This window comes from Macaca nemestrina, unplaced genomic scaffold (assembly GCF_043159975.1).
Source record: "Macaca nemestrina isolate mMacNem1 unplaced genomic scaffold, mMacNem.hap1 Scaffold_44, whole genome shotgun sequence".
NCBI classification, from domain to species: Eukaryota; Metazoa; Chordata; class Mammalia; order Primates; family Cercopithecidae; genus Macaca; species Macaca nemestrina.
In genome coordinates, this window is record NW_027257673.1 from 634,169 (window position 1) to 762,948 (window position 128,780).

At 46.9% G+C, this 128,780-nt stretch overlaps 1 protein-coding gene and 1 long non-coding RNA gene across 15 annotated transcripts; both read right to left on the minus strand.

Moving 5' to 3' along the window:
- Window positions 1-53,139: 53,139 nt before the first annotated feature.
- On the minus strand, window positions 53,140-112,165 carry LOC139361350 (centromere protein I-like). Of its 14 annotated transcripts, none has more exons than XM_071089975.1 (13): window positions 112,002-112,165; window positions 106,875-107,001; window positions 104,441-104,594; window positions 103,859-104,006; window positions 100,327-100,441; window positions 98,581-98,670; window positions 97,832-97,903; window positions 96,910-97,030; window positions 89,959-90,092; window positions 88,880-89,004; window positions 87,015-87,062; window positions 77,263-77,348; window positions 53,140-54,161 (listed from the first exon to the last, which is right to left on the minus strand). In XM_071089975.1, exons 5-13 carry the CDS (start codon window positions 100,327-100,329, stop codon window positions 54,001-54,003), a joined length of 840 nt encoding a protein of 279 aa, XP_070946076.1. In that variant the 5' UTR covers window positions 100,330-100,441; window positions 103,859-104,006; window positions 104,441-104,594; window positions 106,875-107,001; window positions 112,002-112,165; the 3' UTR covers window positions 53,140-54,000. The 14 variants fall into 14 exon arrangements, with proteins under 14 accessions (XP_070946076.1, XP_070946077.1, XP_070946085.1 ...); XM_071089976.1 differs by having other exon boundaries at window positions 112,020-112,035; XM_071089985.1 differs by lacking the exon at window positions 53,140-54,161 and adding an exon at window positions 64,634-64,940.
- On the minus strand, window positions 56,872-63,475 carry LOC139361354 (uncharacterized). The gene is made up of 3 exons (XR_011618927.1): window positions 62,570-63,475; window positions 61,846-61,982; window positions 56,872-57,881 (listed from the first exon to the last, which is right to left on the minus strand). It is a non-coding gene; the product is annotated as an uncharacterized lncRNA (long non-coding RNA).
- Window positions 112,166-128,780: the final 16,615 nt, after the last annotated feature.

A 128,780-nucleotide genomic window follows, 5' to 3' on the forward strand; every position in this document is an offset into this window, starting at 1 on the left:
CTCAGGAATGAGACTGGATGTGCAGAGGAAATGCGAGCAGCACCTGTCCCAGAAGGCAAGGACTTGTCTTTCAAAGGGGGAGGGGGGCAGAGGGCTCAGATGCGTCAGTGACCTTTCAGTTGACAGCGCAGCTGTGTGGCCTGTGGGATGATGGTGGGCTGCAGCCAGACCTTGCCTGCCTCACTAGATGTGCTCAGCCCATGCTTTCTCACCCGGAGGCTCCAGAATCGGATCTGAAGCGGAGTCCTGAGACCCCAGCAGGCGCCCTGAAGCTCCCCCTCCCCCGGTGGAAATCGGCTGAAACCCAAGCAGGTTTGCAGAGAGAAACAATCATGACAGGGATCTCCAGGAAGTGTCTCCCTGATGGACTGGGAAGTGATCCTTCTGGAAGACATCCAGCCAGCCCAGGAAGCATCTAAGCCCCGGAGAAACAGGGGATACACAGCCAGAGGGAGGACGGAGCAGAGGCCAGAGCCCAGGTGGGGTAGAGCACCGTGCCACTGCACGGGCTTCATCAGAGTGGTGCCAAAGGGGTGGCTTGTCCAGTGAGGCCGGCGTTCCAGTGACCGGGATTGTGGCCATCTCCCATTCCCGGCTTCCTCTTTCAGCCTGTGTCGTGGTGTGGCTTGTTTTTTCAGAGAAGAGCCCTGAAAAGATCCAAGCCTCTTCTGTGATGTGGGCCTCCTTCTCTCCTGCCGGAAAATGAGCTCCCGTGCAGCTTTTGTCCGTGGCTGGACTGTGTTCGTCTTGATCTCAGAAGAGAGGCCGCACGGGATGGCGATGAGATTTCAACGGCTCCGGGAGCAACGCATCTCCTCACGTGGTCGAAGCCTTGGCAATCCCAAAGTGGAACCGCGGCGAAAACGGTTGACAAGCGGACACATGACCCAGGCACAGACGCAGAGGGAGGCTCACCAAAGACAGGCCGACATGCAAGACACCGTTTTCTGGCGCATCGGGCACATTTCTCCAAACACACACACACACACACACACACACACACACACACTCACACACACACACACACACCCCAACTGACAGAGAGAGGGCAAGAAACTCACAGAGTGTGAGAGACAGACAGAGAAGCGAAAATGGGAGACACACAAACACATACACACACCGACAGTCCTACAGCAGTGGCATAGAAACAAACACCCCCAGGCAGGCGCTGAGGCTACGGGGTTCGGCTCTCGAGCAGAACGACTCTCGGTTGAGAGAGCAGAGCAGCCCACTGGCCCGCAGGCAGACCCGTCTTCGAGATCCCGGGGGCACGACTTTCGGGGAGACTCACCCGAACAGCGTCCGGGCGGCTCTGAGGCTGGGATGCGGCGCTGCTTCCCCCGGATTCCGCCTGTGCTTTCAACATCCTGGGCAGCCCTATGCCACGACTCCTGGCATCCGGAGACGGTCCTGTCGACCCCGTGGAGAGGTCAGGCTGGAGCCTCGGAGCCCCGCCACGCAAGCACTGCCACGGAGGACTCATGTTTGCCAGGCCTCAGGGCGTGGTTGCTCTGACAACCGTGGGAACCACTGTGACGCCAGAGCCCCCGCTCGCCACTCGCGCATGCGCATTGGCTGGGCCGCCCCGCTCTCTGCTGCCGGCAGTCAGGCTGCGTCCCCTTTCAACGACGGTGGCCGCTGGGCGCCAGGGGCTCTCCTGCTGCAGCCTTGGCAGCGGCTGCATCCGGGGTCCAGTAGGGGGCCGCGTGGGAGAGGCGGCCGCGGGCGGCGTCCCAGGATCAAACCCCAGGAGTCCCGTCTTCAGGACCTCCGTGAGCCGATTTCCATGGGGGGAGGGGGAGCTTCAGGGCGCCTGCTGGGGTCAGGTCACGACCTCCCAGCAGATCCGATTCTGGACCCCTCCGGGTAAGAATGGATGGTCTGAGCACATGGACTGAGGCAGGCAGGGCCTGGCTGCAGCCCACAATGATCCCATGGGCCTCAACGCGCGGAGTCAGCTGAAAGTTCACTGACCCGTGAGCCCTCTGCCTCCCTCCTTTGAAACAGCAGTGCCCTGCCGGGATACTGAAGGGCCTGGGACCTAGCCGCGGACCAAAAGTTTCAGGGGGTCAGTCCACCCAGGAGCGGAGGGGAATCTCATTTTCAGGAATGAGACTGGATGTGCAGAGGTAATGCGACCAGCACCTGTCCCAGAAGGCAAAGACTTGTCTTTCAAAGGGGGAGGGGGGCAGAGGGCTCAGATGCGTCAGTGACCTTTCAGTTGACAGCGCAGCTGTGTGGCCTGTGGGATGATGGTGGGCTGCAGCCAGACCCTGCCTGCCTCACTAGATGTGCTCAGCCCATGCTTTCTCACCCGGAGGCTCCAGAATCGGATCTGAAGCGGAGTCCTGAGACCCCAGCAGGCGCCCTGCAGCTCCCCCTCCCCCGGTGGAAATCGGCTGAAACCCAAGCAGGTTTGCAGAGAGAAACAATCATGACAGGGATCTCCAGGAAGTGTCTCCCTGATGGACTGGGAAGTGATCCTTCTGGAAGACATCCAGCCAGCCCAGGAAGCATCTAAGCCCCGGAGAAACAGGGGATACACAGCCAGAGGGAGGACGGAGCAGAGGCCAGAGCCCAGGCGGGGTAGAGCACCGTGCCACTGCCACGGGCTTCATCAGAGGGGTGCCAAACGGGTGGCTTGTCCAGTGAGGCCGGCGTTCCAGTGACCGGGATTGTGGCCATCTTCCATTTCCGGCTTCCTCTTTCAGCCTGTGTCGTGGTGTGGCTTGTTTTTTCAGAGAAGAGCCCTGAAAAGATCCAAGCCTCTTCTGTGATGTGGGCCTCCTTCTCTCCTGCCGGACAATGAGCTCCCGTGCGGCTTTTGTCCGTGGCTGGACTGTGTTCGTCTTGATCTCAGAAGAGAGGCCGCACGGGATGGCGATGAGATTTCAACGGCTCCGGGAGCAACGCATCTCCTCACGTGGTCGAAGCCTTGGCAATCCCAAAGTGGAACCGCGGGGAAAACGGTTGACAAGCGGACACATGACCCAGGCACAGACGCAGAGGGAGGCTCACCAAAGACAGGCCGACATGCAAGACACCGTTTTCTGGCGCATCGGGCACATTTCTCCAAACACACACACACACACACACACACACACACACACACACACACACCCCAACCGACAGAGAGAGGGCAAGAAACTCACAGAGTGTGAGAGACAGACAGAGAAGCGAAAATGGGAGACACACAAACACATACACACACCGACAGTCCTACAGCAGTGGCACAGAAACAAACACCCCCAGGCAGGCGCTGAGGCTACGGGGTTCGGCTCTCGAGCAGAACGACTCTCGGTTGAGAGAGCAGAGCAGCCCACTGGCCCGCAGGCAGACCCGTCTTCGAGATCCCGGGGGCACGACTTTCGGGGAGACTCACCCGAACAGCGTCCGGGCGGCTCTGAGGCTGGGATGCGGCGCTGCTTCCCCCGGATTCCGCCTGTGCTTTCAACATCCTGGGCAGCCCTATGCCACGACTCCTGGCATCCGGAGACGGTCCTGTCGACCCCGTGGAGAGGTCAGGCTGGAGCCTCGGAGCCCCGCCACGCAAGCACTGCCACGGAGGACTCATGTTTGCCAGGCCTCAGGGCGTGGTTGCTCTGACAACCGTGGGAACCACTGTGACGCCAGAGCCCCCGCTCGCCACTCGCGCATGCGCATTGGCTGGGCCGCCCCGCTCTCTGCTGCCGGCAGTCAGGCTGCGTCCCCTTTCAACGACGGTGGCCGCTGGGCGCCAGGGGCTCTCCTGCTGCAGCCTTGGCAGCGGCTGCATCCGGGGTCCAGTAGGGGGCCGCGTGGGAGAGGCGGCCGCGGGCGGCGTCCCAGGATCAAACCCCAGGAGTCCCGTCTTCAGGACCTCCGTGAGCCGATTTCCATGGGGGGAGGGGGAGCTTCAGGGCGCCTGCTGGGGTCAGGTCACGACCTCCCAGCAGATCCGATTCTGGACCCCTCCGGGTAAGAATGGATGGTCTGAGCACATGGACTGAGGCAGGCAGGGCCTGGCTGCAGCCCACAATGATCCCATGGGCCTCAACGCGCGGAGTCAGCTGAAAGTTCACTGACCCGTGAGCCCTCTGCCTCCCTCCTTTGAAAGAGCAGTGCCCTGCCGGGATACTGAAGGGCCTGGGACCTAGCCGCGGGCCAAAAGTTTCAGGGTGTCAGTCCACCCAGGAGCAGAGGGGAGTCTCATTCTCAGGAATGAGACTGGATGTGCAGAGGAAATGCGACCAGCACCTGTCCCAGAAGGCAAGGACTTGTCTTTCAAAGGGGGAGGGGGGCAGAGGGCTCAGATGCGTCAGTGACCTTTCAGTTGACAGCGCAGCTGTGTGGCCTGTGGGATGATGGTGGGCTGCAGCCAGACCCTGCCTGCCTCACTAGATGTGCTCAGCCCATGCTTTCTCACCCGGAGGCTCCAGAATCGGATCTGAAGCGGAGTCCTGAGACCCCAGCAGGCGCCCTGCAGCTCCCCCTCCCCCGGTGGAAATCGGCTGAAACCCAAGCAGGTTTGCAGAGAGAAACAATCATGACAGGGATCTCCAGGAAGTGTCTCCCTGATGGACTGGGAAGTGATCCTTCTGGAAGACATCCAGCCAGCCCAGGAAGCATCTAAGCCCCGGAGAAACAGGGGATACACAGCCAGAGGGAGGACGGAGCAGAGGCCAGAGCCCAGGCGGGGTAGAGCACCGTGCCACTGCCACGGGCTTCATCAGAGGGGTGCCAAACGGGTGGCTTGTCCAGTGAGGCCGGCGTTCCAGTGACCGGGATTGTGGCCATCTTCCATTTCCGGCTTCCTCTTTCAGCCTGTGTCGTGGTGTGGCTTGTTTTTTCAGAGAAGAGCCCTGAAAAGATCCAAGCCTCTTCTGTGATGTGGGCCTCCTTCTCTCCTGCCGGACAATGAGCTCCCGTGCGGCTTTTGTCCGTGGCTGGACTGTGTTCGTCTTGATCTCAGAAGAGAGGCCGCACGGGATGGCGATGAGATTTCAACGGCTCCGGGAGCAACGCATCTCCTCACGTGGTCGAAGCCTTGGCAATCCCAAAGTGGAACCGCGGCGAAAACGGTTGACAAGCGGACACATGACCCAGGCACAGACGCAGAGGGAGGCTCACCAAAGACAGGCCGACATGCAAGACACCGTTTTCTGGCGCATCGGGCACATTTCTCCAAACACACACACACACACACACACACACACACACACTCACACACACACACACACACCCCAACTGACAGAGAGAGGGCAAGAAACTCACAGAGTGTGAGAGACAGACAGAGAAGCGAAAATGGGAGACACACAAACACATACACACACCGACAGTCCTACAGCAGTGGCACAGAAACAAACACCCCCAGGCAGGCGCTGAGGCTACGGGGTTCGGCTCTCGAGCAGAACGACTCTCGGTTGAGAGAGCAGAGCAGCCCACTGGCCCGCTGGCCGACCCGTCTTCGAGATCCCGGGGGCACGACTTTCGGGGAGACTCACCCGAACAGCGTCCGGGCGGCTCTGAGGCTGGGATGCGGCGCTGCTTCCCCCGGATTCCGCCTGTGCTTTCAACATCCTGGGCAGCCCTATGCCACGACTCCTGGCATCCGGAGACGGTCCTGTCGACCCCGTGGAGAGGTCAGGCTGGAGCCTCGGAGCCCCGCCACGCAAGCACTGCCACGGAGGACTCATGTTTGCCAGGCCTCAGGGCGTGGTTGCTCTGACAACCGTGGGAACCACTGTGACGCCAGAGCCCCCGCTCGCCACTCGCGCATGCGCATTGGCTGGGCCGCCCCGCTCTCTGCTGCCGGCAGTCAGGCTGCGTCCCCTTTCAACGACGGTGGCCGCTGGGCGCCAGGGGCTCTCCTGCTGCAGCCTTGGCAGCGGCTGCATCCGGGGTCCAGTAGGGGGCCGCGTGGGAGAGGCGGCCGCGGGCGGCGTCCCAGGATCAAACCCCAGGAGTCCCGTCTTCAGGACCTCCGTGAGCCGATTTCCATGGGGGGAGGGGGAGCTTCAGGGCGCCTGCTGGGGTCAGGTCACGACCTCCCAGCAGATCCGATTCTGGACCCCTCCGGGTAAGAATGGATGGTCTGAGCACATGGACTGAGGCAGGCAGGGCCTGGCTGCAGCCCACAATGATCCCATGGGCCTCAACGCGCGGAGTCAGCTGAAAGTTCACTGACCCGTGAGCCCTCTGCCTCCCTCCTTTGAAAGAGCAGTGCCCTGCCGGGATACTGAAGGGCCTGGGACCTAGCCGCGGGCCAAAAGTTTCAGGGTGTCAGTCCACCCAGGAGCAGAGGGGAGTCTCATTCTCAGGAATGAGACTGGATGTGCAGAGGAAATGCGACCAGCACCTGTCCCAGAAGGCAAGGACTTGTCTTTCAAAGGGGGAGGGGGGCAGAGGGCTCAGATGCGTCAGTGACCTTTCAGTTGACAGCGCAGCTGTGTGGCCTGTGGGATGATGGTGGGCTGCAGCCAGACCCTGCCTGCCTCACTAGATGTGCTCAGCCCATGCTTTCTCACCCGGAGGCTCCAGAATCGGATCTGAAGCGGAGTCCTGAGACCCCAGCAGGCGCCCTGCAGCTCCCCCTCCCCCGGTGGAAATCGGCTGAAACCCAAGCAGGTTTGCAGAGAGAAACAATCATGACAGGGATCTCCAGGAAGTGTCTCCCTGATGGACTGGGAAGTGATCCTTCTGGAAGACATCCAGCCAGCCCAGGAAGCATCTAAGCCCCGGAGAAACAGGGGATACACAGCCAGAGGGAGGACGGAGCAGAGGCCAGAGCCCAGGCGGGGTAGAGCACCGTGCCACTGCCACGGGCTTCATCAGAGGGGTGCCAAACGGGTGGCTTGTCCAGTGAGGCCGGCGTTCCAGTGACCGGGATTGTGGCCATCTTCCATTTCCGGCTTCCTCTTTCAGCCTGTGTCGTGGTGTGGCTTGTTTTTTCAGAGAAGAGCCCTGAAAAGATCCAAGCCTCTTCTGTGATGTGGGCCTCCTTCTCTCCTGCCGGACAATGAGCTCCCGTGCGGCTTTTGTCCGTGGCTGGACTGTGTTCGTCTTGATCTCAGAAGAGAGGCCGCACGGGATGGCGATGAGATTTCAACGGCTCCGGGAGCAACGCATCTCCTCACGTGGTCGAAGCCTTGGCAATCCCAAAGTGGAACCGCGGCGAAAACGGTTGACAAGCGGACACATGACCCAGGCACAGACGCAGAGGGAGGCTCACCAAAGACAGGCCGACATGCAAGACACCGTTTTCTGGCGCATCGGGCACATTTCTCCAAACACACACACACACACACACACACACACACACACACTCACACACACACACACACACCCCAACTGACAGAGAGAGGGCAAGAAACTCACAGAGTGTGAGAGACAGACAGAGAAGCGAAAATGGGAGACACACAAACACATACACACACCGACAGTCCTACAGCAGTGGCACAGAAACAAACACCCCCAGGCAGGCGCTGAGGCTACGGGGTTCGGCTCTCGAGCAGAACGACTCTCGGTTGAGAGAGCAGAGCAGCCCACTGGCCCGCTGGCCGACCCGTCTTCGAGATCCCGGGGGCACGACTTTCGGGGAGACTCACCCGAACAGCGTCCGGGCGGCTCTGAGGCTGGGATGCGGCGCTGCTTCCCCCGGATTCCGCCTGTGCTTTCAACATCCTGGGCAGCCCTATGCCACGACTCCTGGCATCCGGAGACGGTCCTGTCGACCCCGTGGAGAGGTCAGGCTGGAGCCTCGGAGCCCCGCCACGCAAGCACTGCCACGGAGGACTCATGTTTGCCAGGCCTCAGGGCGTGGTTGCTCTGACAACCGTGGGAACCACTGTGACGCCAGAGCCCCCGCTCGCCACTCGCGCATGCGCATTGGCTGGGCCGCCCCGCGCTCCGCTGCCGGCAGTCAGGCTGCGTCCCCTTTAAACGACGGTGGCCGCTGGGCGCCAGGGGCTCTCCTGCTGCAGCCTTGGCAGCGGCTGCATCCGGGGTCCAGTAGGGGGCCGCGTGGGAGAGGCGGCCGCGGGCGGCGTCCCAGGATCAAACCCCAGGAGTCCCGTCTTCAGGACCTCCGTGAGCCGATTTCCATGGGGGGAGGGGGAGCTTCAGGGCGCCTGCTGGGGTCAGGTCACGACCTCCCAGCAGATCCGATTCTGGACCCCTCCGGGTAAGAATGGATGGTCTGAGCACATGGACTGAGGCAGGCAGGGCCTGGCTGCAGCCCACAATGATCCCATGGGCCTCAACGCGCGGAGTCAGCTGAAAGTTCACTGACCCGTGAGCCCTCTGCCTCCCTCCTTTGAAACAGCAGTGCCCTTGGGGATACTGAAGGGCCTGGGACCTAGCCACGGGCCAAATGTTTCAGGGGGTCAGTCCACCCAGGAGCAGAGGGGAATCTCATTCTCAGGAATGAGACTGGATGTGCAGAGGAAATGCGAGCAGCACCTGTCCCAGAAGGCAAGGACTTGTCTTTCAAAGGGGGAGGGGGGCAGAGGGCTCAGATGCGTCAGTGACCTTTCAGTTGACAGCGCAGCTGTGTGGCCTGTGGGATGATGGTGGGCTGCAGCCAGACCTTGCCTGCCTCACTAGATGTGCTCAGCCCATGCTTTCTCACCCGGAGGCTCCAGAATCGGATCTGAAGCGGAGTCCTGAGACCCCAGCAGGCGCCCTGAAGCTCCCCCTCCCCCGGTGGAAATCGGCTGAAACCCAAGCAGGTTTGCAGAGAGAAACAATCATGACAGGGATCTCCAGGAAGTGTCTCCCTGATGGACTGGGAAGTGATCCTTCTGGAAGACATCCAGCCAGCCCAGGAAGCATCTAAGCCCCGGAGAAACAGGGGATACACAGCCAGAGGGAGGACGGAGCAGAGGCCAGAGCCCAGGTGGGGTAGAGCACCGTGCCACTGCACGGGCTTCATCAGAGTGGTGCCAAAGGGGGTGGCTTGTCCAGTGAGGCCGGCGTTCCAGTGACCGGGATTGTGGCCATCTCCCATTCCCGGCTTCCTCTTTCAGCCTGTGTCGTGGTGTGGCTTGTTTTTTCAGAGAAGAGCCCTGAAAAGATCCAAGCCTCTTCTGTGATGTGGGCCTCCTTCTCTCCTGCCGGAAAATGAGCTCCCGTGCAGCTTTTGTCCGTGGCTGGACTGTGTTCGTCTTGATCTCAGAAGAGAGGCCGCACGGGATGGCGATGAGATTTCAACGGCTCCGGGAGCAACGCATCTCCTCACGTGGTCGAAGCCTTGGCAATCCCAAAGTGGAACCGCGGCGAAAACGGTTGACAAGCGGACACATGACCCAGGCACAGACGCAGAGGGAGGCTCACCAAAGACAGGCCGACATGCAAGACACCGTTTTCTGGCGCATCGGGCACATTTCTCCAAACACACACACACACACACACACACACACACACACACACACTCACACACACACACACACACCCCAACTGACAGAGAGAGGGCAAGAAACTCACAGAGTGTGAGAGACAGACAGAGAAGCGAAAATGGGAGACACACAAACACATACACACACCGACAGTCCTACAGCAGTGGCACAGAAACAAACACCCCCAGGCAGGCGCTGAGGCTACGGGGTTCGGCTCTCGAGCAGAACGACTCTCGGTTGAGAGAGCAGAGCAGCCCACTGGCCCGCAGGCAGACCCGTCTTCGAGATCCCGGGGGCACGACTTTCGGGGAGACTCACCCGAACAGCGTCCGGGCGGCTCTGAGGCTGGGATGCGGCGCTGCTTCCCCCGGATTCCGCCTGTGCTTTCAACATCCTGGGCAGCCCTATGCCACGACTCCTGGCATCCGGAGACGGTCCTGTCGACCCCGTGGAGAGGTCAGGCTGGAGCCTCGGAGCCCCGCCACGCAAGCACTGCCACGGAGGACTCATGTTTGCCAGGCCTCAGGGCGTGGTTGCTCTGACAACCGTGGGAACCACTGTGACGCCAGAGCCCCCGCTCGCCACTCGCGCATGCGCATTGGCTGGGCCGCCCCGCTCTCTGCTGCCGGCAGTCAGGCTGCGTCCCCTTTCAACGACGGTGGCCGCTGGGCGCCAGGGGCTCTCCTGCTGCAGCCTTGGCAGCGGCTGCATCCGGGGTCCAGTAGGGGGCCGCGTGGGAGAGGCGGCCGCGGGCGGCGTCCCAGGATCAAACCCCAGGAGTCCCGTCTTCAGGACCTCCGTGAGCCGATTTCCATGGGGGGAGGGGGAGCTTCAGGGCGCCTGCTGGGGTCAGGTCACGACCTCCCAGCAGATCCGATTCTGGACCCCTCCGGGTAAGAATGGATGGTCTGAGCACATGGACTGAGGCAGGCAGGGCCTGGCTGCAGCCCACAATGATCCCATGGGCCTCAACGCGCGGAGTCAGCTGAAAGTTCACTGACCCGTGAGCCCTCTGCCTCCCTCCTTTGAAACAGCAGTGCCCTGCCGGGATACTGAAGGGCCTGGGACCTAGCCGCGGACCAAAAGTTTCAGGGGGTCAGTCCACCCAGGAGCGGAGGGGAATCTCATTTTCAGGAATGAGACTGGATGTGCAGAGGTAATGCGACCAGCACCTGTCCCAGAAGGCAAAGACTTGTCTTTCAAAGGGGGAGGGGGGCAGAGGGCTCAGATGCGTCAGTGACCTTTCAGTTGACAGCGCAGCTGTGTGGCCTGTGGGATGATGGTGGGCTGCAGCCAGACCCTGCCTGCCTCACTAGATGTGCTCAGCCCATGCTTTCTCACCCGGAGGCTCCAGAATCGGATCTGAAGCGGAGTCCTGAGACCCCAGCAGGCGCCCTGCAGCTCCCCCTCCCCCGGTGGAAATCGGCTGAAACCCAAGCAGGTTTGCAGAGAGAAACAATCATGACAGGGATCTCCAGGAAGTGTCTCCCTGATGGACTGGGAAGTGATCCTTCTGGAAGACATCCAGCCAGCCCAGGAAGCATCTAAGCCCCGGAGAAACAGGGGATACACAGCCAGAGGGAGGACGGAGCAGAGGCCAGAGCCCAGGCGGGGTAGAGCACCGTGCCACTGCCACGGGCTTCATCAGAGGGGTGCCAAACGGGTGGCTTGTCCAGTGAGGCCGGCGTTCCAGTGACCGGGATTGTGGCCATCTTCCATTTCCGGCTTCCTCTTTCAGCCTGTGTCGTGGTGTGGCTTGTTTTTTCAGAGAAGAGCCCTGAAAAGATCCAAGCCTCTTCTGTGATGTGGGCCTCCTTCTCTCCTGCCGGACAATGAGCTCCCGTGCGGCTTTTGTCCGTGGCTGGACTGTGTTCGTCTTGATCTCAGAAGAGAGGCCGCACGGGATGGCGATGAGATTTCAACGGCTCCGGGAGCAACGCATCTCCTCACGTGGTCGAAGCCTTGGCAATCCCAAAGTGGAACCGCGGGGAAAACGGTTGACAAGCGGACACATGACCCAGGCACAGACGCAGAGGGAGGCTCACCAAAGACAGGCCGACATGCAAGACACCGTTTTCTGGCGCATCGGGCACATTTCTCCAAACACACACACACACACACACACACACACACACACACACACACCCCAACCGACAGAGAGAGGGCAAGAAACTCACAGAGTGTGAGAGACAGACAGAGAAGCGAAAATGGGAGACACACAAACACATACACACACCGACAGTCCTACAGCAGTGGCACAGAAACAAACACCCCCAGGCAGGCGCTGAGGCTACGGGGTTCGGCTCTCGAGCAGAACGACTCTCGGTTGAGAGAGCAGAGCAGCCCACTGGCCCGCAGGCAGACCCGTCTTCGAGATCCCGGGGGCACGACTTTCGGGGAGACTCACCCGAACAGCGTCCGGGCGGCTCTGAGGCTGGGATGCGGCGCTGCTTCCCCCGGATTCCGCCTGTGCTTTCAACATCCTGGGCAGCCCTATGCCACGACTCCTGGCATCCGGAGACGGTCCTGTCGACCCCGTGGAGAGGTCAGGCTGGAGCCTCGGAGCCCCGCCACGCAAGCACTGCCACGGAGGACTCATGTTTGCCAGGCCTCAGGGCGTGGTTGCTCTGACAACCGTGGGAACCACTGTGACGCCAGAGCCCCCGCTCGCCACTCGCGCATGCGCATTGGCTGGGCCGCCCCGCTCTCTGCTGCCGGCAGTCAGGCTGCGTCCCCTTTCAACGACGGTGGCCGCTGGGCGCCAGGGGCTCTCCTGCTGCAGCCTTGGCAGCGGCTGCATCCGGGGTCCAGTAGGGGGCCGCGTGGGAGAGGCGGCCGCGGGCGGCGTCCCAGGATCAAACCCCAGGAGTCCCGTCTTCAGGACCTCCGTGAGCCGATTTCCATGGGGGGAGGGGGGAGCTTCAGGGCGCCTGCTGGGGTCAGGTCACGACCTCCCAGCAGATCCGATTCTGGACCCCTCCGGGTAAGAATGGATGGTCTGAGCACATGGACTGAGGCAGGCAGGGCCTGGCTGCAGCCCACAATGATCCCATGGGCCTCAACGCGCGGAGTCAGCTGAAAGTTCACTGACCCGTGAGCCCTCTGCCTCCCTCCTTTGAAAGAGCAGTGCCCTGCCGGGATACTGAAGGGCCTGGGACCTAGCCGCGGGCCAAAAGTTTCAGGGTGTCAGTCCACCCAGGAGCAGAGGGGAGTCTCATTCTCAGGAATGAGACTGGATGTGCAGAGGAAATGCGACCAGCACCTGTCCCAGAAGGCAAGGACTTGTCTTTCAAAGGGGGAGGGGGGCAGAGGGCTCAGATGCGTCAGTGACCTTTCAGTTGACAGCGCAGCTGTGTGGCCTGTGGGATGATGGTGGGCTGCAGCCAGACCCTGCCTGCCTCACTAGATGTGCTCAGCCCATGCTTTCTCACCCGGAGGCTCCAGAATCGGATCTGAAGCGGAGTCCTGAGACCCCAGCAGGCGCCCTGCAGCTCCCCCTCCCCCGGTGGAAATCGGCTGAAACCCAAGCAGGTTTGCAGAGAGAAACAATCATGACAGGGATCTCCAGGAAGTGTCTCCCTGATGGACTGGGAAGTGATCCTTCTGGAAGACATCCAGCCAGCCCAGGAAGCATCTAAGCCCCGGAGAAACAGGGGATACACAGCCAGAGGGAGGACGGAGCAGAGGCCAGAGCCCAGGCGGGGTAGAGCACCGTGCCACTGCCACGGGCTTCATCAGAGGGGTGCCAAACGGGTGGCTTGTCCAGTGAGGCCGGCGTTCCAGTGACCGGGATTGTGGCCATCTTCCATTTCCGGCTTCCTCTTTCAGCCTGTGTCGTGGTGTGGCTTGTTTTTTCAGAGAAGAGCCCTGAAAAGATCCAAGCCTCTTCTGTGATGTGGGCCTCCTTCTCTCCTGCCGGACAATGAGCTCCCGTGCGGCTTTTGTCCGTGGCTGGACTGTGTTCGTCTTGATCTCAGAAGAGAGGCCGCACGGGATGGCGATGAGATTTCAACGGCTCCGGGAGCAACGCATCTCCTCACGTGGTCGAAGCCTTGGCAATCCCAAAGTGGAACCGCGGCGAAAACGGTTGACAAGCGGACACATGACCCAGGCACAGACGCAGAGGGAGGCTCACCAAAGACAGGCCGACATGCAAGACACCGTTTTCTGGCGCATCGGGCACATTTCTCCAAACACACACACACACACACACACACACACACACACACACTCACACACACACACACACACCCCAACTGACAGAGAGAGGGCAAGAAACTCACAGAGTGTGAGAGACAGACAGAGAAGCGAAAATGGGAGACACACAAACACATACACACACCGACAGTCCTACAGCAGTGGCACAGAAACAAACACCCCCAGGCAGGCGCTGAGGCTACGGGGTTCGGCTCTCGAGCAGAACGACTCTCGGTTGAGAGAGCAGAGCAGCCCACTGGCCCGCAGGCAGACCCGTCTTCGAGATCCCGGGGGCACGACTTTCGGGGAGACTCACCCGAACAGCGTCCGGGCGGCTCTGAGGCTGGGATGCGGCGCTGCTTCCCCCGGATTCCGCCTGTGCTTTCAACATCCTGGGCAGCCCTATGCCACGACTCCTGGCATCCGGAGACGGTCCTGTCGACCCCGTGGAGAGGTCAGGCTGGAGCCTCGGAGCCCCGCCACGCAAGCACTGCCACGGAGGACTCATGTTTGCCAGGCCTCAGGGCGTGGTTGCTCTGACAACCGTGGGAACCACTGTGACGCCAGAGCCCCCGCTCGCCACTCGCGCATGCGCATTGGCTGGGCCGCCCCGCTCTCTGCTGCCGGCAGTCAGGCTGCGTCCCCTTTCAACGACGGTGGCCGCTGGGCGCCAGGGGCTCTCCTGCTGCAGCCTTGGCAGCGGCTGCATCCGGGGTCCAGTAGGGGGCCGCGTGGGAGAGGCGGCCGCGGGCGGCGTCCCAGGATCAAACCCCAGGAGTCCCGTCTTCAGGACCTCCGTGAGCCGATTTCCATGGGGGGAGGGGGAGCTTCAGGGCGCCTGCTGGGGTCAGGTCACGACCTCCCAGCAGATCCGATTCTGGACCCCTCCGGGTAAGAATGGATGGTCTGAGCACATGGACTGAGGCAGGCAGGGCCTGGCTGCAGCCCACAATGATCCCATGGGCCTCAACGCGCGGAGTCAGCTGAAAGTTCACTGACCCGTGAGCCCTCTGCCTCCCTCCTTTGAAACAGCAGTGCCCTGCCGGGATACTGAAGGGCCTGGGACCTAGCCGCGGACCAAAAGTTTCAGGGGGTCAGTCCACCCAGGAGCGGAGGGGAATCTCATTTTCAGGAATGAGACTGGATGTGCAGAGGTAATGCGACCAGCACCTGTCCCAGAAGGCAAAGACTTGTCTTTCAAAGGGGGAGGGGGGCAGAGGGCTCAGATGCGTCAGTGACCTTTCAGTTGACAGCGCAGCTGTGTGGCCTGTGGGATGATGGTGGGCTGCAGCCAGACCCTGCCTGCCTCACTAGATGTGCTCAGCCCATGCTTTCTCACCCGGAGGCTCCAGAATCGGATCTGAAGCGGAGTCCTGAGACCCCAGCAGGCGCCCTGCAGCTCCCCCTCCCCCGGTGGAAATCGGCTGAAACCCAAGCAGGTTTGCAGAGAGAAACAATCATGACAGGGATCTCCAGGAAGTGTCTCCCTGATGGACTGGGAAGTGATCCTTCTGGAAGACATCCAGCCAGCCCAGGAAGCATCTAAGCCCCGGAGAAACAGGGGATACACAGCCAGAGGGAGGACGGAGCAGAGGCCAGAGCCCAGGCGGGGTAGAGCACCGTGCCACTGCCACGGGCTTCATCAGAGGGGTGCCAAACGGGTGGCTTGTCCAGTGAGGCCGGCGTTCCAGTGACCGGGATTGTGGCCATCTTCCATTTCCGGCTTCCTCTTTCAGCCTGTGTCGTGGTGTGGCTTGTTTTTTCAGAGAAGAGCCCTGAAAAGATCCAAGCCTCTTCTGTGATGTGGGCCTCCTTCTCTCCTGCCGGACAATGAGCTCCCGTGCGGCTTTTGTCCGTGGCTGGACTGTGTTCGTCTTGATCTCAGAAGAGAGGCCGCACGGGATGGCGATGAGATTTCAACGGCTCCGGGAGCAACGCATCTCCTCACGTGGTCGAAGCCTTGGCAATCCCAAAGTGGAACCGCGGGGAAAACGGTTGACAAGCGGACACATGACCCAGGCACAGACGCAGAGGGAGGCTCACCAAAGACAGGCCGACATGCAAGACACCGTTTTCTGGCGCATCGGGCACATTTCTCCAAACACACACACACACACACACACACACACACACACACACACACCCCAACCGACAGAGAGAGGGCAAGAAACTCACAGAGTGTGAGAGACAGACAGAGAAGCGAAAATGGGAGACACACAAACACATACACACACCGACAGTCCTACAGCAGTGGCACAGAAACAAACACCCCCAGGCAGGCGCTGAGGCTACGGGGTTCGGCTCTCGAGCAGAACGACTCTCGGTTGAGAGAGCAGAGCAGCCCACTGGCCCGCAGGCAGACCCGTCTTCGAGATCCCGGGGGCACGACTTTCGGGGAGACTCACCCGAACAGCGTCCGGGCGGCTCTGAGGCTGGGATGCGGCGCTGCTTCCCCCGGATTCCGCCTGTGCTTTCAACATCCTGGGCAGCCCTATGCCACGACTCCTGGCATCCGGAGACGGTCCTGTCGACCCCGTGGAGAGGTCAGGCTGGAGCCTCGGAGCCCCGCCACGCAAGCACTGCCACGGAGGACTCATGTTTGCCAGGCCTCAGGGCGTGGTTGCTCTGACAACCGTGGGAACCACTGTGACGCCAGAGCCCCCGCTCGCAACTCGCGCATGCGCATTGGCTGGGCCGCCCCGCTCTCTGCTGCCGGCAGTCAGGCTGCGTCCCCTTTCAACGACGGTGGCCGCTGGGCGCCAGGGGCTCTCCTGCTGCAGCCTTGGCAGCGGCTGCATCCGGGGTCCAGTAGGGGGCCGCGTGGGAGAGGCGGCCGCGGGCGGCGTCCCAGGATCAAACCCCAGGAGTCCCGTCTTCAGGACCTCCGTGAGCCGATTTCCATGGGGGGAGGGGGAGCTTCAGGGCGCCTGCTGGGGTCAGGTCACGACCTCCCAGCAGATCCGATTCTGGACCCCTCCGGGTAAGAATGGATGGTCTGAGCACATGGACTGAGGCAGGCAGGGCCTGGCTGCAGCCCACAATGATCCCATGGGCCTCAACGCGCGGAGTCAGCTGAAAGTTCACTGACCCGTGAGCCCTCTGCCTCCCTCCTTTGAAAGAGCAGTGCCCTGCCGGGATACTGAAGGGCCTGGGACCTAGCCGCGGGCCAAAAGTTTCAGGGTGTCAGTCCACCCAGGAGCAGAGGGGAGTCTCATTCTCAGGAATGAGACTGGATGTGCAGAGGAAATGCGACCAGCACCTGTCCCAGAAGGCAAGGACTTGTCTTTCAAAGGGGGAGGGGGGCAGAGGGCTCAGATGCGTCAGTGACCTTTCAGTTGACAGCGCAGCTGTGTGGCCTGTGGGATGATGGTGGGCTGCAGCCAGACCCTGCCTGCCTCACTAGATGTGCTCAGCCCATGCTTTCTCACCCGGAGGCTCCAGAATCGGATCTGAAGCGGAGTCCTGAGACCCCAGCAGGCGCCCTGCAGCTCCCCCTCCCCCGGTGGAAATCGGCTGAAACCCAAGCAGGTTTGCAGAGAGAAACAATCATGACAGGGATCTCCAGGAAGTGTCTCCCTGATGGACTGGGAAGTGATCCTTCTGGAAGACATCCAGCCAGCCCAGGAAGCATCTAAGCCCCGGAGAAACAGGGGATACACAGCCAGAGGGAGGACGGAGCAGAGGCCAGAGCCCAGGCGGGGTAGAGCACCGTGCCACTGCCACGGGCTTCATCAGAGGGGTGCCAAACGGGTGGCTTGTCCAGTGAGGCCGGCGTTCCAGTGACCGGGATTGTGGCCATCTTCCATTTCCGGCTTCCTCTTTCAGCCTGTGTCGTGGTGTGGCTTGTTTTTTCAGAGAAGAGCCCTGAAAAGATCCAAGCCTCTTCTGTGATGTGGGCCTCCTTCTCTCCTGCCGGACAATGAGCTCCCGTGCGGCTTTTGTCCGTGGCTGGACTGTGTTCGTCTTGATCTCAGAAGAGAGGCCGCACGGGATGGCGATGAGATTTCAACGGCTCCGGGAGCAACGCATCTCCTCACGTGGTCGAAGCCTTGGCAATCCCAAAGTGGAACCGCGGGGAAAACGGTTGACAAGCGGACACATGACCCAGGCACAGACGCAGAGGGAGGCTCACCAAAGACAGGCCGACATGCAAGACACCGTTTTCTGGCGCATCGGGCACATTTCTCCAAACACACACACACACACACACACACACACACACACACACACACACACACACACACACACTCTCACACACACACACACACCCCAACCGACAGAGAGAGGGCAAGAAACTCACAGAGTGTGAGAGACAGACAGAGAAGCGAAAATGGGAGACACACAAACACATACACACACCGACAGTCCTACAGCAGTGGCACAGAAACAAACACCCCCAGGCAGGCGCTGAGGCTACGGGGTTCGGCTCTCGAGCAGAACGACTCTCGGTTGAGAGAGCAGAGCAGCCCACTGGCCCGCAGGCAGACCCGTCTTCGAGATCCCGGGGGCACGACTTTCGGGGAGACTCACCCGAACAGCGTCCGGGCGGCTCTGAGGCTGGGATGCGGCGCTGCTTCCCCCGGATTCCGCCTGTGCTTTCAACATCCTGGGCAGCCCTATGCCACGACTCCTGGCATCCGGAGACGGTCCTGTCGACCCCGTGGAGAGGTCAGGCTGGAGCCTCGGAGCCCCGCCACGCAAGCACTGCCACGGAGGACTCATGTTTGCCAGGCCTCAGGGCGTGGTTGCTCTGACAACCGTGGGAACCACTGTGACGCCAGAGCCCCCGCTCGCCACTCGCGCATGCGCATTGGCTGGGCCGCCCCGCTCTCTGCTGCCGGCAGTCAGGCTGCGTCCCCTTTCAACGACGGTGGCCGCTGGGCGCCAGGGGCTCTCCTGCTGCAGCCTTGGCAGCGGCTGCATCCGGGGTCCAGTAGGGGGCCGCGTGGGAGAGGCGGCCGCGGGCGGCGTCCCAGGATCAAACCCCAGGAGTCCCGTCTTCAGGACCTCCGTGAGCCGATTTCCATGGGGGGAGGGGGAGCTTCAGGGCGCCTGCTGGGGTCAGGTCACGACCTCCCAGCAGATCCGATTCTGGACCCCTCCGGGTAAGAATGGATGGTCTGAGCACATGGACTGAGGCAGGCAGGGCCTGGCTGCAGCCCACAATGATCCCATGGGCCTCAACGCGCGGAGTCAGCTGAAAGTTCACTGACCCGTGAGCCCTCTGCCTCCCTCCTTTGAAACAGCAGTGCCCTGCCGGGATACTGAAGGGCCTGGGACCTAGCCGCGGACCAAAAGTTTCAGGGGGTCAGTCCACCCAGGAGCAGAGGGGAATCTCATTCTCAGGAATGAGACTGGATGTGCAGAGGTAATGCGACCAGCACCTGTCCCAGAAGGCAAAGACTTGTCTTTCAAAGGGGGAGGGGGGCAGAGGGCTCAGATGCGTCAGTGACCTTTCAGTCGACAGCGCAGCTGTGTGGCCTGTGGGATGATGGTGGGCTGCAGCCAGACCCTGCCTGCCTCACTAGATGTGCTCAGCCCATGCTTTCTCACCCGGAGGCTCCAGAATCGGATCTGAAGCGGAGTCCTGAGACCCCAGCAGGCGCCCTGCAGCTCCCCCTCCCCCGGTGGAAATCGGCTGAAACCCAAGCAGGTTTGCAGAGAGAAACAATCATGACAGGGATCTCCAGGAAGTGTCTCCCTGATGGACTGGGAAGTGATCCTTCTGGAAGACATCCAGCCAGCCCAGGAAGCATCTAAGCCCCGGAGAAACAGGGGATACACAGCCAGAGGGAGGACGGAGCAGAGGCCAGAGCCCAGGCGGGGTAGAGCACCGTGCCACTGCCACGGGCTTCATCAGAGGGGTGCCAAACGGGTGGCTTGTCCAGTGAGGCCGGCGTTCCAGTGACCGGGATTGTGGCCATCTCCCATTTCCGGCTTCCTCTTTCAGCCTGTGTCGTGGTGTGGCTTGTTTTTTCAGAGAAGAGCCCTGAAAAGATCCAAGCCTCTTCTGTGATGTGGGCCTCCTTCTCTCCTGCCGGACAATGAGCTCCCGTGCGGCTTTTATCCGTGGCTGGACTGTGTTCGTCTTGATCTCCGAAGAGAGGCCGCACGGGATGGCGATGAGATTTCAACGGCTCCGGGAGCAACGCATCTCCTCACGTGGTCGAAGCCTTGGCAATCCCAAAGTGGAACCGCGGGGAAAACGGTTGACAAGCGGACACATGACCCAGGCACAGACGCAGAGGGAGGCTCACCAAAGACAGGCCGACATGCAAGACACCGTTTTCTGGCGCATCGGGCACATTTCTCCAAACACACACACACACACACACACACACACACTCACACACACACACACACACCCCAACCGACAGAGAGAGGGCAAGAAACTCACAGAGTGTGAGAGACAGACAGAGAAGCGAAAATGGGAGACACACAAACACATACACACACCGACAGTCCTACAGCAGTGGCACAGAAACAAACACCCCCAGGCAGGCGCTGAGGCTACGGGGTTCGGCTCTCGAGCAGAACGACTCTCGGTTGAGAGAGCAGAGCAGCCCACTGGCCCGCAGGCAGACCCGTCTTCGAGATCCCGGGGGCACGACTTTCGGGGAGACTCACCCGAACAGCGTCCGGGCGGCTCTGAGGCTGGGATGCGGCGCTGCTTCCCCCGGATTCCGCCTGTGCTTTCAACATCCTGGGCAGCCCTATGCCACGACTCCTGGCATCCGGAGACGGTCCTGTCGACCCCGTGGAGAGGTCAGGCTGGAGCCTCGGAGCCCCGCCACGCAAGCACTGCCACGGAGGACTCATGTTTGCCAGGCCTCAGGGCGTGGTTGCTCTGACAACCGTGGGAACCACTGTGACGCCAGAGCCCCCGCTCGCCACTCGCGCATGCGCATTGGCTGGGCCGCCCCGCTCTCTGCTGCTGGCAGTCAGGCTGCGTCCCCTTTCAACGACGGTGGCCGCTGGGCGCCAGGGGCTCTCCTGCTGCAGCCTTGGCAGCGGCTGCATCCGGGGTCCAGTAGGGGGCCGCGTGGGAGAGGCGGCCGCGGGCGGCGTCCCAGGATCAAACCCCAGGAGTCCCGTCTTCAGGACCTCCGTGAGCCGATTTCCATGGGGGGAGGGGGAGCTTCAGGGCGCCTGCTGGGGTCAGGTCACGACCTCCCAGCAGATCCGATTCTGGACCCCTCCGGGTAAGAATGGATGGTCTGAGCACATGGACTGAGGCAGGCAGGGCCTGGCTGCAGCCCACAATGATCCCATGGGCCTCAACGCGCGGAGTCAGCTGAAAGTTCACTGACCCGTGAGCCCTCTGCCTCCCTCCTTTGAAACAGCAGTGCCCTGCCGGGATACTGAAGGGCCTGGGACCTAGCCGCGGACCAAAAGTTTCAGGGGGTCAGTCCACCCAGGAGCAGAGGGGAATCTCATTCTCAGGAATGAGACTGGATGTGCAGAGGTAATGCGAGCAGCACCTGTCCCAGAAGGCAAAGACTTGTCTTTCAAAGGGGGAGGGGGGCAGAGGGCTCAGATGCGTCAGTGACCTTTCAGTTGACAGCGCAGCTGTGTGGCCTGTGGGATGATGGTGGGCTGCAGCCAGACCCTGCCTGCCTCACTAGATGTGCTCAGCCCATGCTTTCTCACCCGGAGGCTCCAGAATCGGATCTGAAGCGGAGTCCTGAGACCCCAGCAGGCGCCCTGCAGCTCCCCCTCCCCCGGTGGAAATCGGCTGAAACCCAAGCAGGTTTGCAGAGAGAAACAATCATGACAGGGATCTCCAGGAAGTGTCTCCCTGATGGACTGGGAAGTGATCCTTCTGGAAGACATCCAGCCAGCCCAGGAAGCATCTAAGCCCCGGAGAAACAGGGGATACACAGCCAGAGGGAGGACGGAGCAGAGGCCAGAGCCCAGGCGGGGTAGAGCACCGTGCCACTGCCACGGGCTTCATCAGAGGGGTGCCAAACGGGTGGCTTGTCCAGTGAGGCCGGCGTTCCAGTGACCGGGATTGTGGCCATCTCCCATTTCCGGCTTCCTCTTTCAGCCTGTGTCGTGGTGTGGCTTGTTTTTTCAGAGAAGAGCCCTGAAAAGATCCAAGCCTCTTCTGTGATATGGGCCTCCTTCTCTCCTGCCGGACAATGAGCTCCCGTGCGGCTTTTATCCGTGGCTGGACTGTGTTCGTCTTGATCTCAGAAGAGAGGCCGCACGGGATGGCGATGAGATTTCAACGGCTCCGGGAGCAACGCATCTCCTCACGTGGTCGAAGCCTTGGCAATCCCAAAGTGGAACCGCGGGGAAAACGGTTGACAAGCGGACACATGACCCAGGCACAGACGCAGAGGGAGGCTCACCAAAGACAGGCCGACATGCAAGACACCGTTTTCTGGCGCATCGGGCACATTTCTCCAAACACACACACACACACACACACACACACACCCCAACCGACAGAGAGAGGGCAAGAAACTCACAGAGTGTGAGAGACAGACAGAGAAGCGAAAATGGGAGACACACAAACACATACACACACCGACAGTCCTACAGCAGTGGCACAGAAACAAACACCCCCAGGCAGGCGCTGAGGCTACGGGGTTCGGCTCTCGAGCAGAACGACCCTCGGTTGAGAGAGCAGAGCAGCCCACTGGCCCGCAGGCAGACCCGTCTTCGAGATCCCGGGGGCACGACTTTCGGGGAGACTCACCCGAACAGCGTCCGGGCGGCTCTGAGGCTGGGATGCGGCGCTGCTTCCCCCGGATTCCGCCTGTGCTTTCAACATCCTGGGCAGCCCTATGCCACGACTCCTGGCATCCGGAGACGGTCCTGTCGACCCCGTGGAGAGGTCAGGCTGGAGCCTCGGAGCCCCGCCACGCAAGCACTGCCACGGAGGACTCATGTTTGCCAGGCCTCAGGGCGTGGTTGCTCTGACAACCGTGGGAACCACTGTGACGCCAGAGCCCCCGCTCGCCACTCGCGCATGCGCATTGGCTGGGCCGCCCCGCTCTCTGCTGCCGGCAGTCAGGCTGCGTCCCCTTTCAACGACGGTGGCCGCTGGGCGCCAGGGGCTCTCCAGCTGCAGCCTTGGCAGCGGCTGCATCCGGGGTCCAGTAGGGGGCCGCGTGGGAGAGGCGGCCGCGGGCGGCGTCCCAGGATCAAACCCCAGGAGTCCCGTCTTCAGGACCTCCGTGAGCCGATTTCCATGGGGGGAGGGGGAGCTTCAGGGCGCCTGCTGGGGTCAGGTCACGACCTCCCAGCAGATCCGATTCTGGACCCCTCCGGGTAAGAATGGATGGTCTGAGCACATGGACTGAGGCAGGCAGGGCCTGGCTGCAGCCCACAATGATCCCATGGGCCTCAACGCGCGGAGTCAGCTGAAAGTTCACTGACCCGTGAGCCCTCTGCCTCCCTCCTTTGAAAGAGCAGTGCCCTGCGGGGATACTGAAGGGCCTGGGACCTAGCCGCGGGCCAAAAGTTTCAGGGTGTCAGTCCACCCAGGAGCAGAGGGGAGTCTCATTCTCAGGAATGAGACTGGATGTGCAGAGGAAATGCGACCAGCACCTGTCCCAGAAGGCAAGGACTTGTCTTTCAAAGGGGGAGGGGGGCAGAGGGCTCAGATGCGTCAGTGACCTTTCAGTTGACAGCGCAGCTGTGTGGCCTGTGGGATGATGGTGGGCTGCAGCCAGACCCTGCCTGCCTCACTAGATGTGCTCAGCCCATGCTTTCTCACCCGGAGGCTCCAGAATCGGATCTGAAGCGGAGTCCTGAGACCCCAGCAGGCGCCCTGCAGCTCCCCCTCCCCCGGTGGAAATCGGCTGAAACCCAAGCAGGTTTGCAGAGAGAAACAATCATGACAGGGATCTCCAGGAAGTGTCTCCCTGATGGACTGGGAAGTGATCCTTCTGGAAGACATCCAGCCAGCCCAGGAAGCATCTAAGCCCCGGAGAAACAGGGGATACACAGCCAGAGGGAGGACGGAGCAGAGGCCAGAGCCCAGGCGGGGTAGAGCACCGTGCCACTGCCACGGGCTTCATCAGAGGGGTGCCAAACGGGTGGCTTGTCCAGTGAGGCCGGCGTTCCAGTGACCGGGATTGTGGCCATCTTCCATTTCCGGCTTCCTCTTTCAGCCTGTGTCGTGGTGTGGCTTGTTTTTTCAGAGAAGAGCCCTGAAAAGATCCAAGCCTCTTCTGTGATGTGGGCCTCCTTCTCTCCTGCCGGACAATGAGCTCCCGTGCGGCTTTTGTCCGTGGCTGGACTGTGTTCGTCTTGATCTCAGAAGAGAGGCCGCACGGGATGGCGATGAGATTTCAACGGCTCCGGGAGCAACGCATCTCCTCACGTGGTCAAAGCCTTGGCAATCCCAAAGTGGAACCGCGGCGAAAACGGTTGACAAGCGGACACATGACCCAGGCACAGACGCAGAGGGAGGCTCACCAAAGACAGGCCGACATGCAAGACACCGTTTTCTGGCGCATCGGGCACATTTCTCCAAACACACACACACACACACACACACACACACACACACACACACTCACACACACACACACACCCCAACCGACAGAGAGAGGGCAAGAAACTCACAGAGTGTGAGAGACAGACAGAGAAGCGAAAATGGGAGACACACAAACACATACACACACCGACAGTCCTACAGCAGTGGCACAGAAACAAACACCCCCAGGCAGGCGCTGAGGCTACGGGGTTCGGCTCTCGAGCAGAACGACTCTCGGTTGAGAGAGCAGAGCAGCCCACTGGCCCGCAGGCAGACCCGTCTTCGAGATCCCGGGGGCACGACTTTCGGGGAGACTCACCCGAACAGCGTCCGGGCGGCTCTGAGGCTGGGATGCGGCGCTGCTTCCCCCGGATTCCGCCTGTGCTTTCAACATCCTGGGCAGCCCTATGCCACGACTCCTGGCATCCGGAGACGGTCCTGTCGACCCCGTGGAGAGGTCAGGCTGGAGCCTCGGGGCCCCGCCATGCAAGCACTGCCACTGTTTGCCAGGCGTCAGGGCGTGGTTTCTCTGACAACCGTGATAACCACTAAGATGCGGGTCCCAGCTTGTTACTCGCGCATGCGCATTGGCTGGCGGTTACGAGCTCTGCTGCCTGCAGTCAGGCTGCGTCCCCTTTAAACGAAGGTGGCCACTGGGCGCCAGGGGCTCTCCTACTGCAGCCTTGCCAGCGGCCGCACCCGGGATTCAGTATGGGACCCCGTGGGATAGGCGGCTGCGGTCGGCCTCCCAGGTTCAAACACCCAGGGGTCCAATCTTCAGGACTTCCTTGAGCGGATTTCCACCGCGGGAGCGGCAGCTTCAGGGCGCCTGCTGGGCTCATCTCATTAACCCCCATCAGGTCAGATTCTGGATCCCTCCGGGGGAGAATGGATTTGCTGAGCACATCTACTGAGGCAGGCATGGCCTCTTTTCAGCCCAGAATGATCACATGGGCCCCAAGGCGTAGTGTGAGCTGAAAGTTCTCTGACCGGTGAGCCCTCTGCCTCCCTCCTTTGAAAGAGCAGTGGGCTGCTGTGATTATAAAGGGCCTGGGGCTCCTACAAGCTGTTCCAGATTTCCACACACGTGTAAAGAGGTCCAGATGCGATTCCGAAGTGGCACCAATATGACCACATATGGCACTGGCTTCCCCTAGAGCAGAAGGAAACCATTGAAGAACTCCTGGAAACCATTGCCTCAGGCATAAGGGGAGGAATGCAAATCAGGTGACTTGTCCTGAGAGGCTAGCGTGCCTTTGACAGGCACCGTTTCGCTTCCCGTTCTCAGCTTTTTCTTTAAGAGTTGTTTCGTGGTGTTTTTTCATTCCTCTGAGAAGAGACGCAAGGGGATAGAACCATCTCCTTTCACCTCGGTCTGCTCCCCTCCTGCAGGACAATGTTCTCTTTGAGGCTTTTCTTTTTTTTGGCTGGAGTGCGGTCATCTTGATCGTGGAAAAGAGGCTGCTCAGGATCGGAATGAAATTTCAATTTCCCTGAGACGGACGCATCTGCTCACATTATCGAGGCCTTCACAAAGCCAGAGTGGAACTGCCACGGAAATGATTGACAACCGGCACATGACCCAGCCCGGGAAGCAGAAAGAGGCTCACCAAAGACCGGCCTTCCTGCAAGAAGTTGCTTTGTAGCGCCCTGGACACATTCATCTCAACACGCACGCACACAGGCACACACACACAGAGACAAAGAAAGCGAGAGAAATAGACGGACAGTGAGAGGCAGAGAGAGAAGAGAGGAGACGCACGCACACAGACATACAGCAGTGGCAGAGAAACACACACCCCAAGACAATCCCTGAGGCTGAGGGCTTCTGCTCTTCGGGAGCACGACCCTCAGGTGAGAGAGCAGCCCACGGGCACACAGGCAGACGTGTGTCGAGATCACGGGGGCACGGCTTTTCGGGGGCTCACCTGAACACCGTCCCGGAGGCCTGAGGCTGGGATTCCGCTCTGCTTTCCTTGTACTCTGTCTGCTGTTTCGGCATCCTGGTCAGCCCTCGGTGTAGCGTGGTGTCCTGAAACTGTTTTTTCGACCCCCTGGATTGGTCAGGCTGGTGCCTCGACACTGAGGCACTGCCACAGAGGGGTCCTGCTTTGTTAAGGCTCAGGGAGTTGTCCTCAGCCAACCGTTGGAGTCCTGTGACAGGAGAACGGGCTAGCGCCACGCGCATGCGCATTGCCCAGGCCGACTCCTTTGCTGTTCCAGTTCTGGCTGCGGCCCCTTTAAACAGGTTCATTGACGCCTGGGCAAGGGCTTCTGTGGCAGTCGTGTTGGTAGCTGGAGCGCGGATATAGTAGAGGTTGTTTTGCGAGTGGGGGCTTCGGGGCCTCCAGGACCGGATCCCTGGGACTCTTGTCCTCAGAACCTACTTGAGCCCACACCTACCAGTGGAGGGGGAGTTTCGGGGCACCAGCTGGGGTCTCCTGACTCACAGGCTGGTGTGCATTGTGATCATAGCTCACTGCAGCCTCAATCTCCCGGGCTTAAGCGATTTTCTTGCCTCAGCCTCCCAGGTACCTGGAACTACAGGCATGTGTCCCCACTCTCAACTACTTTTCCTCAAAAACATTTTTGTGCGAATGGGGACTTACTATGTTGCCTGGCTCATGTCAAACTCCTGGGCTCAAGCTGTCCTCTCCCGTTGGCCTCCCCAAGTGCTGAGATTACAGGTGTGAGCTTCCACATGCAGCTAAATTCTTACGTCTTAAATCCCTACCTCCTGCAATAAGCTGATGTTAGGCCCACTTATTTTATAACCTTTTGCTATTGATGTCCCTTTTTCCCCCTGGACACAGGGATTAGCAACCCACTCTCCACCAAATTTCAAATCATTAGGGGCATTATGCTGTGTCCCAGGAGAGGCTGAGGCTTCAAGGACATGCTGCTCTAACCTAGGCCTGCTGAGGAGTACAATTCATCTTGTTTTTCTGTGTTCTTTAACAACCTTCCTGAGCTCTTCTAAGTCAGTCCATCCTGCCACAACTGGGAAGAATCAAGAAACTCTCCAAGAAAATGCTTGTCAACCTGCCTGCTGTCAAGCAGAAGACAGGTCTGCTGACTATGGCCGACATGGCCGCTCATGACAGTGAGCACCCCCACCGTGTTTGCTATTCACTGCCTGTTCCACCTGAACTTTCCCAACTGCTCATTGAGTTTTTATTGTTTTTTATTTTTATTTTTATTTTTCGGAGACAGAGTCTCACTCCGTCACCCAGGATGGAGCGCAGTGGTGCAATCTCAGCTCACTGCAGTCTCCGCCTCCCGGGTTCACGCCATTCTCCTGCCTCAGCCTCCTGAGTAGCTGGGACTACAGTCTCCCAAGAAACTAGGACTCTAAGGCATGCATCACTACATCCAGCTAATTTTTAAAAAAATTATTAGTTTTTTGTAATGATGGGGATCTTGCTATGCTGCCCAGGCTGGTCTCAAAACTTTTGACCTCAAACAATCCTCCCACCTCAGGCTCCCAAAGTGCTGGGATCACAAGAGTGAACCAACACACCTGACTCCATTTTGCATATTTTAAGACCATTTTTAAAAAGCTGCTCAAGCCTGCTTTTTTCTCTTGGTGCTACTTGCAACTCCCTTACTTAGCCTTGGAAATACTGTTAGTGAAGAAAATCCAAAGAGTTGAAATATAAAATATTCTTTCTTTTCTTCTAATTGCAAAAGAACAGACACCCTCCTGAATCATAAAGTTACTTTTGATAAATTGGTGAACTGAGAGCATACACAGTATTCTTAATTCTGTTCTAATTTCAGAGACCCTAGGGATTCAACTACCTCCCCGTGCGTCCCTCCCCTAACACGTGGGAATTCTGATCTATACAATTCAAGTTGAGATGGGGGTAGGGACACAGCCAAACCATATTATTCTGCTCCTGGCCCCTCCAAATCTCCTGTCTTCACATTTCAAAACCTATCATGCCTTCCCAACAGTCCCCCCAAAGTCTTAACTCATTTCGGCATTAACCCAAATGTCTGCTGTCCAAAGTCTCATCTGACACAAGGCAAGTCTCTTCTGTCTATGAGCCTCTTCTGATTTCTGCTTCACTGTAGAGTCTCTTCACATAGTCTTAAAAGATTATTGCTATGAAATTTTCTTATACATGTAACCCATAACCTCTACAATTCTGCAGTTTTAATTGGTTGTCTTACCAATAATGAGTTGCTTTGCTTCAAAATATTTAAAATTTCCAGAAGGCATAAACATGTATAGTATAGTTTTTTAGTTAAGCCAGAAGAAAGTTGACTTTATTTACTAACATAACTTATATGTAAAGGTTTAATAAATTTCCCTTCTTCTTTTCTTTTGCATCATAACAACCACTGAATATAATATTTCTATAGCAGTGGGGGTAAATGGACAAATACTTTTGTGGCTAGAGGTGAATGGCCCAGGGTCTCCAGCACTCCAGGTCCCACTGAGCCTGCCACACACCTGAGGGCATCGGTATTTCCACACACCTATGAACACCAGATGTTCTCCTTTATTCAAATGGGGAGTTGAGAGTATTGTCATTGTAATTAAATTAATAAATACATATTTATACACTGTTAAAATCTGTTTGGATTTGTGTCCCTTCACAAAACAAATTGCTTAAATGAAACCATAGAGGTAACATAATTGAGTACATCTGCTTCTATGAGATTCTCTTTTCAATTGAATTACAATCTAATTTGAAATGTCAGTAAAAAGTTTAAATATTCAACTCAATTATATAAAATTTTGTTTTGTTTTTTTCTGAGACTGAGTTTAGCTGTCAGGCTGGAGTACAATGGCATGATTTCAGCTCACTGCAAGCACCTTGTCCTGGGTTCAAGCGATTCTCCTGTCTCAACCTCCCATGTAGCTGGGATTACAGGAGCCTGCCACCATGCCAGGCTGATTTTTGTATTTTTAGTAGAGATGGGGTTTTGCCATGTTTGCCAGGCTGGTCTCGAACTCCTGACCTCAGGTAATCCACCCACCTCAGGTAATCCACTCACGCCTGTAATCCCAAAGTGCTGGGATTACAGGCATGAGCCACAGTGCCTGGCCTTTTTAGATGATTTTACTTTATTTTAGTTACTTATTTTTATGACTTTATTGTTATAAAAATGCTAGTTTTAAAAAAATCAATCAATATAACAAAGAACAAAGAAGATGATCAACAAGCATTCCGACCTCCAAGATCTAGAAATAAGTGTCATCATTCCAAAAGTTGATACATAGTGGATTCCTTCACACTAGTTTGCAGTACAAAGTACCTCCTTGCTTGTAGAAAACATTATTATTATCATTTTTATTTTTGAGACAGAATTTGACTCTTCTGGCCCAAGCTGGAGTGCAATGGCATAATGTCAGCTCACTGCAACCTCTGCCTCATGGGTTCAAATGGTTCTCCTGCCTCAGCCTCCCAAGAAGCTGGGATTACCGGCACATACCACAGTGGCTGGCTAATTGTGTGTATTTTCAGTAAAGACAGGGTTTCACCATGTTGGCCAGGCTGGTCTTGAACTGACTTCATGTGATCTAGTCGCCTCAACCTCCCAAAGCGCTGGGATTACAGGCATGAGCCACCACACCCAGACTAGAAAACATTATGAAGTAGCAAACAGTAGCAGTATGCTTGGGAGTTTTAGGATTGATTATTTTCAAATCTCTAGAAAAGCTCCATGCATTATCTTAGGCTAAAATCCCAAGGCAGAGTCTCATCTGATAATTGGGGGCTGGTCTAAGAGTCCTTTCAGCTCTCAGATTAATGGTTTTCCAGGTTGATCTGCTACCTACCACACACCCATCCTCGGTTTTGTTTGTTTGTATGCTTTTACAGAGACAACGTCTCACTATGTTGACCAGGCAGGTCTTGAAATCCTGGCCTCAAGCGATCCTCATGCCTTGGCCTCCCAAAGTGCTGGAGTTACAGATGTGAGCCTCTGTGCTCAGCCCATCCTTAGCTGTTGAAGTGTGGAGGTAAATAGCAAATGCCAAGTTTTCATCTAGGTCAGAAGTGGCAGATGCCCCAGGGCAGAATCATAACCCTAATCAGGCCTCCCACTGCATGAAGACCTTATTTTCTAAAGCTTAAACCTGGACAAAGGTGGCCAGGCATGGTGGCTCATGCCTGTAATCCCACCACTTTGGAAGACCAAGGCGGGTGGATCATGAAGTCAGGAGATTGAAACCATCCTGGCTAACTTTGTGAAATCCCGTCTCTACTAAAAATACAAAAAATTATCCGGGCATGGTGGCGGGTACCTGTAGTCCCAGCATTTCAGGAGGCTGAGTCAGCAGAATGGTGTGAACCCAGGAGGCAGAGCTTGCAGTGAGCTGAGATTGTGTTATTGCACACCAGCCTGGGTGGCAGACTGAGAATCCATCTCAAAACAAACAAACAAACAAAAAAATACAAAACACCTGGACAAAGATCTAACCGGTAGCACTGTGTTCATGAAGATCAGGTCAAAAATTTAAAATTGGGACTATCCAGAAGAACTTGGTAGATGCAGGTGCCGTCCACAGTCCAATGGTCAGCTACAAAAACAGGCTATTTGTACTGTCCTTTTTCATGGAGTCTTTGATGTAAAAATTGATGACACTTTCTTGCTTCTGGTGTGGTTCCCTTTCTTCATTTTCCACAAGTAGCTTCCTCCCTCCTGCCTCCCAACAGGCCACAGTCAATTCAGGATATTTTAACCATGAAGACGAGTCTCCATAACACGAATTTAGAGGCCAGGCACGGTGGCTCACGTCTGTATTCCCAGCACTTCAGGAGGCCGACGCGGGCAGATCATCTGAAATCAGGAGTTAAACACCAGCCTGAGAAACATGGTGAAACCCTGTCTCTACTAAAAATACAAAACTACCCGGGCATGGAAGGAGGCACCTGTAGTCCCAGCTACTCAGGAGGCTGAGGCAGCAGAATCACTTGAACCTGGGAGGTGGAGGTTACAGTGAGCCAAGATCATGACTGCGCAACAAGAGCAAAACTCCATCTCAAAAAAAAAAAAAAAAGAGGGAATTTAAAAATTAAAATAGAGGAAAGAACAAAGGGGCCAGCCCCTTAAAAATCTCCCAAAACTCTTTAACAGGAGTTTAGGTTATAATATAAATGTGTGGAGGATACTTTTTGCCTTTGTTGATGAAGGACTCCAGCGGGATTGTGCTGATGATGTTGCTGTACTGGGAATGGACTGGCCCTTGCATTTCCCAGATTTGTCCCTTTATTCTTTTGAGTGCAGGCATAACTCATGTTATTACACCTGCTGATATTGTGTTTTTCACAAATTGAAGGTTTGGCAACCATGCGTGGAGCGTCTATCTGTGCCACGTTTCTATCATCATGTGCTCACTTTGTGACTCTGTCACATTTTGGTAATTCTTACAATACATTACACTTTTCCGTTACTATTATCTCTGTTACAGTGATCTGTGATAGGTGATCTTTGATGTAACTGTTGTAAGTATGTTGAACAAGGCCAGGCCCCTATATGATGGCAAAATTAATTGATAAACGTTGTGTGTGTTCTGACTGCTCCCCTGACCGGCCGTTTCTCCATCTGTCTCTCTCCTTGGCCCTCCCTATTCCTTGAGACTCAACAATATTAAAATTATGCCAATGAATAATCCTCCAATGGCCTCTTAGGGTTCAAATAAAAGGAAGATACATGTCTTTCACTTTCAGTCCAAACCAAGAAATGATTAGGCTTAATAAGGAAGGCCATGTTGAAATCTGAGACAGGCCGAAAGCTATATTTCTTGTGCCAAAATGAGCCAAGTTGTAAATGCAAAGAAAAAGTTCTCGAAGGAAATTAGAAGTGTTACTCCAGTGAAAACATACATGATAAGAAAACAAATCGCTAATCACTATGGCTAGTGCCTAGAGGAGTAGTCCACGCCCTCTGGGCATACAATAGATATTATCTAATGAATTGGAGAAGAGCAAACCAGAAGTGGCTTTATTCTCCCCCTTGGACTCCTTTGGACTAATTTTTAAGTCTTGGTTGGAAATCACTGAGTACATTCATAATGTGCATGACAGAAATCAGCCTTATAGTGGTTTATCTTCATTTAGCTCTGGAAGTTTACCTTTGCCTTAGTTTTGGAAGTAAATCTTAGTTTGTAGTTCTCAAGTTCTCATTTGCGTTGAACACATTAAAGACTAGATTTAAAAATTGCCTTCAAGATTGTTCTTACCTATAAGACTTACTCCTACTTCTATATGCTGAAAATTGACCCTGGAGGCCAGGCATGATGGCTCACACCTGTAATCCCAGTACTTTAGGATGCCAAGGCGGCTGGATCACGAGGTCAGGCGTTCAAGACCAGCCTGGCCAAGATGGTGAAACCCCATCTCTACTACAAATGCAAAAATTAGCCGGGTGTGTTGGCGGCTGCCTGTAGTCCAAGGTACTCCATGGCCTGGGGCAGAGAATTGCATGAACTGGAGGGCGGAGTTTGCAGTGAGCCAAGATCATGCCACTGTGCTCCAGCCCGGGTGAGGGAGGGAGACTCCATCTCAAAAAAGAAAAAATAAATAAAGAGGGAAAGAAAATTGACTCTGGAGAGAATACTATAAGATCACGAGATAGTGGAAAAGTGATCATATTAATAAATATATACTGGTAGTTGAATTTCACAAAGAAATAGAGATAATCATGATTATACCTTTATTTTTACAAGAAGAGATGATGTAACTAGAGTATGTGTCTACAGGAGGAATAATGGTTTCCAAAGAGTATTTTTTAAAGGAAAAAAAGTGAGCATGCATTAACTCTTCAATATAAGCTCTAAAGTAACATTTGGTTGTGAGTCTAAATGGCACCATCTAGCACCTTTATGTTTTAAGGGTCTTCCAATGTTTCCAGAAGAAGCCCTTGTTTTCAACGGTTTTTTATAGACATAAAATCTCTTTTCCTGGCAAAAGCTGCTCTGACAAGCCTCAACTTGGGAAGTTAAAATTTTTCCCTGAATTACAAAATCTACATATTTTGGCCTTTCATTTTGGAGAAGTGCAAAAGTTGGAAGTAAGAAGTTTTATTTTAAGTACTTTCAGTGCTAAAAAAAAATGCAGTCACTATGTTATATAAAATAGTTCATAGGTTGATCACTCATAATAGTTGACTCTAAGGCTTTTATTCAGAAAACAGCAGAAAGATTACATCTCGAATTAAGTCTTGTTGGGGAAATGGCTACTGTACAGATGGAGTTTTAGAGTAATAATGAAAGTCTACCTAGAATGCAAAATTGCATAAATGAATTATATAGCTTGTTGTTGGGATTTTTTCATTTTGTGACACAGTCTCATGCTGTCACCCAGGCTGGAGTGCAGTGGCATGATCTCATCTCACTGCAACCTCCACCTTCTGGGTTCAAGTGATTCTCCTGCCTCAGGAGAATCCTCAAGTAGCTGGGTTTACAGGACTGAGCCACTACACCTAGCTAATTTTTCTATTTTTAGTAGAGACAGGGTTTTCCATGTTGGCCAGGCTGGTCTCGAACTCCTGACCTCAGGTGACCTTCCTGCTTCAGCCTCACAAGGTGCTGGGAGGTATAAGCCATCTCCCACAGCTGGGATTTTTTTTTTTTTTTTTTTTTTTGATGTGCAGAAGATCAAAGCTGCTTGGAAGGAGTGCCTATAATTTTCCAGTAAGCCAAAAATTAAGATGGCATCTTATATACTGGCAGAGTAGCTCTAGCTTCCAGGGAGAGGGTGGGAAGGTTGAGGGGCTGTGAAGATTTGCGGGGATCTTGATAGAGAACTTTATAAGCTTCTTTCTCTTTAATAAACACTTGTCTTACATCTTGCTGTCATTAAAGGCAGCTGTTCCTGAAATTTCAAACACTTAAGTACACCCACAAAACAAGAACAGGGAGATCTTCATTTCCCTTCAACTGTAATTTTCCCAGTTATACCTCAGTGTTGTAACAGTACTGTGACACCTGGCACAGTGCTTTGATCTTGAGATAACCTCTGTATTGACCTGTAGGAGACCTAAGAGTCCTTTCTCTTTTTAAGTTTGAATCATAGGCTTGATGTAGTCTCTTGTTTACGTACTTGTTCCCAATGTAAAAGTGCTTAACTGCTTCTTGGTTGTATTGGGTAGCATTGGGATAAGGTTTTAACTGGATATTCTTGAATCGCCTTTATAACAAACCAATTCTATAATATTTAAATAAGGAAAACAAAGCCTTATTGCTTGGTATGGAGAAAGTTGAAGTGGCCTGGATAGAAGATCAAGCCAACCACAACTTTCCCTTAAGCCAAAGCCTAACCCTTAGCAAGGCCTTAATTCTCTTCAATTTTATGAAGGCCGAGAGAGACGAGGAAGCTGCAGAAGAAAAGTCTGAAGTCAGCATAAGTTGGTTCAAGAGGTTTAAGGAAGGAAGCCATCTCTATGATATAATAGTGCAAGATGAAGCTGCAAGTTCTGATGTAGAAGCTGTAGTAAGCTATCCAGAAAATCTGGCTAAGATCATTGATGAAGGTGGCTGTCATGCGCATCCGTGTGAAGAGACCACCAAACAGGATTTGTGTGAGCAACATGGCTGTTTATTTCACCTGGGTGCAGGCGGGCTGAGTCCGAAAAGAGAGTTAGCGAAGGGACATAAGGGTGGGGCTGTTTTATAGGATTTGGGTAGGTAAAGGAAAATTACAGTCAAAGGGGGGGTTGTTCTCTGGCGGCCAGGAGTGGGGGTTACAAGGTGCTCAGTGGGGGAGATTTTTGAGCCAGTATGAGCCAGGAAAAGGAATTTCACAAGATAATATCATCGCTTAAGGCAACGACCGGCCATTTTCACTTCCTTTGTGGTGGAATGTCATCGGTTAAGGTGAGGCAGGACATTTGCACTTCTTTTGTGATTCTTCAGTTACTTCAGGCCATCTGGGCATATACCTGCAAGTCACAGTGGATGCGATGGCTTGGCTTGGGCTCAGAGGCCTGACATTCCTGCCTTCTTATATTAATAAGAAAAATAAAATAGTGTGAAGTGTTGGGGCAGCGAAAATTTTTGGGGGGTGGTATGGAGAGAGAATGGGCGATGTTTCTCAGGGCTGCTTCAAGTGGGATTAGGGGCAGCGTGGGAAGCTAGAGTGGGAGAGATTAAGCTGAAGGAAGATTTTGTGGTAAGGGGTGATATTGTGGGGTCGTTAGAAGAAACTTTGGTCGTATTGAATGATTGGTGATGGCCTGGATGCGGTTTTGCATGAATTAAAAACTAAACTGAAGACACAAGGTAAGAGAAGGAGAAAAAACAGGTACTGAAGGACTAAGAATTGGGAGGACCTAGAACATCTAATTAGAGAGTGCTTAAGGCGGCTCAGCATAGCCTTGCCAGCAAAGACTATTTATTTACTTTAAGAGGGAGTTTAGAGTGGTGGTTTGGGACAGCACTAGGAGATATCAGCTGTGATGGCTTGGAGAAAGGGTGTAAACTGGCAGTGTAAACACAAGCAGGGCATTTATGAGTAGTTGAGAATGGTGAATAGGAGTATGCCTAGACAGAAGACAGAAGGGATGAAAGATTTTTGGGGTGCAGTCCAAGTTGGTCTGGTGTCTGGAATGAGACTGGGACCTAATAAAAAGGAGTGTCCACACAGGAGCTCAAATGGGCTGTAACCTGTAGCATTCCGAGGACAGGCCTGAATTCTGAGAAAGGAAAAGTGATAAAAGTATTGTCTAGTCCTTTTTAAGTTGGTGACTGAGCTTGGTGAGGTGTGTTTTTAAAAGACTATTAGTCTGTTCTACCTTTTCTGAAGATTGAGGACGGTAAAGGATATAAAGGTTTCACTGAATACCAGGAGCCTGAGAAACTGCTTGGGTGATTTGACTATTAAAAGCTGGTCCGTTATCAGACTGTAGAGATATAGAAAGGCCAAACCAAGGAATTATGTCTGATAGAAGGGAGGAAATGACTGTGGTGGCCTTCTCAGACCCTGTGGGAAAGGCCTCTACCCAGCCAGTGAAAGTGTCTACCCAGACTAAGAGATATTTTAGTTTTCTGACATGTGAGTAAAGTTAATTTGCCAGTCCTGGCCAGGGGCAAATCCCCGAGCTTGATGTGTAGGAAAGGGAGGGGGCCTGAACAATCCCTGAGGGGTAGTAGAGTAGCAGATGGAACACTGAGAAGTGATCTCCTTGAGGATAGATTTCCATGATGGAAAGGAAATGAGAGGTTCTAAGAGACAGGCTAGTGCCTTGTAACCTACATGGAAGAGGTTATGAAATGATGACAGAATAGAATGGGCCTGTGAGGCTGGAAGGAGATAATTTTCCTTGGTCTAAGAACCATTTGCCTTGTGTGTGAAGAGATTGATAAGTGGAAGTTTCAGAGGGGGAGTAGGTGGGAGTGGCCGATGTGAAGGAGGAAAACTGCCCTGAGGGATAGAAGTTGGAAGCTAGCTCCTTTTTAATCTAACTTATCAGCATAAGCATTGTCCTGAGCGATGGGATCTGATGCTTTTTGATGGCTGCTTTTTTAGCTACCTTCTCAGCATAAGCATTGTCTTGAGCAAAGGTTGGGGGAAGAAAATAGATTTTGGAAGTTATGGGAACTGTAGAGAGTTGAACATAGTTTGTGATTTTTGGGGCCTCTAACAGTATTAAAGCGGTGGCAGCCGCTGCATGCAGACATGAAGGCTAGGCTAAAACAGTAAGGTCGTTTGGACAGAAAGGCTACAGGATGCGGTCCCGGCTCTTGGGTAAGAATTCTGTCTGCACTAACCATGCCTAGGAAGGAAAGGAGTTGTTATTTTGTAGAAGGGGTTTTGGGAGATTAGCCAGACAGGATCAGCAGGGAGAGTAAGTGTATTTATGATAATTATGTCGAGATAGATAACAGATGAGGAAGAAATTTGGGCTTGACTGAAGTAATGGGGGCTGTCCATGAAGCCTTGCAGCAGTACAGACTAGGTAATTTGCTGAGCCTGATGGGTGTCAGGGTCAGCCCAAGTGAAAGGGAAGAAAGGCTGGGATGAAGGGTGTAAAGGAATAGTAAAGAAAGTATGTTTGAGATCCAGAACAGAATAATGGGTTGTGGAGGGAGGTATTGAGGATAGAAGAGTATATGGGTTTGGCACCACGGGGTGGATAAGCAAGACAATTTGGTTGATAAGGCACAGATCTTGAACTAATCTGTAAGACTTGTCCGGTTTTTGGACAGGTAAAATGGGGAAACTGTAAGGAGAGTTTATACGTTTTAAAAGCCCATGCTGTAGCAGGCGAGTGATAACAGGCTTTAATCCTTTTAAAGTGTGCCGTGGTATGGGATATTGGCGTTGAGTGGGGTAAGGGTGATTAGGTTTTAATGAGATGGTAAGGGGTGTATGATCAGTCGCCAAGGAGGGAGTAGAGGTATCTTATACTTGTGGGTTAAGGTGGGGGGATACGAGGGGAGGATGTGAAGGAGGCTTTGAACTGGGGGAAAAGGCAGCAATGAGGTGTGGCTGTAGGCTAGGAATAGTCAAGGAAGCAGATAATTTAGTTAAAATGTCTCAGCCTAATAGGGAACTGGGCAGGTGGGGATAACTAAAAAGGAGTGCATAAAAGAATGTTGTCCAAGTTGGCACTGGAGTTGGGGAGTTTTAAGAGGTTTAGAAGCCTGGCCGTCAATACCCACAACATTTATGGAGGCAAGGGAAACAGGCCCTTGAAAAGAAGGTAATGTGGAGTGCGTAGTCTCCGTATTGATTAAGAAGGGGACGGACTTAACCCTCCACTGTAAGAGTTACCCAAAGCATCTGTGATGGTCCAGGAGGCTTCTGAGGTGATGGAGCAGTGTCGATATTCAGCCGCTAAGCCGAGAATATCTGGGAAGGAGTCAGAGAGCCCTGGGCCAGAGCTCCAGGGGCTCTGGGAGTGGCTGCTGGGTGAGTAGGACAGTCCAATTTCCAGTGGGGTCCCATACAGATGGGACACGGCTTAGGAGGAATCCCAGGCTGTGGGCATTCCTTGGCCCAATGGCCAGATTTCTGGCACTTGTAGCAAGCTCCTTGGGGAGGAGGTTCTGGAGGAACCCCTGGCAGCTGTGGTTCAGGCATTTGGACTTGTGTGCTGGAGACGTGGCTGGGGTTTGTCTCACAGTAGAGGCAAAGAATTGCAACTCAGAAATAAGTTGTTACTTGGTTGCCTCTACTCTATTATTGTACACTTTGAAGGTGAGGTTCATTAAGTCCTGTTGTGGGGTTCGATGGCCGGAATTTAATTTTTGGGGTTTTATTTAACATCAGGAGCAGATTGGGTAATAAAATGAAATGCATATTGAGAATAAGACGGCCTTCTGACTTTTCAGGGTCTAGGGCTGAAAAGTGTCTCAGGGTTGCTGCTAAATGGGCCGTGAATTGGGCTGGCTTTTTCATATTTGATGAAAAAGAGCCTAAATGCTAACTGATTTGGAAGAGGTCAGATAAAGAAAAAGGAACATTAACCTTGACTATGCCTTTAGCTCTAGCCACTTTTTTTTTTTTTTTTGAGACGGAGTCTCGCTGTGTCGCCCAGGCTGGAGTGCAGTGGCCGGATCTCAGCTCACTGCAAGCTCTGCCTCCCGCGTTTTTACGCCATTCTCCTGCCTCAGCCTCCCGAGTAGCCGGGACTACAGGCGCCCGCCACCTCGCCTGGCTAATTTTTTGTATTTTTTAGTAGAGACGGGGTTTCACCGTGTTAGCCAGGATGGTCTCGAACTCCTGACCTCGTGATCCGCCCGTCTCGGCCTCCCAAAGTGCTGGGATTACAGGCTTGAGCCACCGCGCCCGGCCTCTAGCCACTTTTTTAAGAGAAAATTTCTGGGCAGGTGGGAGAAGGCTAGTCTCCGAAGGAAACTGTAAGCCAGAAACTGTAAGCCAGACCAGGTGTGAGGAGGGGAGGTGATAAAAGGATTACAGGGTAGTGGAGCGAAGGTAACTTGGCCTGGCGAGGAGGGAAGAGGTCAGATCGGTCTGTAGAAAAGGAAGATTAGAAAGACTCAGCAACGCTTGGGGTTGGGACTGAGGGGACAGGTGGGAGGGAAAGAAGGAAGATTTGGGAGGAGTTGCATTGGGAACAGAGACTAGGGAGGGACTGGATGTGTAAAAGAATGCCTGGATGTCAGGCACCTCAGACTATTTGCCCATTTTATGACGCAAATTATTTAGATCTTGTAGGATGGAAAAATCTAAAGTGCCATTTTCTGGCTATTTGGAGCTATTGTCAAGTTTGTATTGGGGCCAAGCGGTGTTGCAGAAGAAGATAAGACGTTTCGGTTTTAGGTCAGGTGTGAGTTAAAGAGGTTTTAAGTTCTTGAGAACACAGGCTAAGGGAGAAGAAGGAGGAATGGAGGAGGGTGGAAGATTGCCCATAGTGAAGGAGGCAAGCCCAGAGAAAAGAGAGAGTAGAGATACGGAGAGAAGGAGTTTGGGGGTTCTTGTCCTCCAGAAAAGCGGGAAAGGGGTTGGGGAGCAGAAATAAAGTATTAGGTGCAAAAATAAGAGATCGGAGCGCAAAAATAAGAGCGGGCACAAAAATAAGAGGTCGGGGTTCTTGCCCCTCCCCCAGAAAAGCAGAGAAGGGGTAGAGAGAGAGAAGGGATCGGGGTGTTTGCCCCTCCCCCAGAAAAGCAGAGAAGGGGTAGAGACAGGGAGGGTAGGGGTTTGGGTTCTTGCCCCTCCCCCAGAAAAGCGGGACTTGCCGCTTAGGGTGAAGGATCAAGGCAGGCGTCTCCACAGCATGGTCAGACACACCTGAAACGTGGGTGAGTAATCAGAGAGGCGTCCTTGCAATGATTAAACACCAAGGGAAGGCTGCCTTCCCCAGTCCGTGACCAGCGCAGGCTTTTTGGGTTCCACGGATAAAACGTGTCTCCTTTGTCTCTACCAGAAAATGAAAGGAATTGAAATTAAGAGAAGGGAGAGATTGAAGGGTGGTGCCAAGATTGAAAGGAGAAAGAGGTTGAGGGATAGTGAGAGAGGTTGCAGAAGAGAGCAAAAAGAGGCCGCTTACCTGATTTAAAATTGGTGAGATGTTCCTTGGGCTGGTTGGTCTGAGGACTAGGGGTCATAGGTGGATCTTTCTCAGGGAGCAAGGAGCAGGAGGACAGGGGACTGTTTGAGACCAGCCTGGCCAACATGGCGAAACCCTGTCTCTACTAAAAATACAAAAGATTAACTGGGCATAGTGGCATGCACCTGTAGTCCCAGCTACTCTAGAGGCTGAGGCAGGAGAATTGCTTGAACCTGGGAGAGGGAGGTTGAAATGAGCCGAGATCGTGCCACTGCACTTCAGCCTGGGTGACAGAGCAAGACTTTGTCTCTAAATAAAATAAATAAATAAATAAACATTGAAAACTGAATTTTGAGCTCCTGACCATGTCCGTAGATTGTACTCATATATATTTTGATGTCTACTAAGATTTATTCTTAGCGATTTTAAGTTAAAGTATTTTAAGTTAAAGTATTTATTGATCATCTACTGTATATCAGGTGCTGAGATAGGCACCAGCAATGCAGGGAACATATGGCACAGTCTCTCAAGTAACTTTCACTCTCATGTGTTAGGAAACCAATACATATGTGAATATAAGCTAGTATGATAGACATTGCAACAAGTAATTATTTACAGAAAACCTATTTTATAGGATTTTAAACTTAAAGTACTTTCCATCCTATTTCCATAAAAACCTATTGCATAACCTTAAAGAGATTCTCAGTTTGAAATCATGTAAACTGCAGTAGCATCTGCTGGTGAAATACTGCTTTGCATCTATTAGAATAGTCCAAACAATAGGGATAGAACTGCATTATTAGAGCTGTAAAAGGTACAATTCGGAAATCTCAGAAAAGAAGAGGAAGTTTTACGGTAGATGAATAAGATGGCATCTAAACTGTTCTCTTAAAGCTATTGAAGGTCTATGGATATCTCACAGCACAAAGTTCAAATATATGCCCACAATTCCTCATGCCACAAGATGTGACACTTTTCCAACCTCTTTTGGAAAAAGTTTCCAATTCTGTCTCTTGTAAGAGTACTTTTTAGGCCAGGCACGGTGGCTCATGCCTGTAATCCCAGCACTTTGGGAGGCCCAGGTGGGCGGATCATGAGGTCAGAAGATCAAGACCATCCTGGCTAACACAGTGAAACCCTGTCTCTAATAAAAAATGGAGCCTGAGGCAGAAGAATGGCATGAACCTGGGAGGAGGAGTTTGCAGTGAGCCAAGATCGCGCCACTGCACTCCAAGAGAGCGAGACTCCATCTCAAACAAGAGAGCGAGACTGGGCAAGAGAGCGAGACTCCATCTCAAACAAACGAACAAACAAAACAGTACTTTTTATACCCACATATTCCCAATTTTGTAGTGCAAGCAAAGACAAGATGGGAAAGGGGCTTGCATTTGTTGATGCCAGCTTCTCTATGAATCAGGCCCTGCCCATTCATCCATGTTGGTTCTCTTTTGTCCCCACATCAGCCATAACACGTAGGCGTTAACCTCCATTGTACAAATGAGGAAACTGAAACTCTAAGAGAATATACAGTCTACCCAGAGACCTGCAGCTTGTGTGTGCAAGACTTGGAATGAAAATCCAGGCTTTATGAGTCCCAAGTCCCCTTCTACCATATGGTTTCCATTTCATTTTTCAATCATCTTGGCTGGGATATGTCTGCCCTAAAAGATAGTAAGTAGGAATACTTATCTCTATACCTTAACCTAACATCCATGGGCTTGCTCTTTGTATTTGGAGGTGTCAAAACATTACAATAGTTTGATTTTATTTGAACAGTGAATATTATACTACTCAGTCTAGAGATTTGTGACATCCCAGTCTAAACTAAATGATAGCAATGAAGCTTCTTCAAGGCGACCACTATCATTAATAAAGTAGAAATAAGTTGAATTTCTATGGAGTTGCTACTTCTGAATTTAAAGCTAGTTGATATTAAGTAGGTATTTTTAAAGATCGCTAAAATCTTTACTTGAATAATACCAACATTTTAAATTTTTTACATATTTATTTATGAAACATAGATGCAAATTTAAAACAGAATTTTTGCAAATTGTATTAAAATATATTAAACACATAATACATATGATCCAATAGAGTTTTTCACAGTAACTCAGTGTTAGTTTAAAATGTAAAATTCAATCAATGTAATTGACCATATAATACAGTATGTATGTTAGTATCATGTATATCAAAATTGGAAAGAAATAAATTTACCTTTGTTTTGTAACAAAATGAAATTAACATTTTAATTAATTTCAACTTTTAGTTTTGATTCAGGAGGATACCTGTGCAGGTTTATTATATGGGTGTATTGTGTGATGCTGAGATTTGGGGCACGAATGATCCCATTGCCCAGGTGGTGAGCAGAGCACCCAATAGCTAGTTAAGGCCTGGCCCTCTTACCCTCCCTCCCCCCTCTAGTAGTCCCTGGTGTCTATTATTGCTAATTGTATGTCCATGTGTACCCCCTCATGACTGAGAGCATGCAGTATTTGGTTTTCTGTTCCTGTGTAAGTTTGCTTATGGTGTCCTCTAGCTGCACCCATGTTGCTACAAAGGACATGATTCTGTTCTTTTTACAGCTGCATAGCATTCCATGCTGTATGTGTACCATATTTTCTTTTCCTAGTCCATTGTTGATGGGCACTTAGGTTGATTTCATGTCTTTGCTATTGTGAATAGTGCTTCAATGAACATACCAGCGCATGTGTCTTTTTGGTAGAATAGTTTAGTTTCCTTTGGATATATGTGCAGTAATGGGATTGCTGAGTCAAATGGGAGTTCAGTTTTGAGTTCTTTGTGAAGTCTGAAAAAAGCTTTCCACAGTGGCTAAACTAATTTCCCATTCCCACCAACAGTGTATAAACATTCCCCTTTCTCCTCAGCCTCACCAACCTCTGTTATTTTTTGACTTTTTAATAGTAGCCACTGTGACTATTGTGAGATGGTATCTCATTGTAGCTGTGATTTGCATATCTCTGATGGCTACTGATAGTTATGTTCATTGGCTTCTTTTTTTTGAGCTGAAGTCTCACTCTTGCCCAGGCTGGAGTGCAATGGCATGATCTCAGCTCACCACAACCTCCGTCTGCCTGGTTCAAATGATTCTCCTGCCTCAGTCACTTGAGTAACTGGGATTACAGGCACCCACCACCATGCCTGGCTAATTTTTGTATTTTTAGTAGAGGCGGTGTTTCACCATGTTGGCCAGGCTGGTCTCTAACTCCTAACCTTGTGATCTGCCTGCCTCGGCCTCCCAAAGTTCTGGGATTACAGGCATGAGCCACTGCGCCTGGCCTTGTTGCCTTCTTCTATGTCTTCTTTTGAGAAGTGTCTCTACATGTCTTTTACCTACTTTTTAATGGGGTTGTTTTATGCTTGCTGAATTTATTTCCTTATAGATTTGGATAGTAGACTTTCATCAGATGCATAGTTTGTGAATATTTTCTCCCATTCTGTAGGTTGTCTGTTTACTCTGTTGATAGTTTATCTTGCTGTGCAGAAGCTCTTTAGTTAGGTCCTGGCCTGGCATGGTGGCTCATGCCTCTAATCCCAGCATTTTGGAAGACAGAGGTAAGATGATCGCTTGGTCCCAGGAGTCTGAGACCAGCCTAGGCAACATGGTGAAAACTCATCTCTAAAAAACAAACAAAAAAAAAAGAAAGGAAAAATAATAAGCCAGGCATGGTGGTGTGCACCTCTGGGGGGTGAATCACTTGAGCCCAGAAGGAGGAGGTTGCAGTGAGCCGAGATTGTGCCACTGCACTTCAGCCTGGGAGACAGCATGGCACACTACCCTGCCACAGAAAGTTTTAGTTAGGTCCCCATTATCAATTTTTGTTTTTGTTGCAATTGCTTTTGAGGACTTAGTCATAAATTCTTTCACAAGGTGGATGTCCAGAATGGTATTTCCCAGACTTTCTTGAATTCTTATAGTTTGAGGTTGACATTTAAATCTTTAATCCGTTTTAATTTTCTAATATAGTGAAAGGAAAGGTTCCTGTTTCATTCCACCTATGGCTGGCCAGTTTTCCCAGCACCATTTACTGATTAGGGAGTCCTTTCTTCAATGCTTATTTTTGTTGACTTTGTCAAAGATCAGATGGCTGTAGGTGTGTGGATTTATTTCTGAGCTCTTTATTCTGTTCCATTGGTCTCTGCTAATATCAGTGTCATGCTGTTTTGGGTACTGTAGGCTTATAGTATAGTTTGAAGTCAAGTAATGTAATGCTTCCAGCTTGGTTCTTTTTGCTTAGGATTGCTTTGGCTATTTGGGCTCTTTTTTGATTCCATGCAAATTTTAGAATAGTTTCTGCTGTGAAAAATGATGGTAGTAATTTGATAGGAATAGCATTGAATCATAGATTGCTTTGGGCACTATGGCCATTTTAACGATATCGATCCTTCCATTCCATGAGCGTGGCATGCTTTTTCATTTAGCAAACCTTTTTTAGATCAAATGATGTATTATATAAATGTTTACGGATGGCAAATAAAACCCTCACTAAAATGATAAGGTCATTATCTCTGCTATTTCTTTTTTTTTTTTTTTTTTTTTTTTTTTTTTTTTGAGACAGAGTCTCGCTCTGTCGCCCGGGCTGGAGTGCAGTGGCGCGATCTTGGCTCACTGCAAGCTCCGCCTCCCGGGTTTACGCCATTCTCCTGCCTCAGCCTCCTGAGTACCTGGGACTACAGGCGCCCGCCACCTCGCCCGGCTAGTTTTTTGTATTTTTTAGTAGAGACGGGGTTTCACCGTGTTAGCCAGGATGGTCTCGATCTCCTGACCTCGTGATCCGCCTGTCTCAGCCTTCCAAAGTGCTGGGATTACAGGCTTAAGCCACCGCGCCTGGCCTCTGCTATTTCTTTGGAAAAAAAGAAAGAAAGAAGGATATTGAATGGCAACTGTAGGTATTAGGCAACCAGTATCATGTTTCAGGGACACCAACTGACTTAAAGAAGTAGATGACATTTTCAAAGATGAATGAATCATTAACGTGCCTATAGCACAGATTAGCAATTAGTGTATTCAGACTCCAGCTGCATCTACTTCTGAGACAGGGTCTCACTCTGTTGCCCAGGCAGGAGTGCAGTGGCATGATCATGGCTCACAAAACCTCAACCTCCCAGGCTCTAGTGATCGTTTGGCCTCAGCCTCCTAAGTAGCTGGGACTACAGGTCCAGAGACCAAAATGTCTGACGGCCTAAAATGAGGCTGCAATATCACTTACGGCTCATGTCTTAATTCAAGGAAATTTCAGAAAGGGGTCAAACCTTAAAGATAAATGTAAGCTGGGTGTGGAGGCACATGTCCGTAGTCCCAGCCACTCAGGAGGCTGAGGCAGGAGGATCCCTTGAGCTCAGGAGTTTAAGACCAGCCTGGCCACCAACAGGCCTGGCTAATTAAAAAAATATATATTTGTAGAGATGGAGTCTTAAGTTGCCCAGACTGGTGCATTTCCATTTTGACATAAAGACTGAGGACTTTATAAAAGGAATAGCATTTTTAAGGGAATCTGATCTGGAAGTCAGAAGACTCAAGTTCCATGAACAGTTTGTTTATTCTCCCCATTCTTTCCAAAGATATCTAATATTATGCTGCTCAATTTGTTTCTAACAGTGTGACTTTGGGAAAAAATTTATACATCTTAGGTTTTCTATCTGTAAAATAAAAATCATAGTTACTTGTTTTCTTCCTAAAAATATTATAAATTCAACAAAAATTCCTGGTAGACTCACTTGCATGCAATGTGATTTATTAGTTTTTGTGTTTTGTTTGCTTTTTGTTGTAACCATACAGCCAACCTTCATGCTCTTCTCCCTTCTTATGCTTTATTATTGCCCTCTCCACAAGGCTTGACTCTGATTTAAGAAAAACAGACACCTGTTGAATTTTTATGGAATAGAGGAGCTGTGGGAAAGAAATGGGTGGAAGAGTCATGGGGTTAAAATGAGTGTCAGGAGAAGACAGGTCAGAGGATGGGATTTTGACCCTTTATAAAGGCTTGTGTGGCTAATTTATGGAAATTTATGGAAACACTCAACTAGAAACTTGTATCATTTACTAGGCTGGCACCATCTCTCTCAGTTCCCATCATGCTGGCTACAAGGAATTTTTGCTAGAAAGAAAAAGCAAAAAGCAAATTACAAAATTACAAATCACAGATGATCTACAACAGATTGATTTTAGTGAATTTCATGGCTTCAAGGTGTCATCACTTAAATACCATGATGAATGCTTTATATAACAATAATCTCACTCTCCCTGCCACTCAGTATCCCTGTCACTACCACATCTGCTCAGGAGGCTGCATTCCACTTCCTGGCCCATCATAGAGTCTGGCGCCCTCCACTGGTAAAGCCACCTCTTCCCTGGCCTGGGCTTTGGAGTGGAAGACTTGTGTACCTGTCATGAGCACTCAAGCCATAAGCAGCAGGTCTGAGCAGAAGGCAGATGGCCCTTCTCCACCAGGTGGGAGATTTATCTTGCAATAAGTTCATGTCAGACAGTGCATCCTATCCTCAGTGGAAATATTTCTCATCTCTCCAGGAGACTGACCAGGTAATAAAGCCCTGGGAGGCAATGATCAAATTATCTAGAGACCCTCAGAGTGGAACAGTAATCACTGCTGATTTTCCTCCCATCTCCTATCCCAGATGAAACTGTGTGATTGTGAAACAGCACAAAGTCTAGGCGCCTTGGGAGCAGGCTTCGCTTCTCCAAGGTCAGCACAGGGTCAGCAGAAATGACCAGGAGATATGCAGTGAAGGGACCAGATGGTAGGGGACACATGTCTTTGATGAATGTCTACCCAGCATCAGTGTCTTCATATACGGAGGGCATAGGCCTGGGAAGAAATTCAGTGATTCAGCCCCAGGTGGATGCCTTTCTCTGTCCTAGGTCCCCAGAGGGCCAGATTTGTCCTGTTGAGTCTCCAGAGGAGTTGGTAGGAAAGTGTGAATCCCTGTCTTGAACTTGCACCCACAGCAACCTCCCCTGATCAGCAGAGGGTGAACTAACTTGAATTACACTTGAATTTCTTAGGAGAGCAGGTCACAAATGGCAAATGGTGGTCCAGAGACTGGAGTATCCGACGGTCTAAAATGAGCCTGCCATATTACTTAGGGTACATGCCTTAACACAAATTTCAAAAAGGGTCAAACCCTTGTTTAAAGATAAATGTCAGCTTGGTGTGGAGGCACATGTCTATAGTCCCAGCTACTCAGGAGGCTGAAGTGGCAGGATCCCTTGAGCTCAGGAGTTCAAGACCAGCCTGCGCAACATAGGAAGATCCTATCTCAATTTTTAAAAAGAAAAAAATAGATAAACTTAAGCATATTAAAATTTTAAAGAGGGCATTTGAACAAACAGAGTTTCCTGGATCAGGCAGCTCCAAACTGGAAGTGATTGGAGGATATACTAAAGGTGTTTGTAAGGAACGTTTTATAGGGTGAATGTAGAAGCAAACTAGAGAAATTATTTGATCGGCAAAAATTTGTGCAATTGCATTATTTGAACTATCCCGGTGGAAGGTCTCTCATCACAAAGCTAATACTCAGCTGGCCACTTGTGACGGGTGAAGCTTGGTTCATTTTGTCTATGTAGGAACCCAGGCCATGGGAGCTATCTCAGCCTAATGCTCTCCCATGAAGTTATTTTACACCTTCTCTCTGTGTCAGTGTAAGTGGGGGTCTTCCCCACGAGGGTTCTTACCACCCTATTTCCCTCAGCAAAGTGAAACTGTCCCTTTTGCCTCTGTAGGCAATCTTCTGAACAAGGTTTTCCTAATAATCTTAATTCATATTATTTTATCTTATCCTCTTCTCTGTACCTTGTTTACATGTTTCTGGAACACTTGTGTGTCTTGCACGCATTCCCTGCATTATTTAGGCAATCCTAAAACAAGACTTCTAGGATGGATTGGTAAAGAACTGCTGACATATTGAACCCTCTCTCTTTGTACCTGGAACTTTCATAATTATCTTAGTTCTCCAGGCCAATTTTGCAATTATCTTTGTTCTCCGCTTCAAAATACATTTACCTCTGACAGAAGTTGAGCACATAAAAGGGACATTGTCCAGTGGTACATATGAGGCAGGAGACATGATATACTTAAAATTATAAACTAAAAGTTTTCTGACACCAAAAGCATGGGCAACACTTGAATTTCGTAGGAGAGCAGATCACAAATGGCAAATGGTGGTCCAGAGATCAAATTGTCCGACGGTCTAAAATGAGCCTGCCATATCACTTAGAGTACATGCCTTAACACAAATAAATTTCAAAAAGGGGTCAAACCCTTGTTTAAAGATAAATGTAAGCTGGTGTGGAGGCACATATGTGCAGTCCCAGCTACTCAGGAGGCTTGAAAGTAAAGCCCATCCTCTGACCTGTCTTCTCCTGACCCTGGTTTTAACCCCATGACTCTTCCACCTGTTTCTTTCCCACAGTTCCTCTATTCCATAAAAATTCAACTGGTGTCTGTTTTTCTTTACTCAGAGTCAAGCCCTCTGGAGACGGCAATAATAAAGCATGGGAAGGGAGAAGAGCATGAAGGTTGGCTGTATGGTTACAACAAAAAGCAAACAAACAACAATTTACTTGAAAGTAAATTGGATTTCATCAAAATTTAAAACTTGTGTAATCAAAGGCAACTTGCAGAATGGAAAAAAAATTTCAAATGATATCTTTGATAAGGCATCAATATCCAGAATATATAAAACATTCCTACAGCTCAGCAATAAATAAACAACCCAACTAAAAAATAGGCAAAGGACTTACATAGACATTTTCCCAAAGAAGATACACAAATGGCCATGAAACACATGAAAGATGCTCAACATCACTGATTAAGGAAATGCAAATCAACACCACAATAAGATACCACTTCATACTCATTCAGACGGCAATCATCAAAAATCCAGGAAATAGTAAGTGTTGGTGAGGATGTAGCCAATCAGAACTCTTGTGCATTGCTAGTGGACTCTACATTGCTATAGTCATAATGGAAAAGAGTACAGTGGTTCCTAAATTTTTTTAAAAAAATAAGGAACCTAGGCTGGGTGCGGTGGCTCATGCCTGTAATCCCAGCACTTTGGGAGGCTGACGTGGGGAGATCACAAGGTCAGGAGTTCGAGACCAGCCTTACCAACAAAGTGAAATCCCGTCTTTACTCAAAATATAAAAATTAGCCACGCGTTGAGGTGTGTGCCTGTAATCCTAGCTACTCAGGAGGCTGAGGTAGCAGAATCACTTGAACCTGGGAGGCGCAGGTCTCAGTGAGCTGAGATCATGCCACTTCACTCTAGCCTGGGCAACAGAGAGAGATTCCATCTCAAAAATAAATTAAAAATGGAACCTAGAATTACCGTATGAGTCAGCAAGTCAACTTCTGGGTTTAAACCCACAAAACTTGAAAGCAGGGACTTCAACAGATATTTGCAAAGTTATGTGCATAACAACATTATTCATGATAGCCAAAAGGTGGAAGCAGTCATTGACAGGGAAATAGATGAACAAAATGTGGTACAGACATACAGTGGGATATTACTTAGCCTTAAAAAGGGACATTCTGACACATGCTACAACATGGATGAACCTTGACATAATGCTAAGTGAAAGAAACTGGATACAAAAAACTAATACTGCATGACTCCACTTATATGAGGTATCTAGAGTGTCATATTCATAGACACCAAAAGTAGAATGATGGTTCCCAGGTACTTGGAGGAGAGAGTAATGATGGGATATTGTTTAATGGGTACAGAGTTTCAGTTTCAGAAATTAAAAAGGAAAAAGCTCTAGAGATGATGGATGGTGGTGATGATTGTACAATCAGGTGACTGTATTTAGTGACATTGAACTATGCACTTAAAAATGGTTAAAATGGCAAATTTTATGTTACGTATATTTTGCCACAATAAAAATTAAAACCTTTTTTAAAATTAAAAGCTTTACAATAATTAAAATAAACGTAATTAAATCTATTTTAAAATTAAAGCTAAAATGAATTCTCCCTCAATCCCAATAACTATGTGCCAAAGGTGCTATTTCTGCTCTGATCTTTCCACCTACTGTCAATATCCATGTGTGACTGTTTGGTTAGTTCATAAAATAAACTTGAATGAACATTAAATTTTTCTAATTCTGTTACTCCATCCACCAGCTACATTCTACATCTTACAACTTGCAGACCACACCTGATACAGATGAATCACTTTTCTGCTCCCTCTCTCAATTTTCTCTAGTATCTGTGACTTATATACCACCTCCTGCTGCTCTAGGTCCAATCTCTGTGCAGTTGGCTGTCTTGGTATTGGTAATTCTTGACCTGGGTAAGCAAGAAACCCAATGAAATTGATATTTTCTCTTTGAAGGTGACCCTGGAATAGGAGAATCTTTGGGTGGTCCAGCCATGTCCATTCGTTCCTATTAACAATTTTAAATATTTTCTGGCTTAGGACTTTAAAAAAGGAGAATTTTATTTAATTTTTTATTTTTATTTATTTATTTGAGATGGAGTCTTGCTCTGTCACCCAGGCTGCAGTGCAGTTGTGCAATCTTGGCTCACTGCAACCTCCTCCTCCCTGGTTCAAGCAATTCTCCTGTCTCAGCCTCCAAAGTATCTGGGATTACAGGTGCGTGCCACCACGCCTAGCTAATTTTTTGCTTTTTTAGTAGAGACGGGATTTCACCATGTTAGCCAGGATGGTCTCGACCTCCTGACCTCATGATCCGCTTGCCTCGGCCTCCCAAAGTGCTGGGATTACAGGTGTGAGCCACCACACCCGGCCTAAAGAAAGAGAATTTTATTAATTTATCAGCTGAATCAGCATTTACAGGGGCTTATGAAGCATTTGCCATTGTTTGGGGTTGCAGTGAGGAAAATGTGAAACACTTGATGAAAATCTTTCATGAAACCTGGTCTCTGTCCAACAGCTTGGCTATGTGAGAATAGCTTTTATAACACGACAACTCTAAAAATAAAACCATTTTCAAGTTAAAGCTGTCCTTCCAGTTGCTGTTTCAAACCTTATCCCAAGAACTGAAGTGTCATTCAGTAAAAGACAACTATAGGCTTCTCAACAATAAGGCTAAGTACTTGTTTTATGTTTTCTGATGATGAATTTATTTCTTGTCTTTGAGTTTACAATGACAGCTATAAAAGTGGTTGTCAATAATATTGCTATAATTTAATTTCTAATAGAATGAGTGTTCTGTGTATGTGTTAGAGCTATGATATTTTTAATACCAGAATGTATTTTGTACTCTATGATGATGATATTAGTGAACTGTATTCTCAGCAGTATTTTGCAATGCTTCAGACTATTAATACACCTCTCTGTGTTTTTGGCTGGATGTTGTGGCTCACGCCTGTAATCCCAGCACTTTCAGAGGCTGAGACAAGTGGATCACTCAAGCTCAGGAGGAGTTCGAGACCAGTACGGGCAATATTGCGAAGGCCTCTCTCTACTAAAAATACAAAAATTAGCTGGGCGTGGTGGCGGGCACCTGTAATCCCAGCTACTTGGGAGGCTGAGGCAGGAGAATCGTTTGAACCTAGGAGGCGGAGGTTGCAGTGATGGAGATAACACCATTGCAGCCTGGGCAACAAGAGGGAAATTCTATCTCAAAGGAAAAAAAAAAAAAGAAAAAAAAGTAAATCGTAAGATCAGGCACAGTGGCTCATGCCTGTAATCCTAGCACTTAGAGAGGCTGAGGTGAGAGGATCACCTGAGGTCGGGAGGTGGAGACCAGCCTGACCAACATGGAGAAACCCCATCTCTACTAAAAATACAAAATTAGCCGGGTGTGGTGATGCATGTCTGTAATTCCAGCTACTCAGGAGACTGAGGTAGGAGAATCTCAAACCAGGGAGATGGAGGTTGTGGTGAGCTGAGATTGTGCCTTTGCACTCCAGCCTGGGCAACAAGAGCGAAACTATGTATCAAAATAAAAATAAAAATAAAAAGAAAAGAGTGAATAGTATTCTCGTGTGTGTGTGTGTGTGTGTGTGTGTGTGTGTGTGTGTGTGTGTATCACATTTTCTTTATCCATTCACCCAATGCTGGCCTCCTAGGTTGCTTCCATACCTTAGCTATTATGAAGAATGCTGCAGTGAATATGGTAGTGCAGTTATCTCTTCTGTATGCTGATTTCAATTCCTTTAGCTATATACCCACAGGTAGGATTGCTGGAACATACAGTAGTTCTATTCTGTTTCTCTGATGAATCTCCATATTATTTTCCATAATGCCTACATTAATTTACAATAGGAAATGTTACTTTTGATGCTGTTGGGAATTAACTGATTTATTCAATAAATTGTGTAAGGTACATTGACTAATAGTGTGTAAGAGTGAAGTTATATTTACTGAATTCTGTTTTGACATATAGTCAAAACAGACTGAATAATTAAATCTAAAAATGATCTGGAGAAAACCTTGGTTTTTGTTTTGGTTTTTGCTTTTGTTTATTGAGATGGCATCTCACTCGTTGCCCAGGCTTGAGTGCAGTGGCACGGTCTCGACTCACTGCAACCTCTCTCTCCCGGGTTCAAATGACTCTCCTGCCTCAACCTCCCAAGTAGCTGGGATTACAGGTGCATGCCACCACACCTGACTAATTGTATATATTTTAAAATATTAACTTAGGAATAGATTTTTCTAAGCTAAACTGAAGAGAAATGCTAAGGAAATAGTGAGATTTGACTTGATAATTATGTGTCTCAATGAATCAGCCAAATAAAAAAATGGAAACAGGCCAGGGGCAGTAGTGCATGCCTGTCATTTCAGCACTTTGTGAGACCAAGATGGGCAGATCGCTTGAGTCCAGGAGTTTGAGACCAGCCTGAAGAACACATCAAAACCCCATCTCTAAAAAAAAAATACAAAAATTAGCCAGGCATGGTGGCTCTAACCTGTAGTCCCCGCTACTTGGGAGGCTGAGGCAGGAGGATCACCTGAGCCTGGAGATGTCGAGGCTGCAGTGACATGTGATCATGCCACTGCACTTCCAGCCTAGATGACAGAGTGAGACCCTGACCCAAAGAAACTAAACTAAAAGGAAATGAAAACAAATACAAGATAAAAATTGTTTGACTTATTTTAACACATAGTATGATGAACACACATAGTTTGTCAATCAAACTCATGGTCATTAGTCTAAAGGAAATAGAAATGACTATAAATTCAAAACCATTTACATTAGAAATACAAATCATCATCAGTTTATCAGACTCACAATTACTTGACCTTTTAAGAATTCATCCTGCTCTCCATAATGAATAAGAAAATATTGATAACTCTTTTTCCCTTAACTTAGCCCTTTGTGCTCCTGAATCTCTGAATTTGTGTTCACATCTTAATTTTTTGTAATTATTTTCTGTAGCATTTTCTCTTCAGTTGAAACATCTCCTATATTCTCTTTACACTTTTGCACAAATGACCCAATTTTTTGTAAGCATCATTGATGAGTTCCATCTGTGTAATGATAGTTTAATGATAAATTATCAATGTGGTTTCCCTCCTGTCTTGATCATTATCCAAGTGACTCTTCTTGGTTTAGCAACAGGCCAGGAGGTATCTATGACATTTTGTTCAGGTTAAACAGTAAGAAGAAAACAAAATCTGCATTCTTTTTTTCATATTTTAAACACAAGTCAACAAATAATTTGAAAGGACCCATGATTAGACAGTGAGGATTTTATGCTCCCTCAAGAGTAATTGAGATTGTTTAATTATATGGAAGAATGAGCATATCTCAAAGGGAAGCAAGAAAACATAATATTTAGATGACAGAATCATTAAGAAATGGCTTTGCACCCTGGCTACACCACTGTACACAGGAAATATCAGGGTGCAGTGGTGCATGCCTGTAATCCCAGCACTTCGGGAGGCTGAGGCGGGTGGATCACCAGGTCAGGAGTTCAAGACCAGTCTGATGAACATGGTGAAACCCCATCTCTACTAAATACAAAAAATTAGCCAGGTGTGGTGGTGCATGCCTGCAATCCCAGCTACTTGTAAGGCTGCGGCAGGAGAATCACTTGAACCCATGAGGCAAATGTTGCAGTGAGATGAGGTCATGCCGTTGTACTTCAGCCCGGGCAACAAGAGCAAAACTCTGTCTAAAAAAAAAAAAAAAAAAAAAAGTTACTGCCCCACAAACCTTTTACATAGGATGACGAAGGATTCCAGAGCCCATGCAACCTCTAGGGGCTCCTACCCCTGCCACACCACACATATATCTTGCCTGTTACAGAGAAGAAAATGCCCAGTAAATTAATATCACAATCATTGGCACATACCCACCAAAAGACTCAAATTAAAATTTTGACAAAATTAAGTGTCAACAAGAATGCGAAGATTTGGGAATTATCAGACCTTGGAAGACTGTCGCTTGGTGTGTTAACACTGGGATAAAACCAATAATACCAAGTAAAACTGAAGGTATGTTTATCCTGTGACCTATGGTTTCATCTATTGCTTTATAGTGTACATAAATACACACTAATGGTAGCCAAATAGAAATACAAAAGTGTTCGCAACAGCATCACTTGTAACTGACAAAAATGAATACGACCCACATGTCCATCAACAATGAAGGGATACACACTAGTGTACTGTATTTTTTATTATATATTTTTTGAGACAGAGTCTCGCTTAGTCTCCCAGGTTGGAGTGCAGTGGCGTGATCTCAGCTGACTGCAATCTCTGCTTCCCGAGTTCAAGTATTTCTCCTATCTTAGCCTCCTGAGTAGCTGGGATTACAGGTGCACGCTGCCACTTCTGGCAAAGTTTTGTATTTTTAGTGGAGACGTGGTTTCACCATGTTGGTGAGGCTGGTCTGAAACTCCTGACCTCAGGTGATCCACCTGCCTTGGCCTCCCAAAGTACTGGGATTACAGGTGTGAGCCACTTCGCCTAGCTTTTTTTTTTTTTTTTTGAGACTGAGTCTCACTCTGTTGCCCAGGCTGGAGTAGAGGGCACAATCTGGGTTCACTACAACTTCCACCTCCCAGGTTCAAGTGATAATCCTGCCTCAGTCTCCCAAGTACCTGGGATTACAGGTACACATCACCACACCTAATTTTTTTTTTTTTTTAAGACAGAGTCTTGCTTTGTCACCCATGTTGGAGTGCAGTGGCCTAATCTCAGCTCATTGCAACCTCCACCTCGCGGGTTCAAGGGATTCTCCTGCCTCAGCCTCCTGAGTAGCTGGGACTACAGGTGCATGCTGCCACGCCTGGCTAATTTTTGTATTTTTAGTAGAGGTGGGGTTTCTCCATGTTGGCTAGGCTGGCCTGGAACTCCTGATATCAAGTGATCTGCTTGCCTCGGCCTCCCAAAGTGCTGGGATTATAGGTGTCAGCCACCGTGCCTGGCTGGTGGTATACTGTTCTAATAGAATGCAGACACAATGCTAAGTGTGAATCTTAAAAACTTAATATTGAGTAAAAGAAGGCAGCTGCAGCAGGATACAGACTATTACTCCAATTATGTAAAAGAACCACCAGGCAAAATCAGACTTTAGGCATATTAAAAATATGTAATAAGGACACTGAGGTCAGGAGTTCAACACCAGCCTGGCCAACATGCAAAACCCCGTCTCTACTAAAAATACAACAATTATCCAGGAGTGGTGGCAGGTAGCCCGTGCCTGTAATCCCAGCTACACAGGAGACTGAGGCTGCAGTGAGCCAAGATCACATCATTGCACTCCAGCCTGGGTGAAACAGCGAGGCTCCATCTCAAAAAAAAAAAAAAAAAAAGAGAGAGCGAGAGAAAAGAAAAGAAAGAAAATACATAATAAAATTACAAAGAGAAGCAAGGAGAAGATGGCAGATATCCACCGCTGGAAGTGGTGGGTCAGGCCTGTAATTTCAGCACTTCGGGAGGACAAGACGGGAAGATCATGAGGTCAGGAGTTCAAATTCAGCCTGGCTAGCACGGTGAAACCCCAAGTCTAAAAACAAAAAGAAAAGAAAACACTTTGGCCAGGAGTGGGGGCTCACACCTCTACTTCCAGCACTTTGGAAGGTGGAGGCAGGAGGATTGCTTGAGCCCAGGAGTCCAAGGACAGCCTACAGTCTGAGTGACATAGTGAGAGACACTATCTCCATAAAAAAAGAAAAGGCCAGGAGGTGGACGTGGCAGTGAGCTGAGATCTCGCCATTGCACTCCAGCCTGGGCAACAGGCTGAGACTCCATCTCCAAAAAAAAAAAAAAATAAGATAAAGAAAATAATTTATGAAAGTAGGCACAACATTTAAAGTGAGCTACTGAATGGGGCGTGAGAGAGAAAAGGTTACTTACCATTTTTATACCTATTGAATTGTATAACCTATGTAAGCATTACAAATTTAAATGTGCAATAATGCAGATAACTGAAATGTGGGTATGCTTTGATGAGGACTTTGCATTTCCCATTTGCTCAAATTCCTCATGATTCTAGATGCAAATGAATAGAAATGCAAAATGTAAGGAGACACAGGACTTCTGATAGCCCTTTCTTCTTTCCACGTTTTGTGTCTCTGCCTGTAGTTTACCTTATGAGTCCATATGGCTAATGAGCAAAATATTTTTCTGATGGATACCTGTGAACAAGCATTACCAAGTTAAAGATATTTCTGAATCTTGCACATCTTATTCACAGGGAAGCCTACTCATGCATAATAAAGCAGAGATGAATGCAAAAGGTTGCCACATAGATAATCAATTTCTAGTGAGCAATAATTAGAGGTAATGTAAAATGAGACAATTACTGCTTTTCATATCTTGAAAGAACTCCTACAGTCAATGATTTTGAAAAAAAAAATCTAAGTTCACTCTTTTATTTTCTATAATGAGAAGATATTATCCAGTAAAAGTTCAAGAGTCAAATCTGAAGGCAGCTTATCTGACCTGGCCACATGGTCTTACCACTTATTAAACATAGCTTTCTACACACTAACCTCTCCAGACCTCGGATCTTCAACTCTCTACAATGGAAGCCTAGTAGTATTTACCTCTAGAACTGCAGCTGAGCATTTTAGGAAAGGAACAAATACACACATGATATAGTCAGATTGTGAACCCAGCATAGCCCAGAATACAAAAATTTCTCAGTAAGAGAGATCCTCAAGAGAAAAATGAGATGTAGCCTGTCTCAGTGGTCTTTCATGTGGCAAATGAAAAGTGAAAGTCCATAATGAGAAAGACATGGGCAGCCAGGGACACCATCCATTCAATGTAGATTCTGCAGACTAGCCTGGTTTGGGTGGGGATGTGGCTGTGAGGCAGAAGGCGGTGCGGGGCCCTGGCTGGCCACTGCAGGTGTCACAAGCTCTCTGGCGTTGGAGGCCCTGTGCTTGGCCTTGGTTTGAAGAGCTAGAGTCATCAGACCTCTGCAGTGGTCACGTTCACCCCCGCTCTGCAGGCTTTGGCACTTCGGAAGATACAGAGGCCTGGGACCTCTGGGTGGTGTGGTTTCTGCCTTTTTCAGAAGTATCTGTCACCCAGCCTGGAGGTGCTGTGACCCACAGCCTGCATGTGAGGCAGTGGGGTGGGAAGAACCTGGGGCTTGACCCTATAGCCCACAGAGGCTGTCAGTACTTAGCCCAGCTGGGGCACGCCAGCCTTCACCTGGGGAGCCCTGGCCATTCATACACACCTCCAGGGGCAAATGAGAGTACGTGGTAACCTCATAGGACTGGGACTGCATAGGCAGAAATGACAAGTGCATTGATGGATCTGAGGTCAGTGAAGCGGAGTTCAGACCTGTAGGGGACTTCAGGGATGGCAGAATTAACCAGTCTGTGAGAGCTGGAGATGAGCTGTGCTCGCAGCCCCGCGTCTGTCCCGTTCACCTGGGAAGGAGCACACCAGTGAATGAGAATTTGAGCACAAGATGAGAAAACGTGTTGGCCCCCAAGTGCCGGCGGGCTGGGATGGTGGCCACAGCACACAGGGACACCCCCATTATGCAGGAACCACTGCAAAGGGAAGGACCTGAGGGTTTGGGCCAGGGAGAGAGAGGAGTGTCTAGGAAGCTGGTGGCAAACCCCATGGCGGGAAGGGTGACCAGCAAGGCCCAGGCAGGTTTGCTGAGGTGCTGTGAGGCTCAGCCCAGTGGGAAATGGTGGGGCTTTGGGGACACATCCTTAAGAACCAACCAAGTGTGACTGTGGCCAGAGACTCCATGGGGAACATGGCCCAGGACAGATGCAGAGCTGAGGGAGTTTAGCTCTGCAAACCTGTAAGAAAATAGCCTGAGAGAGTTCCACCTGATTGCCAGGGGCAGAGGCAGGCTCAGGGGCAGACAGTGAGCCCGCCAGACCCTTTGGAAGGACCAGGTGAGGTAAGTCAAGTGCGCCAGCAAGGTAAGGCAAGTTTCTAGTTCCCACGTGGAGGCTGTCCCCTCCCCTGAGCTGCAGGGACAATGTCGAGATTCAGGATCCCAGTCCAGGATCAGAGGGAGGGCCATGGCTGAAACTGGAGAAGGACCCCGGTCTAACTTCCTACCCAGCTGGTGCCCTTGTAGTCGGGCGGTATAGGTACAGCTATTATATTCCATGTTTTTCTCCTTTTTATTATTCTTTTTCCTTTTAGAGGGGTCTCCCTCTGTCGCCCAGGCTAGAGTGCAGTGACACATCTTGGCTTATTGCAACCTCCACCTCCTGGGTTCAAGCAGTTCTCCCGCTTCAACCTCTTGAGTATCTGAGAGTACATGCGCATGCCACCACACCAGGCTAATTTTTGTATTTTTAGTAGAGACAGGTTTTCAACCTTTTTTGGCCAGGCTGGTCTCAAACTCCTGACCTCAAGTGATCTGCCTGCCTCAGACTCCCAAAGTGCTGGGGGTTACCGGCGTGAACCACCGTGCCCAGCTCTTCCTTCCAAAACAACGTAAATTTGTTGCCCAAAGACTTGAAGATACAGATAACTAGAAGTAAACAGTCTGGCACATGGCTCATGCCTGTAATTCCAGTGCTTTGGGAGGCTGACGCAGGCAGATTGCTTGAGCTCAGGAGTTTGAGGCCAGTCTGGGCAACAACGGCAAGACCTGTCTCTACAAAAAAAAAAAAAAAAAATTATCCGGGTGTGGTGGTGTGTGCCTGTGTTCCCAGCTACTCCAGAGGCTGAAGTGCAAGGATCCCTTGAGACCAGGAGGCAGAGGCTATGATGAGCCAAGATCACACCACCGCCCTCCAGCCTGGGTGACAGACCTTGTCTCAAAAAGGAAAATGCCTCCCACCCCATAGCTCCATCCTCAGACTCAGCCACTGATCTGTGGGGCGCCACCTGGACCCGTGGGGACGTTTTCCTGACAGGGAGACTTGAGTGGATGGTGATGTGGGCAGTGTCCCTTGTGGGGTCTGCATCATCCCAGGATACACCCAGAAGCCGCGCCCTGCACCAGCCTCAGCAGCACAGATGTGTTGAGGCCCAAAGGGCTGGGGGACAAACGTGGAGAGGTGAGCATGTCCACTCAGACTCACAATCCTGCCCTTAGTACCCCATTCCCCTGCTCTCATCCACTGGATGCTCCCACCTGCCCTTACAATACTGAGCAACCAGAAGTCCATGGCCAGCAAAAAGGCTTTCCTCTCAGCTTCGCTCTCCAGGACCCTGCTTATAGGTTGCAAATCAAAAGTTTGGCCTACATGCTTGACTGTGCTCCTCTGAGGGTTTTCCTGACCACAAATCCATCGGCAACGGAGTGATGCCCAGGGCTGGACTGAGCCTTTGTCTGGCTGTGTCCAGGAAGAGTAGGAGGTGGAAAGAATTTGGGAGATAAGCGAAGCCACTGGGTTATTTTTGAACAAGGTCTTCCTATGTCGCCCAGGCTGGAGTGCAGTGGCACGATCCTGGCTCACTGCAGTTGTGAACTCCTGGGTTCAAGTGATCCTCTCACCCTAGCCTCCTGAGTCACTAGGACTACAGGTGTGCACCACCACACCCAGCTCACTTTTAACAATTTGTTGTAGAGACAAGGTATCCCTGTATTACCCAGGCTAATTTCAAACTGCGGGCCTTGGTGATCTTCCTGCCTTTGCCTCCCAAAGTGCTGGAATTACACGTCTGAGGCACCGTACCTGGGTTCCTTGTGCTTTCTGTACACATTCAGGAGGCCGGTGGGAGACCCTGGATCCAGAGATTGAGGATGATGCTGGCCTTCTCCTACCCTGGGGATCAAGCAGTGCCCAAGGGCACAGCCTGGAGAGTTGTGGCCTGTGTCACCCACTGCGGGTGCACAGCGGTGTAGAAGCAGGGCTAGGAGATCCCCTGCAGATGTGTGTCTTAGTGAGCCCCCTGCAGGGTGGGCTCTGTGGGTGTTGGGCCAAGTACTTCCGTATCACAAGCTGGTCATAGTTCAGACCAAGCAGTGCAAGGCACGTCCACTGAGTGCCAGGCACAGTGGTACCCCAGAGGGTGCTCCCACTCTTGGCCTGGCTCGTGCCTCCCGTGGGGAGGCAAAGCCACCAGCCCGGGGTGGGATGTGGTCAGACCTGGAGAATGAATGCTGTGGATCAGCAGCCCTTCCCAACCCTGACCCTTCCTCCTCCACCTAGCAGTGGTTCAGGCCCACTGAGGAGCACTGCTGGTGTGCCTGCTGCTGAAGCACCTGCATGCTTTCAGAAACAGCCTGAAGCCAGAGCAGACCTCACCCACTTCCATGCCACCAGGTCCCTGGAGGAGTTCAAAGGGTGGGTGACCCTTGTGGCTTCCCGCCACTTTTGTCTCCCCTGCCTTCCCCTCCTCAGCTATTGCCCACAAGGATCTCACCCCAGGGCATAGCGAACAGGGTAAGTCCTCTCCTGCTCACAGAGCACTTGAGGCCTCTGGAGGGCTAGGCATGTGCCTCATCACCCCGACCAGCGGGCTCCCAGAGCCTCTCTCTTGCCAGACTGGCCAGAGGCCTCATCATGCTGCCATCTCTAGCTCCTCCCTACTCCTATCAGAAGAGCTGGTGTGGCCCTGACTCCAGGCCCACCAAAGTGGGCTGTCTGTGTAGGACTGAGATGAGCAGCATGTGGGAGCTGCGCTGGCTCAGGCGCCTATGTGCTGTGTCTCCTTGGGATGTTCACTGGCCTCTCTGAACTTTGATTTCTTCCTCTGAGAAACAGGGGCTGAAGCCAACTCTGACCTCCTGGAGATCCCCAGTGCTCTCCCCTGGCAGAGCTGACCCTCCTTGATGGGAGCCCTGGGATCATCTGTGAGCAGGACCTCCTTACCGGGCAAGCAGCAGGTGACCCTATTTCCTGCAAGGCCCTGTCCCAACGTTTGTCCAGCAAAAACTTGACCTTTTCATGCAGCATTGCTTTGGCCACTGGCCCCTGGACACATCGTTCAAAACTTTTGAGTATTGCCGTGTTACATACATGTCTGTGTTCTCTATGTATCCTAATGAGAGTGGTCCCGTGTGGCAAATGAGAACAAGTATAGAGGAGGTGGAGAAGAGGGGGCTGTTGGAGGGCCACATGGTTCTTTTAGTTTCCAAAGCAAACCCTCAGGTACTGGAAAGCCCTGCCCTGTCCCAGCTTTCTGGTGCCAGGCAGGTTCCTACCCTTACCTGTCCAGGGAGCACTGAGCCCCTTGGGCTGGGAAAAGCCCACCCATGGCCCTGGCTTCTAAACGGCCACCAACAGAGCCAAACATCACAGGGCTGTGCACATCTCTCCTGCACCCTCTGGGGGATGGAGGAAGAGCCAGCCCCACCCAGCTGCTAGCTGGGACAGGGACTCTAAGCCACCAAAGGATTTGGCCCCCAGCCACTGGGCCCTCAGCTCACGCCCCCTCCCACAGGTCCTGGAGATGTGGCTGACCTACCTGTAGCCATGGCAGCATACTCCAACAAGCAGGCTCCCGGCAGTGACAGTTCCATTGACTCCCGGTGCGTTGGAAAAATAAGCCTCAGCCTCTCTCCTCACAGTTATGCCACTGGCTCCTGGGGATGGATGTTGTTCCTGTGGGCCAGTAAACCAAGCCAGCTGCCTATCTTGGGGTCAGCCTGGCCCTGGCCCCAGTGGTCTCCTGTGGTCTTCTCCCAGGCCTTCCCTAGTGAAGCACAGACCAGCCCTTCCTAGACTCAACTTTGCCGGGTCCTGAAACTGCTTTCTCATGGAAGCAGTGCACCAGTGACCCATCCTGCCCTGTCCCCTCCCACTTCTGGTCCAGATAAACATTCAGCAACACCCAAACTATCCCTTGACCCTCACCCGCACAGAGGAGAGTACAGCAGTGGCCGTCTTGCCCTCATCCCCTGCTTGATCCTCATGGCAGACCTCCAGGCTAACGTGGCACCTGGGGTGCCCACTAACCTCTTCTCTTCTTGCCCAAGCCCTTCCCCTTTGGATCCTCTGGGGGATCGTCCATTGGCCCCCACAGGCTGAGCCAGCCTCTACCATGGTGGCCTCATTCCTCTTGGAAACGGGCCTCAGCCTTGCCAAAAATACAGTGTCCTCAGAGGGCCTGGGTGTCACCTGCCCAGATCTGGCCTGCTCTCTGTGCCCACCCACAGCCCTCTAAGCTACCATCTATGACATCTTATCACCTTGGCCAGAGAGTCTGGAAGTCCAGGGACGAGCAGCGGTCTTATGGGCACGGAGTGGTGCAGCCCCTGCCCCCATTGAGAGGGCTGATCCCAAATTGCCACCTCAGTCCCCAGGGCACTCTCTGTCCAGGATAATCTGCTGATGTACACAAAGCCGTTCGTGGTCTTCCTGAACCACGAGCTCTGCACAGACTTGGTCAGCCCCAAACATGCACTCATGATGTTTCCAGTGGTCAAAGTCTTTGCCCAGCCCAACAGTGACCGAGATAATCCAGGTAAGTCCTCAGTCTGGACCCGTCTGGCAGACCCTGACCCAGCCAGACCAGGCCAGGACCTTAGCTGGTGGGTGGCAGGTCTGCAGAAGGGAACCACGTGCTCAGAGTGGGCCCCAGCAAAGGGTGCTGTGGAGACTCCTGGGACACATCTGCACCCTGAAGTGTGAGACTGGCTGCACCCCCGCCTGCCCTGCAACCACCAGGCACTGAGCGAGGGACTGCAGGTGTGCCCATAGTGGGGAGCTGCACAGTCCAAGCTGTGGCCCCACTTTCTTGCTGGTGACTTGTGGCAGCTGCCTCAGGTGGTGAGCCAGGTCTCTGCTGTGTGTTCATCCTGACTGGGTTGGGCATTGGCTTCTGTCACTCCTCCTGGTGTTTGCCACCTGTAAACACTGCTGGGGGCTCGGTGAGCCACCAGCTACCCCACCCGCCCTCCCTATGTCAGCCACCTACTGCATGGGAGACGCTACAACCCAGGGCCTCAGGATGACACCCCTGAGTCATGGCTCCCCAGACACCTCAGGGACCACCCAAAGTTTTGCAGGCAGCAGCTGGGTACTTGGTGCCCCTGGGTGGGCACCAGGTTCGTCTCCTGCCTTCCAGGTGAGCAGCTGTTCCTGGAGCCAGAGCTTGTCATCCCTCCACCACCAGCACTGACTTTTCACAGCCCTGTCACTGTGGCTGCCAGCAATCACTGATGCGTCCTTCGAGGTGAAGAGCCACGTTTACAGCCTGGAGGTCCAGGACTGTCAGTACACTCTGATATTTGTGCCAGAGGCCCACATCCTGGTGACTGATCACCAGTGCCCATCCTCAGGGACCCTGGAGCCATGGGACTTAACAGTCCCCACAGAGTGCTGTGTTCTGGTGGGAAGGGTCAAGGCTGGGCTTAGGGTTAAGGCTGTATCTCCTTCCCCCTTTTCAGTAAAGTCTGGTTTTTCCTGATAACAAAGGCAGTGTTGTTCGGAATATTTAACATTTAGAAGATCATCCTTTAGTCTTTAAAAGTTCCCTGGCAGAAGCTGCTCCTCCTGGCACTCAGCGGTCTGGCTGCGGATTGGTCTTGCGGCCTCCAGCCGGCCTACCTGGGTGGCAGCACAGGCCAGTCTGTCAGTGACCTGCCTGCACCTCCCACATAGGCCCTGCGCCTTGCTCAGCTCATTATGCAGACCAAGCACACGGTCAAGTCCATCTTGGACCAGTGTGGAGAGCGCCCTACAGCTGCTCCTTCCTGTCCTGACTGGGCTTTGGCCCCATGAACCCCAACGGCTCTTACCCAGCCAATGACCTGGACAATATGGGGCAGGATGGTGTCCAGCAAACAGAGTACCACCTGGAAGTGGCCCTGGAGTACCTGCGCCAGATATTTCAGGTACAAACTATGGCTGTTTTCCGGTACAAACAGCCATCAGGGTCCCCTTCCTCAAAGGATTCGTTCCCCCTCAGCCTGTGATCAGCCAAGTGCCAGACCCAGGCCCCACTCAGATGGAGCCAGTATTGTGGGAGGCAGGGCCACACCCCCATCGCCTTTTTGGCACTGTTAGAGGCCTGTGGGGTGAAGACCACTCCCCTCCCTTCACCTTGATGCTGAGGGCAGAGGCGCTTCTCTCTGGCAACTCAGTAAGTTCAGCCCACACACTTCACACTCGCCTGGGGCACCACCCAGAATGAGAATGAAAATAAGCAGCTCCTCCAGGGCATCACGGGTGAGGATGGACTCATTCTCCCAGACCTGGGTCAGTACCAGCTTAGAGGTCCCTGTCCCAGAGGTGCATGGGTTGGGCCCTGACCTGTCCCCAGCTCCCTCCTCCCCTGTGAGCAGAGGCAGCTCCGCTCCTCTGAGTTGTGTGTGAGCTGTGTTTTCTGACTTGTCCCTGCAGCCTGGGTTTCTAAATCATCAACGTGCTGTCAAGGTTTGAAATTTTAGTACCAGGGGAACCCAGAGCTGCAGTCCATCTTAGACTACGAGATTGCCAGCTTGGTCTGTGCACTCTTCTGGTGGTCGTCTGCCATCGACTGCAATGACTGGGCAGAACGAACCTGGCTTCTTCAGAGGATTCTGGATGCTCCTGTCCAGGGTGCAGTCCCAGGGTGGCCTGTGGGGGTGGGGCACTGTTGTCCTGTGATGCCACCATCCCAGGCCTCCCTGCCTTGATGCATCAGTTTGCAGGCCAGATGGTGGGTGACTCTGCATTCCTGGGACGACTTCCTCAGCAGTTTCTCTCTCTACCATCTCACGAGCTTGCGCTGGCCAGCAGGCACCTGGTAAGCCCCATGGGTAGAGATTGGCCACCAGCCACTCCCATGACCCCAGGTTCAGCCTGCACCTCCTGGGTAGCTACCAGATGATGCTCTGGCTGCTGCTGGCCGCCTTTGAGGCCTCCCTGTTCTGAGTTCGGCCCTCCCTGGCACTGCTCCTTGCCCTGGGCTATGTCCTTTATGCCTCAGCCATGAGGCTGCTGACTGAATGGGGAAGCTGCAGCAGCCCTGATGGTACTGGCTGCTGTGTTCAGAGCAGGCTGGGGGTACTTGCCACACAACCCTTGGGCTTGGGAGGTGATGGGAGCACACCCTCCAGTGACACTGCAGCCGCACCTATGAAAGCCCACCACACTTCAGCAGTGTGAAGTTCTCATCTGCCAGCTGTGGAATGTCAACATCCAGCAGGCCCAAGAGGTGAGGCCCTGGGTGGTGGGGGTGGCTGTGCTGATGTCCCTGTCTTTCAGCGGCAGTACCCCAAGTCCGAGTAATATTAGTACCAGGGGACCCAAAGCTGCAGCCCAAGGGAAAAGAGCCAGAGGCCCCAGGCGGCCCCAAAGGAGGCTGGATCTAGTTCTTCCAGGTGAGTGTCCAGTCACCCGTGCCTCATCCCTGGGGCCTGTTTAGGGCTCATTGCTGACTCTTCCTTCATCCAGGGACCAAAAAGCCATTCAGTTCCCCAAGGTCTCCACCAAGAGCCTCTCCAAGAAACGATAAGTCCCATGGATGTGGGAACAGCGGGGCAACCCTGCCACCTGGGCCGTAGACAGGGAGTGGTGGAGGGGTGGCAGCGCAGAAGCAGAGGCGGCCGTGGCCTCACTGGGTCCCAGTGAGGGCCATACAGACCCTACTCCCAGCACGCTCCACTCCTGGGGACACTGAAGGTGACAGTCTCTCTATCCACCCCCAGCCTGCTTCTGAGCCCCAAGCCTGTGGCAGCATGTGCCATTCTGCCCACGCTGAAGCAGACCCTGAAGAACAACTTTGCCAAGTGGCAGAAGAGGCTGCAGGTTCTGCAGAACTGGCATTTGTAACGCTTGGTGCTTTGAGACGCCTGCATCTGTGCCCGCAGCTGGTGAGTGCCAGGCACACCTACCTGCAACTGGAGACTGGCTCTCTCTAGAATTTCCTGATAATTCCACTACTTTTAAACCCAGCTAAATTCCAAGACAGGTAACACTCAAGAAGAAAAAAGGACTTGATCTCTAAACTGACAAAACTGTTTACATTCTAATATTTTGCTATTTGCTATTCACACAAAAGCATATGATGAAGTATCACTCTACCTGTTGAAAACTGAAAATAAAGCTTGTTTCTTTCCAAGTCACATGTGTGCACCTTGTTCCTCACCGGCTATCAGGCATTTCTTCCCAGTCCCTGGCCCCTAGCCCAGCCCCTGCTGCTTCAGGGACCTTCCTGGGCAGCCAAGGACTCTTGCCCATCCTGGGACCTGGCAACTGCCCTGGAAGAGAGGCATTGGCAGAACCGCACACACCTCCCTGGCGGCGGGAGAGCCTCCTGGTCCCCTGGCTGGGCTGGAGTTGCCTTCGAAACACAAGATCACTCTGGGTCTCCTGCCCAGACTGCATGCTCCTGGGGGCAAGACACTGTCCTCTTGCCCTGACATAGCAGCCTTGACAGGGGTCCGGCCAGGCTCACCTTTCTCCTCAGAGAGCAATCTTTAGAGTGCCGTGGCCACACCCACACCAACCCTCCCACCACAACACAGCTGTGTCTCGGAGTAGCCAGGTCAGTGCTACCCTCACCCGACAGCACAGTCCTCCCAGGCCCGTGGCCCCACTTCCTTGGCATTAATCTCAGCCTCTTCCTGCTTCAGGGAGCAGGAACTTTGCCAGGAAGCTGAAGGATGAACCAGGACAGTATGTGAGACAAGGATAACTGAGGTCTGGGCTGACCAGGGCCAGACTGGACAGTGCCAGCTCCAAGGCTGACAGCATTCAGACGACAGCGGGCCCAGGTTCATGGAGAAGTATACACAGTGACAACTACCGACAGAAACAATTATAATAATCACAGATGATGGGGTAGTGCACAGAAAGGGGGGACCTCTTATCACCAGAAGGCTGCAGTACCTCAAGTACCTCCCATGCCCAGAGTGGCAGGCAGCACAGGGAGGCACTCACTGCCTGGCCCTGCCAGCCACCAGGCCCACTCTTGATGGGTGGTGCAGTGCAAGGTATTTTGAGGACACATGTCCTGAGGACCTTGCTCTTCATCCTTCACAGCGGGGACATGGGCCCCATGTGAGCAGCACAGGTATGCCTGCAGCAGGATCCCTGATGCCACGGCCCCCTGGGTGCCCTGCAGTGCTCAACAGGAATGCCACGAGGGCTGAGGCCCAGCTGGTGGTGGGAAGCCAGCAGTGCCCACAAGCCAGCCCTTCCTCTGAGGGGCAGCCTTTGTGTTATGGACTTGGGCTTCCCGGGGCGGGGGTGCCCCACTTACCCAAAGCAGCTCTGCCTGGACTCAGAACTGTGATGAGAAAATCACATGCATGTTTCAAGGGTTTCCTATGCCCTGTGTTCTCCTACATTTGAGTAGGGGCGTGTTGACCACACACAAGATGCTCTAACACCAACAAGTGCACCCTCACAGAGCTGAGATGAACCTGGACCGTGGACAGGCCGAGTGGCCCAAGGATCTGGCTCCCTGAAGGAAGTTACATGGAGAGCCTTCTCTAAGAACATGGCCAATGCCTCCCAGACAGCCTGCTCCACTGCCTCTGTTCCAGTTCTGTCCAAGTGTGGGATTTCGTTAAGCAGGAACTGGGCAGCCCCAGCAGTGCCCTCTACCCAAGAAAATCATGCTGTCCTGACCTGGTCATCAAGCAGACAGACCTGTCATCCATCACCTTTACTGGTTCCATTAACATATATATTAATAAGTCTGCTAATACACAATTCACCAACTTAATGCATGCCATACATTGGTTTTTTGGTATTACATTCAGAATTGTGCAGCACTATCAAAATCAATTTTAGAACATTTTCTTTTTTTTTTCTTTTTCCTTTTTTTTTTTTTTTTGAGATGGAGTCTCACTGTGTAGCCAGGCTGGAGTGCAGTGGCATGATGTCAGCTCACTGCAACTTCCACCTCCCAGGTTCAAGCGATTCTCCTACCTCAGCCTCCTGAGTAGCTGGGACTACAGATGTGCACCACAGCTCCTAATTTTTGAATTTTTAGTAGAGGCAGGGTTTCACTATATTGGCCAGGCTGCTCTCAAACTCCTGACCTCAAGGGATCCACCTGCCCAGGCCTCCCAAAGTGCCAGGATTACAGACGTGAGCCACTATGTACAGTCCCATTTTAGAATATTTTCATCACGCCAAATGAAAACTCCATTTCCCCCACAGCATCTCTGGCCCTTGACAATCACTCATCAACTTTCTACCTGAAGTAGGCTAAATAACGGTACTTAGAGAGATCAGGTCCTATTCCTTGAAACCTGTAAATGTTACCTCATTTGGGAAAAGGGTCTTTGCAGGTGTGGTGAAGTTAAAGATCTTGAGACAGAGTGTTATAGAGGTGGACCCTAAGTGCAATTGCCACATAAGAGGGAGGCAGAAATTCACACACACACAGGAGAAGACGATGTGAAGATGGAATATAGAAAGAATCTACTCAGTGACGCTGGCCTTGAAAGACTGGAGTGATACAGCCACAAGGCAAGGAGTACTAGCAGTGACCAGAAGCTGAGAGATGTGAGAAACAGGTTCCTCTACTATAGCCTTCCTGCTGCCACTGTGATTTTTGCCCATGGTACTGACTTTGAGAACTTCTGGTCTTCAGAATTGTGAGAGATTAAATTTCTGTTCTTTTAAGCCATCAAGTTTGTAGGAACTTGTTAGAGCAGTCACAGGAAACATATGCATTTTTTTCCTACCAGGAGTGGGGTACCTAAAATGTGGCAGTGGCTTTGAAATTGGATAATAAAGTGGTGATGGTAGAATTGTGAGAAACCATGATAGAAAAGGCCTAGGTGGCCTTGAAGAGGCTGTTGGTAGATACGTGGATGTTAAAGACTCTGTCACCCACACTCTGCCTTAAACGAATTGAGGAAGTTAATAGAAAGCCTGTGTTATTTTCAAGAATACATATACTGTCACAAACAGAATGTTGGTAAACACATGAACATTAAAGGTGATTCTAAGGGCACAGAGGAAACAAGGAACATGTTACAGGAAACTAGAGCAAAGATGTTCTTTGCTATAGAATAGCAAAAATTTAGTTGGATTGTGTCCTACAGCTGTGTGGAAGGCAGAATCACAAGCAATGAGCTTGCACATTTAGCTGAGCAGACTTGCAATCAAAGCACTCAAGACTCAAGCTTTGTTTCTTTTTCCCACTTATAGTAAATGTAAGAGGCAAGAGATAAATTGAGGTACTGTAAAGAATAAAAGTACAACAAAATAGATAAACTGAGGGAAGAACTGTTATGCCAAAAAGAACCTAGACTTGATGATTTGGGAAATTCTCAGGCTATTCACATTGGAAAAAACCAGAATACTAAAACTAGGAGATCCAGTTAGGAAAGCGTGTTCTGTAGAGAATGCCAACGGTGTGACATGCCTTGCAAATTTTCCTAGTGCCAAAGATATTTAACATGTGACTCATGAATCCCCTCAATCATCTCACAGAAGTGAGGCAAAGAAACTAAATTATCTAGGAAAGATCTGTGGAGAAACCTAACGCCATGAATTCCATCATATACGCAGAAATTCCACAAGGATTTTAGAATGTTCTATGAGAAGAAACACTGCCATCTTGGACTAGAAAGTTTAGAGACTAGACAAAATCATAGAAAGTTTAGAGACTAGACAAAATCAAAGAACTCCCAAAATTCAGAGGCAGAAAATAGGCTGATAAAACTACTCAGTCTCAAACACGTGCTACTCTTTAAGAAAAGGAAAGATGACCATGAGAGCAGTCATGGGGCTCAGAGGCCAAAGCCATGGACCCAGAGATAGAAGCCTCCAACTTTATGGTATCTTGTTATGGCAGCCATGGGAAACAAACATGCTATTATAGAGAGTATCCATCTTTGGCATTTTTTTTTTTTTAATGGAGTCTTGCTCTAAGCCCAGGCTGGAGTACAGTGGTGCAATCTTGGCTCACTGCAACCTCCACCTTCTGAGTTCCAGTGGTTCTTTTGCCTGAACCTCCTGAGTAGCTGGGATGACAACTGTGCACCACCATGCCCGGCTAATTTTTGTATTTTCAGTACAGATGGGGTTTTACCATATTGGCCAGTCTGGTCTCGAACTCCTGACCTCATCATCTGCCTGCCTTGGCCTCCCAAAGTGCTGGGATTACAGGTGTGAGCCACTGTGCCTGGCCTCTTTGGAAATTTTATAAAAACGCAACGTGGTCTTTTGTGACTGCTTCATTTACGTAATGCTTTAAAGCTTCATCCATGTTGTAGCATCTATCAGTCATACATTCCTTTGTGTGGCCATATGATTTTCCATTGTGTGGAAATTCCACACACTGTTCATCCATTCAACAGCTAGTAGACATTTGGATTGTTTCCACTTTGTGCTATTAGGAATGATGTTATGATGCTACAACAGTCTGTGTTATGTTTTTGTGTGGACTTGGTTTCTTTTCTCTTGAGTATATACCTAAGAGTAGAAAACGTCTGGGTCATACGGTAACTCTACATTTAATTTCTTGAAGAATTGTCATACTGTCTTCCACAGCAGCTGTACCATTTCACATTCTCTCCAGCAATGTATGAGAACTCCAGTTTCTCTGCTAGGTGTGGTGGTTCACACCTGTACTCCCAACACTTTGGGAGGCCGAGATGGGTGGATCACCCGAGGTCAAGAGTTCGAGATCAGCCTGGCAAACACGAAGAGGCCCCCCCCCCTCCCTGTCTCTAGGAAAAATACAAAATTAGCTAGGTGGTGTGTGCCTGTAGTCCTAGCTACTCGGGAGGCTGAGGCAGGAGACTCACTTGAAGCTGGGAGGTGGAAGCTGCAGTAAGCCAAGATTATGCCACTGCACTCCAGCCTGGGTGACAGAGAGGGGCTCCATCACGAGAAAAAAGAGAATTCCAATTTCTCTACATCTTTGTCAATACTTATTATTGTCTATCTTTTTTTAAATCACAGCCATTATAATGGGTACGAAGCGGCATCTCATTGTGGTTATTTGCAATCCCCTAATGATGCTGAGCGTCTTTTCATGTACTTCTTGGCCATTTTTATCTCATCTTTTTGGAGATACTTATTCAAATATATTGCCCATTTTTCAGCTGCATTTTTTTTTTTGGCGTTGAGTTGGAGAAGTTCTTTATGTATTCTGGATATTAAACCCTTACCTAATATATGAGTTGCCAATATATTCTTGTTTTCCTTATTTTGACAATGTCTTATGACGTACAAATTTTTAACTTTGATGAAGTCAAATTTATCTACGTTTTTTGTTGCATGTGCTTTTTTGGCATCACATCTAAGAAACTGCTGTTGCCTAATCCAAAGTCATGAAGATGTATGCCTTTGCTATCCTCTAACATATAGTTTTAGCTTGTAAATTTACATTTTTGACCCATTTTGAGTTAATTTTATGAAAAAAAGTTGAAAATAATTAGCCAGGCATTGTGGTGCACACCTATAGTCCCAGCTACTCAGGAGGCTGGGGTGGAAAGATCACTTGAATCCAGTAATTTGAGGCTGTAGTGAGCTATGATCACACCACTGTACTCCAGCCTGGGCAACAGAGCAACACCCTGACAAAAAAAATAAATAGATAAATAAAAAGCTGAAGGTAGAAAAATATCTCCATTCATCAGAGGCATGTGAGCATCTCTGTCCTCTCTTGCTCTCCTGGGGAACAGTTGGGCCTTTTTGTCCCTTGATTCTAGCTGGTTGGTGGCTCAGCCCAGGCCTTCCTCTCTGATAAATTCCAAAGTGGCTGCCCCGTTATGATGCCGTCTCAGCCTCCCTAGTCCCTGAGTTTCACCTTTGTTCTCTAATCAGGGTTCAATTCTGTACAAATAGTTTCCAAACTGTAAACCAGAAACACATACTACTTTTCCATAATGCTATGTTAAGTGCAAAATAGATAGGTATTTAATTTTAAATGGCCAAGTAAGCAAATGTCCAGAAATACATCCAGTTCCAGTAAATATATCTCCACACTGTCCCTCTAGGTGCTGACACAGAGGTGTCATTCAATAGGTACCAAATCTTCTTGAACCTTCCCTTCAGGAAGTTGGCTGGAAAGTTTGGAGATGCCGTTATCAGTATCGCCTATCACCCCCAGGCATAGCTATTTTTGTATCCCTGAGTCTCCCTTAGACAGAGAGTAGTCCCACCCATAGAAATTAAGGTGTTTAGAAATTAAGGTGAGTGTTGGGTATCTTTTGCTTTCAAAGATTCAGGAGTCAGTAAGAGATGTGACTAAGAGCGTGGGCTCTGACATCAGCAAAGTGACATCCTGAGCAAAACAATTAGTATCTTCATGCCTGAGTTTTCTTGCCTGTAAACTGGAATGAATGGTATTGCAGCTGAGTAGGGATCAAATGAGTTCACACGCATGAGGCATGCAGAACAGGGCCTTGCAGGCAGACATCACTGTAGAGTGCACAAATGGGGTCCAGCTGTGAGAACTGGAGCCAGGCAATGAGAGGATAAGGAGGGCTTTAACTTGGGGTGCTAACACCCACACTGAAGGCATGAGCTCACTCCAGACAATTTGGTTAATTCCTTTAAGACAGGTACACGCAAAGCTTTCCTTGCTTTGGGGTATACACTAGACAGCCTGAGGTGCCCATTAGCGGCCTGGTTTCTTTTGTGATGGGCACCTCTGGACTCGGAAGCCTGCCAGGATTGCAATGGAGGGTCATCCTCCTCCTCCATGACCCACAACCTCCCAGAGTTTCTTGGGATCTGGAAACACAGAGAAATTACTCCTTCCTATCCTCTTCCCTGCTCACGGTTTCACGTTTTACATTCATTCACAGTTGTTACAACAGGGTCTCAGGGAGCAGGGGCACGTAACAAGTGTTCCCAGGCTGCATCTGACCCAGAGCGTGTCCTACCACAGTCCACCTGCTGAGCTGACCCTCACAGCACTAGCTGGCATTCCCTCCACGTGGAGCTTGAGCAGTAAGTATAAAGATGGCCACCAGACAACAATATCCCAGTAAGATGTCTGCCTCTGCAAAAATGATGTAGAACATTTCCAACACAGCTCTTATAAATATTTGTCTTCCAATTAGACAGAGCTTCTTCCTGGAGTTAGGAATTTAGAACCAGCTTGATAAAAATGGACTAAAATCATTAAGGCACAGTGTGTGGGCTGCAGTAATTTGGGGGCCAAGGCAGAGCAAGCTGTCATGGAGAGGGGCAGGAGTTCTGCTGGACGCCTCCTTTGGGAGAGAAAGCTTAATCCTCAGGTGGTGGGAAGGTCTCTGTGGTAGCTAGTCTCCATGATGCTCCCAAGATGATCAACGGTCTGCCTGTACCTACAGGCTGCTGCTCTTATCAAAATGTGGAGGTGAGTTACCCTCCCCTGAATCTGCACTGGCCTTTGAACTTACTGTTTCCAAGTGTTGTTCTAGGAGCTGTGAGGACTGGCAGCTGCCATTTCTTCCTTCTCCTGGAAGCCAGCTGCCATGTTGTAGGAAAGTCCAGCTATGCTGCTAAAGATACCACGTGGACGCCGTGTCAGGAAAGTTGACGTGCAGCCACTTGAGTGAATGCTATATGGCCTTCCCGCCTGGCTGGAGGGAAAACAGCCACATGGGAAGTCACAAGTGAGACCGGGGGAACGGCCCAGCCATGTAATCCCAGCTGCCCCAACTCCTGACCCACAGATGCAGGAAAAATAGTAACTCACTGCTTTAAGCCCCTAAGTTGTGGGGTAGTTTGTTATGAAGTAAGTAACAATGCTCAATGAGTAAGTGTGCCTTTCAAAAATCTGAGATAGTTTAATAAGTCCTTATAAAAGTTCATTTAATTGTAAGAAAATACCAACTAACAAAAACAATTTAAAATGTTATTTTTTAAAAAAACAGAGACAAAAAGACCAGAGTCAGTGTTTGCCAGGCATAGTGGTTCAAGCCTGTAATCCCAGCACTTTGGGAGGTCAAGGCAGGTGGATCAATTGAGGTCAGGAGTTCTCTACTAAAAATACAAAAATTAGACTGGCATGGTGGCGGGCACCTGTAATCTCAGATACTTGGGAGGCTGAGGCAGGACAATCACTTGAACCCAGGAGGCAGAGGGTGCAGTGAGCTGAGTTCTCACCACTGCCCTCCAGCCTGGGCAACAGAGCAAGACTCCGTCTCAAAAAAAGAAAAGTCAAGAGTGAAAGTCTCACTGTGTTGCCCAGGTTGGTCTTGAACTCATAGGCTCAAGCAATCCACCAGTCTTGGTCTCCTAAAGTTCTGGGATTACAGGAGTCAACCACTGCGCCTGGCCAAAAATTGTTAAATTTTTAAATTAAAAAATCCCTCAAAATAGGCCAGGCACAGTGGCTCACACCTGTAATCCCAGCACTTGGGGAGGTTGAAGAGGGTGGGTTCTTTGAGGCCAGGTCAACACCAGCCTGGCCAACATGGAAAAACCTCATCTCTACTAAAAATACAAAAATTAGCCAGGTGTGGTGCTGCAGTCCTGTAATCCCACCCATTCGGGAGGCTGAGGCAGGAGAATCGCTTGAACCTGGGAGACAGAGGTTGCAGTAAACTGAGATCACACCACTAAACTCCAGCCTGAGAAACAGAGCAATTCTGCCTAAATTTAAAGAAAAATTCCCTCAAATAATTGCAAATTATATATCTAATAAGAGACTTACATCCAAATGCATAAAGAACTATTACAACCCAACAATGAAAAGAGTAACAACCCAATTTAAAAATGGACAAAGGATCTGAATAGACACACTTCCAAGAAAATATACAAATGACCAAAAAGCACATGAAAAGATGCTCAACATCATTAGTCACTAGTCAAATACAAATCAAAGCAATGAGACACCAATTCAATGGCTACAGATAAATGGTAACAAATACTGCAGAGGATGAGGGGAAACTGGAACCTCATTTAAGCTGCTGGTGAGAATTCAGAATAGTGCAGTTACTTTGGGAAACACGTAGCAATTCCTCAAAAGGTTAAACACAGAGGTACCATATGACCCGGCAACACTACCCCAGGTATATACCCAAGAGAAGTGAAAACACAGCCCCCACAAACACTTACACATCAACTGTTATTCTGCTTATTCATAATAAGCAAAAAGTAGAGACAATCCATCTATCCACCAACTAATGAATGGCTATAATAAATGTGATATACACATCCATACATGGAATCTTTGACAATAAAAAGGAATAAAGTACATACCAAACATGCTTCACGGACCTTGAACCTTGAAAATATTATGTTAAGTGAAATAAGCCAGCTGTAAAATAAAAACATGGACTGTACAATTGTATTTACATGGAAAATTCAGAATAGGAAAATCCATGCCAGTGAAAAGTGTAAGTGGTGGCTGAGAGTTGAAGGAAAGGGGAGTGTGTGACTGCTAACAGTTACAAAGTTCCTTTAAAAAATGCAGACTGGGCCAGACGCAGTGGCTCTCTCATCTGTAATCCCAGCACTTTGGGAGGCCGAGGCAGTCAGATCACCTGAGGTCAGGAGTTTGAAACCAGTCTGCCCAACATGGTGAAACCCCATCTCTACTAAAAATACAAAAATTAGCCGGGCATGGTGGCATGTGCCTGTAATCTCAGCTAACCAGGAGGCTGAGGCAGAAGAAATGCTTGAACTTTGGAGGCAGAGGCTGCAGTGAGCCAAGATGGCGCCACTGCACTCCAGCCTGGGTGATAGAGCAAAACTTAGTCTCAAAAAAAAAAAAAAAAAAAAAAAAAAAAAAAAAAAAAAAAATGCTGACTGGTCATGGTGGCTCACACTTGTAATCTCAGTACTTTAGGAGGCAGGAGGATAGATAAAACCTGGCAACATAGTGGGACTCTGTATCTACAAAAAAAAAAAAAAATTAGCCCGGTGTGGGGGTACATGCTGGTAGACCCAGGCCTGGGATCATGCCACTGCACTCCAGCCTGGGTTACAGGGACACTGTCACCAAAAAAAAAAAAAAAAAAAAAAAAAGTTGTAAACTTAGGCTGTGTGGCTCACACCTGTGACCCCAGCACTTTGGGATGCCTAGGCAAAAGGTCTGCCATGAGGCCAGCAGTTTTAGAACAGCCTGGGCAACACAGTGAAGCTGCACTTCTATTTATTTATTTATTAATGAATATTCCAAAATTAGATTTTGATGACAGATGCAGAACTCTGTGAATATCCTAAAGACCACAGACACGTAAACCTTGAAGTGTGAATTACATAATGCTCTTAAAGAAAAAGCTTATCACATGCATGCATAGACAGAGCCCACTCCACCCACCTCAGCCCCTGTGCTCTTGAAGCTCTATCTTGCACACACACGGGCACACAACTGCTTGTATGTTTCATTCATTTCTGGTAAAACGGTTCTGTTCCAGGGAGCACACACAGATGAAGGGAAGTGGTCACATCAGGCCCTCAGTGTGGTGCTGGCCCAGGGAGAGAGCCTATGTGGTAGAAACCCTTATCCTCTACTCCACCCGGGATGAATTCTTCTAGATAACTTAGCAAAAAGGGACAAGGATGCTTCTGGCTCATGCCTCAGGGCACTGTGGGGCTTCGGTAAGGACCCCTCGGAGGGGCTGAGAACAAACGAGATTCTTGCTCACGACACTGATCCCTTCCACAGGAGCAACTGGGGGTCTAAGTGAGCTCTCTGTAGGATTCACAGGGGCTCACCACAGATGGAAGGTGCTGGCTGTGAGGTCTGGGGCCAGAGGCTGGGCCTGCATCCCAAGTGTCCTCCCTGTACCATGGACACACAGGAGCACCCAGAGTGCTGCAGGCAAAGCCAGCTGTGCCTGTGATCAATGAGCAACCACCCCACTCCGACTCCTGGTGATCAACCAATGTGCAACGCCCCCACCCCGACTTCCTGTGATCAATCAATGAGCAACCACCCCACCCACACTCCCTAGGACCCCCCAGAGAAGGATTCCAGAGTCTGTGACACTCTCCTTTCCAAGCCTCTCTGGCAGAGGGGCTCCACCCGCTAAGGTCTTACTTGGGGCTTGGCCTTCAGGAACATGGCTCTCCATATCGTTGCTGGATTTACTGTGCGCCACGCTAGCTTTCCTCATGGCATTCTCGCTGAAACACAAACAGAGAAGAGAGGTTTGGTTACACCAGCGAGTCCAATGCTGCGGGGCCCTGGCCAACAGGTCCTGCAGAGCAGCTGCTCCTGGTAACAAGGTGCTGTCCTCAGCACAGCAGTCTGGCTGAGGTCCAAAAGAGGCATGAACAAAGGGGCACTCAACAAAGAGCAATGACAGGCCGCTGAGCCAGGGAGAGTGACCAGGATGATGAAACAGAAGGGACTGGAAAAGTGGTCACCATGGAGCAAAGAGGGAACCATGGCACGAAGGGGTGGGGGGCTAGTCCCTACATGATGAAGGAGGTATGCATTAGACTACGGCGGCAGCTGGTCTCTAGTTCCTAGTTCCTGTTCTCTTGAGTGGCCTGGATCCCCACCAACTCTGCCAGCATGGTAGGACCCAGATTTCTCCTCTGTAAAATAAAGGGGCCACGAGAAGTCATCATTCAGTCCCTCCCAAAGCAAGGGTTTGACCCTGTGTGGGACAACGCAGGTCCTATATGTGGGATCAGAGAGAAGCCCCAACTTCAACACCTTCTAGCTGGGAACAAGAGGAGAAAGAAGACAGAAACATGAAACGTTATCTTTAATAACATTTACCAACAATTCTGTACTGAGAGATGGAATCCTATGAAAGGTTTTTCATCACACTTCTGCTCCGCAGAGACAAAGAGCCACGTGCGTCAGTTAAGCTGGAGCCAGCTTGAATGCAGCCCACATTGCCCCTGACATTCACAGGGCAAGACGGGAACAGGAGTGCATCTGTTAGGAAGGCCTGGCCTGTGGCTCCCAGGGACTGGCTGCCCTGGTCTGCTCATGGCCTGCCTTCTTCCCAGGAGGAGAGGTCTCTTCCCTGCCTGGTCTCCGTGCAACAGCTTTGAGGTGGTGGGATGACCAGGTTGAAGAAATGTACTTGGTGAGCTGAAGGCAAGGCGGCACCAGACACCAGTGGATTTGCTGGTGGACAAGCGCTGTCCTCTCCTGGGTAACATCACAGATGACATACACACTGTGGGCACCAACTGTCAGCAACACTGGGCTTACTGATAAAGAAACAAGCGAGTGTGCCAGGGCTCGGGGACCTTGTCTCGGAGTGAACTGAATAGGCCCAGTCCAGCTGGTGCTAGAAATAATTCTGATCACTCCAAAGAGTAATCAACCAACCCCAGGAAACAGGAGGACTGTGCACACGGGGCTGCAGCAACACAACTGTGATTCCTCAAGACATCACAGAAAGGAGACTCAATGCTGAGACGCGCACACATCTGTCTTCATGTGAAAAGAAAAACAAAGCGACACTGTCCTACCCCTGCTCAATTCAAAAAGCATGCTTGCAGCTCCCACCTCCCTGGGTACTTTCTGAAGCCTCAACTGAGGCGACAAGGCAGCAAGAGGTTCCTGCTCACCAGGCATCCATGGGTGAAACAGAAAAATAAGGGGAAAGGTCACTAGGGCCACAAGAGATGAGAATTATTAGTTCAGGAGGATGAGAACCAGCTCACACACGGTGCAGGGTCAGAGTCCTGGTGAAGCCAGGCAGGGTAGGCTGGGAGGACCCTGTGCACATGGTCTGGGGCTGGCAAGGGGCAGGCTCTCCAAACCCAGACGCTGAGAAGGGAGCTGCTAGGCCCCAGGAGTCACTGAGCATTTCTGATAGAAGTGGCTGCACAGGCCTCTTTTCTGAAGGATGCCTCACCTGTGCCCCTCCCACCTCAAGAGCATACCTGTCTTTCTTCCCACCTTCCTTTTCTCTTTTGTTTTTTGAGACAAGGTCTCACTCTGTCACAGGTACAGCACAATGGCACAAACAGCTCACTGCAGTTGTGAACTCCTGGGCTCAAGTATCCTTCCACCTCAGCCTCCCAAATAGTTGGGACTACAGGCAGGCACTACCACGCCTGGCTAAGTTTTTTGGTTTATACTTTTTATTATTTATTATTATTATTTTGGTAAAGACAGGGTCTTGTTTTATTTTCCAGCCTGGTCTTGAACTCCTGGCCTTCAGTGATCCTCCCAACTTGGCCTCCCAAATCACTGGGACCAATAGCAAGACTCAGGAGAGAGCAGCAGAAACAGCAGCAAAGCGGGACAATATAAAGGTTGGCTGTGTGAGGAGTGGGGAGGCCGTGGGGCACATGTGGCCAGGAGTCAGAGAGGGAGAGGGGTGCACAGGAGTCTGAGGGTGACATCCAGTTACACAGATTGGCTCTATGACCTACAGCAACAATCACGGAAGGCAAAGCCAGGCCTGATACAAAAGCAGTCTTTTCAAGCTGCTACTGGCTATTTTTGAGTGTGTCCGCACACTAGCAGTCCCCAGTCTTGGTGCAGCAGAGACGCCTGGCACAGTCACAGAGACAAGATCCAGAAACACGGCTTAGTGCAATAGCTTTGGGGTGGTGGAATGACCAGGTTGAAGAAACCGTGTTTGGTGAGCTGAAGACAAGCTGGCATCAGACACCAGGGGATGTGCTGGTGGATGAGCCCTGTCTGGTCCTGGGTAACGTCATAGATGACGTGGACACTGGGCACTTACTGTCAGCAAGTGAAAGCCTGAGGAGCATGGAACAAACTGGAGGCCGGAAACAGGCATGTCTTGACAGGCCAACACCAGGAAAACCCAGCTTATGTCAACGTCCAGTCCTGGCTGAGCTTCAGCGGGTTGGAGTGGGGCTGAGAAGCAATAGGTGATCATCCTGCAAGGCTGCGGCTCTAAACAGCAGCACCGTGCCATGTCACTCGCATGTCCTCTATGCAGCATTCACCCAAGGAGGCCCTGCAGGTTTGGTGGCTGGTAAACAGACACCCTGCACCATTTTCAATTCTGTGAATAATATTTTTGAAAATGTCTTTGCTCTTGTTTCTACTTTGAAGATCGTGTGCCACAAAACAGACACGGTGTAAAAAAAGCACCCAGATACCCTGCAGTGAAACCCCCACACTTCCCCGTGGATGCTGCCCTTTCCTCTTCAGCTAGCCCAGCGCTTTCCAGAGGCATCCCTTGCCTGGACACTGACTCCACCAGGGCACTCATTTCACATTCCTGCTGAGATCCACTCCCCCACCTCCTTCCTTCCTCAGACCTAACATGCCTGCTGCAGGGGCCAACTTTCAGAACAGCACCAACTGCTCCCAAAGCCCCCTTCTGATCTCAATGAGCTGGGCTCTGCTGCCAACCCCAGAATGCCTTCCTGAACAGTGAGACCCGATTGGCCACTCCTCAGCCTCGGTCTTGTGAAGACAAATTCCCTTCGATTCACTGTCATGAAACGAAGGAAAACGATTGTACGAGACAGCTCCAAACACGGAGCAAGGAGTATAGCTTCAGACAAAGAACAGAGAACCAACCTGTCATGGTGAGCTTTACCTCCACCCAAGCAAGCTTGGAAAACGAGGGTCTGCCCAGCCAGGGGCGGGCAGCGAGCAGACTGGTGTCAAGCTCAATGGCTGTCCTGCCATAGTCCCACCCAACATAAGCAACAGGCTCGCAAACAGTAGGAGCCTATAAGGCAGCCACCAAGGAACCCCAGGATGCCTGGATAGTGCTTACACTAGCTGAGGAAGGGGGCTGGGGGATCACTCCCTGCTTGCGACCAACCAGACCTCTGGACACAAGGACTGTCACCTGCTCAGAGCACACAACCACTTGCCGTGACCTGGGCTCCAGTGCTCTGCCTAGGGCCATGCTCTAGCTGGCTGCCATGGGCATGTCTGTGCACCCAATCAGGGTTCAACTCGTATCTGGTTTAAAGCGAAGCCTCTCCAGGGACCTTACTGTCCAGAACTGTCCCCAGAACATGGTATGTCTCAAAGGCATTGCCTGACCCTTTCTGAGCAGCCTGCAGGGACACACTAAGAAAAGCTGTTGTATTTTCATTGCCCAGCACCAAGTGCCTATGCCAGAAATCTGCGAACCCCCTTTACTTTCTAACTGCCACCTCCAATTCCCCAAGTTCACATCTCTGCCACAACTCCCACTGAATCTGTGGCAATTCCTCCCACTGGGCCTGTCTCCAGTTCCCCTTCCTACCCCCACACCCTTCCCAGCACCCCAAGTCACAGGACTGCCAGTGAGCGTGGGAAGCAAACTGGGCCATATCCCTGCCTGCCTCGAGGTCCTTGATCCTCACCTCTCACCAGGAGGGCAGGCAGCCTGTCCTGGACCCCACCAAGGCTGCTCCTATGCCTGCCTGCACACTGTCCCCAGGACCCTGGGGATGGTGACCTGCTGCCTCGCACACTGCCTGACCATCCCATCAGGACTGCATAGAAACCCTGTAGCCACCTCACCCATGTCTGTGGCACCTCCTGGAGAGATCACTGGTTCTTGTGTACCAGTCCCACTATACTCTGAACACCCTGTGAGTAGAGACAATGGCTGTTCACCTTTGTGGGCAGCAGACAGGCATCACTGCCAGACAAAACTACTGGCTCTCTTTAGCACAAGGAGTGGAACCGCCATGCATTTTGATGAGACATGATGTGCAGAATGAAAAATCAGCATGGCAGCCATAGGAGCAAACCAGGCCTAAAACAGGCATCTCCTGGCAGTGAAGACCAGGGTGCCCAGGGAATGTGTGTGCTGGGGCAGGCAGCTGGGCCTGGCAGGAAGCAGAGAAGGGAAGAAGGGCCTGGGCTTAAATTCCAAAGTGGCCACTCACCAACTCTGGGTCCTGGGAGAGGCACTCCCTCCCCCAAAGCATGGCCCCTTCATAAAGGAGGACTCTGAGGGGCTGTGGCCGGGATGAAGGTTCACAGAGAGGACCAGGCAGTGAGGACAGAGCCGGCGTTGGCTGGGTCTACAGGGCTACTGTCCAGCAGGGGCTTGTGGTTCCTCACCTCCTTCCTGTACCCAAATTGGGAAACTCTATCAACAGAAGTCCACTCTCAGTCTTTACAATCTGAATGAGACTAGGATAAACCAAAAACCTGGCAAACTGAGTACCCTAGGGAAGGAACACAGGGCATCAAATGCAAAGCCTGCTAAGGGCAGCGAGGCCCAAGGCAAGCTGCCCCGTCTGCCCTCACCCAACTGGCAGTGCCTCCCCGTCCTCCCTTTGCACACAGGGTGGGGACAGTGCTGACCTCACGCAGGGCTCTGAGGTTAATTATCACTTAATATTATAAGGCACTGGACACACAGGAAGTGCGAGGGATGCATTAAAGAAATAAGTCAGGTAACAGCCTGCTGAACTGTGCAGTAGGACAGCATCCCAAAACACCTCTGCCACGCATTGAGGTTACTGTCACCCCCTCCACAGCAGATGATGGAGTGGTGAGCACCAGCAGCTTCCTGAGGCAGAGCCACCCTTCCACTGGAGCTCTGAGTCCCCTGCAGTGTACCGAGGCCAGCTCTACAGCCCGCAGGAAGGACGTTCACACAAACGTGGAGGAGGCCTGAGCTGGCCTCCCCGCTCCCACTCCTGCTCCATGCCCTGACTCTTCCTTCCACAAACACCCTGGTTCCCACTGAGGACCCTCTCTCCTCTCAGTGAGGCCTCTCCCCGGCCCCACCCTCTTCACCACTGTACCCCCGCCACACTGCCAGGCCCCTTCCCTGGTCTAACTGCTTTCCCTTTGCTGAATGAAGGCATGAATTCCCAGGACAGCCAACTCCTCCGTCCTCCTGTGGTGTCCTAAAGAAGGGGAGCTGCTTTCCTCCCTGGGTCACAGACTCACCCTCCTGACCTCAGGGGGACAGGATGATACCTCCCAGCTATTTGTGGGACAGATTTATGTTCTGCTCAAAGGAAACTTCTGTGGGTTTCTTCTAATTTTGAGAGGCACAACACCCACTAATCAAGTGAACTCTCATGGGGCAGAAGGAATTTTTGGCAGCTCCACTTTGCCCCACCCAAGAAGCCTCTTGGTAAATTGCTGCCTGTGTGTGCAGACAGTCTGTTTGCCCACCTGGGACAGGAGTCCACATCTTGTAAGTGGGGCCCTTTACCCTGTGTGTTCACAAACCTAAATCATAGAGGACCAGAAGACAATAGAAGGAGAGTTACACAGTCTCAGGATGAAAAATATTTCCTAAGCATGTCACCAGAAACAGACACCATAAAAGAAAGATTTTCCCATACTGAAGATATGGGTGGGGCGCAGTGGCTCACACCTATAATCCCAGCCCTCTGGGAGGCCAAGGCAGGTGGATCTCTTCAAGTCAGGAGTTCGAGACCAGCCTGGGCAACATGGCAAGACCCCGTCTCTACTAAAAATACAAAAATTAGCCGTGCATGGAGTCTCGCTCTGTCGCCCAGGCTGGAGTGCAGCGGTGCGATCTTGACTCACTGCAACTTCCACCTCCTGGGTTCAAGCGATTCTCCTTCTTCAGCCTCTTGAGAATCTGGGATTACAGGCATGTGCCACCACACCGGGCTAATTTTTTTATTTTTAGTAGAGACGGAGTTTCACCATGTTTGCCAGGCTGGTCCCGAACACGTGACCTCAGTTGATTCACCCGCCTCGGCCTCCCAAAGTAATAGGATTACAGGCATGAGCCACTGCGCCCAGGCTGGATTCTTTATGGAAATTGATAAGCTGTTTCTAAAATTCATACGGAATTCAAAGAACCAACAATAGACAAAACAATCTTGAAGAAGAACAAGTTTGAGAACTTACATTTTCTGATTTCAAAGCTCGCTACAATACAAAGCTATACTAATCAAGACAGCATTTACTGGCAAGATGATAGACATATAGATCCATAAAATAGAACTCAGAGTCCATACATTTATGGCCCATTGATGCTAAGACAAGGGTCAAAACATTTTAATGGGAAGGAGTAGCCTTTTCAACAAATGGTGTGGGTGCATTTGTGTCCTCACACACACACAAATGAAGTTGTATACTTAAACCACAACATATACAAGAGATAAAATTGATTTTAAAAACCCAAATGTAAGAATTTAAAACTGTAAAATTCTCAGAGGAATAAATCTTTGTAACCTTGATTTAGGCAGTGATTTCTTAAGCTCTACCAAAGCATAAGCAGTAGGAAAAAAAAAAAGGTGAAGTTTCATTTCATCAAAATTAAAACCTTTTGTAAATCAAAAGACACTAACAAAAAATTGACAATCCATAAAATTGGAAACAAAAATTGCAAATTACTTATTTGAAAAAGGATTTGTATCTAGAATATAAAAACTATTACAACTGAATAATAAAATCACAAACTCATTTAAAAATATGCAAAGGGCCAGGCGTGGTGGCTTACACCTGTAATCCCAGCACTGTGGCAGGCCAACCCAGATAAGACTGTTTGAGCCCAGGATTTCCAGACCAGCCTGGGCAACATGGTGAAACCCTTTCTACAAAAAAATGAGCCAGGAATGGTGGCGTGTCCTTTTAGTCCCAGCTATTCAGGAGGCTTAGGTGGGAGAATCAATTGAGTTCTGGAGTTCGTGGCTGCAGTAAGCTGTGATTGTGCTACTGCCCTCCAGCCTGAGCTACAGAACGACCATCTCAAAAAAAAAAATATATATATATATAGACATATATATATCGACATACTTACATAGTGTATTTAGATACACACTAAAGAAATTTATAAAATCTTAAGAATGAGCAAAGAATCTGAATAGGCATTTCTCCAAAGAAAATACATAAATGATCAGTAAGTACAAGAAAAGATGCTAAAAATCAACAGCTACCATGGAAATGCAAATCAATACCACAATGAAATACCACTTCACATCTCCGGGATGGCCAGAACCAAACCAAACCAAACCAAAACAAAACAGATCAGATAGCAAGTGTTAGGAAAGAGGTGGAGAGAATGGAACCATCACATACTGCTGATGGGAATGTGAAATGGTGCTGTTACTTTGGAAAAGTATGGAAGTTCTTCCAGTGGTTAAACAGAGTTACCATATGATCTAGCATTCCCACTCTTAAGTACATACACCCAAGAGAAATGAAAACTATGTCCACACAAAACCTTTTACAAGAACACTTACTCATAATCACCAAAAAGTGAAAATAACCAAAATTTCTATCAACTGATAAATGAATAAAATGTCATATCTATACAAAGGAATAGTATTTACAAGTAAAATGCTATAAGACAGCTGAACACTGAAAACATTATGCTAAGTGAAAGAAGCCAGGCTGGGCACTGTGGCTCATGCCTGTAATCCCAGCAGTATGGGAGGCCGAGGCAGGTGGATCACTTAATGTCAGGCGTTTGAGACCAGCCTGGCCAACATGGTTAAGCCTCATCTCTACTAAAAATACAAAAATTAGCTGGGTGTAGTGGCAGGTGCCTGTAATCCCAGCTACTCAGGAGGCCGAGGCAAGAGAATTGCTTGAACCCAGGAGGCGGAGGTTGCAATGAGCTGAGATTGCACCACTGCACTCCAGCGCGGGCGACAGAGCGAGACTCCCTCTCAAAATAAATAAATACAAAAAAAAATTAAAAAAAAAAAAAAAAGAAAAAAAAGAAAAGAAAAGAAAAGAAAAGAAAAGAAAGAGACAGGGCTGAGAGTGAAGTCCTGAAAGGATATACACAAACATACACCCTCCTCCCCCTGCCTGCATATTGGTATCATTCCATTAAATCAGCAGTCTTTGACTAAGGTTGTAACTCTAATTGTAGTATTATCTAGCCTAAATTTTCTTTTTTTTTTTTTTTTTTTTTTTTTTTGAGACGGAGTCTCACGCTGTTGCCCAGGCTGGAGTGCAGTGGCGCGATCTCGGCTCACTGCAAGCTCCGCCTCCTGGGTTCACGCCATTCTCCTGCCTCAGCCTCCTGAGTAGCTAGGACTACAGGCGCCCGCCACCGCGCCCAGCTAATTTTTTGTATTTTTTTTTAGTAGAGACGGGGTTTCACTGTGGTCTCGATCTCCTGACCTTGTGATCCGCCCGCCTCGGCCTCCCAAAGTGCTGGGATTACAGGCTTGAGCCACCGCGCCCGGCCTCTAGCCTAAATTTTCTATCTTTTCTAGAAGGATTTTCTGAGAGCTTCCACGTCTATGAAGCTTTTCCTTACACGGCACCACCTCTACCCAGGCAGCACTGAACTGATCACTCCCCCATCTTTCTCACAACTGAAGCTTTTCACATTTTGCCACATTGTATTACAGTGATTTGTTTACAAGTCTGTCTCTGCTACAAGCCCAAGCTCTCTCTGAGGACAGAAACTTAAATTAACTGGAATCCCAGACCCTAGCAAAATGCCCAAAATTTAGTTGTTACTTAAAAAAAAAACTACTAAACACGTCTTACAGTTCAGACACATTAAATGTACAGCAGTTCCTATTTCTGCCATCACAGTATTATTACACAAAATCTAAACATTCTTTAAATACCCTTACCTGTAGCAAAACAGAAACAGCATAACTCAAGAAGGAAGGATGAATGACTACATTTAAACTTTTTATATTCAGCCACTCCAGTTTTTTTCTAGGATTTTAGGGTCAATACATATTCCTTTCCTAAAGGGTTTGGATGTCCACAGGCAACCAACCATGGATATTAAATAGTGATTAAATTCTTGATAAGTCTTGCTGCTGAAATCAAAACCTGATTTTGTCTAACGGGAAAGAAATAAAAAAATTGTCACTATCATCTATTTTCCCTTTCCTCCTCCTTCCCATCAGGTCACGTAAATCTAGACTTAATTTTTGAGTAACAGTGATTTAACAGAGCTTTCTCATTCATACCTTTTGTACCAAACATTTTTCTTTGCGGCAGTCAGATTTTTACGATACCTAACAGAAAAAAACAAACAGAATGAAACATTTAACATACCTTTGAATACAATGCCTTTGACATAGTAAAATACAAAAATACACTATAAATGTAAATATATGCAAATATGTACATACACAAATATCCAGTTGTCTAGTTAAGGATTTTATCCTTTTGTGGTACATTCTCAAGTGAAAATAAATAGAGGCTCAATAAGTTGTACACTTAAGATGCTTACTTCACTAAATAAAAAATAAACAATAAAAAATGCTTTCAATGTTTCACTATTAAAAAATTAATAAAGTTCTGGCTGGGTGCGGTGGCTCACGCTTGTAATTGCAGCACTTTGGGAGGCCAAGCTGGGTGAATCACCAGGTCAGGAGTTTGAGACCAGCCTGAGAAACATGGTGAAATCCCGTCTCTACTAAAAATACAAAAATTAGCTGGACGTGGTGGCGTGGGTGCCTGTAATCCCAGATACTCGAGAGGCTGAGGAAGGAGAATCGCTTGAACCTGGGAGGCAGAGGTTGCAGTGAGCCAAGATCGCAACACTGCACTCTAGCCTGGGCAACAAGACCTAGATTGCATCTCAAAAAAATAAAAATTAATAGAGTTCTCATTCATAAGTAGGGGTTGAATGATGAGAACACATGGACACAGAGAGGAGAACATCATACACTGGGGCCTGTCGGGGGTGAGGGGAAAGGGGAGGGAGGGCATTAGGACAAATACCTAATGCATATGGGGCTTAAAACCTAGATGACAGGTTGATAGGTGCAGCAAACCACCCCATGCCACATGCATAACCATGTAACAAACGTGCACCTTCTGCATATTTATCCCAAAACTTAAAAGTAAAATGAAAAAAATAGAGGCTCAAAAATGGTCACTGATGTAAAACGTACTTTCTTAATGGAAAGAAAATGATGCAGCAGAAAGCACAAAAGGGAAACCTACAAATATGTTTTTCTTGTCTGAGAACTATTAACTAATTAGTTTTTAAACATTTTAAACTTGACATAGTCCTACAAGTTACACCAACAAGGTCTGCACTTAGCCAGGCATGGTGACTCATGCCTGTAATCCCAGCAATTTGGGAGGCCGAGGTGGGCGGATCACCTAAGGTCAGGAGTACGACATCAGCCTGGCCAAAATGGTGAAACCCCGTCTCTATGAAAAAACACAAAAAATTAGCCTGGCGTGGTGGCAGGCACCTTTAATCCCAGCTACTCCGGAGACTGAAGCAGGAGAATCGCTTTAACCCGGGAGGCAGAAGGTGCAGTGAGCCGAGAAGGTGCTGTTGCACTCCAGGTTGACAAGAGCAAAACTCTGTCTCCAAAAAAAAAAAAAAAAAAAAAAAAAAAAAAAAAAAAAAAGTTTACATTTATGGACTGAGAAAAGTAATTTCAGTCCACAAGTTACAGAATTAGAGGAGACCAGAAATAATACTTACAGTTCCACATAATTGGCAACAGCTCCCCTTATCTCCCAGAAAATATTTTTATCAGAGAAGGTACAAATACTTAAAGCAATTGTCAGCAAATGACTTAATTTTTCCTGAAGACACAGCAATTAGAATGAACAACGCTGAGTGCAATAGTACCACTGCACAACAGGTCCTTAACTATGATTTTTTTTTATTCTGTAGCCACACCAGTGGAGGATTTAAAAACACCACAGCTGTCATGGCCCCATATTGGAATCTCATGTCCAATAGCAAGCCTGATTTCCAGAGGCCCTGGCCAAAGACAAGTAGGAATATTTTTTGTATTACAGCTGAAAGATGAAGAGAAAATTATAATATACCATTTCATAAAATGGTAAAAAGGCTTTGTACCTGCTCATAATAAAACACCTCTGGTTCAGGATGTTGGCATCCAGGCTGAAGAGTACAGAATATAAGATCCCAGGAAGAGACACCACCACTAATGGAAGGTTATAATGTATATATGTGTCACACACCTTTGAGAAGGAAAGATAACATCAGTATATAGACTATTCCCCAGAACTTCTCAACCAAGTTCACCCAAAGAATCATCAGTATAAGATAATAATGTAACATTAGCTTTGGACATGCCTGACTCCTAAACAAACAGATAACTATAAGCTTGCTTAACACAGACTTCACCAAATATCAGTCATACTACAGAGGATAATTTCTAAAAGACCATTACTTGAATCTTTCATTTCTTCTAGGGAAAGGTCTTACAGTTAGGGGGACAGGGTAAAGGAAGGAAGGAGTTCTTTCCCCTTAAGTCCCAAAATACTTATTTATCATATGAGTTAGCTGTCAACCTAGAAAACAAAGGAGCGTGCTTCTAAGCAAATGCGTAACACAAGACAAATAGGTATTAGCAGAGGAAGCTGGGAAAAGTGAGACTATCATGGACACTTCATGGATATTAAGTTGCTGCAAAAGTAATTGCAGTTTTTGCCATTGAAAACAATAGCAAAAACCACAATTACTTTTGCATCACCCTATAGTTCTGCCCAGGTTATATACTGTAACACAATAAAAGGGTACTAGGTACCAAGAGAAGTAAGGCAGTTGAAAAGTAGACATGGAGATCTGAAGAAACAACAAGAAATTTTTGGTTTCCACCAGGAGTCACGAATGGAAGGAACAAAAAATAATGCTAACAACAGACTTCTGTCTAGGACCAGTGTTAACACAGGGTAATGCTGTGGTGCCTGGACCTTAGGAAAAAAAAAAAAGCATTTGCTTTTCCACGTGGTTTATGAAAGTCAATTGTTCTGGAGAGAAAATAATCATGAACTTCAAAATGTAAGGTTACTTTAATGATGCTAATGAGATCACAGCCTACCTTAATATTTGTGCATAAAATTTAAATACTATGCCAATAAAGTGAATAGCCTTCACAAAAATCCCAATGGGGAAACTGAAACATGTTTTACCTTCTCATAGAAATCCAAAATAAAGTGCAGCAAGAAAGTTCTGTTGCTCTCCACGTGCACTGCAGTAGTGGACAGCCACCCTACATAGTGGAGCAGTTTAGACACAGAGCTCATGGATCCCCCCAGTTCTCTCTCTGCAATAAGAAACCATAACATTCAGATAGAGTAGCAAAAGTGGTCACAATTTCCAAGCTAAAGGTGAATAATATAAAGGAAAAAGGTGGTGAAGGTTTCAAAACTATCAGTGCTCCAATGTATAATTTACTTTTTAAAAAATCAGTGGTTAATCATAAAACTACACACAGCCTTCCAGGGAATCATTAAGACGAAATCACATAGAACATTCTAAACAACCAGACTCTACTAGTAAATAACAGATAAATACAGTATTAAGCTCCAAGCAGTTATGAAAATTCTCAAGTGAGAGATATAAAAACCACTAGAAATATAGGTATTTCATTAACAGTTAAGGGGAGAAAAAGGCTCACATAAAAGTGACATGAAAAATTCATGGCCAAGCACAGTGGCTCACATCTGTAATTCCAGTACTTAGGGAGGCCAAGGCAGGCAGAGTTCTTGAATCCAGGAATTTGAGACCAGCCTGGGCAACGTGGCAAAAGCTCTTTACAAAAAATACAAAAATTAGCTGGGGTGGCAGCACACACTTCTAGTTCCAGCTACTCAAGAGGCTGAGGTGGGAGGATTGCTTGACACCCAGAGGCAAAGGTTGCAGTGAGTGAGACTGCACCACCGCACTCTAGCCTAAGTGACAGAGCAAGACTGTTCAAAAAAAAAAAAAAAAAATCAGGCCATGTGCAGTGGCTTATGCCTGTAATCCCAGCACTCTGGGAGGCTGAGGTGGGCAGATCACTTGAGGTCGAGTCTGAGACCACCGTAGCCAACATGGTGAAACCCCGTCTCTACTAAAAATAAAAAAATTAGCAAGGCGTGATGGTGGGTCCCTGTAATCCCAGCTACTTGGGAGGCTGAGGCAGGAGAATACCTTGAACCCAGGAGGTGGAGTTTGCAGTGAGCCAAGATCATGACACTGCACTCCAGTCTGGGCAATATAACAAGACCCTGTTTCAAAAAAAAAAAAAAAAATCAGGATGAAATGTGAAAATGGACAAAATGATACAGTAAACTAGAAAACAGTGACAACTAATTTATTCGAACCTAATCAAATGTGGTTTAAAGGAATAAACATTAAAATGACTTTAGGAATCGTTTCCTATACTGTCAGTAACATTGTAACACAGATGCACAGAAACCTACCCTACACAAATCAAAACTCTGTTTTGCCTGAATTCCTGAGCTTTATAAAACGCTGTTAAACATATTTTCACTTGAATTTGGTGTGGCACAGTGACTCATGCCTGTAATCCCAGCACTTTGGGATGCTAAGGCAGGCGGATCACCTGAGGTTGGGAGTTTAAGACCAGCCTGGTCAACATGGTGAAACCCCACCTCTATTAAAAATAAAAAATTAGCCAGGTATGGTGGTGCAAGCCTGTAATCCCAGCTACTGGGTAGGCTGAGGCAAAAGAATCCCTTGAACCCAGGAGGTGGAGTTGGCAGTTAGCCAAGATCATACCACTGTTAAACGGATTAGGAAAAGACTTACAAATGTGAATTCACAGCTTTACTCTCCTATCTAGGCAGTCAACAATGGTTATGCACAAGGAAAAGAACATGTATAATCTTAGAATTTCAGAGATGATGACGACTCTACTACTGCCCACCACCATGATAGTTCAGTGTCAGGACAATCAATGATCAGGAGACCATTCAAATATGCAAGCATCCACACATAGCCAGTTGGCTACTTGCAAAACTAAGTAGTTTTTTGTTTTTTTTGTTTTTTTTTTCCGAGATGGAGTCTTGCTCTGTCACCCAGGCTGGAGTACACAGGTGCGATCTCAAATCACTGCAACCTCCTTCTCTGGGGTCAACCAGTTTTCGTGCCTCAGGTTCCTGAGTAGCTGGGATTACAGGCGTGTGCCACCACATCCAACTAACTGTTATATTTTTATTAGAGACAAGGTTTCACCATGTTGGCCAGGCTCGTATGAAACTCTAGACCCTCAAGTGATCTGCTGGTCTCAGTCTCCCAATGTGCCGGAATTACAGGCGTAACCGTATCTTAACTATGATTTTGGGTAGCACTTGGCAACTGTGTCAATTTGAAACAATGACGATTGCTTCAAACAGTCTCTTTTGAAGTATTTTTCCACACCACACTATTGGCATTTTGGATCAAACAATTCACTGTTCAGGACTGGCTCTTACTACCCACGCAGCCCCTGAAGCACACTGAGCATCCCCACCTCCCACATATTAAATGACAGTCGCAACCTCTTCCCGGTCACCATGACACCAGAAATGCCCCCTCCCTTCAAGAACCACTGCTGAGAAGTTTTCTACCCTTCTCTTCTTATGATAGATAACTACAATTTACTCCCTTTTTGACAATGATATGGCATATGGTCACATGCCAGAAATATGGCATTACACCTATATTTACTCAATTATTGAAAACTTGAGCTATACTATATAATGCCAAATATTGTTATGACAAGCAAAATTATCCACATGTCCATTAAATTTTAGAAAGCAGAATTCCTTTTTAAATTGTCTCCCTTATGATACTAATAAAAGGAAAGATAATACAGAAACTGTAAGGCAACTATTTCAAGGGTACCGGAGACTTACACTGCAACTTGGCCAAATATTGTAGATGCAAACATACTGTTTTGTTCAATCTTTTGCTCATCTGGAGAATAGAGAATGAATAAACATGGGTCCAGGCACAGCAGCTCGAAGAGGGGAATGCAGGTTAGGGATAACCACAAGTAAGAGAGAAGAATTTCAGGCTGGATGTGGTGGCTCATGCCTGTGATCCCAATACTTTGGGAGGCCAATGCAGGAGGATAGTTTGAGCCTAGGAGTTCAAGACCAACCCAGACAACACAGTGAGACCTTGTCTCTACAACAAAAATCAGCCTGGCATGTTATATTGGTGCACACTCTTGGTCACAGCTACTTGGGGGCTGAGGTGGATCGCTTGAGCCTGGGTGGTTGAGGCTGCAGTGAGCTGAGACTGCGTCACTGCACTCCTGGGAGACAGAGAAAGACCCTGTCTCACACAAAAGCGGAGAGGGGTAATTTCAAAGGTACAGTTCTTGATGTAATTTAGGTAGAAGAGGTTAAACATTTAAGTGGAGTTTCTTTTAAATAGTGGTTCTCAAACTTCAGCATGCACCAGAATTATAGTAGTGTTTAATTACAGAGCCCTAACTCCAGAGTTTAATTCAGTAGGTCTAGGCCAAGACCTAAGATTTGCATCTCTAACAAGTTTCCAGGTTATGCTGATGATCCAAGGACGGTATTTTGAGAAGCATAGCTTTACAAGATGTTTACTACCCACTAATGCTCCATTTCCTTCTAAAAGTGATCAGGTGTATCTGGAAACAATTTAATAACGAATATGAAGAATTAAAAACAATTTTCCAGGCCTAAGTAGCTTCTACTCTCTATTCTACCAAAGTAAGAAACCACTATAGGGATAAGAACATACAGAAAAATGAGTCTGGGCTCATCTGTTAACCAAGCTAACCACTAGCTATTTACAACTGAAGCTAAGGGGAATTTGAACATTGGTTAGATATTTAAAGATACTAAGAACTATTGGCTTGGCACGGTGGCTCACGCCTGTAATCCCAGCACTTTGGGAGGCCAAGGTGGGTGCATAATTTGAGGTCACAAGTTCAAGACCAGCCCTGGCCAACTCTGTGAAACCCTCTCTCTACTAAAAACACAAAAATTAGCTGGGTGTGGTGGCACATGCCTGTAGTCCCAGCTACTCGAAGGCTGAAATACGAGAATTATGTGAATCCAGGAGATGGAAGTTGCAGGGAACTTTCATCAACCCACTGCACTCCAGCCTGGGCAAGGGTGAGACTGTCTTTAAAAAAAAAAAAAAAAAAAAGCTTCTAATTTTTTAGGTGTCATAATAGTACCATATTTTACAGTTGAAACGGGAGCTGAGTTTTGCTTTAAAATAATGGAAAGGAAAGGTGAAATGTATTATAGATGAAAAAAGGTTAACCAAGAGTTGCTAACTGTTGAAGATGGGTAATGGGCACAGACGCGGAATACTGCAGTATTTTCTCTACTTTTGATTGTATTCGTAATTTTCTATAATATAGTTTTTCAAATGCCAAAAAATTACGTGGCTGATAATAGAATTTACGAGAAGCAGCCAGGCACAGTGGCTCACACTGGTAATTCCAGCACTTTGGGAGGCCAAGGCGAACAGATCACCTGAGGTCAGGAGGTTGACACCAGCCTGGCAAAAATGGCAAAGCTCCATCTACAAAACAAAACAAAAACGTAGCTGGGTGTGGTGGCACATGCCTGTAATCCCAGCTACTTGGGAAGCTGAGGCAGGAGAATCATTTGAAGCTGGGAGGTGGAGGCTGTGGTGAGCCAACATTGTACCACTGCACTTCAGCCTGGGCAACACAGCGAGACTCAGTCTTAAGACAAAAAAAAAAAAAAAAAGTGTAAGAGAAGGCAAAAAACTTTAGGTAGAAAGAGTCAAAACAATCTGACTATGCAGTTCCTTGAAATTTAGTCTTTTACTTTGAAGGTAAAGCACACATATAACAAAAATTTAGGGTTCTCATTTTAAACTCCAAAGTTAAGATAAATTAATGCATATAACCAAAATACAGGATACGAACATACTGTCCAGCTACCCTACCCTCTATTTTTTTTTATCTTCTGATATCTCTGCTGTCTATCACTTGGAAGCTCATCCAGATTCACTGAGGAGCTTAGAACTCTGTATCATGTCCTGCCATCAACATCTCAGTTACACCAGTGTCCATGCAAATGATCCCAACATTTCAGTTTCAGTTTCTTGACTTTGAATCAAATAACCTTCACCTTCACTCCACCTTAGTTACCCAGTCCCACAGATACACACTAGATTCTGTCATAACCTGAACTGAACCACACTGGGCAATAACTGAAGGCTCCTTGATGGTGCTGATACCTAAGCTGCAGCTTAAAATACAACTCAGGGTTACCCAGACCAGAGTGTCCACTGGCTGGAATTTATTTGATGCTCAAAAAATGTTTGTTGATTAAAAGAATATAAAAGTAGTGACCTTATGAAATTTACATTACTAATTCAATTACCTGAATACATTTAATTATATCTTCAGTTTGTCCTCCTAAACTACAGGTTTTTCCCTTTTATTTGCGTAATGTAACATATTCTTTCTTCAAATCCAACAGTGTAAAGATAAAAGTCCAACTCAGCTCTCTTTATAAAGAGTTTCAAATTGAACAAATTGAACAAATATTATTTACAAATGATGTCAGGTACTTAAAAAACGTTTTTGTTGTTGTTTTTGAGACAGGATCTCACTTTGTCACCCAGGCTGCAGTGCAGTGGCACATCTACAGGTCACGGCACCCTCGACCTCCTGAGCTCAAATGATCCTTCTATGGCATCCTCCTGAGTAGCTGGGACAACAGATGCACGCCACCATGCCTGGCAAAGTTTTGTATTCTTTGTAGACATGGGGTTTTGCCATGTTGCCCAACCCGCCTCAGCCTCCAAACTGAAACTGCGGAGATTACAGGTGTGAACTACCACACTCGGCCAAGAAAAAGACTGTCAATGGATATCTAAATAAATTTTAGTAAAGAGTGGTGGAGTGTGGAAGAAGCAAGTGAAATCTTACTTGTAAGAAGGACTCTGCCCTCACAAAGTATCCAGGAAGTTGGTAAATTCTTTTCCATGTTTGTAATTATTCACCTTGTACCAAATACATTCTAGAGCAGGAACACTAAATATAAGCATCTAGCTGTACCACAATAAAAAAGTGCACAAAACAAAATTATCACCAAAGTTACAAATAAGTGACAAAGTAAAAAAGCCACTAGTCTCATACATCCTGACTAACTCATAATGTAGACGAGAACAGACAGATGGAGGTGACAGTGAGATGTTCCTCAACAACTTGGTAATCTAGGGAAAAGCTTAGAGTGAAAAAACAAGTGGAGAGAATTCACATATAATGAATAAGATAAACTTTGTATCACAGTCATCCAAGCAAGTTATAAACATCTGAATTGAAAGTTTTAGAACACTCTAGACTTCAATTAGGGTAGGCTGGGTATAACGTAAAAAAGATTGAAATTTAGTAAGTGGAAATCTAATAAACTGTATCATATTCCATTTAAAAGATTCAGAGTAGAAGAAGAATTGGCCTGGAACCAATCAAAAGCAACTTTAACCACCAGAAGAATCGGAAGTTGCTTATCCAGTAAAGAAACACTTAATTTGGTCAAAAGAAATGCTATCTTCCCACTGCCCCCCACCACTGGAGGAATGAAATGCCCAGGCTTTACTATGGCCTGGATGAAAGACTTCTCACTGCCATTTCCTCTAATTCTATAATTAAGAAACCTTCTACTGACAAATCTTGTTCCCATATATGCAGATAGCACAGAGGAGATATTCTAGTTGGCAGATATGAGCATTACGCTTACCAGAAATCATTCATTTTATACTAAAACTGATATCCTGGCTTATACATTCATCTCCTCTGAGTTTCATTACCATTAACGGGATGACTCTGGGGGCCTAACAGCAAGTTTCTGGACATATAAAGATGAAAAATCCTTGGATTGTGATAGTCATCAACGTAGAGCCACCCAGTGAGTTTTGGTGGCCATCCAGTAGTGTTTCCTTAACATAATCCCTCTCCCTTCTTACTACCTTAAAATTACAACAGAAACATTCATGCTCTAAATATATGATTACCACAGACATAATTACAGCATACGAAGGCTCCTCTTATCTTGAATTTGGCACTCCCTTATAAAAGAAATTCATTTGTAAACTATCTTGTCCCATCCTCCCTCAATTCTTACCTTCTTGTAATATTTGACTCAACCCGTAGTAAGACCTCAGCGAGACCGACTCATCTATGACACAGTCAATATACTGAAGCAGCAGAGAGTTGTTTAGCACTGAGCCCATCTGAGAACGCAGCTGCAGTAACAGAACCACCGATCAACTTCTGAAACTAAAGAAAATATGTAACAAAAAATAGGCTAGGCATGGTGGCTCATGCCTATAATTGCAACACTGTGGGATGCTGAAGCAGGAGGATCACTTGAGCCCAGGAGTTTGAGACCAACCCGGGCAACATATTTTTAAATTTTTTTTTTTTTTTGAGACAGTCTCACTCTGTCAACCAGGCTGGAGAACAGTGGCGGGATCTTGGCTCACTCCAACTTCTTCTCCCAGGTTCAAGCAATTCTCATGCCTCAGCCTCCTGAGTAGCTGGAAGTACAGGTGTGCACCACCATGCTCAGCTAATTTCTGCATTTTTTGGTAGAGATAGGATTTCACCATGTTGGCCAGGCTGGTGGTCGTGGTCTTGAACTCCTGAAACCTCAAGTGATCTGCCCGCCTTGGCTTCCCAAAGTGTAGGGATTACCAGTGTAAGCCACCGAGGCTGGCCTGATGTAATTTTTTTGAAAAATTAGCCAGGCGTGGTGATTCACATCTATAGTCCCAGGTACTTGGAAGGCTGAGGTGGAAGGATTACGTAAGCCCAGGAGTTCAAGGCAGCAGTGAATCATGACTGTGTTACTGCCTGGGTGACAGAGTAAGACCGTCTCAAAAAAACAAAAACAAAGGCCATACAGTTCAAACAGAAAATGCGAAGCAGCACATGGTCCAGTCACACACCTCTAAGCAATGGATATTCTGTAAAAGTTGGGGAAAGCTTTGAAGCTGTTCTAGTGGAAATGATCCACTTCTATTCAGACAATCAGAAAGACTCACCTCTTTTTTTCCATATTCTTTAGTGTAGCTACTGGAATTGAGCACTGGTATAACTGAGAGAGAATTCAATTTCTAAAGAAAGATAATAAAACAATCTATCAATGGACAAAACAAACTACAAAACACAAATATAAAAGCAGCTGTTAATGTGTTTCAATTAAATGGGAATATGGTTTACACAGAATCCTGGGTAACTGACATGTATTTAAATATCTATAATCTCCTCTAAGATCTGAATGGTTATTATTTGGATTTAACAAAAGAAAGCCATGCAACTTGTTTGAGCTTTAGATACTATTTTTAGAGGACGAACACTAGCTGGACCTAACATCAACTTCCGAGGTTCTGGAGAAAGTCCCTGGTTTCTTCACTTCATGGCAAGCAGAGCCATCTTCCATATATTCTCTGAATTCTTAAAATAGATCTATAAATTTGGATATAAAGTACAAGAGAGTAGGTACCCACAAATTGGAGTGATGTAAAGTCTAAAACTGCTCATTAATTGAATATATATTATGAATTCCTTTACATACAAATGCATTTATTTTTCTGATCAGCAATCTATTAAATGCACCAAATGGGATCAACACGAAGTGCCAATCCCTAAAAAAAACTTCCCCAGAGCAGTACCACAGTACTAGATAGTAAAACAGTAGGCTGTAAGCATTTTAGTTGAAATCTGTAAGTTAACTTTAACAAAAATAACATATTTCAGTCTCAATATGATTTCTCTCTCCTTAACCCCTTACCTTTTTCCTAACAGGCAAAGATACAGAAATCAGAGCAGAAGCAAAGAACCTATACAGCGACAACAAAGCCTGAAGATGAAGCTGCATTCCCTGAAATAAAATAAGTTTTCCATTTTCAATTCTGTGGCTACTAAGAAACTGAGAAAACAAATACCAGTAAGAAGAAAGAAAGTATATTCAGACCATAATTTCACCATGAGATATAGCTATAGGAAGATGCTATCAAAAATCAAGGAAGGAGTAACCAGACATTTAAGTCAACCACCATAAAACAATCCGCTCCAAACTGTGATCTTCTCTCTTACTACCATTACTGACTTTAGTTCTTTCTCGTATTTTCTCTCCTCTTCCTGTACCTTAGGCTTAACAGTCATACTTACTAGCATTGCATAGCTTATTCTCACTGGTAGCATACTCAGGACTCAAAGTTTATTCATCCTTGATTTACACATCAAGGAGATACGACCAAAAGAGAAGCTAATACCTGATTATTAGAGTTCTTGCAAAAGTATCTAGGAAACTACAATTGGCATGCCATTATCAGGCAGCTTTGACATAACTAAAATCTTAACAAAGCACTAATTTCACAATGAAAGAAGTCATTACTGCTAGACACCTGCATCTGACTATGCACAGAAAGCACACCACTAAAACGAATTCCGAGGAAGTAACCAAATTGTTTTGTAATACTAAAATTTTATTATATCAAATACTGTACAAAGGCAGGCAGTAAATGAGGCTTAGAAATAATTATTTTTTGAGATGGAGCTTTGCTCTTTTTGCCCAGGCTAGAGTCAATGGCATGATCTCTGCTCACTGCAACCTCCCCTTCCCGGGTTCAAGCGATTCTCCTGCCTCAGCCTCTCCCAAGTAGCTGGGATTAAAAGCACACACCACCACACCCAGATAATTTTGTATTTTTAGTAGAGACGTGGTTTCACCATGTTGGCTGGGCTGGTCTTGGACTCCTGACCTCCAGTAATACACCCGCCTTGGCTCAGAGAAGATGTCTATGACCTAGAATCAGGTACACGCTGGAAAGAATCTCAGAGCATGTGCCTATTACCTGGAATCAGGGCATAGGCTGGAAAAAAGCTGAGATGCAAAGGCAGGTGCTGCCTCTGGGGAGAACGGACAGAGTAGGAACCACTGTAGTTTCTTGCCTTTACAGTTGTGTACATATACTACTTTGATAAAATTTATATTAAAAAATTAAAAATTAAATGAGGTCGAATGTGATGACTCATGCTTAAGCCCAGGAATGCAGGACCAACCTGGGCAATATATTGAAACTCCATCTTTATAAAAAATACAAAAAATTAGCCACTCATAGTGGCATATGCCTGTAGTCCCAGCAACTTGTGAAGAGCATCTGCTATCAAATCTAATATACAGGCAGTGAGCTCCTGGGATATGAACCATTTTCTTTAAATTTACAGTTGTCTCTGTGTAGCTGGACTGTTTCCAGACTTTCCAGCAGTCCATGAGGCAGGAATCTTTAAACCCATGAGAAAGCCTGGCTCTTCCCTCCTCTTCTAACATTCCTTTTTTTTTTTTTTTTTTTTAAGACTAAGTCTCATTTTTGTCACCAAATCTGGCTGCAATGGTGCAATCTCGGCTCACTGCAACCTCTGCCTCTCAGGCTCAAGCGATTCTCCTGCCTTAGCCTCCCAAGTAGCTGGGATTACAGGAACCCACCACCATGCTCAGTTAATCTTTGTATTTTTAGTGGAGACAGGATTTTACCATGATGGGAAGGCTAGCCTCGAACTCCTGACTTCAGGTAATCCCTGCCACCCTGGCCTCCCCAAAGTGCTGGCATTATAGGCGTGAGCCACTGCACCTGGCCTCTTCTAACATTCTAAAGAGAAAAAGAGAAAGCGATTTAGCTTAGCAGCCAAGGAAAGAAAAAACAACGTATACATTAAATTGCCCTTTAATTTTTTTCTTTTTTTTTAAAATTATACTTTAAGTTCTAGGGTACATGCGCATAACGTGCAGGTTACATATGTATACTTGTGCCATGTTGGTGTGCTGCACCCATCAACTCGTCAGCACCCATCAACTCGTCATTTACATCAGGTATAACTCCCAATGCTATCCCTCCCCCCTCCCCCCTCCCCCCTCCCCGTGATAGGCCCTGGTGTGTGATGTTCCCCTTCCCGAGTCCAAGTGATCTCATTGTTCAGTTCTCACCTATGAGTGAGAACATGCGGTGTTTGGTTTTCTGTTCTTGTGATAGTTTGCTGAGAATAATGGTTTCCAGCTGCATCCATGTCCCTACAAAGGACACAAACTCATCCTTTTTGATGGCTGCATAGTATTCCATGGTGTATAGGTGCCACATTTTCTTAATCCAGTCTGTCTCTGATGGACATTTGGGTTGATTCTAAGTCTTTGCTATTGTGAATAGTGCCACAATAAACATACGTGTGCATGTGTCTTTATAGCAGCATGATTTATAATCCTTTGGGTATATCCCCAGTAATGGGATGGCTGGGTCATATGGTACTTCTAGTTCTAGGCCCTTTAATTTTCTTTCTTTCTTTCTTTTTTTTTTTTTTTTGAGACGGAGTCTCGCTCTGCCGCCCAGGCTGGAGTGCAGTGGCCGGATCTCAGCTCAATGCAAGCTCCGCCTCCCGGGTTCACGCCATTCTCCTGCCCCAGCCTCCCAAGTAGCTGGGACTACAGGCGCCCGCCACTGCGCCCGGCTAGTTTTTTGTATTTTTTAGTAGAGACGGGGTTTCACCGTGTTAGCCAGGATGGTCTCGATCTCCTGACCTCGTGATCCGCCCGTCTCGGCCTCCCAAAGTGCTGGGATTACAGGCTTGAGCCACCGCGCCCGGCCGGCCCTTTAATTTTCTACAGCTTGCTTGCAGTATGGTAACACTACTGGGGCTTTTAAATGCTTCATATCAGTGGTGATCACAAACATTTTAAAATTCCTCTATTTAAGGGTTTTTTCTTCTTTGTTGTTAGATATATTTGCTTTTGTTTCGTTTTCGCCTTTTTCTTGGACATGAAGCAGAGATATATTTTCATTTTTCCCTATTTTTTCAAGGGAGAAGCCCAACTGATATTCAGGAAAAGACCTGACCAATTCTCATTTAAAGTTACGCAAAACAGTGGCTTGTGCCTGTAATCCCAGCACTTTGAGAGGTCAAGGCAGGCAGATCACCCAAGGTCAGGAGTTTGAGACCAGCCTGGCCAACATGGTGAAACCTCATCTCTACTAAAAACACAAAAATTAGCTGGGCATGATGGCACATACCTGTAACCCCAACTACTTCGGAGACTGAGGCAGGAGAATCACTTGAACCCGGGAGGCGGAGGTTGCAGCAAGCTGAGAGCATGCCATTGCACTCCACCCTGGGCATGACAGAGAGACTCTGTCTCAAAAAAAAAAAAAAAAAAAAAAAAAAAAGATACCATGAAGGGACTTTAAGACTGGCCACTTCCCAAATCCCACAGGATAAGTATCCTGTAAAAATTTGCTTTTGTTGATAGGTACGTGAAAACTCCAGGATTCGACATATCTACTTTTCCTGTAATTTTTACTAAACAAAGGTGCCTTTAAAGGTTCTCTAACCTGCTATAATTGAACTCTCATGGAGCTTGAGACTGTGGAACACAAACTCTTTTAAGACTTAAATCTAGCTGCCATGGAATTCTTTTATGCTTTCACAGCCCCACTATCCAATACAGTAGCTACTAGTCACATGTGGCCATTTCAATCAAATTGAATTTGAACGAAGTAAAATTTAAAATGCCTTCTCAATCACATTAGCTATATACATGGCAGGTGCTCAAAAACAACCTGTGGCTCTGGCACTAGGCAGCACAGTTTTCTCCTCACTGCAAAAAGTTCAATTCCACAGCACACTGCTCTAGAGAAACCCAGGAAATCTTCCCTTTTTGACCGATTTTTTAAAAAGACAGCTTTAGTGCAACATTATTGATATGATAAATTACACATATTTAAAGCATACAACTTGATAAATTTGGACATTTGTGTACACTCATTAAGTTTCCTTTTTCTTCTTCTTTGTAATCTCTCAGTTTCTTCCCCAGGTGATCATTTATGTGCTGCCTGCCACTAGAGATTAGTTTTATATAAACAAAATAACATAGTATGTGACCTAAGGGGAAGCGGCTTCTTTCACTCAGCATTAAGTATTTTGAGATTATATACATGCTGCTCTATGTAACAATAGTTCATTCCTTTTCATTGCTGATTAGTCTCTTTCCTTTGACTATATCACAATTTGTTTATCCATTCTCTTGTTGATGAAGATTTAGTTTGTTTCCAGTTTGGGGCTCTTCTAACCCAAACTGTTATGAACATTAATATAAAAGCCTTTCTAAGAGCTATGCTTTCTTTTCTCTTGTGCAAATACCTAAAACTGAAATAGCTGGATCATATAGTAGGTCTACATTTAACTTTTTAAAAAACAACCAAACTGTCTGCCAATGTCACAGTATTTCACATCCCAACTATCAGCGTATGAGAATTTCAGACCAATTTTGAACTGAGCTCTTGACCCATGGGGAAATTTAACCAGTTCCTATAAATCTACAAAGCAATTCTACAGCTATCTAAAATTTTGACTCCCAAGTCTTTCTCTTTTCACAGTTACATAATTCTCGCCAAAAATCATTGTCATAAAAGGAGTACTAGGAAAACAGTGTGGCGATTCCTCAAGGATCTAGAACTAGAAATACCATTCGACCCAGCCATCCTATTACTGGGGATATACCCAAAGGATTGTAAGTCATGCTGCTATAAAGACACATGCACACGTATGTTTATGGCGGCACTATTCACAACAGCAAAGACTTGGATCGACCCGAACGTCCATCAGTGACAGACTAGATTAAGAAAATGTGGCACCTATACACCATGGAATACTATGCAGCCATCAAAAAGGATGAGTTCGTGTCCTTTGTAGGGACATGGATGCAGCTGGAAACCATCATTCTCAGCAAACTGTCGCAAGAAAGAAAACCAAATACCGCATGTTCTCACTCATAGGTGAGAACTGAACAATGAGATCACTTGGACACAGGAAGGGGAACATCACACACCGGGTCCTACTGTGGGGATGGGGGAGGGGGAGGGATAGCATTAGGAGATATATCAACATAAATGATGAGTTAATGGGTGCAGCACACCAACATGGCTCATGTATACATATGTAACAAACCTGCATGTTGTGCACACGTACCCTAGAACTTAAAGTATTTAAAAAAAAAAAAAAAAGGAGTACTAGGTTCTCACCAGAAGAAAACAAGAAGAGGGTTCCTGAAAGGAAGCAGCATCCATTGCCTCTCATCAGGGAACAGCCTGCACTTCCGGTCTGGTGCACCACATGGGGAATAGCCCACCTCAGCAGAAAATGGACACTGGATTTCAAGCCACAAGCTGTCTGAAACACGAAACCATCATCATGCCTTCAATTATCTGAATGGTATGATAATTGAATGGTACTGTCAATTATCTGAATGGTATGAGAGCCAAACTTAAAATTCTCTCTGAAATCATCTTTTTATAATCCTAGTCTGCCCTCCTTCACTAAAAGATGCTATGCTACTTAAGACGCAACATTATTTTACTTCATGCTGGAATGGAATACACCATTTATATTAGTTACTATTAGCTGGCAAGGATTGAGGAGACAAACTAAAATGGTAGGTTTTAGTAGCATTATGTATCAGCATTTTTACAGCTGATTGAAAATGAACCCCTGCTAAACGACTGCAGTTAGTCTGCAAATCCAGTTTACTTCAGTGAAAGCAAACAGTTGCCCTGTGAAGCGGGTTGGCAAAAAAGCAGTTCACTTTGGCACACCAAGGATTGTACCTGGCTGGTATACAGTCCCAGCTGCATTAACTGAGGCATCAGGGTATCGACCATGATCTGAGTCTGCAACTTTCAATGCGTCATGGAGGTCAGCAAAACTGGAAGAAGGTGACCGAGCATAGTAGCCTTAGTAACTTCTTCCAAGCCTTTTAACCTACAGAAAGTTCAAGAAAAACACTCAGCCTAAGCAATGCCCAACCACCACATGAGAAGCAACTAATGTCATCTTTATCTGACAAATTCTCTTAAACTACATCTCCTTAAACTAGTTAAGCACTTTCAGCAATAGGAATTCAGCCCACAATTTCCCACCTTCTGCCACTGATGAAGAGGGAAAGAGCAGAAAGCTATTAATGGACAAGCTATTAATAGATACCATCTCACACCTATCAGAATGGCTATAATTAAGCAGAAAAAATAACAGATTCTGGAAAGGTCGTGGAGAAGATGGAATACTTACACAGTGCTAAAGATGTGAATTTGTTCAGTCAGTGTGGAAAACAGTGTAGGAATTTCTCAAAGATCTTACAAAAGAAGTACCATTTGACCCAGAAATCCCATTTTTGGCTGTATACCCAAAGGAAAATAAATCTTTCTACATGATTAATGCATGATTCAGATACATATATATGTGTGTTAATCACAGCACTATTCACATTGGCAAAGACATGGAATCAACCGAAATGCCCATCGACAGTAGACTGGATAAACAAAAAGTGGTACACATACACCAATGCAGCCATAAAAAAAGAACAAGATCCTGTCCTTTGCAGCAACATGGATAAATCTGGAGGCCATTATCCTAAGCGAACAGTCATAGGAACAGAAAATCAAATACTGTACATTCTCACTTATTAGTGAGAGTTAAACACTGAGAACACATGGTCACAAAGAAGGCAGCAACAGACACTGGGGCCTACTTGAGGGTGGAGGATGGGAGGAAGGAGAGGATTAAAAAACCACCAATTGGTACTATCCTTATTATCTGGGTGACAAAATAGTCTGTATGCCAAACCCTCATAACATGCAGTTTACCTATATTAACAAACCTGCACATGTACCCCTGAACCCAAAAGTTAAAAAATAAAAACCCCCCTCCAAAAAAGGAAGTGCCTTAAGTGCTTTAGAAATATTATCTTATTTGATCTAAACAATAACCCTGCAAGGTAGACTATTTTCCTCTTCACTTATGATGACCACAGAGATGTTAAGTAACTTGTCCAAGGCCACACAAGTTACCAATGGAGGAACAGTGTTGGGGGTTGAGTTCAGACAATGCAGTTCCAGAGTCCGTGTTCCTAATCATTAAGCTATGCTGTGCTGTTTCTCAAAAACTGTAACAGGTCACACACACATGGCATTTACTCCATGCCAGGAATTGCTCTATGCACTGACACATACATAACAATGTAACCCCCAAGGTCACCCATGGGAGGCAGTACAGTGCTCAGGAAGGCTCCCCCATTGAAGTTGGGAAAGGAAGGGGTGGGAGGAGCAGACTCTCAATCCCACACTGATGAACACCAGTTTCTTAGACACTCACTTCATTGACTGTTTCTAAAACATTCAACTTCTTAATGGCACTATTTCTTGTTTTTTTTTTAATTCCTATTTCATCAGTTATGGAAGATTTAATGGTATTATCACAATGGTAAGTACCAGTTATAATTAACAAACCGGTTTGGGAGCAAGGCTGACTCCTGGTGAGCCTGCAGCTCTCCCCTGGTGAGAGCAGCAGTGCACAGATGTATCAAGCAGAGCCGACCAGCCCCGTGGGTTCAGTGGGCCATGGCACTGGCCTGGACATTTTATTGAGTGAATGGAGAGATCTAATCCATCTGGCAAGTCAGTTAAGAGAGCTTCTACCATTTTTGTTGACATGTAACACTGTAATAAAACTCACTTGTAATACTGTAAAGCTCTGTAAAAAAATTTTAAACTAGCCTATTTCTTTAAAGGAGATGTTAAGCAATTTGTGCTCCCTTGAACCTCTTCATTTTTGCTTTTAGGACAGTAGAGCTCAGTAACACAATCAGTTACTAAACACAATCAATTACTAAAATAAATATTATCAACAGTAACCAAAAAATTCAACTTAAGGCTATCATACCCGAACTCAAATATCCAGAAGCCAATTTAAGTAATCCATGCCTCCTTGGCAAGAGTGTATGGATAATACCTTTTGTTTGTGATAGTAAAACCTACCTATTTTCTCACCTTACCCAGTATCAGGTTTTATGCATCTACAGATAAAGCAATCAACATACTGCATAGAAATCTTGAGCTCTTAATTGAAAGGTACACCAGAGTTATATCTAAATCATTGGCTACAATGATCTAAAACACAGTTACATCTAAATCTTTTGTAACTATGATCTAAAACCACTTCAGTTACATCCTAGTATTAATCACAAGATGAAAACTCTTACATTACCTTTACTTTCAGAACTATAGCCAGTGTTGCTATCTTGTGCAGGCAACATGTCTTCATAACCCCACAATACTATGTGTTTTCCAAGTAAACAGGAGGGAGATCCAGACGCCCCTTCCAAAAGCAACAGCTTGGAGGAGAGAAGAAAAATCAAAGACACTTAGAGCATTCAATTCAGCAAGAAGTGAACCTGCCACCCCAAAGGGCAGAAAACAAAATCTTAAAATTAGTATTTTATATATTCATCTCAAGTTATTGCAATATTTTTAAACAAAAAATTACAAAACCATGTTTCCAAAAATGTTACAATAAAACTATATTTGTGTGTAAAGTGTATAGATTTTATGTGTACATCTGTGTGTGTGAGAGAGGGGGTTATGAATTAGGAAGCATATGTACCAAAACATTAGAAATATTTGGGTAATGAGATTATGAATGATTTTGACTTTCTTCTTTACACCCTTAATATATCATCATCTCAAAATTTACAATCAGAATTCATTATAAGCTATTGTATTTTTATTTATGTATCTATCTCTTTATTTAAGGATACGCTGTCTTACTCTGTCAGCCAGGATAGAGTGTGCAGCTGCGCTCTCAGCTCACTGCAACCTCAGCCTCCCAGGCTCAAACAATCCTCCCACCTGAGCCTCCTGAGTAGCTGAGACCAAAGTTAAGTTTTCCTCGGTTTAAAGTAACTTGTTATACTTATGTTGTTTAGCCTCATGGTAACCAGAAAACAAAAATCAATAAACACCCTAAACATAAAAAGTAAGGAATTAAAACACACACTACCAGAAAAATACTACTTCACTACAAATAAAGACAGGAAGGAAGGCAAGGAGGAAAGAAAAGAAAGGAAGAAAAAGAGATCAGAAAGAAGGGAAACAGGGAAGGGAGAAATAAAAGAAAAAAGAGTAGCAAAACCACCATAAAACAAGTAAAAAATGGCAGTAGTCTGTTTTTACCTGTGATAATCCTGAATATGAATGAATTAAATTAAGACACAGTGGCTGAATGGATTAAAAGACCCAGTTTTATACTGCCTACGAGAAACTCAGTTCACCTTTAAAGACATACACAGACTGAAAGTGAAGGGATGATAAAAGATACCCCATACAAATGGAAACAAAAAAAGCAGGAGTAGCTATACTTAGATAAAATAAACTTTAAGTCAAAAAATAGAAAATAAAAATTATATAATGAGAAAGAAGTAAACAGCTGCCTAACAATTATAAGTGCATGTGCAACCAACACTCAAGCATCTAAATACAGATGCAAATATTAACAGGCCTTAAAGGACAGATGGACTGCAATACAATAGAGTACCTCAACACTCCACTATCATCAGCACCCCACTACCGTCAATGGACAGATCATCCAGACAACAAAACGTCATCAGCTAAACTGTACTCTATACAGAATGGACCTAACAGACATTTTCACAGTTTTCCACTCCACAACTGCACAAAGCACATTCTACTGAGTAGCACGTGGAGTATTCCACAGGACAGATTATGTGTCAGGCCAAAAAACAAGTCCCAACACATTTTTAAAAACTGAATTCATATCAAGTATCTTTTCTGACCTGAGTGGAATCGTATTAGAAATCAGTAACAGGAAGAAACTTTAAAAACTGTACAAATACATGGAAATTGAAATACATGCTCATGAGCCAATAAATAAAAAAAAAAGGAAATTAAGTATTTATTGAAACATAACAATAGAAACACAATACATCCTGTGGGATGCAGCAAAGGCAATTCTAAGAGGAAAAGTGCATAGCTATAAACGCCCACATCAGAAAAATAGAAGGATCACAAATAGCCATCCTGACAGTACACCTCCAGTAATGAAAAAAACAAGAACAGTCAAATGCTAGAATTAGTGGGAAAAATACCATAAAGATTAGAGAAAAAATTTTAAAAATAGAAACAAAAAATACAAAAAGTCAATGGAACAAAGAGCTGGAGTGTTTTAGAAAAAATAAATTCAAAATTGACAAGCTTTGACTAGACTAAAGATATAAAGAAGAAAACAAAATCGTAGATAAAAAAGACATTGCAATTGATAACGCAAAAGTATGAAGGACTGTGAGATTTAGAAGTGAATAAATTTCTAGACACAACGAATTCCCAAGATAGAATGATAAAAAAATAAAAATAAAAAAATCTGAATAGACCAATAATGAGTAATGCAATTAAAGCGGTCATAAAAAGCCTCCCGGCAAAGAAAAACGCTAGAATCATGGTTTCTCTGCTAAATTACCAAACATTTTAAAAAGAGATAATACCAATTTGACTCAAAATATTCCCCCTAAAATAAAGAGGAAGGATGGCTTCGAAACTTGTTCTATGAGGACAGCGTGACCCTGGTACAAAAAACAGACCGGGACACAACACAAAAAGAAAACCACAGGCAAATATCCCTGATAAACATAGGTGCAAGAAATTCTCAACAAAATAGTTGGAAATTGCATTTGACAACACAATAAACAGATAACCTGCCATGATCAAGTGGGTTTCATCCCAGGAATATGAGGACGATTCACTAAACACAAATAAATGTGCGACATCACATTCAGTAAATCAAGAACGAAAACCATATAATCATTTCAGTAGATGCTGAAAAAAATAAAAATCAACATTCCTTCACGATAAAAACAACATGAGTAACGGAACATATCTCAGCACCATATAAGCCATATATGAGAAACCCACAACTAACATAATCAATAGGGAAAAATTAAAAGCTCTTCCTCTAAGCTCTGGAACAAGCGTGGCTACTTTTACACCACTTTTATTCATCATAGTACTGGAAGTCCTAGCTAGAGCAATTAGGAGAATGCAATAAAAGGCATCCAAATTGGAAAAAAGGGGAGTCAAATTGTGTCTGTTTCCAGGTGACACGAACATATATAGAGAGGACCCTAAAGATTCCACAAAAAACCTACTAGAAATGAGAAATTTAGTCAAGTTCCAAGATACAATATCAATATATAAAAATGAGTAGCACGCCCATGCACCAGTAGTGAAATATCTAAGAAAAAAATCAAGAAAGCTATTTTATTAGAAAAAAAGATATCTAGGGATAAAGTTACCCAAAAAGGCAAGAAATCCCAAAATGAAAACTATAAAACATAGATGAAAGAGATTAAAGCAGACAACACAAGTAAATGGAAAGATATCCATGTCCATGCACTGGAATAATGTTAAAATATCTGTATCACCCAATGTGATCTACAGAATCAATGCAATCTGTGTTCAATTACAAAACACTTTCTTCATTGAAATAGGAAAAAACAATCTTAAAATTCACATGGAAATTCAAAATGCCTCAGATAGACAAAAGTATCTGAAATAAAAAGAAAAGCTGGAGGCATCACACTACCTGATTCAAAATATACTACAAATCTATAGTAAGCATGGTACTATCAATAAAAGGGGTTGGGGTGAGACAGAGACAAATGACAGATACAGACAAGTGAAACGGAATAGAGAAATCGGAAATCAACTCACACATTTACAGTCAACTCACTTTTAACAAAGGCACCAAGAACACACATTGGGGAAGGATAATGGCTTCAATAAACTGTGCTAGGAAAGCCCAACACCCACATGAACAAAAATACATCTAGGCTGTTATCTTACCATATACAAAAATCTACTCAAAATGAAGATTTAAATGTAGGACCCGAAACTATGAAACTACCAAAGAAGAAAACATAGGATAAATGCTTCATGAAATTGGTTAGGACGACGAATTTTCAAGTAAACATCAAAAGCACAAGCAACAAAAGCAGAAATGTAATTACATTAAATTAAAAATTTCTGCAAAGCAGAGGAAGCAATCAGTGGAATGAAGGAACCAGAGAATGGAAGTATTTGCAAACTATTCCTCAGGCAAGGGGTTAATACACAAAACACATAACTCAAACTACTCAACAGCAAAAATACAAATAATCTTATTTTTATAAATCTACCCAAAACTTTCGTTCCCCACCATTATTTCCCCACCTTCTTTTCCCGACCGCATTTGGCCCCCTCCCTCTCGCCACCCTTTTTCTTCCCCCAACCACCCGCAAACTTTTTCACCATCATTTTTTCCCTACCGTCGCAAAGCTTTCTCTAGTCTCCTGCTCACCGTGCTATTCCCCATCCATCTACCCAACACTTTCACCACTGTTTTTTCCCACCGTATTTTCCCCTTCTCCCTGGCCACCCTCTTTTTCCCCCTCCCGCTCTCATCACCCCCTTTTGCTTCTTCATCTAAGCAAACACTTTTTCCCCGTCTTTCCCCAAAAACTTCTCCCCACTCCTACTGCTCACTACCCTCTTTTCCTCCATCTACCCAAAAACTTTTCCTCATCATCTTCCCTCGGCTCCTCCTTGCTATTCTCTTTCACTTCTCCAACCACCCAAAAACATTTCCCCAATCTTTTCTGAAAGTCTTCTTCCCATTCCTTCTCACCTCCCTCTTTTCCCCCTCCATCTACCCCCAAAATTTCCCCCAATGTCTTTTCACGAAGTCTTCCCCGCTTCTTACTCGTCCTCTTCTCTCCCCTATCCTGCTTGCCACCCTTTTTGCCCTCTACCAACCATAATTTTCCCATCTTTTCCCCAACCTTCTTTCTCGCTCCTTCTCGCCACCCTTTTTTCTCCTCCTCGTCACCCTCTTTCCCCCCTCCATCTACCCGAACACTTTTTACCCACCGTCTTGTCTTTTCTTTCTTCACCATCTTTCTTTTCTGCCACTGTTTCTTCACTAAACCTTCTCTTCCTCCAGTTGGCTACCCTCTTTTTCCTTCTCCCATTTGCTACCTTCTTTTGCTTCTTTATCAACCCAAAAACTTTTCTCCCCACCATCTTTTCTCAGAATCTTCTCTCACTACTGCTCGCCCCCGTTTTCCACCCATCACCATCTTTTTCCTCTCCCATCTACCCATAAACTTTTTACCCAGTCTTTCTGCAAAACCTTCCCTCCCTCCCGCTCCCCATCCTGTTTTTCCGCCTCCATCTACCCAAAAACTTTTTTCCCCACTCTCTTTTTGCAATGTCTTCTCCTCACTATCCCTTTTTCCCTTTCTCACTAACCGCCCTCTTTGCCTCACTCCATGTATCTATCCCAAACCTTTTTTCCTCTTCCTACCGCTCCAGCCTCTCCGTCACCGCCACCATCAACCGCAGTGAAGCGAGCAGCCCCGTAGGGTCGCGACTCAAGCCTCCAGCACGCAGCGTGCTGCTCCCTTCTCCTCGTCTTCTAAGTCGGGAACTGACCAGCTTCACAGGAAGACACGGAAACTAAAAAAGCCTGCCGCGCTTTCAGCATCATTTATATACTGACGTCATGGAGGTGGAGCTTCTTTGACTGCATGTTCTGATTGGATGAGAAAAAACCTCCAGGCTTACTCGGATTGGACTTTATTATCGTGTTCTGATTGGATGAGAGCAAGTCTGAAGACAACCAATCACAGCATGAAAATAAAGCCCAATCATAGTAAGCGTAGAGGTTTTCTCTCATCCAATCAGAACATGTATTCCAGCATCCGCATGTGCGCGACCTCAGTATATAAAGCATGTTGACGTGGTCTGAGGTCATTTCAGACTCCTGTTTGTCAGCGTGCTGAGCTGTTACGTCCCAGCTTAGAGAACTGGAGAACTGGAAGGGGCCGTCACTTGCTGCCCGCGGGAGCCGGGAGCCCAGAGCCTGAGGCCCTGCTTCGCTGCTGTTGGTGGTGGTGACAGAGCGGTAGGAGGGCAGCTAGCAGCGGGAGTTTCTCTTGCCTAGCTGGAAGACGAGAAGCAGCACCACTGCATGCTGGAGGCTGGAACCTGTGCCACCGCGGGTCGCCTCGCTGCAGTGGGTGGTGACATCAGAGACTGCAACTCGGCCAGAGTGGTAGAAATGTGGCGGGATAGGTGAGTTATCCAGGGCTGCACTGTCCTCCTGGGCAAAGGTTGGGTGACCTATTGGGGCTCACTGCCCAAGGCTAACTATCTGTGGCATTGGTCTGGTTGGGGGCACTCTCTGAGGTTACATTGCTGGTGGTGGAGTGGGGGCTACGGTGGTGGGGGTGGTCACGGGAGGCAGGTCGTGTACACTAACGTGTACTAACGGTGGCAGTGGATGGGTTAAGGGCACCATCTTCTGGTGCACTGCTCGTGGCAGGGGGCGGGTTCGGTGGAGCTATCTGGGGCTACAGTGCTGGCAGTGAGGGGTGGTTCAGGGGCATCATCAGGTGCTGCACTGCCCGTGAGTGGGGGTGCACTATTAGGAGCTGTGCTGCTCATGGTGGGGTGGGGGAGGGCAGGTTTGGGGCGCTGTCTAGTGCAGTAACACCCGTGGGTGGGTCAGGTTGTGGGCACTATCGGGTGCTAACACTGCCTGCGGGCTCGGGGCCTGGGGGCAGGGAGGGTATTGGGGGTTACAGTGCCTGCAGCTGTAGGGTGTGTTGAGTGTGCTATCCAGGGGCTACAGGGCTGGCAGCAGGGGGCAGGGTAGGGGTGCTATTGGGGGCTATACTGCCAGCGGGGTTGGCAGGCTGAGGAGGCAGTGACATTGGTAGCCTCCTTCTTTCTGGTGGACTCCAAAGAAGGGATCGTTCTGCTCTTCCCGGACTTAAAGCTCTAGAGGGTGATCTCCTCCTCCTGTTCGAGTACGCTTGAGCACTCTTGAGTTCAGCAGGGTCCCCACACCCACTGTGGTTCCCTGGCCTGGACACTCACGTTCTGTGTTGCAGAGACCACCTGGGACTAGCACACAGGGAATAGTGGGCACCACAGGGAGAGGGGGGAAAAAGGGCACTGTGTGTGGAGGCGTCAGGAATGGGAACCAGCACTTGGGTGGGGAGGGCTGGCTCCGTCTGAGTTTCTCCTACTTGGGCTCCCCAAGGAGTGCAGTGCAGATGGGCCCAGCAATTCCTGGCCAGCTGGACCTTTTGCTAGAAGCAAAAGCTGGGATTTGGAGGGTAGGTTTGAGTGCCTTCACTGAAACTGGTCCCTGCCTCCCAGTGGCCAGCGTGACAAGGTGAAGCTTTAACACTTCCACTCAGTGCTTCGTGTTCTCGGCTTTTCTGGCTTGGGGAGCTTGGCCCTCCTTCAGGCTCTGTTGTGCGTCAGCTGAGGCTTGGGACAACCTAGGATATGTAGAGAGTTTATCAAGCCCACTATAGTAGCTTACATCCTGGAACTCCCTGGAAATTCCCTGGCTGTCACCTTGCTGTTTGCGTCAAACAGGATTTCAATCTCAGGCTAATACAACTGCTGGCCCTGCATGTTCATGTGTCACTGAGATCATCACTTTAACTGACAGTGCTTTAAGTGAGTCCCCACTAGCAATAGCAATTAGACTGCTAATTTGCAAGGTCTGCTCTTCCTGGTTGAACCCCTTTGCCAAAAAAGATGAGGTGTGGATAGGAACATCGTCAATAAAAATGCCACATGCTCTCACTGTTACTATTCAAAGTTTAGTCATTTTTGTGAATAAACACTCCTTGATTTGTTATGTACCTCTTTTATAGTTCCCAAACATTTAAGTGACTGTTTTTGACAGTTTTGTACAGCTTTGTAGTCATTTTCTATGGTGAGAATTTCTCAACCTCCTCCTTTCATCATGATAAAAGTGAATCAGGTTCGCTTTTATTTTCCTTAAGGACTATTCCTATAAAATTCATCAACGGGCAGTCTCTCTAATAACTGACTTAGTATTTTTTCTCAGTTTTGCCATGTTAATTCTACACATACAGTATCTTCACTGTGGAGATAAAAGCATTGACATTACCCTTTTGTGTTTAAGAATTTTTGATCATTAACTGTGGTTCCTTATTTGGTTTTAAGCAAGGAATATTTACACATCTGCTGCTTTGAAATTGATCTTTCTCTTTTCTCAGCTCATTTGTAATTTATACAAACCTTTCTCCTTCTTAGAAATATAATCAAAACTTTTATATGTTTCTATCACAATTTTTAAAAAGAAATTAAAATATATTGAAAGCAAATGGGAGACCACAGTATTTAGGAAGTATTACAATTTATCACTCTGCCGTTTCCCTTTCTGAGGTTTAAATCTATAGAGGTTTTCTCTTTTATTTTCTTTTTTTTCCTTTTCAAGGAGGGGAGTGAATGATAATCAGAGTATTTTGGGGTATACATTGAAGGTAATTTATCCAAGTCTTTACATGATTTCTTGAGACAGAAAATTGTGTGGTGACAACTACCACTGCTGAAATTAGTGTACCATTCTGCTAACATCTACTAAAATCAATTTTATTGGAGTCACAGACTCCAAATATAATTTCAATGATATTGTATAGCCATTCAGAGCTCTAATTTTTAATTTTTAATTTTGGGTTTATGCATATTTTTAAAGTGGTTAGATAATAGCTATAGTAATTTTAGAGAAATTGCATGAAAAAAGATCTGTTTATTGAATAAGTGTTTTTTATTACTATTGTCTTAATGTAAAACAAATACACATTTTCTGATTACATAATTCATGAATTTGTACTTAATCTGCTTCCTAACAAATTTTCTAATGATGTAATTCGTGAATTTCTACTTAACCTGCTTCATAGCAAAAGATTCAGAAGAGAAATAAAAAATGAGAAAAATTGCTTAAAGTATATACAATAATATCTATTGATTTAGACTAAAAAGTTATTTTATTCAAAATAAGAACGTGAAAGGCCAAAGACTATTTTTGCGAACTTCAGTTTTAATATTTAAAAATACTTTAGAATAGATTGTTGCAAATAGTACAAGTAGAATTCTGATTTATTTTAATTAAAATAGTTAAGTGTATTATGCATTGAAATTTATTATTGAAAATAATATATTATTTTTATTCAGTAATTTCAATAATGTATTCAATAATACATTAATGTAATGTATTCAATATATTACATTAATATTTGTTAATATACATATATTTTCAATAATATAGTCAATATTTATACATTATTGAAAATATATGTATATTAACAAATATTAATGTAATATATAAATGTATACAATGTATATGATATACAAATATGTATATATACACATTAAATTGGTAGCTCACTACAGGGTTGACATGTGTCTTTCTTTCAAATGACATCAAATTATGATTTTTAAAATGAGGGAGATTTTATAACATAGCAAATAGTTTTGGCTGAGATGTCAATGATAATCTTTCTGATTCAATGTAAATCACCATTTACCCATTATATTTTGATTTTTCCTCAGGATTTTTATAAACATTTGCTCTAGAATAGGATTTTTACAGAAAATTATAATCCTGCTGGCTATCCAGCATGTTAGAAGCATCTACTCCACTAATCTTAAATTTACCCTTTTTCACCAAGTCACATTTACATGCCAAACTTGACAAATACCTCTGTAAAAGTTTTCTTTTAACTTGAAATAGTAGCACTACACTGAGTTGTTTAAAAGTAAATGACTATGAATTTACTAACAAAGAAAGAGTGGACTTAATATTTTATAAGTGCCATTATTTCTATTAAAGCCAGTTCATGCTCCTTTTGCACTAAACTTGGCTCCCATAGTTCTTTGGACAATTGGAAGCATTAAATCTACCATCAGAGGGCAAAGAGCTAGAATCATTAAGGATATTCAAAAGCATATGCCAAGACGCTAAAGGCAATTCAATACCAATTCAGAAAATTTCGACACTGGTATTGTTTTGATTCTGCAACACTCTTTCAGTTACGTACATATAATACATTTCAGGTATGTACATATAATACATTTTTAATGAACCCATTTCTACATTTTAATGTCCTGTATTTACATTAAGGTGTAAGAATTAATCAGCATGAAATACTTGGGAAGCAAATGGAGGCTGGAATATTTGATACTTGAGTCCATGACAATATGTGTCCAGGAAGAATTTTATAATATAGAACAAATGATGTACCATCTGTCTTTAAAAATGAAATTGTTCTTTTACATGTTAAAAGTAAATGGGATATTAGGAAGTGATTATTATGCTGTTTTTGTGTTACTGTTGTTTCTTTTCCAAAAGAGGAAAGGAGGTCTGGAAAAAAATGCTGATGCTAATGCATATTTGACAATTAAAAGTACACACAATATAGTATCTGAAAATGAAAAGATGCTTGTTACAAGCACTTTACCATTAACAAACTATTACTTTCATCACCCCAAAGCATCAACATAAAACTGAGCATCAACAAAAATGGAGTAAAAGCTATCCAAAGATTAGTCTAACACCCCAACTGTTAATTCATTGCTGCCGTTTATTCTTCAGTAATTTGCTCTGCTGTGGGTTTTTATCACTGGTATGAGTTTGAAATGAGTTTCAAAGTACGATTTAATAATCTATTAACTTAAAGTTTGAAATAAAACTCATAGGATGAAATAAACTAACATAAAAGATACTGCACCATAGCAAAAACTTTTAAATGGCTTGATGTTAGGGCTGTGCCTATAAAAATTTATTAGCAAATATTCTTTTTAAAATTTTTTTATTTTTTTATTTTTTTAAATTATTATTATACTTTAAGTTCTAGGGTACATGTGCATAACGTGCAGGTTTGTTACATATGTATATTTGTGCCATGTTGCTGTGCTGCACCCATCAACTCGTCAGCACCCATCAACTCGTCATTTACATCAGGTATAACTCCCAATGCTATCCCTCCCCCCTCCCCCTCCCCCCTCCCCATGATAGGCCCCGGTGTGTGATGTTCCCCTTCCCGAGTCGAAGTGATCTCATTGTTCAGTTCCCACCTATGAGTGAGAACATGCGGTGTTTGGTTTTCTGTTCTTGTGATAGTTTGCTAAGAATGATGGTTTCCAGCTGCATCCATGTCCCTACAAAGGACACAAACTCATCCTTTTTTATGGCTGCATAGTATTCCATGGTGTATATGTGCCACATTTTCTTAATCCAATCTGTCACTGATGGACATTTGGGTTGATTCCAAGTCTTTGCTATTGTGAATAGTGCCACAATAAACATACGTGTGCATGTGTCTTTATAGCAGCATGATTTATAATCCTTTGGGTATATACCCAGTAATGGGATGGCAGGGTCATATGGTACATCTAGTTCTAGATCCTTGAGGAATCGCCATACTGTTTTCCATAATGGTTGAACTAGTTTACAGTCCCACCAACAGTGTAAAAGTGTTCCTATTTCTCCACATCCTCTCCAGCACCTGTTGTTTCCTGACTTTTTAATGATCGCCATTCTAACTGGTGTGAGATGGTATCTCATTGTGGTTTTGATTTGCATTTCTCTGATGGCCAGTGATGATGAGCATTTTTTCATGTGTCTGTTAGCTGTATGAATGTCTTCTTTTGAGAACTGTCTGTTCATATCCTTTGCCCACTTTTTGATGGGGCTGTTTGTTTTTTTCTTGTAAATTTGTTTGAGTTCTTTGTAGGTTCTGGATATTAGCCCTTTGTCAGATGAGTATACTGATTGCAAAAATTTTCTCCCATAAATTGTGCTGGGAAAATTGGCTAGCCATAAGTAGAAAGCTGAAACTGGGTCCTTTCCTTACTCCTTATACGAAAATTAATTCAAGATGGATTAGAGACTTAAATGTTAGACCTAAAACCATAAAAACCTTAGAGGAAAACCTAGGTAGTACCATTCAGGACATAGGGCATGGGCAAAGACTTCATGTCTAAAACACCAAAAGCAACGGCAGCAAAAGCCAAAATTGACAAATGGGATCTAATTAAACTAAAGAGCTCCTGTACAGCAAAAGAAACCACCATCAGAGTGAACAGGCAACCTATTAGCAAATATTCTATGCCACATGGTAACTTTGATTTATAAACTGCAGGTGTTTCATTCCATTTTTCCAATTATTTAATAGAAATATTTTTATGGCAAGAATTTTCCCTTGTTCTCTCCCAACACATTTTTACCTAACTCGCCATTACCTCATCTAGCCACTTCTGTTCAAATGAGTTTCGAAACACCCTCTGCAGAGATGATCATTCAGTCCTGTTCAGAATCGGGGAGATAGGCCTGAATAGAGGGCTTTCTTCAATGTAGTGGTTCTATAAACTTATCCATTTGTGTGGATCTATATGAATACTCTTGAACAAAATGTCTAAGCAGAAGCCCTTCAGTACATTTCTTGCTCATTTTCTCATGGACTATTACAAGAGGAGCTTGTTGCCCAAGCACCCCTCTGCCCTCCCACCACCTTTCTCCCCTTGGTGCTGGCAAAGGCTGCCTCGTTTTCTGGAGTGTGCTATCCCATTTCTCTGATATAGGATGGAAGTGGCACATGGTTAGCTGAGCTCAATGAAAGAGACAGTAGAGTTTTGTCACTTGCTCTCTTACTCTACACCAAAAGTCATGAATTTTTTATTTCCATAACCATCGCTTCAAGGGGGTGATTGGTCAGGAGCCAACTAGGGACTAGGGACAGATGGAAGAGGTTTCTACTGCAAATTTGAAGCTGCTCATGGAATTATAGCTTGCCACAATCTGGAAGTGGCCCAAACCAGAAGGAATATCTGGACACATATTGCCAGTACATACAACTTCACAGAGCCTTGAGGGGTGGAGGAGAGAATACCACTATATCTTTCAGACAATAAGTTGGCCAGGTCCCTGGAAAGCTCTATTAAGGGTCACTGTTAGACGTTGGATTCAAGACATGTGTTGGGAGTGAAAGCAAGCTCATATCTCTTCTGTCTACAGAGGATTAGACCATATAGAGCCAATATTCTCAACCTACAAAAGCAATATCTGAGTCTGGGCCACAGATATACAGAGAAGTCTGTGTGAGTTGTGAATTTTTACCTTAACATGATATTAAAATGGTGACAGGTAACATTTATTGAGCACTAAATATGTGTCAGCCATTATGTTAACAGTTTCATGTGTTACTTAAGAAAATGTCATATGGCCAGATGTTGGCACTTTCATCTGGTTCTGCACAATTTATTATTTCATTTAATATTCACAATAATTTTATGAGTAAATACCATACCAGCCTTACATATAAAGAAATGAGTATTTGTTAACTTATGTTGAACAGACATTGTTTTAAGCACTTGATAAGAATTAAGTCGTTTAATTATGTCAACGATGCAATAAGGTAGATGATCTCCAGTCAAAATACATTCAGGTGAGGAAGCAAAGGCACAGAGAACTGAAGTACATTGTCTAAGTTTGCTTGGGTAATAAGGGGATAAAGCTAGAATTTGAACCCAGGCAATAGGATTCCAGAGTTAATACATTCAGATGCAGAAAGATTAGTTGACTTTTATAGCATCATACAGTTGGAAAGGTATATAGCCAGAGTTCAGCCCAGATCTTTCTGATTTTACCGATTATACTCTTAACCACATGATTCTATGTTGTGGTTGAGAACTTAACAAAATTGGCTAATGCTTAGCAAGCATTTGATAATAGGGATGAAGAATTTGGATTCCATTTCACGAGAGAAACTAACATTTGTTGAATGTTTATTACATAATAGACACTCGGATAGCAATTAACATAATTTATCTATTTCCATCTTCCTGAGTGGAATTATTATCCCAGTTTTAAAGATTAAAACATATATTCAGAGAAGTTAAGTAACTTGTTCATATTGGCAAAATAGGTGTTCAAACACAAGTCTTATTGTAGTGTTTTGATGTGGTGGTAAGAACAGGAGCTTGAACAGCTGTTGAAATATTGAATTCAAAACTGGGCTAATAGAGCTTGCTTAGAGCTGCAGTGGAAGCTGAGAAGATCATTAGCAGTCTGCACATGCCTGGGGAGTTAGACACTTCGGTATCTTGCAAGACGGACCAAGGAGTGATCCAAAGCTTACTCGTCATGTAAAGCTGTGCAATGGTCAGAGTCATAACTTTGATAAAGCCTCCAGTGCCTTCTCTTCTGCAGGAATCTTTGCCTTGCCATACCAGGATCAAAACTTGGTCTCCACAGGCTTTTTTTACACAGATTTTTATCAAGAAAGCAAACAGTCTAAAGTCACAAACACTGCTCTGGAGGAGGGAAGAAAGATAAGAGACTTGACTCACCTTACTTATTGCAAACAAGACAGATTGGGCTACAACTGGTGCATGGGAAACTCATTATGATCCCTTCAAGCCTTGACAAGTGCAGTGAGTAACCTGAGAGCCCAGCAAGGAGTCTCAACACACTAGTCAATCAGCTGTCAGGGTGAAGCAGACGGTGTAAACCACAGCAAGGCAACAGATTAGGCCTCAGAAGTGCACATGGTCAGCTAAGTGGGAGAACAGAACTGGATCATGGTCAACAGTGAAGGTAAAAGCAGCTCAGAATAGAATGATGTTTTGTTTCCCTAAAGTGAAAAAAGTGTTTGACAAATGACTGCTGAGAGAAGAGTGGGTCTATTATTATTAGTTAGGACCCTGCCAATAAACAGAATCTCGATCAGGTGAATTAGCTGAAGATTTTTTTTTTTTTTTTTTTTTTTTTTTTTTTTTTTTTTTTTGAGACAGAGTCTTGCTTTGTCACCCAGGCTGGAGTGCAGTGGCCGGATCTCAGCTCACTGCAAGCTCCGCCTCTCGGGTTCACGCCATTCTCCTGCCTCAGCCTCCCGAGTAGCTGGGACTACAGGCGCCCGCCACCTCGCCCGGCTCGTTTTTTGTATTTTTTTTTTAGTAGAGACGGGGTTTCACCGTGTTAGACAGGATGGTCTTGATCTCCTGACCTCGTGATCCACCCGTCTCGGCTCCCAAAGTGCTGGGATTACAGGCTTGAGCCACCGTGCCCGGCCTAGCTGAAGATATTTTAATGAAGGGACAGTGTACAGTAGTGAGGGCAAATTTCTGAAAACCCAAAGATTAATGTGGGTTTTCCAAAGTTCAGTAACAGCCTAAAAGGGAAGGGAGAGAATATTAAGCTGTTAGAGACCAGTGATAGCTCAAGGGAGCTGTGATTACAGAGGGATGCAGCCGTTTTCATAGCTATGATGCTGAAACTGGGAGGGAGTGGAGAAAATATTCACCAACTTGTTTTTCCACCTGTCCTTTGATTTCTTGCCAGTGGCTTTCATTGGTGAGAACAACCTGAAGCCACAGTGGAAAGGGAGCCCAAGAGATGCCATCTGTGCACATCAGCTGCTCAGGGCAAAGAGCAGAATAGAGATGGGTGAAGGATGTTTCCGGTTGGGCAAACACATTAACCGTCTACCTTGGGAAAGAGTCCCAGTCTTTAGAATTGTAGTCTCATGTGCAAATATCTGCAGGGGACAGACAAGTATGCAAATAGAAAAAGGGAGCAACATGAGTGAATGGAGGACTGTTGAATATGTGCGCATTTAGAAGGGCATGAACACCACATGTGTAACCTCCTTTCAGCCTTGAGGTAATGTGAATCCATCAAGGCTAGAAGATCCAGTTTTGGAAGTGAGGCAAATCAGCTACTTGGGAGGCTGAGGTGGAAGGATCACTAGAGCCCAGGAATTTGAGTTTTGCAATGATCTATAATCCAGATAGCTATGTGACATCACCTTAATTTTAGAGATTAAAAATGAATTGGCCAAACAATTGGATGTCATGATGGTTAAAGAAAACACATCTGTGAGAGATTAATCTCATTTTTGGAAGTGAAGCACAACATTCAGGTTATATGAATTCTGATTTTTAAATATTGGGGATTAACTGAAAAGGAAAATCCTGCAACAACCAAACAAAACACATCTGTGAGAGGTATTCATTCCTCCACCACTAGGCTCAGTGTATTGGATAACTCTTGCTTTTCAACTTACATCTTCTACACTTAATGTGATTCTGGAAGTTGCTGAGGAAATCAGCCCCTCAGAGGGCAACCTGGTGTACTTTTTTGTTCAGCAGCACTGAGTAAATATCACTTTTCCATCCCCGGGCTTTTCTGACCCCTCAGCATGTTACACTTAAGCAGCTACCCAGTCTTAGAGTCTGGGTAGTTGGAAATGCAAGTGGGGCACACATTGACCATTGTGGTACCCAAGCTAGTTCATAATCACTCCCCTTTTTATGTCTTTGGTGGAATGATCTCAAAGCTCACATACATGGATCATGTACAGTCTCCCACAGTGGTGGACAAAGGCTGAGACCACATCTTTATATTTGCTTTCTCTCCCTTCCAATTTAATTTTCCTGAGTTCTCCACTGCTGTAAAGAAATGGAAAAAAACCCTTCCTTTCTTGGGCTCTGCTTTCAGAAGAGATTCCTCCCAAGGTTCTACCATTCTGCAAATTCTGCTTTAGGAAAAAAATTCAAAGACCTGTAATTTTTCTGAGGGATATTTCATGTTCACGTAATACTGAATATTTATGGTAGAAGATCCCACCCAACTCAGAATTTTTTTTTTTTTTTTTTGTAGATGGAGTTTTGCTCTTGCTGCCCAGGCTGGAGTGCAGTGGCGCCATCACGGCTCACCACAACCTCTGCCTCCTGGGTTCCAGCGATTCTCCTGCCTTAGCCTCCTGAGTAACTGGGACTACAGGCACGTGGCCCCATGCCTGGCTAATTTTTTGTATTTTCAGTAGAGACGAGGTTTCTCCATGTTGGTCAGGCTAGTCTGAAACTCCCAACCTCAGGTGTTCTGCCCACCTCTGCCTCCCAAAGTGCTGGGGTTACAGGCCAACTCTGATTTTTAAATATTTTAATGAATACACTTAAGCTGGGAGAAAGGGCAGAAGAAAACATTGTACATTTGTGGCCAGGGATTGCCCCAAGATAGAAAATACTCTCTGTGAATAAGTATGAATTTTTGGTTACGTGTTGACACCTAACTCCTTGGAAAATCAATAGAAAGTGATCTTTAAATATTTAGTTTTTAAATGTATTTAAGTGTTGATTCTTAAAGTGGTTTTGCACTTTTTTAGAGAAGACAGCATACATATACATATTAATATCCCTCATAATAACATTTATAAGGTTACTGTGTAGAATCTGGGAAATATGCATGTGAACCAAGAAAATAAGACACAATGTCAAATGATTTATATTTATAAGACATATATTAATCAAATCAATTCATCTAATTACTCATCTAGTCAATACACATTTATTATGTGTTTTGTATATGCCAGGCACTGTGTATACTCTCAGGTTACCAGAAGTGATTTATATTTATAAACCATATGTTGACCAATTTATCAAATCAATTCATGGAATTATTCCTATATTTGATGTGTATTTATTATGTATTTTGTGTTTGCCAGACACTGTGTATACCCCCAAGTTACCACAATGAAGCCAAAACTTCTATCCCTGGTCTCCAAAGTTCACAGGCTACCTGGTAGGAAAATAAATTAAACATGTACAAATAGTACATTAATAACTAAGTAAGTTTGTCATGGAAGTATAAAGCATTTCACCAGATGCACTTTTAACTCCAAATTTAGGGGATGAAGAAGGAAATTAATTTTCAGCTGAGATCATAAAGACCAGTCAGAGTTAGTTGACTGAGCTTTAAAAGAAGAGAAAGATTATTTCTAGCAAAAGAAACAAAGGGGCTATAAGAGAACAGTCTGGAATGAAAGGGTTATTGGGGAGAGTGAAGCAGGGTTTTTCACAAGACACGCAAGAAGCAGGTCATGGCGGCCGTATAATGCATGTTAAAGAAATGGCATCTGACTTTGAGATGGGAAGAAGCAGGGACTCTCAGGTCCTCTGAGCTGTCTGCATGGGAGGCCATGGCAAAACGTAGCATCCACGGTCAGCCCTCTGCAAAGAGAGGCAGGGATTAGCTGCTGGAAACCAAAGCACACAGACAGTATAATGAACTGGGGAGATAGAATGGTTGAGAGTGGGTGGTTACTCCATAACAATACAAAGGAACCTAAAGGTGTCTGGATGAAATAGACATTATTTACTTCACTGGCAGTCACCAAGTATGAATATATGTTAGTCATTATAGCTCTACCTATCAATAAACTAAAATTATTTTGCAATGACTTATAAACGATGTCTAATCATTTACAATTATTTACAGTTATTTAAAAATATTTAAAAATAATGAAAGTTCTTCGTTCTGTAGAACAAATCTAGAGTTCCCACAGCAAAATAGTCCTTAGTTACTCAAAGTTGAAAGTTTAGACCACCCACCGTGGGAATCTCTATCTTCATATTTCAGGCCTCTTTAAAAGACAATATGAATTTGTCCCCTCCAGATTTCATTGTCTCCCTCATCTTCTCTTCCTTGGTAGCAAAGATCTTTCCTGAGCTACAACTGTGGAATACCTAAACACAGAGACAAACAAGCTGCTAACCAACCAGTTAAATTTATTGAGAAGCCTGCTTGCACCAGTGCATAGTAGGGTCTGTGACAACACACGGAAGGCAGACACGCACCTGCAAGCCTCTGCCTTTCAAAACTGCCATACTCTCTTTCCGTCTCCACATCAGCTTTTCACTTCCATTTACAGTGTGCTCTAGACTCATTGATTATTAGCTCCAGTGCTGCCCTTTTATATTGTAGGCTCAGGGAAAAAAGGTGCCTAGGGTGCAAACATTAGGAAGCCTCTATTCAGGAACATGTCTGTGCTAACTCAGTCTTTGCACAGACCTCAGAGTGAGTGTCTGAACCCTGCACTCTAGGTGTCTCATTCCCCTACCCCTAGGCAGAGTGCCAGCTCTGCTTAGGCACATTCAAGAAATAGTACAAAAAAAGGAGCACTGTCTCCATGTTGGCCAGAAAGATTGTATCCTCCCATTCCTTTTCACATCCAATGATGTATTTTGGATTATCAAAACATTCAAATTCAAATGCATAATCTCCAAAGATAAAACAACATAGAGTACAATCACGGTGCCATGGACACTGCAGAAGTGCGGTAGAATTCACACCCAGTCATGACACAGGCACACATGTAAAGAGCAGGATGACTCAGTTCTTTGCCTTCCTGTGATGTTACACCATGAATTTGGACATCTTAGAAGGTCTTTAGAAAATTACTCAGCTGTGTTTGTGCCATTCCTTCCTTCACTCATGTAACAAAAGTGTTCTTAGCCCTTACTGCATGCTAAGTACTGCGTCTTGTGCTGGGGACACAGAGGTGAATGAGATACAGTGTGAATCTCATTTCCAACAAATTTCATCCATTCGCCTGTCACTGTAGAGATAACAGACTGCTGTGACAGAGGGTTCATAAAGGAGGGGAAAAGGCTCTTTCCCTAATACATTCCACATTTTAACAGACTTTTTGGCATCACAGCTCTGAGAACTGAACTGACTAAAGAGCAGTCTTCAAGTGGCAGATTGAAAACGAGACATGACATGTATAGTTTGAACGCAAATACTGGTAACCACTTGTCAAGTTTAGAATAACTAGTAGTACGAACAATTAAATCAGTTTCAGGGGGAACTTGTAGACAGCATAATAAACTTTTCTTGAAAGAATTGACAGAATTCTTCTACTTGTGCATCGGCATTCCCTGGCTTCAATGTGATCATTAAATTTCAAGTAATTTGAATGCAGAATATCAAAATGGCCAAACTTAGTGGTTAGGAGCAGAAACTCTGCAAACAGACTGGAATTGCTGCTCAGCTTGACCACCTGCTGCTTGCTGCACCTGGAACATGTTACTTAACCCTCTACCTCTCAGTTTCCTCATCTGTAAAATGGCTAAAGTAATAATAATTCCTCTTTCATAGGGTTCTTATGAGTAGGAAATAGTTAAGAATGGTAAAGTTCTTAAATCAGTGCCTGGAAACTTGTAGCACTAATTAAAATTTCTTGATATATTTAGTACTTCCTGGAAAATGTAAATAATATATTCTTCAATTTTCGTGTAGAATTATATTTACTCAAGTAGATATAAAGTACGATATATGAAGAAATACATACAAAGTAAGTTAAAGTGAACTAAGTATAATTTTTTAAAAAATATGTTTTATTGTGGCTATATATAATGTAAAATGCATTACAAATTTTTAAGCCTACAATTTACTGGTATTAATTACATTTGCAGTGTTATTCAACCACCACCACTACCTGTTTCCAAAATGTTTTCATCACCTGTAACAGAAACTCTGTAACCATTAAGCAGTTATTCTTTGTTTCCCACCTCCTCCCTAACCCTGGTAACCTCTAACTTACTTTCTGTCTTTAGATCTACTTACTCTAGATATTTCATTTAAGAGGGATCACACAATATTTTTCCTGTTGTGCCTGGCTTATTTCACTTAACATAATGATTTCAAGATCCATCTATATTGTAGCATGTGTCAGAACTTCAATCCTTTTTATGGTTGAATAATATTTCATTGTGTGCGTATACATTACTACATTTTGTTTATGCATTAATCTGTTGATAGACACTGGGCTATTTTCACCTTTTGACTATTGTGAATAATTCTGCAATAAACGTTAGTATAAAAGTATCTGTTTGAGTTCCTGTTTTCAATTACAGTGGGCATATACCTAAGTAGTGGAATTGCTGGGTCACATGGTAATGCTGTTTAGCTTTGTCTTAATTCTGACTGCTATAACAAAAGTACCACAAACTGGATGGCCTAAGAAACAAACATTTATTTCTCAAAGTTCTAGAGTCTATGAAATCCAAGATCAAGGCTCTGGTAGATTAAATACCTAGTGAGGCACCACTTCCTGATTTGTAGGTAGCTGTCTTTGCACTGCATCATCACGTGGTAAGGGACTTCCCCGGGGTCTCTTTGATAAGGCACTAATCCCATTAATGGGGGCTTTACCCTCCTGGCCTAAAGACCTCCAAAAGGTCCTATCTCCAAATACCATCACAATGAGTGAATTTGGCAGTGGATGTGGATGGACATATCCAGTCCATAACAAGCTTTTTGAAGAACTCATACTGTTTGTCCCAGTGGCTGTGCCATTTTACCTTCCTATCAGCAATTTCTCCACATCCTCACCAACATTTGTTATTTTTCTAATTACTATTATTATTTTGGTTTTTTTTGAGAAGGAGTCTCGTGTGTTGCCCAGGCTGGAGTATAATGGCGTGATTTCGGCTCACTCCAACCTCTGCCTCTGAGGTTCAAGCAATTCTCTTGCCTCACCTTATGAGTAGATGGGATTACAGGTGCCCACCACCACGCTCAGCTAATTTTTGTATTTTTGGTAGAGACAGGTTTCACCATGTTGGTCAGGTTCCTCTCAAACTCCTGACCTCAGGTGATTCACCTGCCTTGGCTTCCCAAAGTGCTGTGATTACAGGTGTGAGCCACTGCACCCGGCCTACTATTATTATTACTATATTAATAGGTTTGAACTGGTATCTCATTGTGGTTTTGATCTTATGATTAATGATTTTAAATATGTTTTCATGTGCTTGTTGGCTATTCGTATATATTTTCTAGAGAAATATCTATTCAAGTCCTCTGCCAACTTTTTAATCGGGTTGTTTGTCTTTTTGTTCCTGAGTTGTAGGTATTCTTTATATATTATGGATCCTGTTTCCCCACTAAACATATACTTTGCAAGTATCTTATCCAGTTCTTCCAGAGAGCCTTTCAATTTCTTGATAATGTCCTTTGATGCACTAAAGTTTTTAATATTTGTGAGGCCCATTTTTTTTTTACTTTTGTTGCCAAGGTCATTAAAATTTATTCCTATGGTTTATTCTAATGATTTTATGATTTTAGTTTGAATTATAGTAAATTGTTTTTAAATTAACACATATTATATTCTATTACTAGTAAACTTTTCACCCAGAACTACCCATGTCATCACTCTCAGCTCTCATGATTTGGCACAGGGATACTGTATGTAGCTGTAGCCTCCATCTTGACCTTTAATTACTTTTGCAGCTCTCGGAGAGACTCATACAGATATAGTTGATCGGCTTTTGATGAAATAAGGCTACCACGAAGAATTAGTACTTCTGATATCAAATGTTAATGATAAGCAGACTTCAACCCTGAAGATGTGTTTGAGAGAAATTTAAATCTTTGATTTAAAAAACAAAAAATGCC

Bases quoted from the DNA above. Each gene is read 5' to 3' on its own strand.
- LOC139361350 (XM_071089975.1), bottom strand. The intron at 77,349-87,014 runs GTATGAATGAGA...TTTGTGTTTCAG, and splicing joins AAAAATGTTTGGTACAAAAG to CGAGAATGCCATGAGGAAAG. The intron at 54,162-77,262 runs GTAAGACCTTAG...TTTTTTTTTTAG, and splicing joins TCCTGAAGGCCAAGCCCCAA to ACAGAGTTTTGCTCTTGTTG.